Below are 144,179 nucleotides of genomic sequence, written 5' to 3'. Positions count from 1 at the left end.
TGATAGCAGCCTTCAACTTCCTGAAGGGAGGTTCCAAAGAGGATGGAGAAAGGCTGTTCACAGTAGTGACGGATGACAGAACAAGGAGCAATGGTCTCAAGATACAGTAGGGGAAGTCTAGGTTGGATATTAGGAAAACCTATTTCACTAGGAGGTGGTGAGGTACTAGAATGGGTTATTTAGGGAGGTGGTGGAATCTCCATCTCTAGAGGTTTTTTAGTCCTGGCTTGACAAAGCTCTGGCTGGGATGATTTAGTTGGGGTTGGTCCTGTTTTGGGCAGGGGGCTGAACTCAATGACCTCCTGAGGTCTCTTCCAGCCCCAGAGTTCTATGATTGTATGATCTAATGACCCTTCAATTGCTTGAATGCTCAGACTTTTGTTACTTCTAATGACTTGCCTCTCTCTTTTTATAACAAACTCCTTATCCCAAAGTGAAAGCTACAAGCAGCTCAAGCTCTGTTGTATTTAAGAACTGCCACTGGAGTCTGGACATGCAGCTTTAAGCAGACTTCAACTATGAAATCCAGGGGTTCAAACTTTGGGAGGGGGTTACTAATGCCCTAGTCCCTGATAAATGGTTGAAAGGAATTATGCTATTATAAGAAAAAAATGGTCCAGGAAATAGGAAACTAGCTTAGGATTTGACAAACCCCTTAACTCCAATTAACTGTTAAACCTCATTCCACGAGGAGTAACAGCTAATTTGAGTTAGGGGTTTACTTCAAACTCCCGTTTCACTGCCGCATGTAGACATGGGTAGTTATTCCGGGCTAGTCAGTTTCCAAAATGGCAACCGCCTGGGAACATGCTAATGAAGCACGGGATATTTAAATCCTGCGCTTCATTTGAAATTTCAGTCGCCCTCGTTTGCCTCCCTAGTTGAACTAGGGGGCTAGTGTAGATGTATCCTAAGTCTCTGTAGGCCAGAACCTAAAAAAATATGTAGGCATCTTACTTCCATTTAAATCAATCATAGCTGATTTCAATAGGAGTTAAGCACCCAAATACCTTTGATGATCTATGCTTCTGTGTCTGAATTAATCCCATTCAATGGCAGCCCTGTGCCACACAATTAATGCCTCATTTTTGGTCCCGATCCAGAGCCTAGGAGGCCCCACAAAATTAATTAACCTTGGAACCACAGAAGACTAAACCTGGCCTGAGGCCTTGAATCTTGGTCCTCCCTGCCACTCCCCCAACTATGAGGCTGGAGCACCAGGGGAGTGAGGTGTTTCAATTGGGGGGGTTTGGAGTTTGTTTGTTTTTTTGCTTCTCATGTGTGTGGTCCCCAACTGATTTTTCTGTGAGTTTCGGCCTTCAACCCAATTCCCCACCCCAGCCATAAATAAAGACAATGTTGAAGCTTTTTGTGTTGGACATAATATTTTACTTTGTTTAAAAATGAAGCCTGGTCAACAAGCCCACAGGTGGGGCCCAGCCCCCATCTGGCCGCAGCATCATAACACTCCCGCAGCTGCACACACCAACCCTGAGCCCATCATACACCTGAACCTCTTGCTGTGAACCCTTCATACCTCTACATCCCCAAACTCCTGCACCCCCACATCTCCAGTCCCTTGCCAGAACACTCCTGCAACTCCACACGTCCCAAGTTTGTGCCCTGAGTCCATCATACATCCCAATCTCCTGCCCTGAGCCCCTCATACACTCCAACCCAGACTCCTGCATCCTCACATCTCCAGCCCCTTGCCATAGGATTGACAGAAGAAAGCCTAAATACATGCATGAAGCTGGATTTGACCAGTTATGATGTAAACTTCATAGAAATGTGTGAAAAGATGCAGCAGCAGAAGTCCCATTAAATAAAGTCTGTGAGTACAATGTTTCATTTGTGCTATTGTTAATCATTATGTCACTTATCAATAATATTAAGTTGTATATTTTCATTCATGCAAATGGGCATTTTCATATGACTCTTTGTTGACCACCTGTTCTGAATTTTGATGTAGTTTGGCTCTTTGGTTTGAAAAGGTTGCCGACTCCTGGTATATTTTGGCATAAATTTGCCATTTCTCAGCAGTGTGACCTGAATTTGGCATTCTGAGTTATGATCCACAAAGGCAAATTGTATTTATTAAGGTGTGCCTAATGCTGTGCTAGGCAAAGCTATTCATTCAAAGATGTATTCTTAAGTAATTATCTGTGTTGTGGGGACAGTGAAAGAGGTATTCTTAAATAATTATCTGTGTTCTGAGAACTTTCCATTTACTTGTGAGACAATTAACTGCTACATATGTTATGCCAAGCAGCATGGACCAGCAAGAAGCAAAAGCTAGTGAAAATAGTAATTAAGGGTGTGTCTAGACTACAGGGTTTTTTCGAAAAAAGTGTCCTTTTTTCGAAAAAACTTCCCCTGCGTCTAGACTGCTGCGCGTTCTTTCGAAAGTAAATCAAAAGAACCTGGTAGTTTTTTTGACAGTGGAAAACCTCATTTTACAAGGAAGAATGCCTTTTTTTTGAAAGTGCTCTTTTTATTATTATTCCTTTACATCCTTTTTCAATTCAAAAGCAGAAATAAATCCTGGAGATAAACATCAGCTGATTTTACTTCTGCTTTTTTTGTTTATTAGACATAAATTTTCAGCTTTTTGCATTTAAGGAACTTGCATTTAAACCTATGGTAGCAACTTTCATACTGTCTATTGAAAGTTCCTCATAATATTGAAGAGCTCTTTTTTTTTTTTAATGTGAAAAGTTCATTTTCCTCAGCAACAGGAACTTCTCCTTTCCTCCTGTAATTGTGAACTTTAAAAATCCTTTTAATTTTGGAGACTAATGACTGATGATTATATCTCCATGTACCAACTGCCATAGGGCGGCACGGAGTAGCTAGTTCGGATTAGGCTTCCTAATCTGAACTAGCTGTACTCCGCGCGGCATGGGGTTCGAACTGCCAGCATTTAAAAATGGTGCCGGCCGGCTTTATGCAAATGAAGCCCGGGAAATTCAAATCCCGGGCTTCATTTGCAAGTGCAGTATGCCTACATTACCCTCCTAGTTCGAATTAGGAGGGTAGTGTAGACATACCCATAGAAAGAAAGTTGTTGTAAAAATGCAAAACAATATTGTAAAGTGGATGCCAATATATTATAGAAGTCATCAAGAATCAGTCCAAGTGATTGTTTTCACTTTATATTTTCCTCTTCATATCCTACATAGGACTCACTTGAAAGAAAACATTTTGGTGTTGCCATGCACGTGTCTAGAGGATCTGAATGAAGGTGTTGGAATGCTTAGTAAAGCACTAAGAATCAGATTGGCTGGAAAAAAGGCAGAGCATATTTTGTATTATTGGTGGGAGAACTCAGCTCAAACTGAGGCAGGCAGGCTGCATAGGCTTTGGGAAGCATCTGATTCACATTAGGTATGCTCAAAAGCAATTAGCATAGTCAAACCATTACTGGTAACAGGATACTTAACCTTACCCAATAGACTTACACCCCTCTAATAGACTTCTGGGATGGGTGCTTTTCTCTTGTTAGTATAGGAAGAAAGGACTAATTCATGGCCTCTCCTCAGGCTGTTCCTGCTTAAAGGTTTGTGACTTGTTCATTATGAAACTGTATGGACTTGTGGTTTCTGTTAAGGAAGCAAAATATTTATAGCTTCAAGTGAATCTCTAGTTTGGGTTCAGAAACCTCTGACTCCCCACTCTGAGGATTTACTGTTTATCCCGTACAAAGGCCCAGTATCACTTCTGTTTTACGGGTTTGTCTGCAGCTGTCTTTTGTCTTCCTCACAGCTGGTGTTAAACTATGAAGTTTAAGTCATTTCTTAGGTCTCTGAGTAGTTCAAGGGGGCCACCTATTGCTTTTGATGATGACAACTAACATGCCTGTTTTAGTATTGTGTGTGGGGTGGAGGGCCTATTTCTGCTTAGAACCCCATTGTAGGCTAGAATCAGCTCTGCAGGCTGCCTCTGAGCTTTGATGATGTGCTTACAGGCTTACAGTGCAGGCTTACATTCCAGGCTACCTATAGTTAAATTGTTTCCTCCCTTTTCCCTGTTGAAATGTTTGAAGCATTCCAAAGTGCTATACATCAGTAGGGAGCAGCTGCTTCCTTTGGATCCTCCTTCCCCTTTCCAGGTCAGTCTCACCCAGATCTGAGGGACTGGCACAGAATGAAGATGCTCCCAGCAGTGCTATGGGGTAAACAAAGAGGGGTGGAGAAACCTGAGGGCAGGAGTCTCTTATGGTGTTGTATAACAGGAGTGAAAGGCTTTGGTGTGGATGATTGCAAAGCTGATGCCATGGGAAGGGAGAAGTGAATATTGTGGGTAGTTCTTTGAAAACAACTCCAAAATCTATCTTGAGCAGTAACAACTCATTCATATCCCATCATTTTGTGTGTATAATTGATATTGTTTTTCAATGTGCATTACTCTATTGATAAATGCAAGCTAATATACATTAGTAAATGCAAATCTATGCCAATGCTTATGTAAGCAGGGTCAGGATAAGCTCTACTATATTGCCTTGGACCAATCTCCCTTGCCCATGCTCAGCATGGCTGATTGGCAAGAAGCCCAGCTGCAAGATGCTGACATTCGTGATATGCTACTTGCCAAAAGGGAGGGGCGAAGCCCAGCTGTGGTCGTTTCACCTAACCCGGAGAATAAACTACTATTGAGAGAATGGACCAAACTAAAACTGATTTGGGGAGTGCTCCACCGAATAACCACCAACCCTTTGCAAAAGCAACGGGCACAACTAGTGCTACTGAAAGAGTACAAAGCTCTGGCCATGAGGGCCCTGCATGATGACTTTGGACATTTAGGGGTGGAGAGGACCCTGGAACCTATTCGTAGTAGGTTCTATTGGCCCCAGATGGCTGCAGACGTTCACAGGAAATGTGAGACTTGCGCTCGATGTGTTCAAAGGAAAACCATGCCAATGAGGGCTGCATTTCTCAAGAACATCACGAGCAAAAAACCTTTGGAACTGATATGCATTGATTTCTTGTCTCTAGAAGTAGACAAGAGGAACATTGGGAATGTCCTAGTAGTGACTGACCATTTTACGTGGTATGCACAGGCATAACCCACACGTGATCAGAGGGCTACCACTGTCACTCGAGTACTGTGGGAAAAATATTGATCAGTTTATGGATTCCCTGGGAGCTTTGTCATGATATAGTAACCTTGGCCTGTAGATTGATGTGGTTGTGCATATGCTCACTGGTAGAAACTCAGGATCCCACAGAGTTCAGTGGCACCTAGGGTATTTGAGAACCTCATGGGTGCCTAAATGTTGAATTTAAGCTTTTTATGGATCTAACCCAGAGGAATAACTTCTGGAAAAGCTTTGAACATAGCATTACAGAATTGAGACATCTAAATTTAAGGTAAAATTTCCACATTATTTAAAAATATGAGCCAGATCTTTAGCTGGAGTAAACCAGCATAGCTCTATTGATTACATCAGTTTACGTGAGCCTCAGGATAATCTGACCTTCTATATTTTGTATATTTGCAATGTGTTGAATATATTTGCAACTGACCTTCATGACCTGGGATCAAATAATTCAGACTCGATGTGAGGGGTCACTATTACACTGAGTTCTAAGGACTAATACTAAGGCCAAATTAGTCCTTTGGTCTATCTTTGAATTTGCCGAATATATATATATATTTAGTTGTTGCTATAAAAATATTTGTAAACTTTAGGCCCCAATTCTGCAGACATATAAGTACTTACATTTGGCACATCATTCCATTGAACATGTAGAGATGGTTTTTTGCTTTCTAGGCAGCTTAGTGTACAGTTTTGGCAGATCCATGGAATGCTCAAAGTTTTATTAGAATTTGAAAACACTGGTTGAAAAAAGTATTGCCTCATAAGTATAGTTAAGTTTTCTTGGGGTTGGTTTTGTTCAACATCTTTTTCAATGACCTGGAAGAGGGAATGGATTGCACTCTCAGCAGGCTTGTGGATGACAGGTGAGTACATTGGAAGGTAGGGAGAGGGTCCACAGCGATGTAGAGAAATTGGAGAATTGGGCCAAAACAAATCTGGTGGGGATCAAGAAATACGGCATCCTGCACTTGGGATGAAGAATCCCATGTACCGCTACTGACTGGGGACAGGCTGGCTAAGATGCAGTTCAGCAAAAAAGGACCTAGGGATTATAGTGGTCTCTTCCAGCCCTATTAGTCTATGAAATGAAGTAGATTTCTCTCATCATGGATGCAGTTCAAATGGGATGATGTCATAGAATGATAAAATACTAAAACTGGAAGGGTCCTCAAGAGGCTATCAAGTCCAGTCCCCTGCATTCATGACAGGACCATGCACCATCTAAATCATCCCTGACAGATGTCTGTTGCTCCTGCTCTTAATCTCCAATGATGGAGATTCCACAACCTTCCTAGGAAATTTATTCCAGTGCTTAACCACCTTGACAGGAAGTTTTTCCTAATGTCCAACCTAAACTTCCCTTGATGCAATTTAAGCCCATTGCTTCTTGTCCAATCATCAGATGTTAGGGAGAATAATTTTTCTCCCTCTCCTTCTTATAACAACATTTTAGGTCCTTTCTGTCAGTTTCCCTTTCATGGAATAGAAAAAAACCCTTAAAGTTCTCAGCTAACTTCCTAAATCTTTATAACTACATAACTTATAATTACTTGATTCCCAACTGGCCTTTTAAAAAGTACCTGTAAATTGAACATTTTGGATCAAATTCTTCTCTTTGAAATCCCATTAAATCCAGTTAAATTCCCAGATAAGTTCACATGTGAAATGAAAGGCCATGGTGTAATTAGATTTACAAAACTAAGGACCAGATTGCTTAAAGTGTTTAGATGTCTGAAGTGGCCAATAAGCATTTGGTAGGAAAGTCAAAAGCATCATGGCACCAAGCTCTGTGTTCAGAGGTTTTGAAAGCAAGGTCTTAATTTAATGACATCAGTTAAAAGCACAGAGCAAGTATGATCCTGGTTGCCTAATCAGTCAAAGTTCCTATTGAAATCAGTAGAAGCCTTGTCTGATCAAGTGGGGAAAGATTGGATTTATTACCTAACTTGACATTGTGCAGCTGGGTTTAGATAATATTGGCAAAACACTTTGAAAGCACAAAACGAAGTAAGTTCCAAGTATTCTTATCAATTGTGCTGTGGATACAAACATTTCTGCAGTGCTCTTTATGCTGCTCAAGGTTATACCACATTACCGTGTTCTGGAAATACAGATCAAGGGAGTTCCCACTGTTAGAACAAGTAGCATGTATTAATCTCACCTCTGTACACTGCACCTTCACTCCTCTTTGGATAATTATCTTATCAAAGATGAAAAGCCAGTGGCCCTGTATTTGCTGTGCACAGAATTTGGTTTTTAAGGTTATCTTTTAGCAGGTAGCTTTTCTTTTTAAAAAAAATCCCGTTTCCTAGGCAACTACCATAAAATACATTTCTAACTGCTGAGGAAAAAGAGATGCTGGAGAAGTCGCTCTCTCTCTCTCTCTCTCTCTCGCTCTCGCTCTCTCTCAAATAGACTGTAATTTATATAACAGCAGAGAAGAGCATAGTGACACAAACTACACAGAATATGTAAAGGCACAAAGAATAGTTCTATCCAGGCTTTCTTAGCCATAGTAGTATATCTGGACTGGCTGCGTTTTCAGCAAAATATTTTAGTGGTTTCTAAATAGACAAATATTGTAAATCAGACTTTTGCTGGACTAGCTTGTACCTGTACAGTGATTTCACTTTAATAGAGCAACTTGTTATTGAAACAAGAAAGTAAAAATTATATAGGGAAGGCTTACCAAGTGTCTCAGGACACTAGCTACTTCATTCTCTTGTTTATTTTTACAACAAAGCTATATTCCCTTTTTAAAGGGAAAACTGTATCTATGGTAATTATTATCTCTTGGCAGCTCCTCACAACCACTTTTTTCCAGTGTGAAGGGACACAGTCAAGGCTGTAATTATTTAAATAATATATTTTTTGAAAAATACACATAACTGACTTCTTTTTTCTGTAGCAGAACACTGAGCGTATGTCTAGACTGCATGGCTCCATCAATGGCCACCGCGCTGTGCTGATCAGCTGTTTGGTGGCATAGCAAGGCAGTCTGGAAGTGTCGCGGTCGACAAGGGAAGCCTTTGTCGACCAATCCGGTAAACCTCATTTCACAAGGCATAATGAAGCAGTCGACAAAGCATCCAGACTGCCCTGCTGTGCCACCAAACAGATGATCGGCACAGTGCGGCGGCTATTTTGATGTAAATGAAGTGGCGATTATTTCATTTTCCTATGTCTAGTAAACTCATTTACATGGCTACCTCGATGGAGCCATGTAGTCTAGACATACCCTGACAGATCAATGAGAGCCCTAAACCAATATATAACAAGTGTTTCCATCTTACCAAATCTGTCTGTTTTTGTAGTTAAGCTACCAGAATTTCTGTGTCTGGGATATCCTTCTTATATGTATATGAATTACAGAAAATAGTACCATTTCTTCTGAATTCTGATGTGTGGCTTAGTCTTTGGCTTTTTCCAATATAAGAGTTTGTTCACTGTCATATGCACTAGCCATTGCTCGTTTGTGAACTTTTCACTTAGGCTATATCTAGACTGTACTCCTTTTCTGGGATATTGGAGGTATCCTGAAAAAGCAGTGCTGCGTTCAAGGAATGCATCAGCTTTTTCAGAAAAAATGTTCTAAAAAGTGGATGTGCTCTTTTGCCATCCCTGTAAACCTCATCTTATGAGGATTAAGGGCTGTCAAAAGAGCACTTTTTTCTCTGAAATTTGGTGCTGTGTAGATGTGCCAAATTTCAGAAAAACCTCTTTCGACAATAAAGTGGAAAAAGATATGTAATTTGTATACCACATATTGCATTTCTTTTTCTGACTTACCATTGCAGTGTAGACCTAGACTTAGAATCAGTTAGAGCAGGGTTTCCCAACCTATGAGTCGGGACCCAAATATGGGTTGCCATTACATTTCAAAAGGGTCGCTAAGTGTCTCCCCAGGTGGCTCTGCCCTCCCTCCTCCCCGTTTTTGAATTGCCTTGGGTCACCAAGTCTTCCTGAATTGTCAAAATGGGTCCCCATATGGAAAAGGTTGGGAACCGCTGAAGTAGAGGAATTACAACAGTCTAGCATAGAGGTGACAAATAGTCATCTCCTTGACAGGTCATCCTCAGAAGAACAGATAGATTCTTTAGATAGTCATCAGCATGACCTAAAAGCCTGCTCTGTCACCCAAAGGCTTGCACCTTGCCTTGATCTGGAGAGCAGGAGCAATGTTCACATTAAGCAAGATCTGGGTTGAGTTTACTTGGTGGTGCATGTGTACAAGCCAAATGAAACAGTCCAACCCTAAATCTAAACTCTTATAAAAGAAGAGGTGTCCATCACGCCATTTGTCACAGAACATTTGAGAATAAATTTGAAGACTTGAGAAGTTTCTGGAAAATGCCAGAATGAATGAGAGGACTGACATAACAGGCCTTGGTCCCACCCTTTCCAGCAGGCCAGGATGGCTGTCAGTGTTCCCTCTCAGCTGTGTGGCAGCCCAGTCAGAGGCTCAGGGCTCCCTGCATGGAGCTGACTGGGTGGGACTGATTAATCACCTGTGCAGCTGTGGTACTGCACAGCTTAGAGGAGACACTGGTGGCTGTGCACAAGTGAGTGCAGGTGCAGGGATTAGCTCTGATGGGGCACATGCCGGCTTGGACCCTCAACCGGCCAGGTAGGTGAGGTGGAAGCAGGTCTGTGGGAGCCTAGCGCTGCCACTGGCAGGAACAAGTGGCCAGGCAAGTGAGGGGCCATGGAGCCATAGCCCTAGCAATGGGTGTTTGAGCCAGGAGCAAGCATGGGGGCTAGGCATGTCATTGGGAGCTGCAGCCCCTTGGCCGTGCGGGGTGCGTGTGCAGGTGAAACCCCTGAGGGGCAGGACAGGCTGTGTCTGGCTTCCTTCACAAGCCAGGTGAGAGAGGCATGCATGGATTGCAAGCACTTTCCCTTCACTCCTTTTAGCATCAGAGGAACAGGAAGAAAAGCAAACTCTGTCCTGGAGAACATGGCTGCTGTCCCCCCCCCAGCTCCCGAAATGGTTCCCTTGTAGAAGAGGCATGTAGGGAAGACATACGTGGTCCTGCTCTCACTCCAACTCTGCCTATTCCCTGTGACACTGCTGAAGAGAACTGTAACTGTGGCTGGTGCTGTCCAAGATCACAATGTGGGAAATGGTTCATTGTGCTCATGCTCTCTAATCCCTGAGTGCCTATGTAGAGCCAGTCAAACTGGACCCTTTGTCTCTAAAGATCTGACTATGATACCTATACTCTCACCAAGCAATACTTTCTCCACAGGAGATCCCATTGGAATCAAGGAATAAGGTAGTACTCATTTGTTCATAAGAAACTCAGCATTTATCACTAATTAAATTGTTCAATTTACTTCTCTGAATATTTGAAAATATATATTTTATCTATATCACAACTATCTCATATAGCATGCTCTTCATTGGCTTGATAAACTATTCATAAAAGATGGCTTAATTCCAGTGTAGACAGGATTTTAGAGGAGTCCAGAGAAACAAGAGCCACAAGAGACAACTTAATTTTTTTTAAACCTAGTAATTTCTGCTTTTTTTTGCTCCTGAGTACTGTTGTTTGAGCAGAAGACAAATTCTTCCATTGCGTCAATGATAAGTATAGTCATCACACTTCTGCTCATATAGCCTTGGGGGATCTTACTGAACTGTTGTCCACACAGAATCTACTCCTCACCCCATTGATCAGATTTTGTATCCATTTTTGGCATCTCTAGTACAACACATGGCATTACCCCTCTCACCCTCTCCAAGGTCTTATTCAACTCCCATTGAAGTCAGAAATTCTGTTGGCTTCAGTGGGACTTGGATCAGCCCTGGCATAAACAGGAACAATTTCACTATCTTCAGTAGAATTGTCTGTTTCCACCAGGATTATAAGAATCTCTTGTTGGGCTTCAATATAACTTAGAAGCCAAAGGACGAACAATCCAAGTTCATTTAACTGCAGTCTGCACAAATTGAGAGAAGCATCTTGTTTGTTCATCCCTTCTGGCTTTTGATCATTTTTGAAAATCCTTCATAGGAACCACTGAGTCTGTGTTTAATTTCTTTCATGTGAATTTAGTGTCGCTAAAAGTGCCATATTGATAGGCATGTAGACATAGTTTTACCACAAAATTAGTGCAGCTCTACAAACTTAACTATTTTTGATGTGACAATGTGACAGGGCTTTCACCCTGCACTGGCCCTTTAAGGGCAAACCCCAGCCTTGAGCAAGGCCTGGGAGTTTAGCCCCAGCTGAGGCTGCTTTAGTTGATTAGGGCCCAGCTGGGAGCTATATAAGAGCATGGGCGGCTACTCCCAGAGAGGGCAGTGAGAGCCTGGCTGCTGGGGGAGTAGGAGGCTCCCTGGAGCCAAGGCAAGGCAAGGCAAGGCAAGGCAAGGCAAGGCAAGGCAAGGCAAGGCAAGGGGAGCTCTGGCCAAGCAAATCCCCAGACTGCAGGGCCTGAATAATGGCCTGCTGAAGGAACAACAACCCCCAGAAGGGGGGCTCAGAGACTGAGGTGGGCACTGCCGGAGGGCAGTGTATTGAAGAAGATGCCGCGCCCTGGAGGAAAGAGGGGAAACACCACCTGAGGGAAGGTACCCTGCCAGGCAAAGAAGCTAATTCCTGAGGACAGACAGCAGGGGGTGCTATGATGGTGAGTGAACCACCTCACAGACAAGTACTTCAGTGCTGATGGGAAAGGATTATCTGGTCCCTTGTCAGGTTTTACTTAGGAATGGTTTTCTTGTGGGGAGGGGAGGAGAATCCAAACCAACTGTCAATACATCCAAATTCAGGTATAGGGCCTGACAGAAGTTCTGCTAAAATGTAACTTGAGGAACCTGGCATTCCTCAGAGTGCAGGCAAGATAGTCAATTAATCACAAATGTATTAGTTCTGTGATATAAACATTTGTACAAGAGCAACTGGAGTAGGGTAACTCCTTTCCAATAGGTCACTTAAAGCCCATCAGGTGGTGTTAAATTTTAGTCTGGTGTCTACTTGTGGTGAACTGAACCATCAGCGTAGTGGTAAAATGTTCTTTATGCAATTATAATTATCTGTTGTTGGAAATGTCCAGATTCTAGATGTTTTTTAAAACCTAGACACACTTTTTGGCTTTTCTGACCTTTGCCTCTCTCCAGCATCCTCAATCTGAGTGAGTGTATATTAATCTGACACCAGAATTGGTGCATTATATGTGTAATGAGAATTATTTTGTGCTATGACTTCTAAGTTTGGTGTACATACAAGTGAAGAAAAGTAATAGGTTATTTAGACTGGAAAATTCTGGGATTTCATAGGCAGAGAAGCTTCTTCCTTCTCATCTTCCTAAATCTGAACTACTCAACTTTTGTAGTGTGGGATACAATTATAGTAATTTATAAAGGTTACACTCCTTCCATGCATCACAGACAAGACCAGCTCCCAGACGACTGCACTGGGCAACACAATATAGGAAGGGGGTGGGCAGCCCTCAGTGGAGAAAGAACGGGTTAAGAACTATTTAGTGAAGTTGGACATACACAAAGCAATGGGGCTGGATTTAATGCATCAAAGGGTGCTGAGGGAGTTGGCAGGTGTCATTGCAGAACCATAGGCCATTAATTTTGAAAATTGATGGAGATCCCAGACAATTTGAAAGGAAAATGTAGTGGCCATGATTAAAAAATGGAAGAACAATCCAAGGAACTACAGACAAGTCAGCTTTTCTTCAGTCCCTAGAAAACTCATGGAGGGGATCCTCAAAGAATTCATTTTGAAGCACTTGGAAGAGAGGAATGTGATCAGGAATAGTCAACATGGATTCACCAAGGGAAGTCATGCCTCACCAACCTGATTGCCCTCTATGATGAGGTAACGGGCTCTTTGGATATGGGGAAGTAAGTGGATGTCATATATCTTGACTTTAGCAAAGCTTTTGATGTGGCCTCCCACAATATTCTTGCTAGCAAGTTAGGGTATGTCTACACTACAGCGCTATTTCGAATTAACTTAATTCGAATTAATGCATCTAACCACAAAAACTAATTCAAAATAGTGCGTCCACATTGAGTAGACCCTGAATCGAAGGTAAGGCTGGCCGGAACCAATGCCAGTAGGGCATCAGGGTCGGACTTAGTATGTGGGGCTACTGCCTCAGGCTATCCAAGGGCAGTGCTTAAAGGGACCATACCCCCCATCCCAGACAGACAGTTCTCAGGTTTCTCTGCTTGCTGGTCTACCTTACTGAGGGACAGCAAGGCATTTGTGTCTCGGAGTGCTCTGTTTGCCCTCACTCAGGGCACCACTGCACTCCGCAACATCGAACCAGACCTGCCCCTGGGCATGCCGGTATGTCTCATGGGGTTGTTGCCATCAGCCCAGCTGCTCTTGCTGCAGGCCGCCATCTGGGAGGTCCATCGGGGGGCTGTCAGGATCCAGGAGGCCCTGTGGGACAGCGTCCACCCCAAAGAGCCCTCAGAGCTATCCCTGGTCCCCCGCACCGGGGGCTCATGCCCCATTCCTCCCTCATGTACTTCCACTTAGCCCTATCTAGCCCCCCTTCCTGATGTCAGATAAAATACACATATTTTCAAAAATAGAAACTGTCTTTATTTAACACAACTTGGGGTGGGGGATGAACCTCTGGGGAAAGGAGGTGAGAGAGTGGGAGAAGGGAGGGGAAAACTGGGAGGAGGGAGCTGGAAGGGGGAAGCAAGGGGAGAATGGGGGAGGGGAAGCTCAGGGCTCATGATTGGGGGTCTCGCCTGGCCACACGTCTCCCAGCATGGTGAGTGTGGGGCCTCAGCATTCCCAGGGGGATGGGGAGGAGGGTGTGGAGATTGAGGTGGGAGTGCAAGAAGGAGCGGGAGCTGGGGGAGCAGCAGGCACAGGAGCATCACGGGGCAGCACACTCTGCACCAGGGCCTACAGATGGTATGAACCTGGGCAAGCAGCTCCCGCCAGAACTCCCGTTCTTCCTGTGCCTGCTGCTCCATGATGCAAGTCTGGTCTTGCAGGGCCACCAGGTGCCACTTGTGGTACCCCTGCAGTGTTGCAATGGTCCTGCGGAGCCCTCAGGTGCAGGACCATGTCCCGGGCAGGGTGGTGCACCCTGCACATGCAGGTGGTGCGGCTGTGGAAAAAGAAGAGAAGTGGTCAGTTCTCCCTGGGGACACAGTGGGTGAAACCCAGCCCCCCTCTGCAAGGTGAGAATGACCGTACACTGCACCGTCAGAGCTGTTGTGCTTGCCCAGAGGCCATGTTTGGAATGTCCAGCTATCCCTGGGAGTGGGAGGTGCCCCAAAACAGCACCCATGCCCCTGTGCTGTATGTAGTGTGGCTGAGGTGGGGGGAGATGTCCCCTGCCTCTGTGTAGAGGGGGTGTGTGAAGGGAGGGCGTCCTGCTGTGTCCTACCCCGGAGTCAGGAGCATGTCAGGTCTCTTCACACACCCCTGTGTCTATCAGGCCACAGCCCCTGGGTGTCACGCAGCTGGAGCCACCTGCCCAAGGGCAGCATGGCACGAGCTTGCATGTGCACAGGTGGCTGTATGATCCATGGGAGGCATGGCCTGCACACGGTCCCTGGTCTCCCTCCCCGCCTCTCCCCCGGGTAGGGGACAGTGCTGGCAATTACCTGTTATGGCCTCTCGGGACGACCCTGCCGACTCCGGTGCTGGGGCAGCTGGTGGTGGCCCCTCTGCTGTGTCTGGGTCAGGGCCCTCAGCTCCTGGCTCGCTGCCCCCTAGGCTGGCACAGACCGCCCCACCACCCAGGATTCGGTTGAGGGTGGGGAAGTAGGGGTAGGTGTCAGCCCCTGCTGCGGTGCCGCCCCTGGTGGCCCTGGCGTACACCTGCTACAGCTCTTTAATTTTGATGCACACCTGCTTCTGGATGCGCCTGTTGCCTTTTCCGGCCATGGTGGCTGCTATGAGGCCATAGACGGCCATGTTCCTCCACCTAGTGTGGAGATCATGGACATTGAGGGCCTCCCCCCAAACCTCAATGAGGTCCATGATCTCCGCACTAGTCCACGAGGGCATGTGCCATCTACAGGCCCTGGCTGGCCCCTGGGTGCTGGGGCACTGGGCGGGGGATGGTTGTCAGCCAACAGTCAGGGCAGTGAGTCCCTTATGACCGGCTAAAGTTCTTTTAAATTGTGCTTGGTTCTGTTACAGCAACTGAAGGAGTCAGGTTAAAGCTTAAACGGTTACTATTTTATTGTTACAGGGTAAACTTAGCTGTTAAATGCTACTACTGTGTTACAGATAACACAGCCACTACAAAGGACAGGACAGAAATTACACTAATAAGTCACTTACAGGTACCATGAAACCCTTTTGGTTCTCTGAGCTCTTATTAAATGCATGCAAAATAGACACATAGCAGGTATATATTCTCACCCCTGCGTTCCAGCAGGCTCTGGAGGTGGCCTCGCAGGGCACGGCCCTGCTCCTCCAGGGCCTCCAGACTCCTCCGGCGCAGCCTGAGGTCCTCCTGGACCCAGTGGTCCTGGAGACGGAGCTGTCGATCCAGGAACCAGAGGTGCCGCCTCTGGTACTCCTCCTGGTTCCTGGCTGTCCTGCTTGCCCGGGCGCAGGCGGCTGCTGCAGGCGGGGTGGTGTGCCCTGCAGTCCCAGGTGCTGCGGCTGTGGTGCAAGAAGACCAGCGGTCAATTATCCCAGGGGCCCAGGTGTGTGAAACCCAGCTCCCCTCTGCAAGGCCAGGGCCCCTGCAGGATCCCCAGCTGCTGCTCCGTGGTGGGCAAGGCCCAGGCGCACGGTCCCGGGGCTCCCTCTCGCCTCAGCCCCCCGTACACATAAGGGGAACACGAGGGTACTCACAGGTGGATGCCTCCCTGGCCTCAGATGACGCAGGCGAGCGGCTCTGTGGCGTGCCACGGGGGTCCCGGGTCCTGGGCAGGCTGGCGGCAGGCTCCTGGCTCTCAGAGCCCTCTTCCTCCTCCTCTGTGTCCAGGAGCGGTCCCTCTGCCCCGGGGTCAATCACGTCCCCGGGGGCAGGGACGGCATGAGGCCCTAGGATGCGGTCCAGGGCGTGGAAGTGGGGGCAGGCCTCCGGGTCGGCCCCTGGCAGGCAGGCCCAGGAGTAGGACGGCAGCAAGTCCTTAATTTTGCAGCGCACCTGCTCCCGGCTGCGCTGGTGGCCCCTGGTGGCCAGGCTGGCAGCCATGTGGCCGTAGACGGCCGCATTCCGGTGGCTAGTGCGGAGATCGTGGACATTGGAGGCTTCCCCCCAAACCTCGATGAGGTCCACGATCTCCGCACTTGACCAGGCGGGCGCCCGCCTTTTGCATCCCCGGGCAGGCTCCTGGGAGCCGCCAGGCTGGTCCTGGGGAGCAGTGGAGGGCTGGGAGCCCTCGGATGGCTGGCTCATCCTGTGGCAGGTGCAGGCTGTGCTGGCACGGGTGCTGGCAGCCTTGCAACTGGCACAAAGTGTGTAGCCAGCCCGTGGCCCTTTAAGGGCTCCGGGGCCGGGAGGGGGGCAATAGAGTTTCCCTGGTGTTGGCCAGAGTGGCCACCCTCTGCAGTGTCCTTTTATAGACAGGTACAAATAACTTACATCATTTCTTTACGTACCAGCTTGCCACCCTCTGTTGCCTAGATACCACCCCTCACCTCGTGCAAGAGGGGCTTTCCTTCTATTCGTCATCCTGTCGGTTCCAACCTGGTCCTGATCCTAGGTCGGTTTGTGCATTAGTTTTGGGGGAGCCTTTGTACCAAGACATTTCTTATTAAGATGCTCCATTACTCCCTTTGCCTTACAGTCTGTACTTGGTGCTTCCCTGTGTCCTTCCATGCTCCACCTAACTTACACAATCACACAGTTATCAGTAGGGCCTCTTTCTTGGCTCCTGTGTTCCTGAACCAAAGTCTTGTTTACTAGATTCTAGGCCTGTTGTTGCTTTCATGTTACAGGCCTGTCTTTCCTTCCCCTCTGATAAATAGCTGGTGCGCTTCCTGAAACACCGGGTCTTTCGCTTGGCCGGGGATTTCCTTCCTCCTGCTGCCTGCCTGTGCAGTATGTGTGTGTGTAGGAGTCCCAGGACTGCATGCCAGCTCCAACTTCTCAGGAAGCATGCAGTACAGGGATTCCTACTCCCTCCCCCATGCTCTAACCCAATTTCCCTCCCCTCCCTTCCCCCAAAGCCAGGCCCCTCCCCTGCTCTAACCCAATTCCCCTCCCCTCCCCTTCCCCAGAGCCAGGCACGCCCCCTGCTCTAACCCAATCCTCCCCCAACCTTATGCCCAGGTCCCGGAGCCAGAGCTGTTGCTGCTGCTGCTACAGATCTCCCTTCAGGCACTGTCTCCCTCCAGGCAGTGGGGCATGACCACTGAGTGGCCAGCTTTGAGCATGTGCTGGCCGGGACACCATGTGCACCCCTTCCCTAACCCGATCTCCCTGCCTTCCCCTTCCCCAGAGCTAGACACCTCCCCTCCCCATTCTAACTCAATCCCCCTCCGCCCCAACCTTATGCCCGGGTTCCAGAGCCAGAGCCATTGCTACCACCACATGCATTTCCCTACAGGCACAGGTGCATGCCCTGGGCAGCCAGCTTTGAGCAGATTCCCAACCCGATTCCCCTCCCCTTTTCTTCCCTCCCTTTCTCCAGAGCCAGGCATCTCCCCACCCCCACTTTAACCCAATTCCCCTCCCCCTCCTAACCTTATGCCCAGGTCCCAGAGCTGGAGTCGCTGCCACACCCAGAGCCAGAGCCACTGCCACTGCCAGCGCTCTGCAGCTGGCTGCTAGCTTGTGAAGGCTGGGAAGCTGAATGCAGCCCATCCTGTATGTGCAGGATATGACGCAGTGTGCTGAGGGCCGTGAGCTGAATGGTGTGGGTCGTGAACACACATGCAGCTCAAAGCAGCCTAGCCGTGAAACCAGCTGACCTGAGCAGTTCTGGGTTCTGTCCCCATTCCATCAGGAGCCACGGGTTGGCTACCGCTGGACTAGTGAGATGTGATGCAAGCTTACATAGGCCACAGTGATCAGATATGTAGTAATTTACATGAGAAGATTACCAAGGTATGGACTGTATAGTGATAAAGATGAGGGGACAGATTTGGGAAATATTTCAGATAAAATAACATTTGCCAATAGGCTGAATGCGATAGGTAAATGGGAGGAACTGAGGATGAAAGGTGGTTGCATGCAACCATGCCAGGGAAATGAGGAAAATGGTGGAGTTTTCTACCATGAGAAGAAAGGTGCAGATGTAGGAAGGAAATAGGAGTATATTGAGTTTGAGATGATGGCAGTGCATTCAGAGAAAGAGAGACATTTGCAGGTGTGAGACTGACTGCAAAAATTGAAAGTAAAGGAGGAGAAAATGTAGAGCAGCTGCTGTTGTTTTAGAAGGCAGTTGAGGCATTCAGAGGGTCACAGTTCAAACCACAGTTAATAGTTTCACATTTTAGTTCTTTCAAGACTATTGGGTGAATGCCATCTGGTCCCGGTGACTTGTTACTGTTAAATTTATCAATTTGTTCCAAAATCACTTCTAGTGACACCTCAATCTGGGACAATTCCTCAGATTTCTCACTTAAAAAGAATGGCTCAGGTTTGGGAATCTCCCTAACATCCTCAACTGTGAAGACCAAAGCAAAGAATTCATTAGTTTCTCCTCAGTGGCCTTATCTATGAAAGCTCCTTTAGCATCTCAATCATCCAAGGGCCCCACTGGTTGTTTAGCTGGCTTCCTGCTTCTGATGTACTTAAAAACATTTTGCTATTTCTTTTTGAGTTTTTGGCTAGCTTTTCTTCAAGCTCTTCTTTGGCTTTTCTTATTATATTTTACACTTAATTTGACAGAGTTTATGCTCCTTTCTATTTTTTCTCACTAGGATTTAACTTCCCCCTTTTAAATAATGCCTTTTTATCTGTCACTGCTTCTTTTACTTGGTTGTTAAGCACCACTGGCACTTTTTTGGTTCTCTTGCTGTGTTTTTTAATTTGGGTTATACATTTAAGTTGGGCCTCTGTTATGGTGTTTTTGGAAAGTTTCCATGCAGCTTGCAGGGATTTTACTTTTGTCACTGTACCTTTTAATTTCTATTTAACTAACCTTATTTTTATGTAGTTCATCCTTCTGAAATTAAATGCTGCAGTCTTGGGCTGCTGAGGTGTTTTTCCCACAACAAGGATGTTAAATTTAATAAATAATTCATAATTTATTACAGTAAATAATTCAAAAATGGCTAAAGGATTAATCTTCAAACCTCCAAAAAACAAACCACACCACAAAACAAATTCACTTTTGGTCCCAGATTAAGAACAGAACAGCAAACTGGCATCCAAAATAGATAATGTGTCAGCAAGTATGGTTAAAACATGATTGTATTATGGGAAATGGGTTTTTTTCAATCTTATGTATAGTTGTCTGTACAATTGCCGCTGCAACATTGTACTCTACTTAATTGCATTACCCTTTCTCTGTAAAGCATTAGGGTTAATAATCTCTCAACAAAACTGAATTGTTGAAATCTAGCCAGTACGGGTATGTCTACACTACCCCGCTAGTTCGAACTAGCGGGGTAATGTATGCATACCGAACTTGCTAATGAAGCCCGGGATTTGAATTTCCCGGGCTTCATTAGCATAAAGCCGGCGCCACCATTTTTAAAAGCCGACTAGTGCGAACTACGTAGCCATTCCGAACTATCTGTACTCCTCGTTCTACGAGGTAATGTATGCATACCGAACTTGCTAATGAAGCCCGGGATTTGAATTTCCCGGGCTTCATTAGCATAAAGGGTAGCCGTGTGGCACGGGCTAGATAGTTCGAACTACGTAGCCATTCCGAACTATCTGTACTCCTCATAGAACGAGGAGTACAGATAGTTCGAACTACGTAGCCATTCCGAACTATCTAGCCCGTGCCGCACGGCTACCCTTTATGCTAATGAAGCCCGGGAAATTCAAATCCCGGGCTTCATTAGCAAGTTCGGTATGCATACATTACCCCGCTAGTTCGAACTAGCGGGGTAGTGTAGACATACCCTACCTGATCTTCGGTATTAGTTGCAAATAAACAAGGCAAGAAAAAATAGGCTTTTCACTTCTTTAAAGGCCAAACCATACCAGTTTTTGTGCTACTAAGGAGGAAAACATATTGCTAGCATTGCTAATGACAACAGAAAGTATTAATTTATTTGAGTAGTGTTAGAATACAGGACTCCTGCAGTGCTCACCATGACTTGCTCTGCACAGCTGCCTTCTCAGCTGGGTGTTCTGAGTCAGCCTGAGAATAGCAGGATATGACCATAATACATTTGTTCGTTATTGCAATTTCCCTCACAGTGAAAAGATATTGTTCAATTAATTATTCTTGCCTTCTGTTTTTTTCAACAGACTCATTCCCATTCGCTATATAAATTATGTCATCTGACAGTGTCTTGGTGCTTGTAATGATGATGCTAGAGAGATGATCTTTAAATATGTCTACTGAAAACAAAGAACAGAGCTAGTGGTTGTTACCTGTCCTTGTAATCAGTCAGGGTATGTCTACACTACAAAGTTAATTCGAACTAACGGAAGTTAGTTCGAATTAACTTTGATAGGCGCTACACAAGCGCTCCGCTAGTTCGAACTTAATTTGAACTAGCGGAGCGCTTAGTTCGAACTAGGTAATCCTCATTCTACGAGGACTAAGCCTAGTTCGAACTTACTAGTTCGAATTAAGGGCTGTGTAGCTCCTTAATTCGAACTAGTGGGAGGCTAGCCCTCCCCAGCTTTCACTGGTGGCCACTCTGGCCAACACCAGGGAAACTCTATTGCCCCCCTCCCGGCCCCGGCCCCCTTAAAAGGGCACGGGCTGGCTACGATGCCCGTGCCAGGTGCAAGCCTGCCAGCACCCAGCCAGCAGACCCTGCACCTGGCACGGCTCGAGCCAGCCTCCCAAGGCCCCCCAGCCCTCCCCCTCTTCCCGGGACCAGGCTGGCGGCTCCCGGGAGCTTGCCCAGGACCGCAAGAGGCGGGCACCCGCCTGGGCTAGTGCGGACATCGTGGACCTCGTCCACGATCTCTGCACTAGGCACAGGAAAGTGGCCGTCTAGGGCAGGAGAGCTGCCAGCCTGGCCACCCAGGAGCAGGTGTGCAAGAGAATCAAGGGGGTCCACTGAGACCCCCGACCCTAAGCCCTGAGCTTACAATGGCCGTCCTGGGTCAGACCAAAGGTCCATCTAGCCCAGTAGCCTGTCTGCCGACAGCGGCCAACCCTAGGGACCCTGGAGGGGATGGACCGAAGACAGTGACCAAGCCATTTGTCTCGTGTCATCCCTCTCCAGCCTTCCACAAACCTTGGGCAGGGACACCACTCCTACCCCCTGGCTAATAGCACTCCATGGACCCAACCTCCATCACTTTACCTCACTTCCCTTTAAACTCTGTTCTTGTTCTAGCCTGCACAGCCTCCTGCAGCAAGGAGTTCCACAGGTTGACTCTTTGCTTTGTGAAGAACAACTTTCTGTTACTAGTTTGAAGCCTGCTACCCATTCCTTTCCTTTGGTGTCCTCCTGCTTTTAGAGACCTCTATCCTGTCCCCCCTCCGTCTCCTCTTTTCTAAGCTGAAAAGTCCCAGTCTCTTTAGCCTCTCTTCATATGGGACCTGTTCCCAACCCCTGATCATTTTAGTTGTCCTCCCCTCTCCCAGCCTCTCTTCCCCTATCCCACCTCCTTTTCCCAGTCTCCTCCTGTTTTGTTCAATAAAGACAGATTCCATTTTGGAAGAAACGTTATCTTTATTTTGTACATCAAGAAGAGGGGCTAGGGAAGGGTAAGTGGAAGGAGGTGAGGGAGGAATGGGGTACGCTCCCCCGATGGGGAGGACTGGGCTGGCTCTGCGGGCTTTTGGGGTGGAAGCTCTCCTGCAGCCCCCTGATTACCCCCTCTCCCCAGATGGCAGCCTGCGGCAAGTGCAGCCGGGCTGATGGCCGAGTGGTGTGATGTGCCCAGTGTGGGTACTCCGGGCACTCCAAGCCAGGACTGCTTTGCAAGTGGGGCACCCCTGAGAACTGTCTGTCCGGGGTGGGGGTCGGGACCCTTTAAGCACAGCCCTCGGCTAGCCTGAGACAGCAGCTCCACGCTCTAAGTCCTCCTCTGATGCCCTGCCGGCACTGCTTCCGGCCACCCTTAAGCCCGGTTCAGAGTCCACTTAATGTGGACATGCTAGTTTGAATTAGCAAAACGCTAATTCGAACTAGTTTTTTAGTCTGGATCCGTTAGTTCGAATTAGCTTAGTTCGAATTAACTAATTCGAACTAAGTTAGTTCGAATTAACATTGTAGTGTAGACGTACCCTACGTTAGGCGTATGGGTAGCTGCATACTATTTCCTGTGCTGGGCCCTGCTGGCCCGCTAACTCCTGGTCCCGTGGCCCCTCCTGTCGGTTGCCGCAGCAGGTCATACAGTTCTATTATGAGCTGCCTCTGCTGCTCCTGCCCTTGTGACATCAGCTGCTGAAGTAGCTGCTTCTGCTGCTCCTGGAATTGCCTTTGGTTCTCGGCCATTCACTCTAATAACTTTGGGCCTTCCATTTCTCGTCACCCTCTAAAAGAAACAAATCTCTGAAACGCGTCCTTCGGGGTACCCATCCCCTTTTTTTTAAACCCACCGAGGCACTGAGTCAGCCTCTTACATCAGGGGTGTGGTCGCTAAAGCACCTACATTCTCCACCATATGTGACCAAGTGTCCACATCCCAGGCCGCCCACATTGGTATGGCGCCACCCACCGTCCTTTCAGGTACAATGCCTTTCCCAGCACGCCATCAGACTCTGAGTACCCTTTTCCATGGTACACGGACTCTCTGGGGCCTTGGCTGGTGTTGAGACTGATCGGGAGAGGTAGGGGGGCTCGGGCCCGCCCCCACTCTGAGCCCCGACCCAGGGCCTTAAGAACCGGGGGAAAGAGCTTCTTCCACGGTTCGGTTGCTGGGGGGGTTCCATCCCTACAACACACCAACCCACGGGCCCTCCATGTCTGCGCCCTGGGTCGCTTCCTACCTCTCGCGGTCAAGGGACCATGGTCTCTGTGCTCCAGCCACCTCTCTCTCGCCTTGGGAGCCTTTCCGCTCTCCTCCTCTCCTTCCACCGGCCGCTGCCTTTTAAGCTGTCCCGCCGGCTTCGTAGCTGACGTTGGGGGGGGGGGCGGGGCCATGCCGTGTCCAATCCCCAGCGCCATCTGGGTGGGTCTGTCCCCACCGGGAAGACATGGCCGAGCCTCCTCCCGGCTCTTCCCCCTCGGCTCCGCTCCTCCCCTCGTCCGGCATGGCCTGCCGCCACTGCGTCAGTTGCATAGGGAGTGGAGCCTCTGGTGTCTGGCCAAACACCACCTGGCTGCAGGCGCGGCAGCATCGGAGCCATGGGTGGAGGGCTACCTCCCCACAAAGGGCCGGGGACAGCATGGCCTCGTAGCGGGGAGCCAAAGCATCCCTGTTACACTTCCTCATGCGTACACTGACAGGTTACCTATTCAGAAGTGTGAATACAATTGATCAATTAAGGCAATATGGTTTTAACAAGCCTTTAACATTATGGGGATTTTCCACTACTCACATAACAGGAAGCTTGCTCAGACCACAGCTACTGAGCAGAATAGAAAACTTCTTCAAACTATAGCTGAAAGGGTAAATGGGGGAGTGGGACCATGACCAGGTACAGTGATCACAAAACATATAGGCTGTGTCTAGACTGCATCCCTTTTCCATAAAAGGGATGCAAATTAGACACATCACAATTGCAAATGAAGAGGGGATTTAAATCCCCCCCGCTTCATTTGCATAAAAATAGCTGCCGCTTTTTTCCGTCTCGTAGCTTTGCCGGAAAAAAGCGCCAGTCTAGACGGGGATCTTTCGGAAAATAAAGCCTTTTCCGAAAGATCCCTTATTCCTTATTTTAAGAGGAATAAGGGATCTTTCGGAAAAGGCTTTATTTTCCAAAAGATCCGTGTGTAGACTGGTGCTTTTTTCTGGCAAAGCTCCGAGCTGGAAAAAAGCGGCAGCCATGTTTATGCAAATGAAGTGGGGGGATTTAAATCTCCGCTTCATTTGCAATTGCGATGTGTCTAATTTGTATCCCTTTTCCGTAAAAGGGATGCAGTCTAGACACAGCCATATATTTTATATTTACTATTAGTGGTAAGTATATATAACATACATACAAATATTTGCATTTAAGCAGGTCTCTCTCCAGAAACTCAATGCAACTGAACCTTTTGGCTGCTGAATTCTTCTCTGTGCATGTCACAACTCAAATCTCCAACCTGATACTTCGAGTATGGATAATGGAGGCCAGCTAGCAGAATAAACTCTGTAAGAACCTATTTCTGTACCTCCCAGAGACAAACTTGTCCAGTCTCAGTTTCCCTGAGATCCACCTCCCCCAAAAAAGAGACTAATCACTCTCCAAAAATATAAAATAAACCCTTTTCCAGAGAAGAATCCATTTGGAATCCCTTCCCTGAGACAAAGTTCCTCCTCCCACCCCACTTCTGTTTTCCTTGGACATGGGAAAACAGATAATCAGCAGAGAACAATGGGGCTCTGCTTCTCTCAAGTAACATGGTTTCACTTAGGCAGGTAGGTTTAAGGACACAAAAATCAACCAATACCAGTTAACGAAAACAAAAGAACACTTTTATTATTGAAAGAAAACCATTGTTGCAAGCTTAGTAGATGACGGGTGTTAAAAGCCATAAATCGAAATAGACTCAGGGATTCTCCCTGGGCTGTAATTCTTAGTTGCAAAATTGAAGAAAAAAAACCATTTAACCTGATCAGACATGATTTCCAAACCCACAAACAAGGAAAACAATAAAACCTGACAGACTATTAGGCTGTGTCTACACTGGCCACTTATTCCGGAAAAGCAACTGCTTTTCCAGAATAACTTGCCAGCTGTCTACACTGGCCGCTTGCTTTTCCGGAAAAGCAATGACAATCTAATGTAAAATCGTCATTTTTTCCGGAAACACTATGCTGCTCCCGTTCAGGCAAAAGTCCTTTTCTGGAAAAACTGTTCCAGAAAAGGGCCAGTGTAGACAGCACAGTAGTCTTTTCCACAAAAAAGCCCCGATCGCGAAAATGACGATCGGGGCTTTTTTGCGGAAAAGCGCATCTACATTGGCCACGGACGCTTTTCCGGAAAAAGTGCTTTTGCGGAAAAGCATCCTGCCAATGTAGACGCGCTTTTACCAGAAATACTTATAACGGAAAACTGTTCCGTTATAAGCATTTCCGGAAAAGGGTGCCAGTGTAGACGTAGCCTTAAAGTTTTTCCTACTTAGAAACATAGAATAGAATCATAGAGCTGGAAGAGACCTCAGGAGGTTATCAAGTCCAGCCCCCTGCCCAAGGCAGGACCAATCCCAACTAAATCAACCCAGCCAGGGCTTTGTCAAGCCAAGACTTAAAAACCTCTAGGGATGGAGATTCCACCACTTCCCTAGGTAACCCATTCCACTGCTTCACCACCCTCCTAGTGAAATAGTTTTTCCTAATATCCAACCTAGACCTCTCCCACTGTAACATAATTGCTCCTTGTTCTGCCATCCGTCACTACTGAGAACAGCCCCTCTCCCTCCTCTTTGGAACCTCCCTTCAGGAAGTTGAAGGCTGCTATCAAATCCCCCCTCACTCTTCTCTTCTGCAGAATAAACAAACCTAAATCCCTCAGCCTCTCCTCATAGGTCATGTGCTCCAGCCCCCTAATCATTTTGTTTGCCCTTCACTGGACCCTTTCCAATGGATCTACATCCTTTCTATAGTGGGGAGTCCCAGAACTGGACACAATACTCCAGATGTGGCCTCACCAGAGCCGAATAAAGGGGAATAATCACATCTCTGGATCTGCTGGCAATGCTCCTCTTAATGCAACCTAATATAAGGTTCCTGGCTACAAGGGCACACTGTTGACTCATATCCAGCTTATCATCCACTGTAACCCCCAGGTCCTTTTCTGCAGAACTACTACTTAACTGGTTGGTCCCCAGCTTGTAACAATGCCTGGGATTCTTCCATCCCAAGTGCAGGACTCTGCACTTATCCTTGTTTCCATATCCAAGTCATAGCAGAGACTTGGGATTAACGTGGCTTTCTCAACTAAAAGTCTTATACAAGTTTGGATGTTGTGATTGTGAACACCTGGGCTACGTCTACACTGGCATGATTTTCCGGAAATTCTTTTAACGGAAAAGTTTTCCGTTAATATCATTTTCGGAAAAGAACGTCTAGATTGGCAGGATGCTTTTCCGCAAAAGCACTTTTTGCGGAAAAGCGTCCCTGGCCAATCTAGATGCGCTTTTCCGCCAAAAAGCCCCGATCGCCATTTTCGCGATCGGGGCTTTTTTGCGGAAAACAAATCTCTGCTGTCTACACTGGCCCTTCTGCGCAAAAGTTTTTCGGAAAAAGACTTTTGCCCCATAGTATTTCTGCAAAAGCACTGACAATCTTACATGAGATCGTCAGTGCTTTTGCGGAAATTCAAATGGCCAGTGTAGACAGCTGGCAAGTTTTTCCGCAAAAGCAGATGATTTTGCGGAAAAACTTGCTAGTCTAGACACAGCCCTGGAGAGGCAGTCTGCTCAAGGCAAGGCTGGCCTTGAATCTTGATATCGATGGCTTCAGTTGAATGGCTTGTGTGAAATTTGGAAGAGCAGCTCAGAGAGACCTCTCTCTTTTACTTAAGGATAGAATCTCATGGCAGCATGAAGGAAAAAGTCCTCATGGCAGACAGAAAGCCACGCTTGCACGGTATCCTCAGCCTTAGTCTAGTTATTGCTTCAAGTGCCTTCAAGAAAGTGAGGGTGATTCTTGTGTTGTGTGTTAGTTTTATTTAAAAGTTTTTCTGAGTTTTATTTTAATAGGTAAGTGAATCTCTTTGGGTATGTCTACACTACAGCGTTATTTCGAAATATCTTAATTTGAAATAAGTTATTTTGAAATAATGTGCCTACAAATAAAATGCATCCACACTGATTGGACACTGAATTACATTTTAGGACAGCTGAAACCGGTTCCAGCAGGGCTTCAGGTCAGTAGTTGTTTTGTGTGGCTGCTGTCTGAGGCTATCTGAGGCTCGTGCTTAAAGGGACCCCCCCTGGATAGCCGGTTCCCAGCTTTTCCGCTTGCTTGTCTACCTCGCCAAGGGACAGCAAAACGTTTAACGTGCTTAACGGGATACCCCTGGACATCCGGTTCTCAGGTTTCCTGTTTGCCTATCTCGCTAAGGGACAGCAACGCATTTTTTTTCTCTGATTGCTTTGGTTGCCGTGATTCGGGACATCGCAGCACTCAGCACCATGGAGCTGCCTCTCGGCACTCTGGTCCTTATTTTGGATGTCTTGCTGCAAGCCTGGCAGCAAGTGCTAGAGACTGCCTGGCAGCTTCTGTGGCAGCCCACCCCTCAGGTTCTCTTCCGGACCCCTCTGGAGGCCGTGGAGAAGCAGTGACCAGACACCAGCATGCCCTGCCACATCTGGCATCTGGACACCAGCAGCAACAGGTGGGACCACATCATCCTGGAGTGCTGGGGAGACCAACAGTGAACCCAGAACTTCAGGATGAAGAAGGACACCTTCCTTGAGCTCTGTGAGTGGCTCGCCCCTGCTCTGTGGTGATGGGACACACACATGAGGCCCGCCATTCCCCTCCACAAGTGTGTGGCCATCTCCCTCTGGAAGCTTTCCACACCGGATAGCTACCGATCCATGGGGAACCAGTTCGGCGTGGGGAGATCTACTGTCGGAGCAGTGCTCATGCAGGTACGGCACTCACTGGCCACTGGGCTGGGGGGAGGGGGGCCGGGGAGGGTGTGTGCAAGGATGGGATAGGCTGCCTTAGGGAAAAGAGGGGGAGGGAGTGCAAGTCCCCTCCATGGGAGGGTTTTTTCTGTCCCAGCCACACTACAGACTGCCCGCAGTGGCCAGGATTGCAGGGGAGGTTGCTCCTGGGGAGTGGTCATGGGGCAGTGGCGGGGAAGGAGCACTCTCAGCCACCCTGACACCCCAGTGGCTATCAATGGTTTTGTGTGTCCCTCTGCAGGTGGTCAAGGCCATCAACAGAGAGCTGCTCCGTAGAGTCTTCCGCCTCACTGATGTGGACGCGGTCATCAAGGGGTCTGGTGCCCTGGGGTTCCCCAACTGCAGGGCGCAATTGATGGGATGCACATCCCCATCCATGCCCCGGAACACCAGGCCTCCCTGTACATCAACTGGGCTACTTCTCGGACATCCTGCAGGCTGTGTCTGACCACCAGGGCCAGTTTGTGGACATTAACATGGGCTGGTCTGGCAAAGCACACGACAAGCGGGTTTACCGCAACTCCTCTGTGTGCCACAGGCTGCATGTAAGGATCTTCTTCCCCAACAACCACATCAGGGTCGGGGACGTGGACATGCCTGCCTGCCTGGTGGGGGATGCAGCCTACTCACTATAACCCTGCCTCATGAAGTCCTACACAGGACACCTCAACCCCTCCTTGGCAGGCCTTCAATGCCAGGCTCAGTAGGGCCTGCATTGTGGTGGAGGGGGTGTTTGGCTGGCTGAAGGCCTGATTTTGATGCCTCCTCACCGACCTTGACCTCTCCAAAAGGAATATTCCACACATGGTGGCAGTGGACACCTAAAAGCCCGATTTAGATGCCTCCTCACCCGCCTCCACCTCGCTGAGCACAATATCCCTCCCATGGTGGCAGCATGTTGTGTGCTGCACAATTTGTGTGAGTGGAAGGGGGAGGCTTTCCTGCCAGCCTGGATGGCAGAGGGCGACCACCTGGCTGGCCTGTATGCGCAATCCCGCATGGCTGCCAGCCAGGAGGCCCATTGGGGGGCTACCGGTATCTGGGAGGCCCTGTGGGAGAGCTTCCAGATGGAGGAGGAGTGAAGTCTCCCTGGTGTGCCCCATTGGGGCCTTGTGCCTTATTCCACCCTCACGTCCTTCCATTTTCACCTCCCTTCCTGAGGTCAAATAAAAACACATGTGTTGCCAAAAACAAACTCTGTTTATTGACCATAACTGGGGGGGAGGGGATGAGGGCGGCAGAGAGGAGGGGAAAACCTGGGAGCAGGGAGCTGGAAGGGGGAGGCAAGGAGAAGCTCAGGGTTGGGGGTCTTGCTGGCCCACTTGTCTCCCAGCACTGAGGGTGCAGGGGCCTCACGTCCCTGGGGGGAGCAGGTATGGAGTGGGGGGCAGAGGGGGAGGAAGAAGCGGGAGGGGAAGCACAAGTGGGAAGAGGAGCAATAGCTGGGGCAGCCGCAGGAGTATTGAGATATAGAGATGTAAGCAGGGGCTGAAATGCTGCTTGCTATCAGCCAGCTAAAAGGAAGGGTGGGTGTGCCCACTACAATTGTTTAGCTCTGCAAGGTAATTAACTGTTAATGTGTAAATACAGCTCAGGAGAGAATCCGAGGTGTGGCTATGTAAATCCCATTCAGCCAGGGCTGATGGAGGGTCAGTGTTGGAATAGAATGTGGAGAATTGTATATAATTTGGGGCTGTTGTGAGGTCACTAATCATGCTACCCCTAAATGTGGGAACTGTAAAACATGCCACCAGTGCTCGCAGGAGAGACACCACCATCATGGTAAGAGGTCTCGGAAGAATAAGCCTCCCCCTTTCCAGAGTTGAGCTGGGAGGAAGGGTTAAGGGGTGTGAGTCAGCCTGCTTCACACCTGCCAGGTATGAGCTGTAAGACTGGCCCAGCCTGTCCCTTTTCTCCTAGCTGTGTCTAGACTAGCTGCTTTTTCTGGAAAAACTTTCCAGCTGTCTACACTGGCCGCTTGAATTTCCACAAAAGCACTGACGATCTCATGTAAGATTGTCAGTGCTTTTGCGGAAATACTATGCTGCTCCCGTTCAGGCAAAAGTCTTTTTCTGAAAAACTTTTGGGCAAAAGGGCCAGTGTAGACAGATGAGATTTGTTTTCTGCAAAAAAGCCCTGATCGTGAAAATGGCGATCGGGGCTTTTTTGTGGAAAAGCGCGTCTAGATTGGCCATGGATGTTTTTCCGCAAAAAGTGCTTTTGTGGAAAAGCATCCTGACAATCTAGATGCGCTTTTCTGAAAATGCTTTTAACAGAAAACTTTTCTGTTAAAAGCATTTCCGAAAAATCAAAGCAGGCGCTTTTGTGGAAAAACTTGCCAGTCTAGACACAGCCTCACAGTTTATGATGTACATTAGGAAAAATGGTTGGAGGTTTTCTTTAAAAAAAGGTGGGCAATTTTTGATTGGGGGGCCATTCCAAGATTTTGGTAAGTGGTCAAGTGCCACATTTTTCCAAGCCAGACCTAGAGTAGATGTGGAGTCTGGGACAGAGGTTGGGTGCACAAGGGAGCTCAGAGTAAGGAACTGAAATGCAAGTAAGGGTGTGGGGTCTGCTAGGGCATTTGGGTGAAGAAGGGGGTTGTGACCTAGGGCAGGGGATTAGGGTGCAAGGGCTGGTAAAGGATATGGGTGTAGGTGAAGATTATGGCCTGGAGGAGAGGGCAGGGTCTGGGAGGGAGTTGGTGTGGGAGGAGATGGAGTGCCAGAGGCAGGATCTGGCTGGGAGGTGTCTATCTAAGCAGCTTCTGGTCAGCAGCACTGTCAGGCAGGCTTGCCTGCCAGCTATCCCGGACTGCTGTCTGTCTGCACATGTGGCTCTCTGTGCTTGCAAGGAGGGAGAGGATTCATGCATTCCTCTTGCCCCCAGCAATCTGTCTCGGCTCCTATTGGCCAGAAACAGTCCAATGGGAGCTGAGAAATTGTGCTGCACTGCCCCGGTCCCCAGCAAAATCTATCAGCTCTCATCAGCGGCGGATATAGGGCTGGGCGAGTGGGGTGGCTGCCCCGGGCCCCGCGCTTCAATAGGCCCCGCGCCACCGCCAGTGTTTTAAAACTCTCATCCGCCCCTGCTTACAGTAGAGTCGGCAGCCTGGGGCCTGTGAGGGAGCCCGACGTGGCACTTTGGAAGTTTGAGCCCCGCCCCCACCGCAGCAGGCAGCCCGTGCAAGCGCTGCAGCAGCCGGAGCAAACCCCACGGACCCGAGGCAGCAACAACCCCGCTCCTAAGCAGAACAGCCGCGGCAGGGCCCTATGTGGTGCAGGAGCTGCCAGCCGGCAGGGGAGGGTCCCTCATGGCTGCTTCCAGCCCCCCACACGAGCCCATTGGCCAGACCTGGACAATGGCAACTGCGGGAACCCACCAATCACCGCTCCCCTCAGGCTTTTAATCCCCGAGCATATGGCCAGTCAGCTCCTGTGGGAGAAATGGGTGAGCAGCGCTTCTAGGTAAGTGTCCGGCCCCCCGGCCACTCCCATTGCGATATCTGCACCCACGTGACCCTCCTCCCAGACCCTGCACCCCAATCCCCTGCCTGGGGCACAGTCCAAACCCCTGGCCAGACCCGCTCCAGGCCTGCTGGCCCCGGGCCCACTTGTGTGGTCCCCATAGATTTTTCTGTAGGGTCAGTGGCCCCTAACATCCAAGAAAGGTTTCCCACCCCTGCCACAAATACAGGAGGCACCTGCTTTATAACTGCCTGATTTATGACTCCCCACCACCACCATTATGAACTTTTTCGGAAGTGTGGAAGGGGACAAAATCCCCCGACTTACGTCCTCGGCCTATTGTAAATGCAGGCTCGAGTTACAACTAGGGTTGCCTGGTGTCTGGTATTGGCCCTGACAGTCCAGCATTTGTGACTTCTGTCAGGTTGAAAATACTGGACCAGTAAAATGTCTGGTATTTTTAGTTTTTTTCAGCTGGAAAGCCACTTGGGACATTCTTCCCCTGCCATGTCTGGTGGGGATGGGGAGTGTGAGATTTAAAGGTGCCATGATTTTTTTTGGGGGGGGGGAGGGTACTTTTTTTGCTCAACATTTGGACATCCCCTCCCTTTTTATTAATGCAGAATTTTGTTTAAAAATGAATTACAATATAATTAAAATAAAAATTATCCAACTAAATTAAGTTTCTATCAAATTTACCCAATTCACATTTAATATGAAAATAGCCTTCAATTTGTGCATTTGATGCTTTTTTTCTATTTTTTCTCCAAAGAGGGGACCCCGTGAAATTGTGCTGCCCCGGGCCCCGCAAAACTCTTATCCGCCTCTGGCTCTCATGAGCCAGTTTCTGGCCAATAGGAACTGAGAGATTTTGCTGAAGGGCAGGGACAGCATGCTGAAGCCTGTCCCTTCCTTCCCCATCCCCACAGTACAGAGAACCATGGGGAGAAGCTAGTCGTTTTGATGGTGCTCCTTCCTGCAATGGGGGGGAGGGTGGTGGTGGTGGTGGTGATGGTGCAGGGACGGGTGCAGGTGGATCAAAAGTCTCAGTGGGCGGGATCCGACCCACAAGCCCTATCTTGCCTGCCTCTCCTTTAAACCAAAGGGGAGGGGGGAAAGCTGGTGATGTGTCTTAGAATGAACGGGTCATGAAAGATGAGGACAACTTCAACACCTTAGCGAATTAGGATATCACAACAGATTATGCTGTCTGCATGAAGTAGCATATCATATGGCAGCTGAGATGAAGCAGTAAACATCAGGCTAGTTTTTCAACCTGTTCCTGCTGAGAGGAGGTTCTACCCATCAATGATTGCAGGTTTGGCAGTGTTGTCTGAATCAGTCCTGGTTTCTCCCCTGCTTTGTCTGCTGTTGGAGTGGAAATGCAGAATTTGTATTGTTGTTGAATCTTGTGTGCTCTTGTAACTTGGGGTATGTCTAGACTACATGCCTCTGCCGACAGAGGCATGTAAAATAGGCTACCCGACATAGTCAATGAAGCGGGGATTTAAATATTCCTGGCTTCATTAAAATAAAAATGGCCACCAAGCTGTGCGGGCTCAGCTGATCATCGGCGCAGCGCGCGAATCAAGATGCGGATCCGTCGACAAGGGAAGCCTTTGTTGACCGCTCCCTTATGCCTCGTGAAACGAGGTTTACAGGAGTGGTCGACAAAGGCTTCCCTTGTCAACCAATCCACATCTTGACTCGCGTGCTGTGCCGACAATCAGCTGAGCCAGCACAACGCGGTGGCCATTTTTATTTTAATGAAGCCAGGGATATTTAAATCCCCTCTTTATTGACTATATCGGGAAGCCTATTTTACATGCCTCTGTTGGCTGAGGCATGTAGTCTAGACACACCCTTGGATACTATTTACTTGTGTCTCAATGTATTGCTGAAAGAGGAGTATTGGTGTGTAAGTGTACATTATAGATTACAGTGATGTGTATACTTTGAAACTCTCTAGCATACTAATTTAGCCACCTGTTCTAGCCTCTCTGGTGCACAAATTAGAGTGTCTTGAGGGAGCCAATACAGTTGATTGGGTTTGCCTTGTTACTAAGGCAACCATTTTTTCTCTCTGCTATATAATTTAAACAGTGCTTATAACTCACATTCACCAGACAAGAAATACAAGGGAAAAATTGGTACAGACCCTGGGGATATCAGTGCTTAATAGATGCTCTTACCAGAATTACTTATGCAGACAAAAATATATATTTTAAACATCATTAAAGTGCTGAAACAAGCAAAGTCAAATATAACAAACAACACATGGTGATGCTGATAAAAACCAAATTAAAGGCTAGGAATAATTTCTGATGCGGTGGCTTAGCTGCGAAAAGACTCATTAGAGTCCTTTAACAACAATAGTCATATCCAAAATGAAACCAAGTAATGTAAAGGACAAGTAGATGGTGTACAGAAGGGGAGCCAGTACAGATACTGATGGTCTTACTGGACCAGATTTTTTTTTTAATAAAAAGCTTGAGAGGAGTACATGTAAAAGTGTGCACATATTTCCCCATATACATTTGCAAACACAATTAAACGCTTGTGTGGATAAATCAGGCACACAGACATCTTGGCTGTGTCTAGACTGGCAAGTTTTTCCTCAAAAGCAGGTGCTTTTGCGGAAAAACTTGCCAGCTGTCTACACTGGCTGCTTGAATTTCTGCAAGAACACTGACTTCCTACTGTCTGAAATCAGTGCTTCTTGTGGAAATACTGTGCTGCTCCTGTTCGGGCAAAAGTCCTTTTGCGCAAAGCTTTTGTGCAAAAGGGCCAGTGTAGACAGCTCAGATTTGTTTTGCACAGAAAAGCCCCGATCGCAAAAATGGCAATTGGGGCTTTTTTGTGGAAAAGCGCGTCTAGATTGGCACGGACGCTTTTCCACAAAAAGTGCGGAATCTAGATGCCAATTTCCATGCCAATCTAGATGCTCTTTTCCACAAATGCTTTTAACGGAAAACTTTTCTGTTAAAAGCATTTGCGGAAAATCATGCCAGTCTAGATGTAGCCCTTAGGTCTTATTTATGTGCTTGTCTTCTCTTTGTAGGTACATCTACACTGCAGCGTTTTTCCATACTAACAGCCTTTACTCCAGAAAATAATACTAATACCCATACTGCAATTGTGTTATTTTGATAAAAAGTGAAAATGGAGGGCTTTTTCTGATGGGAGAAAACCTCATTCTACGAGGAATGAGTCTTTTTCCGAAAAAGCTTTTTCAGAAAAAGGCATATGTGGATGTGGAAGAGGGAGTTCTGTCGAAAAAGAGGCCTGCAGGAAATAACACAGGTGCCCTGCTGGCCGCTCCATCCGCATTCATCACAACTCTATAGTTCCTGTCTCCCAGCAGCTCTTAAAGCCACAGAAACGTGGGACAAGGCTTATGGCAGGAAGCTGCAGCATATGGCGTGGCCGCCAGTGCCTGATGTGTGGCACCAATGTCCCAGCCACAAGCCCTCCAAGAGCCCACTGGCCCTCCCAGGGAGCATGCACAGGGCTCCCAGGGGCTGGAAAAAGCATGCACTGTCCTGGTCTGGGGCAGAGATCCTTGCCCTCTTGGAGGTATGGGTGAAGAGAAGACCCTCCAGGATCTCCTCTCCAGATGGTGTAACACCGATAGATATATCCGGATGGCTGAGACCCTAGCCATGAGGGGCCACCACTGGATTTTGGAGCAGGTCTGGAACAAAATCAAAGAGCTCTGGCAGGCCTATGCCAGGGCAAGGAGGACCCCACTCCTGCCCCTATTACGAAGAACTGCACTGCATCCTGGGGGGCAGTGCAGCCCCTTTCCCACCGCTGGTGGTGGACAGGGGACTGGAGATGCCTGTCATTGCCTGCTTGGGGGCCCCATCCCAGCAGGAGGAGGACAAGGAGCTGGAGGAAGAGATGGCCAGCATGACCACCACCATCACCTTGGAGCCAGTATTCCAGGACCTGGATGTCTCCCAGGCATCCTCTGAGGCCAGGGAGGAATCATCAGGTGAGTGCTCTTAATTTTTCACACACACAGGTGCTGAAGGGCAGGTGCAGAAGGGCTGTGGTGTGATCGTCACTCGGCCTTCTTGGCCTGGCCCTTGTACTGCAGTCTGTGCACGTGGATGCACATGCAGCAACAGTCTGTGCCATGCAGGCCCAGGAGGCAGCCCCGGAGCACCATGGGCTCCTGCTTACAGGCTCTGGGAAGGCCAGGCATACTGCTAACCCCCGGGGGGAGGAGGGATGCCCTCCCACCACCAGCCAACACTGGAAGGAGGCTGGGGACAAGGGCTCCCGCACACAGACTCTGGAGTGCTGCACATGGCACACAGGCATGCCTGCACACTCGAGACTCCACTGCTCCCAAGGACAGCGCTGCTAGGTACAGGTGTGTACGCGGCACTGATGGAAGCCCAAGTAGCTCCGGGCCCCTCTCCAAGCCATTGGCTCCCAGTGTGGCTGGACACTTCCCTTGCCTGCTTGTCCATGGGCTGGGAAGGGAAAGCATAATCCCCTGGGGGCCTCTGTGAGGCAGAACCTGCTGTCCAGGCCTTGCTCCCAGGACATGGACTTGCTCCCAGGTCATCACCGTCCTCTGCCTCAAGGACTGTTGCTCTCAGCTTGATGCTGAGTGCAAGGCCTCAGGGACAGTGTTTCCAGGGATGACTGAGCACCTCTCTTTATTCTCCCCATCCATGACTGTATGGTGTTCACCACTAGCCAAGCTAGCTGCCTGACCCCGGGGAGCCACAGGCATCGTCCATGAGGACCTAACGAGGGAGTAAATGTCCATCCTCAGTGACATGCAGCAGATGTTGGACCAGAAGGTCTGCAACGATGCTCAATAGCGGGCCCAGATGTGGACCAAGCTGCTGCAGCAGGACCGTAACATCTGTGCCACCGTCCTACCCCGCACCAATCAAAGTCCCCTGCTCTCCCTCTTATGCCTGCCCCTACCATGCCTGCCCCAGCCCCCTCCCCCAACTCCTGACTGTCTCCCTGTTCTCACTGGATCCCTCCACCCCCAAGGTTGCTGAGGTCCCTGGGCATGAGGTGGGAGTACCATCCAAACCACGCCCCAGTCTCAGCCCCAGCTCTGAGTCTCTCTTCCCCTCTCCCCATATCCAGGTTCTAAGCCCCTCTTTCCCAGTTACTTTTATCTCAAATAAAAAAGCAGTTATTTTTTTCAAAAGTAAACAGTTTTTTTTATTTTCCCTGCAGTGAAGGGGGAATGATGTGGGAAAAGGGTGGGGTTTTTGTGGGAAAGGCAGAGAGGGGCAAGGCACTGGCCCCTTGAGGGGAGACCCCATGGGGAGAGTTACTGGGGTCCTTCAGAGAAACTCTTCCTCAGGGCCTCCCAGGTGCACACCTGCACCTGATGGTCCTGGCAGATGGCAGCTGTGTACAGCTGCTCAAAGGCCCATCCCTTCCGGCCGGCTTCTGCCCTCCACCCCAGAAGGAAGGGCTCCCCCTTTCTCTCCATGATGTGGTGAACACAATACACAGAGACCACCTGGGGGATGTTGTGCTCCCCCACATCAAGGCGAGTCAGGAGGCACCTGAACCACGCCTTCAAGTGCCTGAAGGCGTATTCCACCTGGATGAGGGCCCTGCCCGGGCAGGCATTAAAACAGTCCCTGCTTGGGTTCACATGGCCGGTGTACAGCTTCATAAGCCACAGCATGAAGGGGTAGGCTGCATCCCCCACAATGCACAGTGGCATCTCCACGACCCCAACTCTGAATTTACGCTGAGGAAAGAATGTGCCAGCCTGCAGCTTCTAGTCGAGATTGGAGATGCGGAATACCCAGGCATAGTGTGCTCTCCCCGACTAGCCGGCGAAAAATTCTGTAAACTGTCCACGGTTGTCAACCAGGGCCTGCAGAACCATTGAAAAATATTCTTTTCTGTTTATATACTGTGCTGCATGGTGATCAGGGACACAGATGGTGATGCGGGGTTCCATCTATTCCCCCTCCCCTGAAGTTAGGGAATCCCAGGGCAGCAAATCCAGCCATGATGGGGTCCAGGTCTCCCAGGCAGATGACCCTGTGCAGCAGGATGGTGATTATGGCCATCACCACCTGCAGAAGAAGACAAACAAAGAAACAAAACAGAATCAGAAGGGGTACAAGAGCCCTTGGGAAGTCCTGGAGTTCTCTCCCTCCCCTCCTCCCCACAAACACCCCAGCAGCCACCTCCTATGAAACTCCCTCCCCTACAGGGCTATGTGACAGTGGGACTGCAGCACCCTGGAGGATGGGGCTTCCCCCGCACCCACAGCCCATCTCCCCCACCCCAAACCCCCCCATCCCTAGGGACTCCATTTCCAGTACTCTTACCCCCCTCCAGGGATTGCAGCCCAAGAATGTCTTAGCTCCATGAGGAGGGCCACGATGGTTGACTTCCCCATGTTGAACTGCTTGCCCACAGTCCAGTAGCTGTCAGGGGTTGTGAGCTTCCAGATGGCAATGCTGACCTGCTTCTCCAGGGGGGTGGCGGGTCACTTTTGGGTGTCCTGTCGTCGGAGGTCACAGGCGAGCCAGGCACACAGCTCCAAGAACATCTCCTTCCTCATTCAGAAGTTCTGGAGCCACTGCTGGTTGTCCCACCTCTCCATCACTAGCTGGTCACACCAGTTGGAACTGGTGTCCAGTCTCCAGAACTGTTGCTCCACCATGGGGTGCAGTTGCAAGGGCATTGCTCCAGCAGACAGGCAGAAGTTGTCGAGGATGAGCTCAGAGCTGAGCACATGCAGAAACGTGAAGGCATGCTGCAAAAACTGCTGCAGAAACTGCAGCATGGCAGTGTGGGGCCATCAAATGCCCAGAGGGAGCTCCGGCACCATGGCAAGGAGTGCTGTGGAGTCCTGAAGCAGGGTAACTAGAGAATTCCGTGTAAATGCTTTGCTGTTCCTCAGAGAGGTAGGCAAGCAAGCCAAAGAAGCTGAGAAATGGCTGTCCAGGGGGGTCCCATTAAGCACTAGTCTCAGATAGCCTTAGGCAACAGCACCCTGAAGCAATTGCTGACCTAATGGCCTGAACTGGTTCTGGGTGGCCTTAAATGCGAGATATGATCCAATCAGTGTGGACACTCTCTTTCGAAATAAGCTTTTCTGGAAGATCTCTTCTGGAAAAGCTTATTCAGAAAGAAGCTTACATTGTAGACGTAGCCTATGAGTGGAAAATCACCCAGAAACAGAATTCCCTCTATAATTTTTTTTATTTGGTGGTACCAAATGAAATTGTGGTTGATATCTCCTAATATTTGTGCTCACCATGCAAATTAGGCACAGCCTTGTGGATATACTTATTCACTTTACAATACTGCATTTATGAAAGTGGAGAGCAAGCTGAGTCAAAGTCTGAGCCTTCATGAACAATCTGTAGGCTCAAATGAGTAGTATTTGTGACTAATTGCTTGTATATATGTCAGTGGACCATAAGAGTGCCCTTTCTTGTGTGTGGATTTCTTAATTTGAATCTGTGTAGGACCAAATGTTCTAGGAGTTGGGGTTTTTAGTCTGCATCCTGCCAAATGGCCAAAGCCATTCTACAGCCTATCGTATCTAATTCACGGAGGAAAAGGGAGGTTTCAGAGTGCTGGGATTGATGTAGTATGGGGCTAGTGCTGAGCTAGAGGCAGCTTCCAAGGGCTGGTGACATTTTATTTGCCAATGGGTTATGATATGTAGGGTATGTCTACACTACAGCACTAATTCAAACTAACTTAATTTGAATTAGTTAATTCGAACTAAGCTAATTCGAACTAACGCATCTAGACCTAAAAACTAATTCAAATTAGCATTTTGCTAATTCAAAATAGCATGTCCACATTGAGTGGACCCTGAACCGAAGTTAAGGCTGGCCGGAAGAAGTGCCGGCAGGGCATCAGGTTAAGACTTAGGGTGTGGAGCTGCTGCCTCAGGCTAGCCGAGGGCTGTGCTTAAAGGGACCCGACCCCTACCTCGGACAGACAGTTCTCAGGGTTCCCCGCTTGCTTGTCTACCTCGATGAGGGATGGCAAAGCAGTCCTGACTTGGAATGCCCTGAGTGCCCACACTCTGCACATCACAGCACTCGGCCATCAGCCTGGCTGCACTTGCCGCAGGCTGCCATCCGGGAGGGGTCAATCAGGGGACTGTCAGGATCCAGGAGGCCCTGCAGGAGAGCTTCCACCCCGAGGAGCCCGCAGAGCCACCCCATCGGGGGCTCGTGCCCCATTCCTCCCTCACCTCCTTCCACTTACCCCTCCCTAGCCCCCCTTCCTGATGTAAAAAATAAAGGACACGTGTCTTCAAAAATAGAAACTCTCTTTATTTAACAAAACTGAGGAGTGGGGGGGGATTAACCTCTGGGGAGACTGGGAAAAGGAGGTGGGAGAGGGGAAGAAAGAGGGTGGAAGAGGGGAGGGGGAAACCTGGGAGGAGGGAGCTGGAAGGGGGAAGCCAGGGGAAGAAGGAGGAGGGGAAGTATCAAACTATGGTAGGCCATATCTTCAGTACGTGTACAGATGTGGTCTCCTCACCCCAAAAAAGATATTTTGGCCTTGGAAAGGGTTCAGAAAAGGGCAACTACAATGATTAGGGGTTTGGAACAGGTCCCATATGAAGAGAGGCTAAAGAGACTGGGACTTTTCATCTTAGAAAAGAAGAGACTGAGGGGGGATATGATAGAGGTCTGTAAAAGCAGGAGTGGTGTGGAGAGGGTGAATAAAGAAAAGTTCTTCATTAGTTCCCATAATAGAAGGACTAGAGGACACCAAATGAAATGAATGAACAGCAGGTTTAAAACTAATAAGCGAAAGTTCTTCTTCACACAGCACATAGTCAACCTGTGGAACTCCTTGCCACAGGAGGCTGTGAAGGCTAGAACTATAACAGAGTTTAAAGAGAAGTGAGATCAAGTCATGGAGGTTGGGTCCATGGAGTGCTGTTAGCCAGGAGGCAGAAACGGTGTCCCTGGCCTCTGTTTCTGGAAGGCTGGAGATGGATGGCATGAGACAAATTGCTTGGTCATTGTCTTCGGTCCATCCCCTCCAGGGTACCTGGTGCTGGCCGCTGTCAGTAGACAGGCTACTGGGCTAGATGGACCTTTGGTTTGACCCAGTACGGCCATTCTTATGTTCTTATGTGCTAAGCTCAGGGCTCAGGGGTCTCACCGGGCCAACTTGATTTTCATGCAAACCTGCTCCTGGGTTCGCATGTGACCTTTGGTGGCCAGGCTGGCAGCTATCCTGCCCTAGACGGCTGTATTCCTGTGTCTAATGCGGAGATTGTGGACGTTGGAGGCCTCCCCCCAAGCCTCGATGAGGTCCATGATCTCCACTCTAGACCAGGCGGGCGCTCGCTTCTTGCGTCCCCGGGCAGGCTCCTGGGAGCTGCCAGCCTGGTCCTGGGAAGATGTGGAGGGCTGGGTGGCAGCGGATGGCTGGCTCATGCTGTGCCAGGTGCAGGGTCTGCTGGCTGGGTGCTGGCAGGCTTGCAACTGGCACAGGCACTGTAGCCAGACCGTGCCCCTTTAAGGGCTCTTGGACCGGGAGGGGGGCCGAAAAGTTTCCCTGTTTTGGCCCAGAGTGGCCACCAGGGCAAGCTGGGGAGGGCTAGCCTCCCACTAGTTCAAATTAAGTGGCTACACAGCCCTTAATTAGAACTAGGCGCTAGTCCTCGTAGAATGAGGTTATCTAGTTCGAATTAAGCGCTCCACTAGTTGCCGCTATTAAAGTTAATTCAAACTAACGGCTGTTAGTTTGAATTAACTTTGTAGTGTAGACATACCCTAATAGATTAGTAAAACATGATTTCCCTTTACAGAAACCATGTTGACTTTTGCCCAACAAATTATGTTCTTCTATGTGTCTGACCAGGAGAAGCAACTGGATCTCACCCACTGATGAGCTCAGGCAATTTCAACACCTGTTCAAAAGAGTAGCGGCCAGCCAAGAGGTCCAACTGATGGAGGTGCAAGAGAAACAGCATTGTCTTCTCAAGAACCTCCCACCTTCTGAAAGGGCAAAGATTGCCTTGCCCATTGATGAGGCTATTAATGAGGTGGCAGATGATATATGGCAAACTCCAACGTCTGCCCCACTCATAACAAAAGAGCTGACAAAAAGTATTTCATTCCTGTGAAGGCCATGGACTTTTTTCTTATCCCCAACCAAATTCTCTGGTGGTCAATGTGGCACAACGAAGAGCTAACACAATGCAACACAAGAACGCTGCTTCTGATAAGGAAAACAAATGCCTCGATGTTTTTGGCCTCATCCACCCTGATTCCGCATATGGCCAAATACACAGCCCTTCTAGCAAACCACAATTTTGACAATTACTTCAAGTTCATGATTGTCATGAAGCACTTGCTGGATGTTGCATGGCAAATCCTGAAGTCTGTTATTCAGGAAGGCTATGCATCAGCCCGAACAGCCCTCAAAATAATGCTGGACATTGCAGATTAAGCAGCATGCTCCACAGTCATGTCAGTGGTTATGCAAAAGGCCTTCTGGCTCCAATTGACCACCATTCCAAAGAAATACAGTCCAAGGTTGAAGACTCGCAGCCTCCTCCCACCTTTGACAAGCAAAAATTATTTGCCGAAAGGATCAGTGAAGTTCTTCATACCAGTAAAGATTAGAAGACAATGCTACAGACACTGGGGCTGTGTCTGCACTGCACCTCTTTTCCGGAAAAGGGATGCAGATGAGACAAGTCGGAATTGCAAATGAAGCGGGGGATTTAAATCTCCCACGCTTCATTTGTATAAACATGGCTGCCGCTTTTTTCCGGCTCGGGGCTTTGCCGGAGAAAAGCGCCAGTCTAGACGGGATCTTTCGGAAAAGGCTTTATTTTCTAAAAGATCCCGTCTAGACTGGCGCTTTTCTCCGGCAAAGCTCCGTGCCGAAAAAAGCAGCAGCCATTTTTATGCTAATGAAGCGTGGGAGATTTAAATTCCCGCTTCATTAGCAATTACGATACGTCTAATTTACATCCCTTTTATGAAAAAGGGATGTAGTCTAGACGTAGCCAGTTGGTACCTAAATTTATATTGTCAGATTCCATAGGCACCTATGTTTCTACAAATTAGAGAAAATTAGATAACAGCAAATTAGAGACAATAGATTTCAGGAAGGCAGATTTTGGTAAGCTCAGAGAGCTGGTAGGTAAGATCCCATGGGAAGCAAAACTGAGGGGAAAAACAACTCAAGAGAATTAGCAGTGTTTCAAAGGGACGTTGTTAAGGGCCCAAAAGCAAGCTATTTCGCTGCATAGGAAAGATAGAATATATGGCAAAAGACCACCTTGGCTTAACCAGGAGATCTTGCATGATCTAAAAATAAAAAAGGAGTCATATAAAAAATGGAAACTAGGACAAATTACAAAGGATGAATATAGGCAAACAATACAGGAATGCAGGGCAAGATTAGAGAGGCAAAGGCACAAAACTAGCTCAAACTAGCTATAGGCATAAAAGCAAACAAGAAGACATTCTATAATTATATTAGAAGCAAGAGGAAGACCAAAGACAGGGTAGACCCATTGCTCAATGAGGAGGGAGAAACTGTAACAGGAAACTTGGAAATGGTGGAGATGTTTAATTACTTCTTTGTTTCAGTCTTCACCAAGAAGTCTGATGAACGAATGCCAAACATAGTGAATTCTAGTGGGAAGAGAGTAGGTGTAGAAGATAAAATAAAAAAAGAACAAGTTCAAAACCACTTAGGGTATGTCTACACTAGCTCGTTAATTCGAGCTAGGTAGGCACATGAGGCGACCGGAGTTGCAATTGAAGCCTGGGATTTAAATATCCCGGGCTTATTTGCATGTTCCCGTCCGGTCGCCATTTTGAAATTTCACTAGGTCGAACTCACTGCCATGCGGCTACACACAGCAGTGAAGCGTTAATTCGAACTAAGTCCTTAGTTTGAATTAAGTGTTACTCCTCATGGAATGAGGACCAGTTATGTTAAATATTTTCATCAACAATTTAGATATTGGCATTGAGAGTACGCTTATTAAGTTTGCAGATGATACGAAGCTGGAAAGGGTTGCAACTGCTTTGGAGGATAAGGTCATAATTCAGAATGATCTGGACAAATTGGAGAAATTGTCTGAGGTAAACAGGATGAAGTTTAATAAGGACAAATTAAAAATGCTCCATTTAGGAAGGAACAATCAGTTTCACACATACAGAATGGGAAGTAACTTTCTAGGCAGGAGTAAGGCAGAAAGCGATCGAGTGGTTATAGTGAACCACAAGCTAAATATGAGTCAACGGTGTGATGCTGTTGCAAAAAAGCAAACATGATTCTCGGATGCATTAACAGGTATGTTCTGAGCAAGACATGAGAAGTCATTCTTCTGCTCTATTCTGCACTGATTAGGCCTCAGTTGCAGTATTGTATCCAATTCTGGGCACCACATTTCAAGAAAGAAGTGGAGAAATTGGAGAAGGTCCAGAGAAGAACAACAAGAATGATTAAAGGTCTAGAGAACATGAGCAATGAAGGAAGGCTGAAAGAATTGGGCTTGTTTAGTTTGGAAAAGAGAAGATTGAGAGGGGACATGATAGCAGTTTTCAGGTGTCTAAAAGGGTGTCACAAGGAGGAGGAAGAAAACTTGTTCTTCCTGGCCTCTGAGAATAGAACAAGAAGCAGTGGGCTTAAATTGCAGCAAGGGATGTTTATGTTGGACATTAGGAAAAAGTTCCTAACTGTCAGGGTTGTTAAACATTGGAATAAATTGCCTAGGGAGGTTGTGGAATCTCCATCTCTGGAGATATTTAAGAGTAGGTTAGATAAATGTCTGTCAGGGATGGTCTAGACAGTACTTGGTCCTGCCATGAGGGCAGGGGACTGGACTTGATGAGCTCTCGAGGTCCCTTCCAGTCCTAGTAGTCTATGATTCTATTGTTCTGCCTCTGAGCATGCATAGTGCAGCACTATGCTAAGCATCCAGATGTCTAAGAGACACAGGGATGTGCCAAGCGAGAGTAAATAGCCATTCCTTCACCTAGCTTACCTGCAAGTCCTGATCAAAGAAGCTCATGTACCAGATCCTGTCCCAGGAGGGAAACTTACTCTTGTAAGTTTTAGCCTGGGGGTTAAGGTGATCACCTGGGAAGTGAAACACCCCTGCTTAAGTCCTCCTTTCACCTGATTTAAATAGGAATCTGCTACCTCACAAGTGTCTTAACCATTAGGCCAAGATAGTCTCATGTGGTATTTCCTTAGTTTCTCCTCCTGAAGTTGTTCTACTGCACATACATATTTCAAAAAACTCTTGGTATCTGTGGGAATAGAGTCTCTGAAGGTATGTCTACACTAGTTCCCTAGTTCAAACTAAGGAGGCTAATGTAGGCATTCAAACTTGCAAATGAAGCCCAGGATTTAAATATCCTGGGCTTTATATGCATGTTGCTGGCCAGGCGCCATTTTTAAATCCCCTTAGTTCGAACTGACTGCCCGAGGCTACACGCGGCAGTCAGAAGTTAATCCAAACTAAATCCTTAGTTCAGATTATCTGTTACACCTCATTACATACTCTAACTCCCTGGTTTGCCCTCTCCAGTTGAATGATCCTTTTACTACTTATCCACCAAGGAACAGCTTTAAAAGGGGAGGATGAGGGATCCCCAGATAAAAATATTCATTTTCCCTATAGTTATTACATTTACCAGAGAGCTGGCAGAGCCCAGTTCAGTTCACTTCTTTCTCTCAGATACAGGTAGAAACTAAAGCAGGGGTCTCCCACATATCAGGTGAATACCCTAACCGCTGGGCTAAATGTTATGAGGTACTGCTTGTATCTTCTTGCTGAAACAGTGTAAATGACGCATCCCAAGACTTAGTTTGCATCTGAAAAACCAAAGCAACGGGAGGGGGGAGCACCTCTTGGTAGCCTGAATTTAGGGACCTATTTCTGAGAGAGGAGCAGGGCTTAGAAAATACCCTTCATCTTGGTGTCCCCTATTGACTAGTTTGGGGGAGGTAATGCCTAACGTGCAGAATTTTGTGAATCCCCTACAGAGGTGCTTATTTCTCTCCATTCAGGGTATAGAGCTTTGTGAATTCCAGTGTTTTTTCTACGTGTCTGTAACCCTTCTGTCAGGTAGTGCCAGCAGCAGCCAAGGCCAGATTCCTTTTCATTTATCTCACACAGAACTGGCTCAAGCTCCCATCCAGTAACCTGGGAAATTCTCACACATCCCTGGGCACCTCTGAGAGGCAATGCTTCCTCACTAACAAGCACAGAGTCTGAGTGTAGAAAAGAAACTTTTAATGAACGGGGGAGGGAAGTAATGTGGAATTAACTTGAGAAAACACCACAGACAGAGTTCATAACCAAACCACAAGTAAACATCCAAGCTCAAGTGGATTGAACAATGTTTTTGCCTCTCAGGCTCACAAGTCCAGCAATGTAAGTGTCCCATTCACATGTCCAACCTTTCTCATACCCCACTCACAGTGCTGCCCATGGTCATGGTAGACCAAAGGTCAGAGCTCATCTCCCATTCTGGGGAGGGATGGGGATAAGTGGTATCTCACTTACTCTGTTGGCCACTCAACGCTGCTCCTGCCAGCTGCCCTGCTGGCCGCCTGCTGATGATGGGTTTGGATCTGGGCCAAATCTAGTGATTTCAGTTCTCTTGTGATTCCAGCTACTCTGTGATTTCAGCTCTTGACCCACAACATAAGCCAGCAGAAAATAAAGAGACTCCTTAAGGAGTCTGTTTTAGTTCTATCATTAGAACAGGGGAAGGGAAAAGAGAAACCGGTTGAACCAGTCTTACAGCTCATGCCTGGAGGGTATGTAGCCTGTTGGTTCAGAGCTCTGCACTCTCCCCCAATTCAGTTCACTTGAGTCTGGAAGAAAACGGCTTGTACTTCTGAGATTCTTTACAATGACAGTGTCTCTCCTGCAAGCACTGGGGGTCACATTTTATAATTCCTACATTTAAGATTAACATGGTTTGTGACTCCACAACAGCCAAATTAGTTACAATAGGCAAAATACCATTCTAACAATTGACTATCTATCAAACCTACAGCATAGACTGAACTGTGTTTACATAAGCACACCCAGGATTTCTTTCCCATTGCAGCATGAACTGTATTTACATAACAACAATTGAATACCTCACAAAGCTAAACAAGTGAGTGAACATAACCACAGCCAGGATTTCTTTCCCCTGCCAGCTGGCTGCATTGTAAGCATTGATTCAGACCCTGCTTACATGCTTAAAAGGTAGATGTTTCGATGCTCAGCATCACCATGCCTGTGTTTCTCTGAAAATTTAACACCTGGGGCTCGTCTACACTGGTCCCTTTTCCGGAAGGGGCATGTAAATTTCAACTATCGTAGTAGGGAAATCCGCGGGGGATTTAAATATCCCCCACGGCATTTAAATAAAAATGTCCGCCGCTTTTTTCCGGCTTTTAAAAAAGCCGGAAAAGAGCGTCTACACTGGCCCCGATCCTCCGGAAAAAGCGCCCTTTTCCGGAGGCTCTTATTCCTACTTTGAAGCCCGGGATTCCTTTGAAGTAGGAATAAGAGCCTCCGGAAAAGGGCGCTTTTTCCGGAGGATCGGGGCCAGTGTAGACGCTCTTTTCCGGCTTTTTTAAAAGCCGGAAAAAAGCGGCGGACATTTTTATTTAAATGCCGCGGGGGATATTTAAATCCCCCGCGGATTTCCCTACTACGATAGGTGAAATTTACATGCCCCTTCCGGAAAAGGGACCAGTGTAGACGTAGCCCTGGTTTTCAGTAGGTTAGAAACATTGGACCACTTACTTTTAAAAATGGCCTCTAAATCTGTATCTTATGTTTGTGCAAAAAGAATTTGACCAATAAGAGTGAAGATCAAATTACCTACATGCGCAGGTTTTTATGTTTACCTCAAATAATTAGAAATAGAAATCAAATTGAGGCCACACTAAAAACTTGACTTGCTGTTCTATTTTCTGTTAATTACTTTACAAATAATTGCTATTCTGTATGTTGGACACAGTCTGATCAAAGATTCTTGCCAATAAATATCTACTTCACATTTAATCCTTTTCTTTTTTAACCCAGTCTGCAAACTGATCTTGATTTTCGTGACCGAATTTGCAATTCACCACGTTTCTAATAGCTGTTTAAATACATTTCAATGTATGGATTGTTTACAAATCGATAAGTACTTCAACTATCTTCAGTTTGGTATTTGTGGCATGTGTTTGATTTGCTTAGTCATTTGCTGTTGGGTTGTTTTCTTTTTGATTTTTTTTGTTTGAACAAGTCAATGAACAATGAGTAACTTGCCTTCTGGTACTAATCATCAGAAGAATAATGCAGGCAGTCCCCGGGTTATGTACAAGATAGGGACTGTAGGTTTGTTCTTAAGTTGAATCTGTATGTAAGTCGGAACAGGCGTCCAGATTCAGCCGCTGCTGAAACTGATCAGTTTCAACAGCAGCTGAATCTGGACGCCAGTTCCGACTTACATACAGATTCAACTTAAGAACCCCAGGCGTCCCCAAGTCAGCTGCTGCTGAAACTGATCAGCGGCTGATTCCAGGAAGCCCGGGGCAGAGCAACTCTGCCTCAGGCTTCCTGTAGTCAGCGCTGGTCAGTTTCAGCAGCGGCTGACTTGGGGACGTCTGGGGCAGAGCAGCTTGGGTGCTGCTGGGTTGCTCCAGTAGCGCCGCTCCTAGGCGCTACTGGACCAACCCAGCAGCACCCAAGCTGCTCTGCCCCAGGCGTCCTGATTCAGCCGCTGCTGAAACTGACCAGCAGTGGCTGAATCAGGACACCTGGGGCAGAGCAGCTGGGGTGCTGCCGGGTTGGTCCAGTAGCGCCCAGAGCGGCGCTACAGGACCAACCGGCAGCGCCCCAGCTGCTGTACCACAGGCGTCCAGAGCAAAGCCACGGAGCATGGGGGCAGCGGGACAGCCCAGACGCACCGTGGCTGTCCTGCTGCCCTCGGGCTCCACAGCTTTGCTCTGCTTTGCTCCCCGTCTCCCTGGTCTGCAGACCAGGAAGACGGGGAGCAAAGCAGAGCAAAGCTGCGGAGCCTAGTCCGAACTATCTAGTTCGTGCCGCGTGTTAGCCGCGGGCACGGAGTCCGCACTAGCGGACATTTAAAAATGGCGGCGCCCGGCAACATGCAAATGAAGCCCGGGAAATTCAAATCCCGGGCTTCATTTTCAAGTTCGTATGACTACATTAACCACCCTAGTTCGAACTAGGGTGGTAGTGTAGACATACCCGGAGGGAGTTTGGGTGCCAACTCAGGATTGACACAAGGGATAGGGGAGAAGGCTGCAGCCAGGAGGCATTTTTACAGACAGCTCCATACTGCTCCTGAAATCACTGGCTGGATGAGTTCATACACTCTCTGGCTATGTCTAGACTGGCCAGTTTTTCCGGAAAATCAGCCGCTTTTCTGGAAAAATTTGCCAGCTGTCTACACTGGCCGCTTGAATTTCCGCGAGAACACTGACTTCCTACTGTAAGAAATCAGTGCTTTTTGCGGAAATACTATGCTGCTCCCGTTTGGGTAAAAACTTTTGCGCAAAAGGGCCAGTGTAGACAGCTGAGATTTGTTTTGCGCAAAAAAGCCCCGATAGCGAAAATGGCGATCGGGGATTTTTTGCGCAAAAGCGCGTCTAGATTGGCCACGGATGCTTTTCCGCAAAAAGTGCTTTTGAGGAAAAGTGTCTGTGCCAATCTAGATGCTCTTTTCCGAAAATGCTTTTAACGGAAAACTTTTCCATTAAAAGCATTTTCGGAAAATCATGCCAGTCTAGATGTAGCCTCTGTGTTCAGCCTTTGCTGGGGCAAGAGAAAAAAGATGTTACCATGTGTTGTACTGCTGCCCAGTGCTAGCAAATGCCACTCCCATTGGCCAGTTCCCAACCCATGGTGGCAGTCTGAATAGTGCACACACCAATTAAATCCAAAAACTCTGCATTGATCTAAGCAGAAGAGTGATTGATCACCACCAACTCTGTTTCCCTGAGAAGACACTATAAGAACTACCACCCAGTGTACCACAAACACAGGAAATGGATTTAAAGCTCCTTGTGTTTGTATGTGGGAGGGGAGCACCTTTTTATCTGTAAACATTACGTGGCTGAAGGGCAGCTGAATTCTAGGTAATGTCCAGGGTGGCTAAGTGTGTTAAGAAGAATTGGGGGAAGTGTTCCCTCTAAGGCTGTCTCCACTCATGGCTTCTTATGCAAGTACAGCCGTTCTTGTGCAAGAACCCACAGAGCAGCCACACTGCCCCACCTTCTCTTGCACAAGGAAATTTACAGTATGGTGTGGTAAGAGAGAGTGTCTTATGCAAGAGCTACGCTCTTTTCTACAGGTGTAAGCTCTTTTGCACAAGAGGAGTCCATAGAGGGCACTGTGGATGTTCGGCAGGGATTTCTTGTGCAAGAAACCTCTATGTCTAAAATGGCCATTGGAGTTTTCTTGCTCAAGAGAGCATCCACACTGCCCTGGATGCTCTTGCGCAAAAGCACAGCTCCCACATGGCAGTGTGGACGTGTTCTTGTGCAAGACTTCTTGTACAAGAACCCTTGCACAAGATGTCCTTGCACAAGAAGCCACCAGTGTAGACATAGCCTAAGAGTTTCCTCCCATGAGCAGCATGGATTTTGTGTTATACACCTGTACTGAGTTCATGTCGCTTGTTTGGATGTTCCACTGTGGCACCCAAGTTAATAATAAATATTTTATAAACCTCTACCTTTTCTCTCTGCCACCATGGATCCTCTGGGGGTGGGATGGGAGGATACGCGGGGGGACCGGCAAGGGGGGGCCGGGACCCACTCCAGACAGAGCCGGGGGAGAGACCCAGCTCCACATATTGCTGGAGCAGGGCCCCGGCTCTGAATATTAACTCGCCGCCCATAGCACCCGGCACACTTCCGGGTTCAGGGCACGGGGCCCCTTTAGGCGCGGGACCCGATTCGGGGGAATTGAGTGAATCGGCCTAAGGCCGGCCCTGCTAGTTACCACCCTGCACTGTGCAGCCACTCCCCTGGGAGCACGGCCAGGAGCTGACACACGGGAAGAGTTTAACCATAAGAAAAAACAAAAACCTGATGCTTGTTGGTTAACTGTTAAAATGGTTAAACTCTTGCCTCCCTGTTACTGTAGGCTGGGACTGACACCCACAGTGCATTTTGAGCAAGCAGTGACACAATCTCTTACTCATCTGGCTTGTACCCCAGAGGGTCTATGACAACAACTACCACCTTCCCATGCAGAGGGGAGATTTACAGTCACTGATTGTACAGAGTTTCAAAAGGGTCTGAAGTGGAGGGAGCTCCCAGAGAGCACAGCTTCATAGTGCCAAGGCACAGGAAATCCCTGTGTTGCCTCTTCGGTCTTTGAGCAACAAAATCGTAACATTTCCACATATTGAGTCTTCTGCACCTGCAGGCATCTGAGCATGGAATGTGCTTGGTAATATTTTGAAATTCAACTGTATCATATATGGCCTTAAACAAACAAACAAACAAACAAAATTAATAGCATCCTTTAAAATGATACCACTGTCCTCTATCTCACATTATACTCTTCAGGTCACAGGATGATTTTCAAATCTATTTCTTGACCCAGTGCAAAATCTCTGACTCAATGTTGCTTTCTCCTGTTTATTTCTAATTTTTCTTATGTCTGTTTTTGGTCAAATTCTTTCACTGTAGCTCAATAGAAATGAACAGCTACACCAGAACTCAATTTGATCCTCATTTTAACTGCTTCTGTAGGCATCTTTGGAAGCGTGTGAACACCTATATAAGAAGCTGGAAACAAGGAAGAACCTGCCTTGATTATGGGCCAAAAAGAATGAGCAAAGGAAACAGAAGCCATTCTCATGGCTGAGAGCTGCCAGCAGTAAAGGCATACCAATGGGACAAAAGGACCTCTACTCAGCCAACATATAGGGGAGTGTAGGCAGGTATCTAGGGGTATGTCTAGCCTACATGGTTCCGTTGAAGGAGCCATGTAGATGAGTTTACTAGACATAGGAAAATGAAGCAGCGATTTAAATAATCGCCACTTCATTTACATCAAAATGGCCACCACGCTGTGCCGATCAGCTGTTTGGTGGCACAGTGGTGCAGTCTGGATGCTCCGCGGTCGACAACAGAAGCTTTTGTCGACCATTCCATTATGCCTCGTGAAATGAAGTTTACCAGAGCGTTCAACAAAGGCTTCCATTGTCGACCGCGGAGCGTCCAGACTGCCCCACTGTGCCACCAAACAGCTGATCGGCACAGCCCGGTGGCCATTTTTTATGTAAATGAAGTGGCGATTATTTAAATAGCCGCTTCATTTTCATATGTCTAGTAAACTCATCTACAAGGCTCTGTCAACAGAGCCATGTAGTCTAGACGTACCCAAGTAGCCATGTGACAGAACTGCATATCCAGGAGATCTGGGGGTCAGGCACACATGCTTCAGGTGTGGGGAAGATGAGAACAACAAAATGTAAAATATCCAAGGGAGTTGGGAGAATAGAACTATAGGATTCTAGACCATGAGCAGTGAGAAAGGAGAATGAAATGGAAAGAGAATATGTGCAGGAGAAATAAGAATGTAACAGAAGGTTCAATGAAGAGCAAAGGGGGAGAAAATGGATAAAGTCCTCACCATATTAAGGACTGTGAAAGATGCATGTAAAACCTAAAGACTCCATGCAAATAGCTGCTGTGGCTGTCTTAGATCTCCAATGGAATTGGGGGGAGGGTAATATGGACTACAAGATGTCCCATGTAAATCAAGTGTTCCAACACCATCATTTTGGTTGCCTTCATCTGTACTTTCTCCAGTGCATCCACATCCTTTCTGTAGTGGTGGGCCCAGAATTGGACACACTACTCCAGATGTGGCCTCACCAAAGCTGAATAAAGGGGAATAATCACTTTGCTACATCTGCTGGCAATGCTCCTCCTGCTGCATCTTAATATGCCATTAGCCTTCTTGGCTACAAGGGCACACCATTGACTCATATCCAGTTTCTCATCTACTGTAATCCCCACGTTTTTTTCTGCTGAACTGCTGCTTTGCCAGTTGTTCCCAAGCAGTGCTTGGGATTCTTCTGTCCCAAGTGCAGGACTTTGCACTTGTCCATGTTGAACCTCATCAGATTTTTTGGCCCAATCCTCCAATTTGTATAGGTCACTCTGGATTCTATCCCTGCCCTCTATTGTATCTATCTCTCCCCCTAGCTTCAAGTCATCTGTGAACTTGCTGAGGGTGCAATCCATCCCCTCATCCAGGTCATTAATGAAGATGTTGAACAAAACTGGTCCCAGTACTGACCCTATGTGCACTCTGCTTGATACTGACCACCAGCCAGACACTGAGCTGTTGATCACTCTCCATTAAGCCCAACAATCTAGCCAGCTTTCTATTCACCTTACAGTCCATGTTTCCTTAACTTCATGGCAAGAATATTGTGGGAGACTATATCAAAAAGTTTGTTAAAGTCAAGGTTTATCACATCCATCAACTTCCCCATGTCCACAGAGCCAGTTACCTCATCATAGAAACTAATCAGATTACTCAGGCATGACTTGCCTTTGGTGAATCCATGTTGACTATTCCTGATCTCTTTTCTCTCTTCCAAGTGCTTCAAAATGGATTCCTTGAGTGTCTGCTCCATGATATTTTTCAGGGACTGAGATGAGGCTGACCAGTCCTTCCTCCCTTTTTTAAAGATGGGCACTACATTCACCTTTTTCCAATCATCTGGGATCTCCCCCGATCACCACAAGTTTTCAAAGATAATGGACAATGGCTCTACAAACACATCAGGCAACTCCCTCAGCACCCTCCTCAGATGCATTAGATCCAGCCTCATGGATTTGTCTATGTCCAGCTTCTCTGAATAGTTCTTCACCTGTTCTTTCTTCACTGAGAGCTGCCCACCTACTTCCCATACTGTGCTGCCTAGTGCAGTAATCTGGAAGCTGATCTTGTCTAAGAAGGCAAAGGCAAAAAAACCATTGAGTACTTCAGCTTTTCCCACATTATCTATCAGTATGTGGTTATTATGTTCAGCAGTAAAAGCAGTTGCAGTGTGCTTAATAAAGTGATAGTCTGCCTATGTCAATAAGAACTGATGTATATCTAGATGGGGGAGAAAGGAGGTTTAAATAACATTTTCATAAAAAATGTTGGAAACAACCTGCGCAATTCCACATGAAATGAGCATCTGAATTATTCACAACCCTAGTATGTGAAACAAATAAAGACAAAGCATTGTGTTTTTTTTTACCCTTTGTGAATAGGAGAGAACTCTGGAATGCTGTTAACTCCCAGTTAGGCCTCTTTTTAGACTAAATATTTTTGTCATCAGTTTAGTTCTTGAAAAAATATATCTCTACATTTCAGGTTAGCTGTGATTTTATCTAGCACCGCCTGACATTTTACATCTTTTGCTTTGAAAGGAAGATGATTGTGAAATGGGCTTACTTTTTTTAAAAAAGGAACACTGGAAAAGGAAACATTGTTTATAAATGCAAATTAATGAGTCTTGCTGAAGCAAGCATCAAGTCAGTTCTAATTTCACTGCTGCCAATGGATGTCACAGCAGACTGTTTACTGTATGCTGCAGCACCATTAAAAAAAGTGCAGAGAAAATGCAACATACTTTCATAGAGGCATAATAGATTAAGGTAGCAGTTTAATATTTATCTGTCTTGCATAATAAAAGCTAACTATTGCATCTGCAAAACATTAAGCAAAAGAACTTCAGCATAACACGCCGTGCTGAAACAGCATGGAAGCAAAACCAATTAATCTTATCTTCTTTTGGATGTTTGTGGGCAAATCCAATTTGGTGATACTTTAATGATGTGTGTGTGAAAATCTTGTGGTATGTGAGTGAAGAACAAACACACTAGAATCCATGAATATGCACCTTCCTATATGCTGAAAATGGGGCCAAAATATGTTAATACTTATCCTCTTATTCATTATCTATACCAGTCTAGTACATTTTGCATTTCTGTAGCACTTCAGGAATCACCAACCGTTTTACAAAATGTTGGTCTTGATTCAGAAAAATATCCTTATACAAAAAGGGCACTTAAGTACAACTTAATGTTGAACACTGATGTTATTGCTTTTCTGAATTGGGGAACATGCTAATTAAGCCTCACAACAATCATGCTGCAAAGGTAAGGATACTCCATGGGACAGATAATTACTTCATTTGCACAAGTATACAACTGGAGTAATCCCAGTGATATCAGTGTTATCACTGAATCCTATATTTAAAACCAGGTAAGAAAGGATCCCAATTTAGCATTGCACATAGGCATGTGCTTAAATTTAAGTTCATAATAAAATGCTTTGCTGAACAAGGTCTAATTTTTGCCTTGCTGTAGTTCTTGTTACAGGTTCTTAGATGTCTGAGTCCTCAGACAGAGCAGTGAACGGAGGCTTTGATAGTGACTATAGCAATGAAATATTAATAGTCTGTGAACAGTAACAGCCATATTATAATCTTAGTGACAAAAAAATAACAACCTCCTGTGACCGGGCGGCAGGGGCCCTGGACGCTAGCCCCGCGCCCCGCACTGACGCGCGGGGCGGTGCAGCCGCCGGGCAGACTGGGCGGCTCTGCTGAGCCTGTTCGGCGGCGGCTGCCTGCGCAGGAGCAGCCATCCCCCGAGCGAGCCGCCCGGGGACTGGGGAGCCGACAGCACAGCGCGCAGGCGTCCCTGGCAAGGGCGCCAACTTTAAAAGAGGACTCCGGCTGGAAGCGGGAGCACAGCCAAGGAGGACCAAGCCAGCCGAGACCCGGACCGACTGGGCGTCGGAGGCGCCGACAGTGGAATGGAACAGCACAACAAGGAGAGGTGAGCTCCCCTCCCCCCGACCCAGGGGAAGATGGGCAAGGAGTGGCCGAGACGGAGGAAGCAGCCCAGGACAGGGTCGGGGAGACCTGGGGGCCAGCGAGTTGTGGCCATGACTCTTCCGCCCCCTCCCCTTCGGGCAGCGCGTCTCGGACGCCTACCCTTAGGGTCCTGAGCTGGGACCTGGAGAGGGGGAGGGCCCAGGTCCCCCTCCGCCTTGGAGAGCCCCTTTTGGGGCCGACAGTGCTTTTACGACCGGTGGAGAAGGGTTCCCCAACCCCGGGGGAGAAACCCCACTCGGGCAAGCTGGTTCGGTGCGTGACACCCCCCCCCCCATCTCTTCAGCTTTGTTAGGTACCTGAATGATAGACGTTCTGCAGCCTCTTATGTTGAAAGCACCATTGAAAACTTATGTTGAAGCACCTCTGTTGAAATTTTCCAAAAGGAAGAATGTAACACTGCTCTGAATGTGAAAGAAATGCCTGGAAATCAGTTTCTCACCTGTTCAACTGGTCACAAAGTCAGATGTGGCTAGCATATCAGGTGAGTTTGAGTTCACATCAGAAGTTGTCAGGAGAGAGGATTTTTTTTCTTTTAATTTTGTGTTAATTGCTTATAGTTTGGCATTTGTGCCAATCTATTTGAAAACACTTATAGGTGCTATCAGTTACAGATTCAGTTATTAGTGAGAGGAAACAAAGAGTTGAGGGTGAGACTAGGCAGCTGGCAACAGGTACTGATAGTTTCAAACATGTCTCCATAGATTTCTTGGCTAGATTCACAGAATCATAGAGCTGGAAGAAACTCATGAGGTCATCAGGCCCAGCCCCCTGCCCAAGATTGATTTAATTGGGATTGGTTCTATCTAGCCAGGGCTTTGTCAAACCAAGACTTAAAAACCTCTAGGGATGGAGATTCCACCAGCTCCCTAGGTAACCCATTTCAGTGCTTCACCACCCTCCTAGTGAAATAGTTTTTCCTAATATCCAACCTAGACCTCCCCCAGATTAATAGTGTTTAAATGATTTTAACACAGAGATGGGATTCTTAGACTGTTTAAAAAATCTGTGCATGGTTTGTACTGCAAATGGCATGACAAAAATCAGCTTTATTGACCAAGGAAAAACATTGTGCAGATGGACTGATATTCCTTTTGCTGGAAGCAGCAGTCCTTAGTTTCCAGTTTATACATTACTAGCTGGTACTTTGATGTTCACAGTAATCTTACTATTTGTTTCTTTTCTGATAATCCATTTGTTTTCTTAATTAAGTGTAAAGGGTGGGTGTGTCTATGCAAATTGGGCTCAGCCCCTGAAGTCTCTTTGCACCACTTGCCACAGTTCGCCACTAGATGTCAGGATAGAGTTTACCCATACCCTGCTTACATAAGAAACATTTTTAATTAGCTACTTTACATTAAAAAGGTTGTACAGCAGTTTTTAAATTGACTGGGGGAAAGCCGATGGATGCAGAGGAGCATGTGGATTTAAAAAGAGGAGACCTCTTTTAGAGGCATCTCTATTAATAGATATGCTCTAAGTTCTAGTCAGGAGGAGAGAAAGGAAGTATGGGTCAGATCAGATGTATGGAAGAAAACATTGTCCTCACTCTGAGGTTGTAAGCAACAAGTAGCCAGAGGCAGTTTTATTATGAGCTGCAGCAAGGGGAAAAAATGGTTCAGACAGGGGGGAAGCTCCCCCCCCCCCCCCCCCCGGAGGCAGATTTTCGAATACAAGCAATTATGAAGCAGTTTATATATTGTCTATTAGATATAACAACAATTAGTCTCCTTCCCATTACAAACATCAATGGCTAACAGTTATTTAGTTCCACCCAGATGCTCCTTATCTCAAGGTCCCTGCCAGAGTCAGCATTCTATCCTTATCTGGAGGGAGAGGCAAAGGCAGCGTCTAATTACAGATCTCGCATTGTCAGGCCACAGACTTAGCCTGACTCTTGCTCTCTTGTTAACAAGACCATGATGGCTGCACACAAATTCCCTTTTCCTGCCTCCACAGATGAGACACAATCAAATGAAAAAGTCTTAACACATCATGAAATGGCAGACTGATAAATAGTGACAAATTATTAAAGTGCTTATACACCAACGCTAGAAGTCCAGATAGTAAAATGGGTAAACTAGAGTGCCTAGTTTTAAAGGATACTGATATAATAGGCATCATGGAAACTTAGTAAAATGAGGACAATCAATGGGGCACAGTCATACCAGCGTACAAAATATATCGGAAGGACAGAACAGATCGTGCTGGTGGGAGAGTGGCACCGTACATGAAAGAAAATGTAGAATCAAATGAAGTAAAAATTTTAAATGAGCCAAAATGTTACATTGAATCTCTACGGATAGTAATTCCATGTTCCAATAATAAGAATATAGCAGTAGGGATATCTTATTGACCACCTGATCAGGACAATGATAGTCACTATGAAATGTTAAGGGAGATTAGAGAGGCTATCAAATTTAAAAACTCGATAATAGTGGGGGATTTCAACTTTTCCCATATTTACCTCAGGATGGGATGCAGAGATAAAATTTCTTGATACCTTAAATAACTGCTTCTTGGAGCAGCTGGTTCTGGAACCCACAAGTGGAGAGGCTATTCTTGATTTATTCCTAAGTGGAGTGCAGGATCTGGTTCAAGAAATAAATATAACTGGACCGCTTGGAATTAGAGACCATAATGTAATAAAATATAACCTCTCTGTGGTGGGAAAAACACCTCAGCAGCCCAATACTGTGGCATTTAATTTCAGAAAGGGGAACTACCCAAAAATGAGGAAGTTAGTTAAACAGAAATTAAAAGGTACGATGACAAAAGTAGAATCACTGCAAACTGCATGGAAACTTTTCAAAGACACTGTAATAGAAACCCAACTTAAATGTATACCCCAAATTAAAAAACACAGCAAGAGAACCAAAAAAGTGCCATGGTGGCTTGGCTTAATCAGATAAAAGAAGCGGTGACAGATAAAAAGATATCTTTTAAAAAGTGGAAATCAAATTCTAGTGAGGAAAATAGAAAGAACCATAAACTTTATCAAATTAAGTGTAAAAATATAATAAGAAAAGCCAAAAAGGAGTTTGAAGAACAGCTAGCCAAAACCTCAAAAGTAATAGTAAAATATTGTTAAGTATATCAGAAGCAGAAAGCCTGCTAACAACCAGTGGGGCCCTTGGACAATTGAGACTCGAAAGGAGCATTCAAAGATGATAAGGTCATTGCGGAAAAGCTAGATGAATTCTTTGCTTTGGTCTTCATGGCTGAGGATGTTAGGGAGATTCCCAAACCTGGGCCATTCTTTTCAGGTGACAAATCTGAGGAATTGTCCCAGATTGAGGTGTCAGTAGAGGAGGTTTTGGAACAAATTGATAAACTTAACAGTAACAAGTCATGGGACCAGATGTCTTTCATTCAAGACTTCTGAAAGAATTCAATTGGGAAATTGTGGAACTGTTAACTTTGTTTTGTAACCTATCCTTTAAACCGGCTTCCATACCTAATGACTGGAAGATTACTAACATCATGTCCAGGGCTTCACAAACAGTGGCGAAAGTCGCTCGCCAGCCCCGTACTGCGCATATGCAAGAGCCGCATTTCGCATGCATGTGCCGCCGGTAAACAGGGTGCGTGGCTGAAATCTACTCACCATGGGTAAGTAGATTCTATAGTTTGTCGAGCCTTGGTCATGACAATATTTTAAAAGGACTCTAGAGGTGATCCCAGCAATTATAGACTGGTAAGCCTGATGTCAGTACCAAGCAAATTAGTTGAAACTATGGTAAAGAATAAAATTGTCAGACAAACATGTGGAAAAGGGGATCCAGTGGATATAATATACTTAGATTTCCAGAAAGCTTTTGACAAGGTCCCTCATCAAAGGCTTTTAAGTAAAGTAAGGTGTCATGGGGATAAGAGAGAGGGTCCTCTTGTGGATGGGTAACTGATTTTTTTTTAGACAGGAAACAAAGGATAGGAATAAATGGGAAGCTTTCAGAGTGGAGAGTGTTAACTAGTGGGGTCCCTCAACGGTCTGTCTTGGGACCCATCCTATTCAATGTATTTATAGATGATCTAGAGAGGGGTAAACAGTGAAGTGGCAAAATGTGCAGATGATACCAGACTGCACAAGATAGGTAAGACCAAAGCAGACTGTGAAGAACTTCAAAAAGATCTCACCAAACTAATGATTGGGCAACAAAATGGCAAATGATATCTAATGTTGATAGATGTAAAGTAATGTACTTTGGAAAAAATAATCCCAATTATATATACAGTATTATGGGGAGAAATTTGGCTACAACTACTCAAGAGAGATCTTGGAGTCATTGTGGATAGTTCTCTGAAAACATCCACTCAGTGTGCAGTGGCAGTAAAAAAGTAAATAGAATGTTAGCAGTCATTAAAAAAGGGATAGAGAATAAAACAGAAAATCTTAGGGTATGTCTACACTACAAAGTTAATTCGAAATAACAGCTGTTCGAATTAACTTTCATAGGCGCTACACAGGCAAACCGCTAGTTCGAACTTAATTCGAACTTGCGGAGCGCTTAATTCGAACTAGGTAAACCTCATTCTATGAGGGTATGTCTACACTAGCCCCGTAGTTCGAACTAGGGAGGCTAATGCAGGCATTCGAAGTTGCAAATGAAGCCCGGGATTTAAATATCCATGTGGAGTAATGGTAGTTCGAATTAGAGATCCTAATTCGAACTACCTACTCAGTGCCACGTGTAGCCGCAGGCACGAAGTTCGGACTAAGGGACATTTAAAAATGGCGGCACCCGGGAAGATGCAAATAAAGCCCAGGATATTTAAATCCCGGGCTTCATTTGCAATGTCGAATGCCTACATTAGCCCCCTTAGTTCGAACTAGGGGGCTAGTGTAGACATACCCCGAGGACTAATGCCTAGTTCTAATTCAGTAACATGAATTAAGGTCTGTATAGCCACTTAATTTGAACTAGTTGGAGGATAGCCCTTCCCAGCTTGTCCTGGTGGCCACTCTGGGCCAAACCAGGGAAACTCTTCTGCCCTCCTCCCGGCCTTGGAGCCCTAAAAGGGCCACGGTCTGGCTACAGTGCCCGTGCCAGGTGAAAGCCAGCCAGCACCCAGCCTGGCTCGGAATGAGCCAGCCACCCGCTGCCACCCAGCCCTCTGCCACTTCGCAGGACCAGGCTGGTGGCTCCCAGGAGCCTGCCCAGGGCCGCAAGAGGCGGGCGCCCACCTGGTCTAGTGCAGAGATCGTGGACCTCATCAAGGTTTGGGGGAGGCCTCCAACGTCCATGACCTCCGCACTAGGCACAGGAATGCGGCTGTCTAGGGCAGGATAGCTACCAGTTTGGCCACCAAAGGCCACATGTGAACCCAGGAGCAGGTTTGCATGAAAATCAAGTTGGTCCAGTGAGACCCCTAACCCTGAGCCCTGAACTTAAAACATAAGAACGGCCGTACTGGGTCAGAGCAAAGGTCCATCTAGCCCAGTAGCTTGTCTGACGACAGCGGCCAGCACCACGTACCCCGGAGGGGATGGACCAAAGACAATGACCAAGCCATTTGTCTTGTGCCAACCATCTCCAGTCTTCCACAAAGAGAGGCCAGGGACATCATTCCTATCACCTGGCTAATAGCACTCCATGGACCCAACCTCCATGACTTTATCTAACTTCTCTTTAAACTCTGTTATAGTTCTAGCCTTCAGTCTCCTGTGGCAAGGAGTTCCACAGGTTGACTATGTGCTGTGTAAAGAAGAACTTTCGCTTATTAGTTTTAAACCTGCTGTCCATTCATTTCATTTGGTGTCCTCTAGTCCTTCTATTATGGGAACTAATGAAGAACTTTTTCTTTATTCACCCTCTGCATACCACTCATCAATTTATAGACCTCTATCATATCCTCCCTCAGTCTCCTCTTTTCTAAGCTGAAAAGTCCCAGTCTCTTTAGCCTCTCTTCATATGGGACCTGTTCCAAACCCCTAATCATTGTAGTTGCCCTTTTCTGAACCCTTTCCAAGGCCAAAACATCTTTTTGGAGGTGAGGAGACAACATCTGTACACTGTACTGAAGATGAGGGCATACCATAGTTTTATACTTCCCCTCCTCCTTCCCCTGGCTTCCCCCTTCCAGCTCCCTCCTCCCAGGTTTCCCCCTCCCCCTCCCACCCTCACTCTTCCCCTCTCCCAGCTACTTTCCCCAGTCTCCCCAGAGGTTAATCCCTCTCCCCCCATAGTTTTGTTAAATAAAGAGAGTTTCTATTTTTGAACACATGTATCCTTTATTTTTTACATCAGGAAGGGGAGCTAGGGAGGGGTAAGTGGAAGGAGGTGAGGGAGGACTGGGGCATGAGCCCCCAGTGGAGAGGACTGGGGTGGCTCTGTGGGCTCCTCGGGGTGGAAGCTCTCCTGCAGGGTCTCCTGGATCCTGACAGCCCCCTGACTGACCTCCCCCCCCCCCCCCCCGGATGGCAGCTTGTGGTAAGTGCAGCCGGGCTGATGGCTGAGTGCTGTGATGTGCCGAGTGAGGGCACTCAAGACAGGACTGCTTTGCTGTCCCTCATCGTGGTAGACAAGCAAGCGGGGAACCCTGAGAACTGTCTGTCTGGGGTGGGAGTCGGGTCCCTTTAAGCACAGCCCTCGGCTAGCCTGCGGTAGCAGCTCCATACTCTAAGTCCTAACCTGATTCCCTGGCGGCACTGGTTCCGGCCAGCCTTCACTTCGGTTCAGGGTCCATTCAATGTGGACATGGTAGTTGGAATTAGCAAAATGCTAATTCGAATTAGTTTTTATGTCTAGATGCACTAACTCAAATTAGTTTAGTTCGAATTAACTAATTCAAATTAAGTTAGTTCAAATTAGTGCTTTAGTGTAGACATATCCTTATTGCCTCTATATAAAACCATGGTACAACCACACCTTGATTACTGCGTACAGATGTGATTGCCTCATCTCAAAAAAGATATATTGGCATTGGAAAACGTTCAGAAAAGGGCAACAAAAATGATTTTAGGGGTTTGGAATGGGTCCCATATGAAGAGTGATTTAAAAGACTTGGACTTTTAAGCTTAGGAAAGAGGAAACTAAGGGGGAATATGATAAAGACGTCTATAAAATCATGACTGGTATGGAAAACGTGAATAAGGAAAAGTTATTTACTTATTCCCACAATATAAGAACAAGGTGTTACTAAATGAAGTTAATAGGCGGCAGGCTTAAAACAAACAAAAGGAAGCTTTACTTCACTCAGCACAGTGTCAGTCCCCACTCAGGGCATAGAATTTATTGAAGCCCAGCTTGATTCGTTGACAGCCAGAGCTTACCTTTCCCAAAACCGGTTCTCTGCATTGCATGACATTGTCACCTCATTGAGGACTACCCCTACCACTACAGTTCTCACCTGCCTACAAGCAATGGGACACATGGTGGCTACCACCTATGTCATACAAGATGCTCGCCTTCATTTCCGAGCCCTACAACACTGGCTAGTGTCAGTCTACATACCAGGTCTCCACTCCCTACACACCGTGTTCCCCAAGAGGGTACAGGACTCACACACACGGTAGACAGTTCCCCCCAATCTTCTCACGGGCATCCCTTCCACCAGCCTCAACCATCCATGCAGATTACTACAGATGCCTCCATTATCGGATGGGGCGCGCATCTACTTCATCACATAGTTCAGGGTAGGTGGTGGGCACATGAATCGTCATTGCATATCAACCTCCTGGAGCTCAGGGCCATGAGGAATGCCTGCAACCATTTTCTTCCTCTTATTATGGACTAGACTGTTCACATAGTTACCAACAACATGACAACCATGTTTTACATAAACAGATGCGGGGAGCTCACTCCCCGTTACTATGCGCTGAAGCCACCCGCCTCTGGAATTCGTGCATCCAACATGCTATCACCCTGAAGGCTTCATACTTACCCGGAATAAACAATGTTTGGGCACAAACCCTGAGTCAAGATTTCAACTGCGATTATGAATGGGAATTACACCTGGCCATAATCACCTCTATCTTCCACCAATGGGGGGCGGGGGTCCCAACTACAGACCTCTTTGCGACTCCAGCCAATACCAAGTGTTCCTGCTTTTGCTTGAGAGACGATCTAGGCAGAGGATCTCATGGTGACGCCTTCCTCATCCACTGGGATGAACCACTACACCAGGGGTTCTCAAAGTTTTTGACACAGGGACCAGTAAATCCATTCATGAGCTTTTGGAGGACCGGTAACATCTTCTCACTTGTTCACTTCCAACGCACCACAGTCGAAGGGTGCACCTATTTCTATGCAATACATTTCCAAGTGGGTCTCATTGTGCATACTGCGTTGTCATGCACTCCACAAGAAGCCCTTGCCAACTCCATCAAGGGCACACATGGCCTGTGCAGCTATCACCTCAACAGCCTTCCTCACCAACGTACCACTCAAAGACATCTACAAGGCAGCCACATGATCCTCAGACCATACCCTTGCTAGAGATTATGCCACAAATGTCTGCCAATTCAGCACTGGCAACAGCAGTGCTATCTACAGCCTCTAAGCAGTGACTTTGATTCCCACCATCCTATCAGATACTGCTTGCCGGTTCCCTGACATGGAGCACCCACAGGGACATCATCCAAAGAAGAAAAAGGGAGTTTCTCACCTTGTGCAGTAATGACTGTTCTTTGAGGTGTGTGTCCCCATGGGTGATCCATGACCCTCCCTTTCTCCCCTCTACTTGGAGTCCTAAATTATGCTAGTGGAGAAGAGGAACTGAAGGGTGGGTGAGCAGTTCACACGAGATGAAAGAGGACAGCATGAGCTCTCCTCGTGCATTTGTGGCTTGCAGGCACTGCTAGGAAAAGCTTCACTCTGAGGCTCTGGAAGGTCCCTACACCTGATGTGGAGCACCCACGGGGGGACACAGGTTGAAGAACAATCATTACTGCATGAGGTGAGTAACTCCCTTCTTCTTAAGATGTACTGTAAATTTTCTTGCTCAAAAACATGCTTGTAGTGTGGATGCTCCTCAAGTTTTTGTGCAAAAGGGTGGTGAAATAGGATTACCTAAGGAGATAGTGAAATCTACATCCTTAAAAGTTTTCAAGGCCAGGCTTGACAAAACCCTGGCTGGGATAATTTATTTGGAATTAGTCCTGGTTTGAGCAGGATGTTGCACCAGACAATCTCCTGAGGTCTCTTCCAACCCTCAGTAATCCCATGGACTTCTACAACACATAGCAACATTAAAACAAAAAGAAAACATGGGCAAGAATAGTTCTGTACATTGATTATCATCTCTAACAGTAATGTAAACTAATGAAAGATTATAACATATGTTCCTGAGGTTCAAGCTATGGGAATATTTTGTACAACTATATTTTGTACAGCTTTTATAGGTCTAAAATAATTATGGACATGAAATGTGGTGTTTAACAAAGCTACCTAGTTTAATATTGTAAGAGTCACAAAGCTATATTTTTACTCAGTGTATATACTAGCTTTTTTCTTTCAAATCACGGCTATCATATTTCTCCAGTTCCATCCCAACATATACACATGCACCACTCCAGACACGTTTTATAGTATTTCTCATACATTTCAGAAAAAGTGGATAAATGCAATGTAACAGTAAATATATATTTTACATAGAATAACTAATGTTCAGAATGAGCTCATGGAAAGATGATTGAAGTAAACGTAGGCTCTTTCACTCCTCTTTAATAAGGGATTTGCTTTTTGCACAATTGATAAATCATAAACATAAATGATGCAAAGGACCAGATAACATTATCTCAGAAATGCAAATGTTCCTCAACAATGCAAAATATGGCCTAGTCATACCATTGTCTATAAGGCAAACTTAACTCAATTCATAATTTCAGTGTTTTTATTTAAAAAATAGGTTTTGATTTGAAAAAGGGCTTGTTTCTCTTTTCAGAGTGGCTTAAATCAAGAGTGACTCCAGTGAAATCAGTGGCATTACACTAGTGTAAAAGTAGGATGAAACTACACTAACGCCTTATGTATTCACAGCTCTAGCTAATACGATTAGCCTTTCATTTATGAAGGCCATTAGTTCCAGCAGCAGCCTGCCTGCAGAACAGGCAGGCAACGTGCTTCTGAATGTGCTAAGCAAAGCAAGGCATGCTGTGAAATAACTCCTGCATTTCCTTTTAGAAAGTGCAGCTCCTGCTCTCAAAACATGGCCACATTACCTTACTTTCCATTTGTATCTCCGAGGAGCTGGAAAGGGGTGGAAACTGTGTCAGTCTTTTAAGATGACTAATGGACTGAGAACTGTTATAAACTTTTTTTCACATTAAAAAAACATTGAATAGTCTAGCAGCATCAGAGGGTATGTCTATAAGGAAATGGTATGTCTATTCCTTCCTTGCAGGAGGAATAATGGTAGTTTGAATTAGGAGCTTTAATTCGAACTACCTAGTCTGTGCCGTGTGTAGCCGCGGGCAGGTAGTTCGAACTACGGGGCATTTAAAAATGGCGGCACCCGGGAACATGCAAATGAAGCCCAGGATATTTAAATCCCAGGCTTCATTTGCAACTTCGAATGCCTACATTAGCCACCCTAGTTTGAACTAGGATGGCAGTGTAGACTTACCCTCAGAGACTAACAAAACATGTAGATGGTATCATGAGCTTTCGTGGGCACAACCCACTTCTTCAGATGACAGGAGTGTTAAAAGTCATCCCTAACCCCCCTTCCTGATGGAAAATAAAGATATATGTTTTCATGAAACCAAACTCTGTTTATTCAACAAAGCTGGAGGGGAAATGAAACTTAGGTGAGATTGGGGAAAGAAGGAGGAAGATGGGAGGAGAAAAGATGGAAGAAGGGAGGGGAAAACCTGAGAGGAGGGTGCTGGAAGGGGGAGGAAGGTGGAGGAGAGGCTCAGGGCTCAGGGTTGGAGTGGCAGCGGCTGCACTGGTGCCCAGCACCATGGGTTGCAGGGGCCTCGGCATCCCAGGGGAGGTGGGGAGGGTGTGGAGGGAGAAGGAGCGGGAGGAGGAGCAGTAGCTGGGGAGGCAGCAGAGTCTGGAGCGGTAAAAGGCAGCAAGCTTTGCACTAGGGTCTGCAGATGGGCACAGATGGCAAGGCCCTGGGCAAGCTGCTCCCACCAGCTCTCCCGCTGGAGCTGCAGGTCTTCCTTTACCCAGTGGTCAAGGATGTGGTGCAGAGCTTGCAGTACCCCAGATGCTGCCGCTGGTAGTCGTCCAAAGTACGGGCATGCCTGAGGAGCCCTCAGGTGTGAGAGGATGTTCCAGGTGGTGTGGTGTGCCCTCCACTCGCAGCTGGTGCAGCTGTGGAGAACCAAGAGAAGTGGTCAGTTATCCCTGGGGACACAGTGCATGAAGACCAGACCCCTTCTGCAAGGCAAGGATGACAGTTCTCTGCACACAGGCCATGTTCGGGATGTCCTGCTATCCCTGGGAGTGGGAGCTGCCCCGAGACTGCACCCATGCCCCTGTGCTGTATATCTGTGTGTGTGTGTGTGGGAAGGGGCGGGGGGAGATGTTCCCTGCTTCCATGTAGAGGGAGGGCATCCTGCCATGTCCCACCCTGGGGTCAGGAGCATGTCATGTCTCTCTACACACCTTTGTCTCTAACAGGCCAAGGCCCCTGTGTGGCAGTCAGCTGGGGCCATGTGACCAGGGGTGGCATGGAACATGCTCACATGTGCACAGATTGCTGCATGATCTGTGGCCAGCAAGGCCCATGCGCGCAGTCCCTCGTCCATCCCCTCCCCGCCCCGCATAAGGGGGCAGTGGTGACACTCATATGTTGCTTCCCCGGCTTCAGATAATGCATGGGACAGGTCCGTGGGGATGGCTTGGGGGTGCTGGCTGAGAGGCATGGTGACCCTAGCTCCTGGCCCCCCTCCTCCTTGTCCATGCCATCATCAGGGCCCTCTGCCCCAGGGTTGATGACCACCTGGGGGGAATGGACCATACTGCCTCCCCAGGATGTGGTCCAGGGCATGGAAGTAGGGTCAGCTATCGGTGTCTGCCCCTGGTTGGGAGCTGCCCCCTGTGGCCCTGGCATAGGCCTGCTGCAGCTCTTTTATCTTCAGCCACACCTGTTCCTGGGTGTGGATATGGCCTCTGTCAGCCATGCTGGCACCCATCCAGCCATAGACTGCAGCATTCCTGCGTCTAGTGTGGAGATCATGGAGGTTGGTGGCATTCCCCCAAACCTCAATAAGGTCCATGACCTCCGCACTAGACCAGGAAGGTGCCCGTCTCTTCCAGCCCCTGGCAGGTTCCTGGGAGCTGGAGGATTGCTCCCGGGGACTGCTGGATGGCTGTCTGGTACTGACTGGCTGGCTCATTTTGTGCCACTAGGTCAGGGGCAGGAGTAGAGTGGCTCAGAGCTGGCAGGACTGGTGCTAGTGACAAAGGCTCTGGCCAGACTCTGGAACTTTAAGAGCTCTGAAACAATGCGGGAGGAGGGCATGCATGTGTGTGCATGTGCATTTCCTACATTTCCCCCAAACATTTAAGTTTACACTTAAAAAATATTCACCATCTCCATTCAGGGTACAGCTATGCTGCTGTGATTGTCCTCCTCACTGACTCAGCTTCCATAGCAGTAGCTCTGACTGATCTAGCATGACCCTACACAGCAGTGTAGTAGCATGGCTAGATAAGAACATAAGAATGGCCATACTGGGTCAGACCAAAGGAAAATGCTAATGAAGCGCGGGATATTTAAATCCCGCACTTCATTTGCAATTTTGGTCACCCTCATTAGCCTCCCTAGTTCGAACTAGGGGTCTAGTGTAGACATACCCTTACTTTTGGCTCTTTTTGGCAGCAGTGAAATGGAAGTTCAAAGTAAACCCCTAACTCAAATTAGCTGTTACTCCTCATGGAATGAGGTTCACCTGTTAATTCAAAATAAGGAGTTTATTTCAGATTCGCCCTTCTTTGCTGCGTGTAGATGCGAGCAGTTCTTCCGGGCTAGTCAATTTCCAAAATGGCAACCGCCCGGGAACATGCTAATGAAACATGAGATATTTAAATCCGCGCGCTTCATTTGCAATTTTGGTCGCCCTCATTAGCCTCCCTAGTTCGAACTAGGGGGCTAGTGTAGACATACCTTCAGAGATATACATCACAATTAAAATGAAGCTTTCTTCCAAAAAGATCTATTTTTGTTTTGTCAAGTAATGATTGGAAAAAATAAAATCTTAAACCATTGTATTTTGATTGCTGTAACCTCCAGTGAATAGTTTTCTTGCTGGCAGCTTTCTGGTAATGTGGAAAACAAAATCCATTCTGTCATTGGTTATGTAATGCCTTGAGAGAAAGAATGTACTTTGAACTGACAGTTGCCTTGTCAGACTGAATACTGAAGCTACAAATAGTTGTTCAGATTTCTTTATGCTGCAAAACCCTATTGTAAGGGGGAATAGGAAAGAAAGGAAAGCAAGTACACACACATGACACATATGGAACAACAATTAAACAAAATCAATAGAAAAAGTGAAATATATATTTTAGAAAAGCTGCACTTGTGTGTTAGTAAGTGGTATACACTAGCTCAGTCTCCAGCCCAGGGCTGGGGTTGATTCTTTACATTTGTGCCAAATGACAAATTTAAAGTGCTTCTCTCAGCTATAGAATCATAGAACACTAGAACTGGAAGGGACCTCGAGAGGTCATCAAGTCCAGTCCCCTGCCCTCATGGCAGGACAAAGCGCCATCTAGAGCAGTGATCTCCAACCTTTTTAGGTATGGGTATGTCTACACTTGCACCCTAATTTGGACTAGGGATGCAAATGCAAGTATTTAAAATTGCTAATGAAGTGGGGATTTAAATATCCCGTGCTTCATTAGCAAGATCTCGCCGACACGCTAGTTCGAATCACAGCTGATTCAAACCAGGAAGTGCGTGCAGGGACGCGTTAGTTCAAACCAAACTAGACACTTCACCAAAGAATTAATGCCCACAAATCAGACATCAGACATCTTCACAAGGAAAAACCAGTTGATTTTCATTTCAGCCTACCTGGACATAGTCTTAACAACCTTACTACATGCATCTTACTTCAAAGAGACTTTAACATCAGATTACAGAGGGAAACTTCAGAATTTTCTTTCATGCTTAAATTTGACACTTTATGAATGGGCCTTAACAAAGATGCTAATTACCTTAACCATTACAAAGATAGCTTCCCACTTATCACCCCTGATTAGCCATTCATCGACTCAAATAGCTATTCTCTCCCTCCCTCCCACTCACCCCATCTTCTGTACTAAATCTGATTTTCAGTTTAATAATGCGTTCACTTTTTCCGTTGTATTTCTTTGGTATATATGGGCATGCCAATTCTCTTCCAGAATATGATCTGAGGAAGTGGGTCTGGCCCACGAAAGCTCATCACCTATTAAACCATCTTGTTAGTCTTTAGAGTGCTACATAGTTTTTCCTTTTGTTTTAGCAATCCTGAATAAGAAAGAGAGCTCATCAAAGTGACATTCTCAGGAGCCTTCAGAAATGTATCTTATGTGAGAATATTTGGAATTCTGGGTCAAGGGACTCACTGAACAGGAACTTAACTTCTATCATAACTGTGCTAAGTTCTTACAACTAGTTTACTTTGCATGTTGTTTAGTATTAAAATGTAATATATTAGGCAGGCCCTCTCAGAGAATGACAGAGGCCTGGGCCACTTTGAGTTTACAGGCTGCAGCTTCAGGTCTCCCGACATATCTTATTTCTCAACCACAGGGTCATACTAAAACCAAAACAATATGGCTACATCTAGACTGGCATGATTTTCCAGAAATGCTTTTAACGGAAAAGTTTTTCCGTTAAAAGCATTTGTGGAAAAGAGCGTCTAGATTGGTACGGATGCTTTTCCGCAAAAGCACTTTTTGTGGAAAAGCGTCCGTGCCAATAAAGACGCGGTTTTGCGCAAGAAAGCCCCGATCGCCATTTTCGTGATTGAGGCTTTTTTGCGCAAAACAATACTGCGTTGTCTACACTGGCCCTCTTGTGCAAAAGCATTTTATGCTCAGTTTATGGGCACATTCAGCATAAGCTCAATCATTGGACATCCTAAAACTCCTGAACTTAACCCGGTGGGATTCAGGGGTAACCCTGAACCGCTTCAGTGCATAGTCCTTAAACCGCCAGTAGTCTAATGCTTCTTCCTCCCCCATGTCATTGAATACCTCCCTGGCCTTGCCAGTCAGTTTGGTCATCAGGACAGGCATGCGCTGCTCATCTGGGATCTGGTTCATGTTGCAGATGCGCTCGAAGGTGGCCAAAAACTCCTCGATATCGTCGTTATAGTTGAAGACGGGACAGATCTTTTTCCAAACCCTGTTGGCAAGTGGGGCTGGGCTCTCAGACTGCGGTCTCCCTTGTTGCCTATCTGCTAACCGGATTTGGGCCTCCAGTTCTTTCATTCAACGAGCGTGGTCCGCCTCCTTTTTCTTTTCCTCCCTTTCAACCTCCGTCTCATTCCTCTTTTGCTCCCTTTCAGCCTCCTCTTGACGTATCTCAGCCAGAGCTCTCTGCTTTTCTATTTCCACGCCCTTCAATGCCTGTTGCCTCTTGACTTCCTCTGCAACCGCATCTGTGGCCTCTGGTGGGGGCTGCTCCTTGGCCCGCAAGTCATCCTGCATTAGCAAAACTGTCAGCTGTTGCTTAGTAGTTTTCTTTGGAAAGGCAATGGCCCTCTGTGAGCATAAGTCCTTCAGAGCCTCTCTGCTTAGGCTTTCATATTGGTGCTGACTCATTTCAGCTGCTCTTTACCCAACCAAACTCTCAGTACTAAAAATCAAATTTAGACAGCATGGGGTCTTGATCCCAAAGCTCAATTGACCAAGATCTGTGCATCCTGCCGACTACGCCACTGTGACCGACCAGGCTGGTCTGAGCACAGCCTAGAGTGTCCACTCAGGGCAAATTGCTCAAATTTGGGTCTCCTTACAGCCAGACTGGTGACCTTTCCAAACAGGCCACAAACCAGTCCCACAGAGCACTTCAGCAGCCTGCCTGAAGCCTCACGAGCAAAACCCCTCCAACAGCCCAGCAATATCCGTGCCCCTGATGGCCCCAGGCCTCATACACAGGTGTGGGGACTTAGAACCCAATCCCACCTACCCCAAACAAGTTCTGTCTGGTTCCAAGAAACCAGCCACAGATCTCAAGTCAATTTACCCTCTGGACCTTACCCACAAATCACGCTGAGCCAGTCCTTTAGCATCTAACATCTAAAAGTTTCTTGCTACTAGAAAGAAAAGCGATAGAAATGTAGCCGTGTTAGTCTGGTGTAGCTAAAACAAAAGCATGAGAGTAAGGTTGTTAAAGGATAATACTTTATGTATCAAATCTCCCAGTTCTCGATGCAGGCTCTAGCAGAGATGTTATAGCTGCTGGCTTAAAAGTCCTTAGTTGCACATCCTAGGTTAGGATGGGTCCACAGTTCTTTCCGGCCCTTCAATCCCTGCACTCCTGCCTCTGGGATGAAGTACTGAGCTGAGTACCCAGATGGAGTCAGCCACATGGCATCTTTATACATCCTTCCTGGTCTCTTATTGGCTGCAGCAGGTCACCTGGCCAGCGGCCTATCACTGTGTCCTCTGCTGGTAGCCCTTAGGTGTCGGTCACCATTCCTGAGTTGTGTCCTTGGCCCATTGAGTGCTATTGTCCAACAGGGCCTCGCTAATTATCATGTCTATTGGCCGGGCTTTGCCCAATGCTCAACCACATTCAGAAAGACTTCCAGTCTCCATACAGATTTTAGATTCCTAACTACACGCACAGACATTACACAGATATATGAAGAGCAGATAAGTAGAAAGTAAGCTTTTGTTTGACCCCTCACATGGCCCCCTTTGTACCACTTTTGGGGTGAACACCCCCCCACGGGTGCAGCAGTGACCCGGCTGCTCCCCTCACAATCCAATAATGTGATAGTTCCTAACCTGTTCTTTACCCACAAAGGGCTGTCGATCTTCATCCCATATTGCGTCACTTAGCGCATTAGCCTGGGAGCCCACCTTGTCCGTGAATACAGAGGCAAAGGAAGCATTGAGTACTTCAGCTTTCCCCACATCATCTGTCACTAGGTCAGGCATGTCCAAAGTCCGGCCCACGGGCCAATTGCGGCCCGTGTTCTGGTTTAATACGGCCCCACAGGTAATCTGGCAATATCTATCTTTTATGGCCCCCAACGAATCCAACATGGACACAACATGTATACATGGACACAACATGTATACTTGGTGTTATGTTCCTGTTCATATTTTTTTAACTTAAAAGTTGACAGACAACCTTTATTACCAATAATATGTAATGTTCTTTACAATGTTCCTGACATATATTTCAACTTCCTGGATTTTTTTTTCATCTGGCCTTCAGATATGAAAGGCAGAGTGATTTAACACCTGTTTAGATTTGTCATCCATGTGACGAAATGAAAAGTATGCCGTTTGCAATAAACTTTGCATAAAATAGTTAATTTGCATTTAATTTTAATGGTTCAAAGAATGTCAGGCAAAATGGTCGGCCCTCACGCATGTTCACTTCATCAAATCTGGCCCTCTTTGAAAAAAGTTTTGACACCCCTGCACTAGGTTACCTCCTTCATCCAGTAGGGGCTGCACACCCTCTCTGATCACCTTCTTCTTGTTAACATGCCTGTAGAAACCTTTCTTGTTATCCTTCAAATCCTTAGCCAGTCACAATTCCATTTGCTCTTTTGCCTTCTTGATAACCCCCCGGCATTCTCAAACTATACATTTAAGCCCCTCCCTGGTCATTTGTCTAAGTTTCCACTTTTTGTAAGCTTCCTTTTTGTGCTTAAGTTCACCAAGGATTTCCCCTGTAAGCCAATCCGGTCTCCTACCATGTTTGCCTCTCTTGCTGCGCATCGGGATGGTTTTTTTCTGTGCCTTCAATTAGGCTTCTTTAAAATACTGCCAGCTGTCCTGGACTCCTTTCCCCTTCATGTTAGCATCCCAGGGGATTCTGCCCATCGGGTCTCTGAGGGAGTCAAAATCTGCTTTTTTGAAGTCCAAGATATGTATTTTACTGCTCTCTTTACTTCCTTTGGTCAGGATCCTGAAATCTACCATCTCATGATCACTGCTTCCCAGGTTGTCACCCACCTCCACTTCCCCTATTAGTTCCTCCCTGTTTGTGAGCAGAAGGTCGAGCTGTGCACGGCCCCTGGTTGGATCCTTCAGCACTTGTACCAAGAAGTTATCCCCAACGTTCTCCAAAAACTTTCTGGATTGCCTGTGTACTGCCATATTGGTTTCCCAACAGATGTCTGAGGGTATGTCTGCACTACAAAGTTAATTCGAACTAACAGACGTTAGTTCGAATTAACTTTCATAGGCACTACACATACAAACCGCTAGTTCGAACTTAATTCGAACTAGCGGAGCGCTTAATTTGAACTAGGTAAACTTCATTCTACGAGGACTAACGCCTAGTTCGAATTAAGCAGTTCGAATTAAGAGCTGTGTAGCCACTTAATTCGAACTAGTGGGAGGCTAGCCCTCCCCAGCTTTCCCTGGTGGCCACTCTGGGCACCACCAGGGAAATTCATCTGCCCCCCTCCCAGCCCCGGGGCCCTTGAAGGGGCACGGTCTGGCTACGGTGCCCGTGCCAGGTGCAAGCCTGCCAGCACCCAGCCAGCAGACCCTGCACCTGGCACGGCACGAGCCAGCCACCCGCTGACACCCAGCCCTCCGCCTCTTCCCGGGACCCAGCTAGCGGCTCCCAAGAGCCTGCCCGGGGCTGCAAGAGGCGGGCACCTGCCTGGTCTAGTGTGGACATCCTGGACCTCATCCACGACCTCCGCACTAGGCACAGGAAAGTGGCCATCTAGGGCAGGAGAGCTGCCAGCCTGGCCACCCAGGAGCAGGTGTGCATGAAAATCAAGGTGGTCCACTGAGACTCCCGACCCTGAGCCCTGAGCTTAGAACATAAAAACATAAGAACGGCCATACTGGGTCAGACCAAAGGTCCATCTAGCCCAGTAGCCTGTCTGCCGACAGCGGCCCACGCTAGCTACCCTGGAGGGGATGGACCGAAGACAATGACCAAGCCATTTGTCTCATGCCATCCATCTTCAGCCTTCCACAAACTTTGGGCAGGGACACCATTTCTACCCCTTGGCTAATACCACTCCATGGACCCAACCTCCATGACTTGATTTCACTTCCCTTTAAACTCTGTTATAGTTCTAGCCTTCACAGCCTCCTGCAGCAAGGAGTTCCACAGGCTGACTATTTGCTTTGTGAAGAACTTTCTGTTATTAGCTTGAAGCCTGCTACCCATTCATTTCATTTGGTGTCCTCTAGTCCTTCTATTATGGGAACTAATGAAGAACTTTTCTTTATGCACCCTCTCCACACCACTCATGATTTTATAGACCTCTATCATTTCCCCCCCAGTCTCATCTTTTCTAAGGTCCCTTTAAGCACAGCCGTCGGCTAGCCTGAGACAGCAGCTCCACGCTCTAAGTCCTCATCTGATGCCCTGCCGGCACTGCTTCCGGCCATCCTTAACCCCGGTTCAGGGTCCACTTAATGTGGACAAGCTAGTTCGAATTAGAAAAACGCTAATTCAAACTAGTTTTTTAGTCTGGATCCGTTAGTTCGAATTAGCACTGTAGTGTAGACATACCCAGAGGGCTCCTTGTGCAAGAGTTATGCTATTTTTTATCAGGTGTTAGTCCTCTTGCGCAAGAGCTCTTGCGCAAGAGGGCAGTGTGGACGCTCGGCAGGAATTTCTTGTGCAAGAGAGCCCTATGGCTAAAATGGCCATCAGAGCTTTCTTGCACAACAGAGTGTCCACACTGCCATGGGAGCTCTTGCGCAAAAGCACAGCGTGCACATGGCAGTGTGGACGTTTTCTTGCACAAGAGTTCTTGCACAAGAACCCTTGCGCAAGATGTTCTTGTGCAAGAAACTGCCAGTGTAGACATAGCCCAGATGCGGCCATACCAGTTCTGAATAAAGGGAAATAATCACTTCCCTAGATCTGCTGACAGTGTTAGTAATGCATTCCTAGTAATGCACCACAGTATGCCATTAGCCTTTTTGCCTACAAGGGCACACTGACTCACATCCAGTTTTTCATCCACTGGAATTCTGTGACGGACCGAGCCAGGTCTGGGCACAGCTGAGAGTGTCCACTCAGGGCGAATTGCTCAAATTCAGAGCTCCTTACAGCCCCCAGACTGGAGACCTTCCCAAATAGGCCACAAACCAGTCCACAAGAGTGCTTCAGCTGCCTGCCTGGAGCCTCATGAACAAAACACCTCTGACTCCCCAGCAATATCTGTGCCCCAGATGGCCCCGGGCCTCATACACAGGTGGGGGTTTTTAGAACCCAATCCCACCTACCCCGAACAAGTTCTGTCCGGTTCCAAGAAACCAGCCACAGATCCCAGGTCAATTTACCCTCTGGATCTTACCCACAAATCATGCTGAGCCAATTCTTTAGAATCTACAGTCTAAAGGTTTATTACTACAAGAAAGAAAAGCAGGAGAGTAAGGTTGTTAAGGTATCATACATTACATGCATCGAATCTCCCAGTTTTCGATGCAGGCTTGCATCTTATAGCTGCTGGCTTGCAAGTCTTTGGTGAACATCCAACGTCAAGATGGGTCCACAGTTCTTTCCGTCTCTTCGATCCCTGCACTGCTGCCTCTGGGATGAAGAGCTGAGCTGAGTACCAAGATAGAGTGGGCCACCTGGCATATTTATACCCCCTCCTGGCTTCTTCCAAGTTGGAAAGAGTCACATGACCAATGGTCAGGTGTGTCTTTGGCCTCCAGATGCCCATTGTTCCCTGGAGCTTTGCTAATTAGCATGTCCATGGGCAAACATGCCTGGACCATTACTCAACCACATATAGAGAAACTTCCAGTCTCCATACAGAGTACAGATTCATAACTCCACACGCAGACGTTATACAGATATATGAAGAGCATATACAGAATCAGTAGAAAGTAAGCTTTTGTTTGATACCTCACATAGACCCCTTTGTACTAACTTTTGGGGCAAACACCCCCCATGGGTGCAGCAGTGATCTAGCTGCTCCCCTCAAAATCCAGTAACATGACAAATACCCAGGTCCTTTTCTGCCAAACTGCTGCTTAGCTAATTGTTCCCCAGCTTGTAGCAGTGCTTGGGAGCCTTCCATCCCAAGTGCAGGGGTCTTTGTTGAATCTCATCAGATTTCTTTTGGCCCAATCTTTTAATTTGTACAGGTCACTCTGGACCTTAACCCTATCCTCCAGCATATCTACTCCCCCCCCCCCCCCGACCTCCCCCTCCGCTTAGTGTCATCTGCAAACTTGCTGAGAGTACAATCCATCCCCTCATCTAGGTCATTAATGAAGATATTGAACAAAACACTGTCATCCAGAGAGTGAGCCATTGATCACCACCTGTTGAGTTCGATAATCTAGCTAGATTTTCTATCCATATTGCAGTCTTTTTATCCAATACATGTTTACTTGTCTTGTTGTCAAGAATACTTGTAGAAGACTGCATCAAAAGTTTTGCTAAAGTTGAGTTATATTATGTCCACTGCCTTCTTCATATCTATAGACCCCGTTAACTTGTCATAGAAAGCAATCTGGTTAGTCAGGCATGACTTGCCCTTGGTGACTCCTTGTTGACTGTTCCTAATCACTTTACTCTGTTTCACGTACTTCAAAATGTATTCCTTGAGAATCAACTCCATGATTTTTCTGGGCACTGAGATGAGGCTGACCAATCTGAATTTCTAATTTTATACCAGACGAATTCTTACTTTGTTGTGCTTCAGTGTGTAGAACTGAATTTTATTTATCTGCACTTTGGGTTTATGCTGCCAGATTAGAGAAATGAAAATCTCCCGAGCAGATCAATTCTATCTATCAAGTTTTTAGCCAAAAATGTCAAAACATTAATTTATTTATAAAAAAAAACATATCATCACATGCCATGTTCTAAGATAATGTATTGTTTCTTGTTGTACTAGGTTATGTTTGATCATGGCCCTAGAATCATAGAATCCTAGGTCTGGAAGACACCTCCGGAGGTCATTGAGTCCAGCCTCCTGCCCAAAGCAGGATCAACCCTAACTAAATCATCCCATTTACATTGCATGGCCTACATTAGAATCTTAGTGGCAATTCCATGCCTATGTTTTCTATAAGTTTACAGCTATTTTTGCAACTCTTTGCTCCTTTTTATCTTCTTCTATCTTATCTTTTATCTTTTTATCTTTATCTTGCTGAACTACCATGGTACAGAGTAAATTGAATTGTTTTCTGTTCATGTATTAATTCTGAAGATCAGGTTCAGAATCTTTATTGATGGCTTTTCCTTTACGTGCCATCCACTTCCCTCTGTTACCCTTCTGAGTTTGTTTTCTTTAATAGCCAGCTCTGCATTGTCTTTTTTGTATTTTGAACACACAACTTAGAAATCACTAAGTAAATATACATAATTGTACAACCCCAGTTTTAAATTAAGAATATAATCTTAGCATATGTTATTACTTCTGTAAATTGCTGCTCTTGACACATTTGAAAGGAAACTTGAATGGTTAGGGCTCTCTTTTTTATATGCTAACTATCAGGTAAAGTCAGGCAAAGTCATTTTATATAGATTACACTTATAGGAAAGTTCAATAAATTAAATAGATGTAATAGAATTTTTTATTAATGTGCTTGCAAAAGGCAAGTAAAAGAACAGTTTTAAGTTTGTAAGATTTCAACTTCAAACATTATTCATTTTATTGAATAATTGAATAATTACCATACATAGTAAATTTTGAATCAGAAACTCATAACGCTTCCATCAATTTTTTTCGTAACTAATTGGAATTATTTTGTGATTTGTAACAATAAAAATGTTCTTTGTACTAAAATGACAGTTGAATAGGTGACTCAGTTTTAATTATGTTAGCAAATATGTTTATGAATGTTAATCATCAGGGCTCGCCAAGCGGCGGCAAGCCTTGCTCGCCAGACGGGCGGAAGTGCATGCTGTGCATAAGCAGACCTCGCTGCGCATGTGCAGACCTCGCTGCGCATACACTGACCTTGCTGCACAGCCACACTGGGCTGAAATCTACTCGCCACAGGTGAGTAGATTGCCTGATTTGTCGAGCCCTGTTAAGCATAATAGCCATGACTTTTTTCCAATGAAAAACAAAAAATAATTGTTTAAACTTTTCACCCAGCATATTCTGGAGTAAAAAGTAGTGCATTCAGCTAATTTGAGTGGCAGGATTGTTTATGCTAAATTTGGTATCTGTAGGTAATTGTGAAGTGTGACTTTATTTTGCACAAACAAAGAAATTTGCTGGTGGGCGATAAGACATTTTGTTTATGTTGATTGTCCCCAAGCATAGTCCCCTGCAGCCACAGTGGCCCAATGAGAATTGGGGTAGGGGTGCCCGCAAGAGGTCAAAAAAGGGATTTATTTTACCAATAGAGGGTTGCAATGAATCACATTAACAATCACATTCTATTCAAAAGAAAATATGGAAAGCAATTGTTTCAGATGGCAATGTGAGAGCTTTTACATGCATCTCTCTTTACATATTAGATTTATACAAAATCTGTAACTTCTTAAAAATTACTCTGTTCAACTGAATGTGTGTATTCATAGTGCTAATTAGTGTGTGTGTAGGGTTCAGTTGAATCATTTATTGAATAAATGATCACTGTACTTTGCAAAACCTGGATGGAATTAAAGTATATTTCAAAACCTTAATTGTATATCACTGATATTCAAGATTTACATAAATTATTGGTCTCAGAGGGCTAGCCATGTTAGTCTGAGTCTGTAAAAACAAGGAGTCCCATGGCATCTTTAGGGCTAACAGATTTATTTGGGTTTATCAGTTAATCCTGTCGACTACACACATTCTCCCCCCTCCATCCTTGTTGCCTCTGTATCAGATGCAGCAAGGGGGGGAGGTGGGAGCCAGTGCCCCCTCCCCACATTGCTGCCTCTGATAGAGGCATCCCATGGAGCAGCCTCTGTCTGCGGGAAGCTCAGACCCCCCATGGAGAGGAACTGTTGCCACCACATGCTGCTGCCACTGTATCGGAGGCAGCAACGCAAGGTGGCAGGCAAAGCTGGTCTGTGTGGGAAGCCACACATAAGAATAAACCAAAGGTCCATCTATCCCAGTATCTTGTCTTCTGACATTGGCCAGTGCCAGGTGCTTTAGAGGGAATGGATAGAACAGGTAATCCATTCCCAGAAGCTTGGAACACCATCCCTACCCATCTTGGCTAATAGTTTGTTTATGGACCTCACTCACCTCCATGAATATAATTAAGTTATTTTTTGAATCACGTTGTAGTCTTCGCCTTCACAACATCCTCTAGCAAACAGTACCACAGGCTGATTGTAGAATGTGTGAAGAAATATTTCTTTTTGTTTGTTTTAAACTTGCTACCCATTAATTTCATTTGGTAACCTCTAGTTCTTAATATCAGAAGAAATAGCTCTTCCCTATTTACTTTCTCAATATCAGTCATGATTTTATAGACTTCTATCATACCCCCTCTTAGACATTTCCAAGTTGAAAAGTCCTGGACTTATTTATCTCTCCTCATACCCTTAGTAATTTTTGTTGCCCTTTTCTAAATGTTTTCCCATTTCAGTATATCCTTTTTGAGATGGAGCAACCACATCTGCTTGCTATATTCAAGAGGTAGGCATATTATGGATTTATATAGAGGCAAGACAATATTTTGCATCTTATTATCTATTAATTTCTTAATGATTCCCAGCATTGTACAGGTTTTTTTTTTTTTTGGTGGCTGCTTCACATTGAGTGGATGTTTCCAGAGAAATATCCACAAAGACTCCAAGATCTCTTTCTTGAGGTGCAACAACAAATTTACACTCCATCTTCTTATAGGTGTAGTTAACCAATATGGCTACGTTTAGACTGGCATGATTTTCTGCAAATGCTTTTAACGGAAAAGTTTTTCCGTTAAAAGCATTTGTGGAAAAGAGCGTCTAGATTGGCACGGACTCTTTTCCGTAAAAGCACTTTTTGCGGAAAAGCATCCGTGCCAAACTAGATGTGGTTTTGCACAAGAAAGCCCTGATCGCCATTTTTGTGATCGGGGCTTTTTTGCCCAAAACATTACTGCGTTGTCTACACTGGCCCTCTTGCGCAAAAGTATTTGCGCAAGAGGGCTTTTGCCCGAACAGGAGCAGCATAGTATTTCCACAAGAACACTGACAATCTTACATGGGATCGTCAGTGTTCTTGCGGAACTTCAAGCGGCCAGTGTAGACAGCTGGCAAGTTTTTCCACAAAAGCAGCTGCTTTTGTGGAAACACTTGCCAGTCTAGACACAGCCTATATGTATAGAGTATCCCTGCTGGTAAGTATCACCCACTTTAATTTGAATGATTTGTAGAGAGTCTTTCATTTTTATATATGTCTTGTTCTCCTTTTTGAATGTACTTTAGCTTATGAATTTCTCATGAACCAATATGTCATGAATAATCAAATGAACAATTTGCTATTTGTTCTGTGTGACTGGTAATTCAAGTTAGGCTATTGTTTGTTTCCTGGTTGTGTAACCAAAGCTGCTTCTATAAATAGGAGTGCTTATATAAATCTCTCTTAGTGTTCAAATGGCCATCTTGAAACTTCCCACATGAACTTCTTTTCTGCCACATGTGTTATTTATAACTTTGTTTCAAACAAAACAAATAAAGGATTGCATGTGGCATTAAAGCAAATTTATTATTTGTAATTAGTTGAATTATCTTGAATCCTTTTTCAAAGCAGTATCCGGACTTTTGTGAACCTTGATCACGAACTAGCCTTGTTAAAGTTCCTGAAGCTCTGTTTATCATAGCACTGTGACTTTTCTCCCTTTTTCATTTTTTTAATGTTAAAGTGACATTAATTGTTGGTTGACCATTTCGCTTCTTATTTGACTACTCTGTGATACACTGCAACTGCTTATTTAACAGAAATACTATTGCGTATGCATAGAGGTTGAAAAGGAAAAAGTCATGGGGTTCAATCCTGCTCCCACAGAACTTAATTGTAAAATGACCGTGTCTGTCTGTAGAATCAGGATCAGATTCAAAGAACTTTTATCTTAGTGTCTGATATTATTTTAACAAAGATGCACCAGTCTCCTCTCACCTTTCCAGAACTGGCTGGGGGTCACTTTGTTAGGGACTGTTAGCCCTACTATATAACTAGCAAGATCAGGTGATGGTTTAAAGCTTGTGCTTCACTGAATAGTCCAGTTTAGCTTTTTATAAATGTTAGATTTCCATGGTGGTAATTCTGTAGACTACATATAATAACAGTTCTCTGATGATGATGTAACACAACTAGGATTTTCTGCTTTAGAGGGTAAGACAGACATGTGACAGGGTGCAGTCACAGAAGACCCCCTGGGTGCCTCCTGGAGTGCTGACAAATTTTCTGACACTCTTCTCCTTGCTCCCTGGGGCTTCTCACTGCCCTGTCCTGCTGGGTCAGTTCCTTGGTCTCCCCTAGAAAAGGCACAGAGCTAATATCACCCTCCCCCCACCCCCCACACACCCCACAGCTCCTGAGAAGCAATGTAGACACTGAAACTCTTCCTTCAGGTCTGAGGAAAATACAGTTTTGGGCCCAGCTTCCAGGCAAATCACTCCCCAAATGAGATCAGAACCTCAAATAAACCAGTCAGATAAGTCTCCTTTAACAATGAAAGGAGGATGTCCACACTCATTGCTCCCCCAGGTAACAATTTTTTGCACTGGGCTTGATAGTAAATGAAAGTGATTTTATTAAGTACAAGCAGTAGGATTTAAGTGGTTGCAAGTGAAAACAGGCAGAGCAAAGTAGATTACAAATTTTAAAATAATAGAAAAAGCTTAGCTAGTTATAACACACACTCAAGCTTATTACAAACTCACCCTAAAACTGTTCTTATTTCAGCCAAACCTCAAAGCCTGAGAAAATGTTTTCCCCTGGGGTCTCTGATTCATTCTCTGGGGCAGTGTTTCTCAAACTGTGCTTTGCGGAGCCCCAGGGCTCCACGAGACATCTCCATGGTTGCTTGCTCACTGCTTTATAAAGACTTGGACTGCCTGAAAGTCCCTCCCCCTACCAAGGCTCAGCCAATCAGCAGAGGCTTCTACAATTCAAACTTTAATTAGAAGCCAATGGTTTCCACCTGCCAATCACAGCACACACTCCACAAAGGGGAGGAGAAGGGAAAGAGGAAGTGGAGAAAAAAACCCACCACACACCAACCCTCATTCACAAACACAAGCTCAGCACACAGTAAGAAAGCCCCAATAACAACACACAGTTCCCTCAAGAGTCCTGTATCTGCTTCTCCTTTACCTGGAGAACTCTCTCTCTAAACTCCCTATTGGCACTCACCTGTTCGCAAGCTGTCCAGCTGTCCTGCACTCCTTTCCCATTCATGTTAGCATCTCTAGGGATTCTGCCCATCAGGTCTCTGAGGGAGTCAAAATCTGCTTTTTTGAAGTCCAAGGTGTGTATTTTACTACTCTCTTTTCTTCCTTTGGTCAGGATCCTGAAATCTACCACCCCATGATCACTGCTTCCCAGGTTGTCTATGTCCCCTATTAGTTCTTCCCTGATTGTGAGCAGAAGGTCAAGTTGCACATGGCCCCTGGTCGGATCCTTCAGCACTTGTACCAAGAATTTAACCCCAACATTCTCCAAAAATTTCCTGAATTGCCTGTGTACTGCCGTATTGGTTTCCCAGCAGATGTCAGGGTGATTAAAGTCCTGTACGAGAACCAGGACATGCGATCTGGAAGCTTCGCTCAATTGTTCGAAGAAAGCCATGAGACCGGCTTGGCTTACAGGGGAAATCCTCGGTGAATTTAAGCACAAAAAGGAAGCTTACAAAAAGTGGAAACTTAGACAAATGACCAGGGAGGGGCTTAATTCGAGAATGCCAGGGGGTTATCAGGAAGGCAAAAGAGCAAATGGAATTGTGACTGGCTAAGGATTTGAAGGATAACAAGAAAGGTTTCAACAGGCATGTTAACAAGAAGAAGGTGATCAGAGAGGGTGTGCGGCCGCTACTGGATGAAGGAGGTAACCTAGTGACAGATGATGTGGGGAAAGCTGAAGTACACAATGCTTCCTTTGCCTCTGTATTCACAGACAAGGTGGGCTCCCAGCCTAATGCGCTAAGTGACACAATATGGGATGAAGATGGACAGCCCTTGGAGGGTAAAGAACAGGTTAGGAATTGTCACGTTATTGGATTGTGAGGGGAGCAGCCGGGTCACTGCTGCACCTGTGGGGGGGTGTTCACCTCAAAAGTGGTACAAAGGGGGCCATGTGAGGGGTCAAACAAAAGCTTACTTTCTACTGATTCTGTATCTGCTCTTCATATATCTGTATAATGTCTGTGTGTGTAGTTAGGAATCTATAATCTGTATGGAGACTGGAAGTCTCTCTGAATGTGGTTGAGCATTGGGTAGAGCCCGGCCAATAGACATGATAATTAGCGAGGCCCTGTTGGACAATAGCACTCAATGGGCCAAGGACACACCTCGGGAATGGTGACCGACACCTAAGGGCTACCAGCAGGAAACACAGTGATAGGCTGCTGGCCAGGTGACATGCTGCAGCCAATAAGAGACTAGGAAGGATGTATAAAGATGCCATGTGGCTGACTCCATCTGGGTACTCAGCTCAGCACTTCATCCCAGAGGCAGGAGTGCAGGGATTGAAGGGCCGGAAAGAACTGTGGACCCATCCTAACCTAGGATGTGCAACTAAGGACTTTTAAGCCAGCAGCTATAACATCTCTGCTAGAGCCTGCATCGAGAACTGGGAGGTTCGATGCATGTAAAGTATTATCCTTTAACAACCTTACTCTCATGCTTTTGTTTCAGCTACACCAGACTAACACGGCTACATTTCTATCGCTTTTCTTTCTGGTAGCAAGAAACCTTTAGATGTTAGATGCTAAAGGACTGGCTCAGCGTGATTTGTGGGTAAGGTCCAGAGGGTAAATTGACTTGGGATCTGTGGCTGATTTCTTAGAACCGGACAGAACTTGTTCGGGGTAGGTGGGATTTGGGTTCTAAGACCCCACACCTGTGTATGAGGCCTGGGGCCATCCGGGGCACGGATATTGCTGGGGTGTTGGAGGGGTTTTGCTCGTGAGGCTTCAGGCAGGCTGCTGAAGTGCTCTGTGGGACTGGTTTGTGGCCTGTTTGGAGAGGTCACCAGTCTGGCTGTAAGGAGACCCGAATTTGAGAAATTTGCCCTGAGTGGACACTCTAGGTTGTGCTCAGACCATCCTGGTTGGTCACAGTGGCGTAGTTGGCAGGATGCACAGATCTTGGTCAATTGAGCTTTGGGATCAAGACCCCATGCTGTCTAAATTTGATTTTTAGTACTGAGAGTTTGGTTGGGTAAAGAGCAGCTGAAATGAGTCAGCACCAATATGAAAGCCTAAGCAGGGAGGCTCTGAAGGACGTATGCTCACAGAGGGCCATTGCCTTCCCAAAGAAAACTACTAAGCAACAGCTGACAGTTTTGCTGATGCAGGATGACTTGCAGGCCAAGGAGCGGTCCCCACCAGATGCCACGGATGTGGTTGCAGAGGAAGTCAAGAAGCAACAGGCATTGAAGGACGTGGAAATAGAAAAGCAGAGAGCCCTGGCTGAGATACGTCAAGAGGAGGCTGAAAGGGAGCAAAAGAGGAATGAGACGGAGGTTGAAAGGGAGGAAAAGAAAAAGGAGGCGGACCACGCTCGTTGAATGAAAGAACTGGAGGCCCAAATCCGGTTAGCAGATAGGCAACAAGGGAGATCGCAGTCTGAGAGCCCAGCCCCACTTGCCAACAGGGTTTGGAAAAAGATCTGTCCCGTCTTCAACTATAACGACGATATCGAGGAGTTTTTGGCCACCTTCGAGCGCATCTGCAACATGAACCAGATCCCAGATGAGCAGCGCATGCCTGTCCTGATGACCAAACTGACTGGCAAGGCCAGGGAGGTATTCAATGACATGGGGGAGGAAGAAGCATTAGACTACTGGCGGTTTAAGGACTATGCACTGAAGCGGTTCAGGGTTACCCCTGAATCCCACCGGGTTAAGTTCAGGAGTTTTAGGATGTCCAATGATTGAGCTTATGTTGAATGTGGCCATAAACTGATGGGCTTTGTTAAAAGGTGGGTAATGGGGGCAAAAGCAAATGGGAGTTATGAGAAACTGCTGGATTTGATCACCCTGTTGCAGTTTCTAAATGTGGTGCCTGACCAGGTCAGGGTGGCTGTGTGTGATCGTGAGCCTGAGTCGGTCCTACAGGCTGCAGAGATTGCAGATGCTCATACCCAGAACAGGGCGCGGGACGGGCACAGACCCTTGGGGAGGACTCAGCACCTTTCCCCCCAGTCTAAATGGAGGGAGGGGTTCAGGAACAGACCCAGCCCTTAATCCATCGAGGGAACTCAGGGAAGTCCTGAGAGCAGAGGTGTCCTCCCCAAAGATAAGCAGGACAAGTGCTATCACTGTGGCAGATCTGGCCATATAAGGTCTGACTGTCCAGACCTAAAGAACAGCCCGAGGCCAGCAGCTCCCAGCCGCTCTGTAAGCGCTAATTCAATTACAATGTAAACACAGGCTGGGCTCTTGGACTCCAGCGAGGCCCCTGAAGCCACCCTGGGTCCAGATGTGAGCACTGCAGTGGCTAACGTTAACACTGTAAGGGTATGTCTACACTACCACCCTAGTTCGAACGAGGGTGGTTAATGTAGTCAATCGAAGTTGCAAATGAAGCCCAGGATTTAAATATCCCGGACTTCATTTGCATCTTGCTGGGCGCCGCCATTTTTAAAGCCCCGGTAGTTCAGACTCCATGCCCACGGCTACACGCGGCACGGAGTAGATAGTTCGAATTAGGCTTTCTAATTCAAACTACCGTTACTCGTGGAACGAGGTGTACCAGTAGTTCGGATTAGAAAGCCGAATTCGAACTACCTACTCCGTGCCGCGTGTAGCCGCGGGGACTCCGTGGAGTGGGGGGGAGCAGTGAGCTCTCCCAGTGTGGCAGGACTGAGGCATGGAAGGGCAGTGAGAAGTTTATGGGGGAGGAGAAGGTCAATGGAGTTGGATATAAGGGCTGGCGGGACACCGGCTCTGACATCACGATAGTCAAGGGGCACCTGGTGAGACCAGAGGACATGGTGCCCAGGAAAAGTGTAAAGATAATGGCTTTGTCTGAATACTCGATGAACCTGCCGATGGCTAAAGTCCATCTCGAGTGGGGAGGCTTTAGGAGACAGGTATTGGTGGCTGTCCGGGACTTGATCCCAGCTGAGGTCTTGGTGGGGAATAACATAGTGGATGTACCTCACCAAGATAATGTAGTAACCGGGCTGTGCAAGAAGTACAGGCCTGAGGCAGGTGGCCGGGGGCCTGTGAGTGAGGGTTTGATGGGCCTGTCTGATGCCTCAGAGGTGAGGCTGAAATCAGAAACAGGGCAGGAAGAGCCCAGATATCTGGGAAATGTTGCTCTGGGGCAGTCTGGAGTGGCTGGCCAGAGCAGAGTTGTAGCTAAGGAAAAACATAAAGTTCTGAAGGGGGAGGAGTTGGTGACTGATAAGGTTTGTGGAATTGAACCTGCCCAACGTGAAAAGGAGTGGTGTGAAGCACAGTGTGTGCAAGTGGGCGATTTGGCTGGTGGAAGTAGCAGTGGGTCAGTGACGGAATTAAAAGCCAATTAACAGAGGCTTCTAGATTTCAAACCTTTTAGAAGATCCTTCAAACAAACAAACCAACCAACCAACCAGACAAACACAAGCTCAGCACACAGCAAATAATTCCCCCCTACACAAACACACACTCCAGACAGCCACTTACCACAAGGGTCCCGTTTTTACTCCTCTTTTACCTGGAGAACTCCCTCTAAACTTCCTGTTAGCTGCTCCTGTTCACAAGCTCCCTGGTCGCTGAGTCACAGGCTGACCGGCCTATAGTTCCCTGGATTGTCCTTCTTCCCTTTTTTGAAGATGGGCACTACAGTGGCAGTGGCCGGCCTGTGGGGAAAGGGTTTCCGCCCAGTCCATTGTCTGAGGAAGGTGCCCCTCGGCCTATGATGGCTGAGAGCGTTGTTGATGCCCCAAAGCTAGGTCTGGATACAGCTGAGGCCCAGAAAGGGGGTGGCCCAAGGTTTGTGTCTGTTGGGGAAAAGGAGGCTGTGACTCGGATAGACCCAATCAGTGTTTTGCCAGAACCCCAGAAATCAGACAATGGTGACCCTGATATTGTGCCTGATGCTGTTGTGTTGCTGGAAGAGGGGGTAGCGACTCTGTAGGACCAGGGTGACCCCTTAGCCCAGGCACAAGGAGAGAATGAGGGCACGTTAACTCTGGATCCTAATGATGGTGTGGAAGTTTACATCCATCTAGAGAGCTGCAAAGGGAGAGAAGGTGCCTCTGACCCTGTCTCTTGTGAGTCTGTCTGTGTGCCTGAGAGGGGATTGTCTGTGAATCCACTGGAGGGGCCAGAGATGACTCAGGGAGTAAGGGAATCACAGGAGGAGTTAGTTGTGGCTCAGCAGGGCAATGCTGCTGCAGAGCCAGAGAAGGGTGAACTGTTGCTTAAGGAAGCTCATAGGGAAGAGAGTCCTGGCAGTGCTTGTAGCAAGCAGTTTGCTGTGACTAAGAGCCGGTCTCTAGACTGTAGTCAGAAAGAGAGGAGGGGAGAGGGCAAACCATGGGCCAGAGCAGACAAACAACCACATACAAAGGAATCCAAAGCATCAGGGAAAGGCAGACAAATAACCAGTGGCAAATTTTTAAAGTGCTTCTATACAAATGCTAGGAGTCTGACTAATAAGATGGGTGAACTAGAGTACCTCGTAGTAAAGGAGGAGGTTGACATAATAGGCATCACTGAAACCTGGTGGAATGAGGAAAATCTGTGGGACACAATCATACCGGGATATAAAATATATCGAAAGGATAGAACAGGCCAGATGGGTGGCGGAGTGGCACTGTATGTGAAAGATAATGGAGAAATAAATTAAATAAAAATATTAAGTGAATCAACATGTTCAATAGAATAGCTATGGATAGTAATTCCATGCTCCAATAATAAGAAATTAGCAGTAGGGATATATTACCGACCACCTGACCAGGACAGCGATACTGACATTGAAATGCTGAGGGAGATTAGAGAGGCAACCAAAATAAAGAACTCTGTAATAATGGGGGATTTTAATTACGCCCATATTGACTGGATACATGTCACCTCAGGAAGAGAAGCAGAGATAAAATTTCTCAATGACTTAAATGACTGCTTCTTGGAGCAGCTGGTGCAGGAACCCACAAGGGGAGAGGCAATTCTCGATTCACTCCTGAGTGAAGCGCAGGAGCAGGTCCAGGAGATAACCGTTACAGGACCGCTTGGGATTAGTGACCATAATATAATAACATTCAACATTCCTGTGGTGGGAAGAACACCTCAGCAGTCCAGCACCCTGGCATTTAATTTCAAAAAGGGAAATTACACAAAAATGAGGAGGTTAGTTAAACAGAAATTAAAAGGCACTGTGACCCTGAAAGCTGCATGGAAACTTTTTAAAGACACCATAATAGAGGCCCAACTTAAATGTATACCCCAAATTAAAAAACATAGTAAGGACCTAAAAAAGAGTCACCATGGCTTAACCACCATGTAAAAGAAGCAGTAAGGGACAAAAAGGTATCTTTTAAGAAGTGGAAATCCAATCCTAGTGAGATAAATAGAAAAGAACATAAACACTGTCAAATCAAGTGTAAAAATGTAATCAGAAAAGCAAAAAATTGATTTTGAGGAACAGCTAGCCAAAAACTCAAAAAGAAATAACAAAATGTTTTTTAAGTACATTAGAAGCAGGAAGCCTGCTAAAAAACCTGTGGGTCCCCTAGATGATTGAGGAATAAAAGGAGCAATCAAGGACGATAAAGCCATTGCAGAGAAACTAAATGATTTTTTTCCTTCGGTCTTCATGGCTGAGGACGTTGGGGAGATTCCCAAATCCACACCGTCCTTTGAGGGTGATGAATCTGAGGAACTCTCCTGGATTGAAGTGTCATTAGAGGAGGTTTTGGAACAAATAGAAAAACTTAATGTTAACAAATCTCTGGGACCGGATGGCATTCATCCAAGGATTCTAAAAGAACTCAAATGGGAAATTGCAGAACTATTATCTGTGGTTTGTAACCTATCCCTTAAATTGGCTTCCGTACCTTATGACTGGAAGGTAGCCAACGTGACACCAATATTTAAAAAAGGCTCTAGAGGCGATCCAGGCAATTACAGTCTAACTTCAGTACTGGGCAAATTAGTCGAAACAATAGTAAAGAATAAAATTGTGAAGCATGTAGAAAAACACAGTTTGTTGGACAAAAGTCAACATGGTTTCTGTAAAGGGAAATCATGTCTTACTAATCTATTAGGGTATGTCTACACTACAGCACTAATTCGAACTAACTTAATTTAAATTAGTTAATTTGAATTAGATAATTCGAATTAGCACATCTAGATTTAAAAACTAGTTCAAATTAGCATTTTGCTAATTAGAACTAGCATGTCCACATTGAGTGGACCCTGAACTGAAGTTAAAGCTGGCCGGAAGCAGTGCCGGCAGGGCATCAGGTTAGGATTTGGAGTGTGGAGCTGCTGTCTCAGGCTCGCCGAGGGCTGTGCTTAAAGGGACCCGACCCCCACCCCGGACAGACAGTTCTCAGTTCTCCCCACTTGCTGGTCTACCTCGATGAGTGACAGCAAAGCAGTCCTGTCTTGGAGTGCCCTGAGTGCCCACACTCGGCACAACAAAGCACTCGGCCATCAGCCCGGCTGCACTTGCCGCAGGCTGCCATCCGGAGGAGTCTATCAGGGGGCTGTCAGGATCCAGAAGACCCTGCAGGAGAGCTTCCACCCCGAGGAGCCCGCAGAGCTACCCCAGTCCTCCCCATCGGGGGCTCGTACCCCATTCCTCTGTCACCTCCTTCCACTTACCCCTTCCTAGCCCCCCTTCCTGATGTAAAAAATAAAGGACACGTGTGTTCAAAAATAGAAACTCTCTTTATTTAACAAAACTGGGGAGGGGGGGGATTAACCTTTGGGGAGACTGGGAAAAGGAGGTGGGAGATGGGAAGAGGGGGGGGAAGGTGGAAACTTGGGAAGAGGGAGCTGGAAGGGGGAAGCCAGGGGAAGAAGGAGAAAGGGAAGTATAACTATGGTATGCCATATCTTCAGTACTGTGTATAGATGTGGTCTCCTCACCCCAGAAAAAATATTATGGCCTTGGAAAGGGTTCCGAAAAGGACAACTAAAATGATCAGGGTTTTGGAACAAGTCCCATATAAGGAGAGGCTAAAGTGACTGGGACTTTTCAGCTTAGAAAAGAGGAGACTGAGGGGGGATATGATAGATGTCTATAAAAGCATGAGTGGTGTGGAGAGGGTGCACAAAGAAGAGTTCTTTGTTAGTTTCCTTAATAGAAGGACTAGAGGACACCAAATGAAATGAATGGGTAGCAGACTTCAAACTAATAAAAGAAAGTTCTTCTTCACAAAGCAAATAGTCAGCCTGTGGAACTCCTTACCACAGGAGGCTGTGAAGGCTAGAAGTATAATAGGGTATGTCTACACTACCACCCTAGTTCGAACTAGGCTGGTAGTGTAGACATACCCACAGAGTTTAAAGAGAAGTTAGATAAAGACATGAAGGTTGGGTCCATCAAGTGCTATTAGCCAGGGAATAGGAAAGGTGTCCCTGGCCAATGTTTGTGGAAGGCTGGAGATGGATGGCACAAAACAAATGGCTTGGTCATTGTCTTCGGTCCATCCGCTGTCAGCATACAGGCTACTGGGCTAGATGGACCTTTGGTCTGACCCCGTATGGCCATCTTATGTTCTTCTGTTCTAAGCTCAGGGCTCAGGGTCGGGGGTCTCACTGGACCAACTTGATTTTCATGCAAATCTGTTCCTGGTTCGCATGTGGCCTTTGGTGGCTAGGCTGGCAGCTATCCTGCCCTAGATGGCCACTTTCCTGTGCCTAGTGAGGAGGTCGTGGATGTTGGAGGCCTCCCCCCAAACCTGGGTGAGGTCCACGATCTCTGCACTAGACCAGGCGGGCACCCGCCTTTTGCAGCCCCTGGCTGGCTCCTGGGAGCCGCCAGCCTGGTCCCGGGAAGAAGTGGAGGGCTGGGTGGCAATGGGTGGTTGGCTCATGCCGTGCCAGGTGCAGAGTCTTCTGGCTGCGTGCTGGCAGGCTTCCACCTGGCACGGGCACCGTAGCCAGACCATGGCCCTTTAAGGGCTCTGGGGCTGGGAGGGGGGCAGACAAGTTTCCCTGGTGGTGCCCAGAGTGGCCACCAGGGCAAGCTGGGGAGGGCTAGCCTCCCACTAGTTCGAATTAAGTGGCTACACAGCCCTTAATTCGAACTACTTAATTCGAACTAGGCGTTAGTCCTCGTAGAATGAGGTTTACCTAGTTCGAATTAAGCGCTCCACTAGTTCGAATTAAGTTCGAACTAGCGGTTTGTATGTGTAGCGCCTATTAAAGTTAATTCGAACTAATGTCTGTTAGTTTGAATTAACTTTGTAGTGTAGTCATACCCTTACTGCCCCTGTATAAAGCTATGGTATGCCCACATCTTGAATACTGTGTACAGATGTGGTCTCCTAACCTCAAAAAAGATATTTTGGCCTTGGAAAGGGTTCAGAAAAAGGCAACTAAAATGATTAGGGGTTTGGAATGGGTCCCATATGAGGAGAGGTTAAAGCGACTGGGACTTTTTAGTTGAGAAAAGAGGAGACTGAGGGGGCATATGATAGTGGTACATAAAATCATGAATAATGTGGAGAAGGCAGATAAAGAAAAGTTATTTATTAGTTCCCTAAATAGAAGAACTAGAGGACACCAAATGAAATGAATGAGTAGCAGGTTTAAAACTAATAAAAGAAAGTTCTTCTTCACACAGCATGTAGTCAACCTGTGGAACTCCTTGCCAGAGGAGGCTGCGAAGGCTAGGACTATAACAGAGTTTAAAGAGAAGCTAGATAATTTCATGGAGGTTAGGTCCATAAAAGGCTATTAGCCAGGGGATAAAATGGTGTCTTTGGCCTCTGTTTGTCAGAGGCTGGAGAGGGATGGCAGGAGAAAAATCACTTGATCACTGTCTTCGATTCACCCTCTCTGGGGCACCTGGTGCTGGCCACTGTCGGCAGACAGGCTACTGGGCTAGATGGACCTTTGGTCTGACCCAGTACAGCTGTTCTTATGTTCTTATGTCTTACCTGGAAAAATCATGGAAGGGATCCTTAAGGAATCCATTTTGAGGCACTTGGAAGAGAGGAAAGTGATTAGGAATAGTCAGCATGGATTCACAAAGGGCAGGTCGTGACTAACCAATCTGATTAGCTTCTGTGATGAGGTAATTGGCTCTGTGGACGTGGGAAAGTCAGTGGATGTGATATTCCTTGACTTTAGGAAGGCTTTTGGTACCGTCTCCCATGATATTCTTGCCAGCAAGTTAAGGGAATGTGGATTGGATAAGTGGATGGGAATATGGATAGAAAGTTGGCTAGAAGGCCAGGCCCAGCGGGTAGTGATCAACGGCTCCATGTCAGGATGGCGGTCGGTTTCTAGCAGAGTGCCCCAAGGTTCGGTTCTAGGACCTGTTTTGTTCAATATCTTTATTAATGACCTGGATGAGGGGATGGATTGCACCCTCAGCAAGTTTTCAGATGACACTAAGATAGGGGGAGAAGTAGTTACACTTGAGGGCAGAGATAGGGTGCAGAGTGACTTAGACAAATTGGACGAATGGGCCACAAGAAATCTGATGAGGTTCAACAAGGACAAGTGAAGAGTCCTGCACTTGGGACAGAAGAATCCCAAGCATTGTTACAAGCTGGGGAACAACCAGCTAAGTAGTAGTTCTGCAGAAAAGGACCTGGGAGTTATAGTGGATGAGAAGCTGGATATGAGTCAACAGTGTGCCCTTGTAGCCAAGAAGGCTAATGGAATATTAGGTTGCATTAGGAGGAGCATTGCCAGCAGATCCAGAGATGTCATTATTCCCCTTTATTTGGCTTTGGTGAGGCCACATCTGGAGTATTGTGTCCAGTTCTGGGCCCCCCACTACAAAAAGGATGTGGATGCATTGGAGAGGGTCCAGCGGAGGGCAACCAAAATGATTAGGAGGCAGGACCATATGACCTACAAGGAGAGGCTAAGGGAGTTGGGTCTGTTTAGTCTGCAGAAGCGAAGAATGAGGGGGGATTTGATAGCAGCCTTCAACTTCCTGAAGGGAGGTTCCAAAGAGGATGGAGAAAGGCTGTACTCAGTAGTGACAGATGGCAGAACAAGGAGCAATGGTCTCAAGTTGTGGTGGGAGAGGTCCAGGTTGGATATTAGGAAAAACTATTTCACTAGGAGGGTGGTGAAGCAGTGGACTGGGTAACCTAGGGAAGTAGTGGAGTCTCCATCCCTAGAGGTATTTAAGTCTCAGCTTGACAAAGCCCTGGCCGGGTTGATTTACTTGGGATTGGTCCTGCCTAGAGCAGGGGGCTGGACTTGATGACCTTCTGAGGTCTCTTCCAGCTCTATGGTTGTATGCTCCTATGATTCTATGATTTCAGGGGCTCCGTGTGGTTGACAAAGTGGTAACATCGATATGTACAACACAGTGGACCGGAGCCCAAAAAGCTCTCCGGAGCCCAAAAAGTTTGAGAACCGCTGCTTTGGGGAGTGACATACCAGGTAAAGTCAAAGAGACTGAAAATCTTGCATCTTAAATAGTCTTATTTTTAGTCAGATATTCTCCACATTTCACCCTTGCATGGAAAATTACCTGGTCAGACCCTTACCAGCTGGGGTGGTCACGTGACTTTCTAAGATCAACCACTGCTAAGACTTAAAGGACAAAGAAGGGTGTTCACGGGTGGTCATCCAGACATTGAGGGTAACACACTTGATGGCTTTCATAAACTTTCCACCCAAGAATGATACATACACCAAAATAACATGTACATATCCAGCAGATTATGACATTATGATTGATAGGTTACATGAGGCATCTTGTCCAAAGCATCTTCAAGTTATACATATTTGCGTGCATAAGTCAATTTCATAAAGCATGGGGGGTCCATCACAAGACAAATCTATTTACGATGTAAAAAGCCTGACAAAAAAGGGAATATGCCCCCTGCACATTCTCTTTCACCCAGGAGTAAATTATGAAATTGGAAGTCAAGGTCATTGTAACATTCAATATATGCTTAGTAGAGAATGAAATACCTACTTTGTACTCCATTATCTCAGAGCTCTTATAATATTAGAATATTAGGGGGTTTTAGTATTGGAATTTAATCAAGATAGTAACAATAGGCATTGAGATCTCTAGCTGTGTTTTGTATTAGCAAAAATAGAACCCACTGATACTGCAGCTGCATTCATTCCAATGTATCCTTTATTTGAAGAAATAGAGGGCTATATGCCAGTTGCTGTGGCAACCAGTTCTACTTTAGCACAGTAAAATACCTCTAAGCTCATTTTGAAATTACTTTCTTCTGATGATGTTTCAATGGTGAAAAAGGCGATGCTTGCCATTAAATTCCAATTAAGATATTTTATTTTCAAATTGAATTATATTTTTAGAGTTGTTCTTAGCATGTTATTAAGCCATGTTACTTGAGGAAGCAAAACTGCAAGCAAAAATGTTTACTTAATATATTTATAGCTTGGATACTTACAAGGAGAAAAATGTCATGCTGTGGCATCACATTCTTTTGGCAATATCAAGTGTGTGAGAGAGCGTGAGTGTAAGTAGGTCGTATAATCCAAAAGTGATTTACTACAGAAAAATCCTGCTTCATGCAGGCAGTACTACAAGGTGAACAAGACTTAGACAAGGAAGAAAAATCAAAATGTTGGCATTGGGCTTATCAGATAACCAACAGCTACCTAGGCTATAGTAGTGTGTTAAATTACACAAATTGCTCTAGAATGTACATTTCAAAGTACATTACTTATATAATATAAGGAAAAGAACAGTGCATAGAATTTGGCAGCTGTAATAATGTAATCTGGGGAAATGTGCTATTGAAAACATAGTCCATTTATGACACAGAGTGTATTTTTAATATACACATATATAATGCCATGGAATTCCTAAATGATAGGCATCAGGATTGGATAGTCAACCTGTAAACTTTGTCCAATAGATATGCTCATGGGAATTTATGTCCATGATAGATGTACCCTGGAGAGAAATAATCAGCAGGCAGGCAGAGTGCAAAAATACTGTTGCTTTGTACGGTATTTTTGCACTCTGATTCTGAGTATCTAATTTGCATAATAACTGTACAGTGACTTCTCTAAATGTACAGTATGCCAACATTTGTAATCTGATTATACAAATCCCTGCACTCTTTGTTGAAATGGCTGTACAGTCATAAAGGCTAGTGTTCTAATACCAATTGGCTCTCATTTTTAGAAATTCAGCCTGATTGCCAGTGTTAAAGTTACCAGCTCTGCTGCTTCTGCCTTTCTGCTGATATAGGAATATACCAAAATGTGAATGAAAGGACAGGAGGGGGAGAGAGAGTATGATTACAAAAAAAGAAGAAAAAAATGCACCTTGGCCTGCTTTCCATCTCTTCCCTCCACCCATATAGGGTAGCAAAGGTCCTTAGTGGCCGTGTGTGTGTGTGTGTGTGTGTGTGTGTGTGTGTGAAAGAGATAGAGACTTGCTTGCTAATCTATAAGGGTATGTCTACACTACAAAGTTAATTCGAACTAACAGCAGTTAGTTCAAATTAACTTTCATAGCAGCTATACATGCAAACCGCTATTTCGAACTTAAATCGAACTAGCGGAGCGCTTAATTCGAACTAGGTAAACCTCATTCTATGAGGAGTAATGCCTAGTTCGAATTAAGTAGTTCGAATTAAGGGCTGTGTAGCCACTTAATTCGAACTAGTGGGAGGCTAGCCCTTCCCAGCTTGCCCTGGTGGCCACTCTGAGCCAAACCAGGGAAACTCTTCTGCCCCCCTCCCAGCCCTGGAGCCCTTAAAGGGCCACGGTCTGGCTACAGTGCTTGTGCCAGTTGCAAGCCTGCCAGCACCCAGAGAGCAGACCCTGCACCTGGCACGCCATGAGCCAGCCACTCACTGCCACCCAGTCCTCCACCTCTTCCCAGGACCAGGCTGGCGGCTTCCAGGAGCCAGCCCGGGGCCATAAAAGGCGGGCGCCCGCCTGGTCAAGTGCGGAGATCATAGACCTCATCAAGATTTGGGGGGTGGCCTCTAGCATCCACGATCTACGCACTAGGCACAGAAATGCAGCCATCTACAGCCGCATGGCTGCCAGTCTGGCCACCAAAGGCCACATGCAGACCCAGGAGCAGGTCCGCTGCAAAATAAAGGACCTGCGGCAGGCCTACTCCAGGGCCGCCCAGCCAGGGGCTGACCTGGAGACCTGCCCTCATTATGAGACCCTAGACCACATCCTGGGGGCTCACGCACTCCATGCCCCCAGGGTGGTGATCGACCCCGGGACAGAGGGCCCTGTCCCTGACATGAAGGAGGAGGACGCTGAGAGCCAGGAGCCTGCAGGGAGCCTGTCCAGGACCCATGACCCCTGAGGCATCCCACAGAGCCCATTGGCTGTGTTGTTTGAGGCCGGGGAGGGCTCCACATGTGAGTGCCATCATGCTCCCCTTATGTGTATGGGGGGGTTGGAGAAGGAGCCCAGGAACCGTGCGCCTGGGCCTTGCCCAGCATGGAGAAGAAGCTGGGTGTCATGCAGGGGCCCTGGCCCCTTCCCCACATGCCGACCTCGCCTTGCAGAGGTGGGCTGGCTTTCACCCACTGTGTCCCCAGGGAGAACTGACCAACGCTCTTGTTTCACCACATGTGACGGACCGGGCCGTGTCTGGGCACAGCTGAGGGCATCTGCTCAGGGCGAATTGCTCAAATCTGGGGCTCCTTACAGCCCCCAGACTGGTGACCTTCCCAAACAGGCCGCAAACCAGTCCCACAGAGTGCTTCAGCAGCCTGCCTGAAGCCTCACGAGCAAAATCCCTCCGACACCCCAGCAATATCTGTGCCCCAGATGGCCCCAGGCCTCATACACCGGTGGGGGGGGGTCTTAGAACCTAATCCCACCTACCCCGAACAAGTTCTGTCTGGTTCCAAGAAACCAGCCACAGATCCCTGGTCAATTTACCCTCTGGACCTCACCCACAAATCACGCTGAGCCAATCCTTTAGCATCTAACATCTAAAGGTTTATTACCACAAGAAAGAAAAGCAGGAGAGTAAGGTTGCTAAAGAATCATACATTACATGCATCGAATCTCCCAGTTCTCGATGCAGGCTCTAGCAGAGATGTTACAGCTGCTGGCTTAAGAGTCCTTGTTGCACATCCTAGAATCAGGATGGGTTCACAGGTCTTTCGGCTCTTCGATCCCTGCATTGCTGTCTCTGGGATGAAGAGCTGAGCTGAGAACAAAAATGGAGTCCACAACATGGCCTCTTTATACATCCTTCCTGGCCTCTTCTTGGCTGCAGCAGCTCACCTGGCCAGCGGCCTATCCCTGCTGGCAGCTCTCAGGTGTCCGCCCTCATGCTTTAGGTGTGTCCTTGGCCCATCAAGTGCCATTGTCCCACAGGGCCCTGCTAATTAGCATGTCCATAGGCTGGGCTCTACCCAATGCTCAACCACATTCAGAGAAATATTCAGTATCCACACAGACTACAGATTCCTACCTACACACACAGACATTATACAATCACATAAATAGCGTACTCAGGATCAGCAGACAGTAAGCTCCTATTCAACACCTCACATGGCCCCCTTCTATACCATTTTTGGGGCCAACACCCCCACCTATGGGTGCAGCAGTAATCTGGCTGCTTCCCTCAAATTCAGTAACGTGACACTGCAGCACCTGGGACTGCGGGATGCGGCAGCTGATCTTGCAGGCGCTGGAGGAGCAGGGCCTTGCCCTCCGAGGTCACCTCCAGACCCTGGAGGACAGGTTCCTGCCTCCTCCTGCTCCAGCCCCTGCGGCCGCCCCAGCTCTCGCTCCTCCTCCCACTCCTCCTCCCCCTCCCGCTTCCTCCACCCCTCGTCCCTCCTGCCCCACCCTCCACACTCACTCCCCCCCGGACGCCCCTGCACTCGCAGTGCTGCGAGACAGGAGAGCCATCAAGACAATGAATCCTGAGCTTTCACTTCCCTTCCTCCCCTTCCTCCCTCTTCCAGCTCCCTCCTCCCAGGTTTCCCCCTCCTCTCTTCCACTCTCATTCCTCCCTCCTCCCACCTCAGTTCTGTGAAATAAACAGACATTTTTGTTGGAAAAACAGGTGTTTTTATTTTACATTAGGAAGGGGGGTTAGGGAGGGGAAAGGGGAAAAAGGAGAGGGTGGAAGAAGGCCCCAGTGGGGCATGCCAGGGAGAGGTCAGTCCTTCTCCATCTGTAAGCTCTCCCACAAGGCTTCCTGGATACGGACGGCCCCCTGCTGTGCCTCCGAGATAGCGTCATTGTGAGATAGCTGCGTGTACTGGCCAGCCAAGTGTTCCACCTCAGCCATCCAGGCTGGAAGGAAAGCTTCCCCCTTCCTTTCACATAATTTGTGCAGCACACAACATGCTGCCCCCACGGGAGGGATATTGTGCTCAGCGAGGTGAAGGCGGGTGAGGAGGCATCTAAATCGGGCTTTCAGGTGTCCGAAGGTCCCCTTGACCACAATGTGGGCCCGGCTGAGACTGGCATTGAAGGCCTGGCAGGAGGGGTTGAGGTGCCCCATGTACGGCTTCATCCCCCAGCAAGCATATGGGCATGTCCACGTCCCCGACCCTGATGTGGTGGTCGGGGAAGAAGGTCCTAGTGTGCAGTCTCTTGCAAATGGAAGAGTTGCGGTACACTCTCACGTCATGTGCCTTGCCGGACCAGCCCACATTAATGTCCATGGACTGGCCCCGGTGGTCAGATACGGCCTGCAGGATGACCGAGAAGTAGCCCTTTCTGTTAATGAAGAGGGAGGCCTGGTGTTCCAGGACACGGATGGGGATGTGCGTCCCGTCGATCACCACCCCGCAGTTGGGGAAGCCGAGGGCACCAAACCACTGGATGACCACTTCCAGGTCAGTGAGGTGGACCACCCTGTGGAGCAGCATCCGGCTGATGGCCTTGACCACCTGCAGAGAGACACACCAAACCGAGAATCACTGGGGTGGCCAGGTGGATGGGAATGTTTGTTCACTGGCATTGTCCCCGCTCCCCAGTCCCGGAAGCAACCCTGCTGCAATCCTGGCCACCGTGAGCAGTGTGTAGTATGGCTAGGGCAGACCAAACCCTCCTGTGCAGGGCACTTTCACCTCCTCCCCCCCGTTTTCCCTGGGGCAGCCCATCCTCTCCTTGTAGCCCCCCTCCGCTCCCGGCCCAGTGGCTGGTGAGTGCCGTTCCTGCATGAGCATTGCTCCGATGGTGGATTTCCCCATGCCGAACTGGTTCCGATGGATCAGTAGCAGTCCGGCATGGACAGCTTCCACAGGGCGATGGCCACCCGCTTGTGGAGGGGAATGGCGGGCCTCATGCAAGTGTCCCATCGCCGCAGAGCAGGGGCGAGCCACTCGCAGAGCTCCAGGAAGGTGTCCTTCTTCATTCTGAAGTTCTGAGTCCACTGTTGGTCTCCCCAGCACTCCATGACGATGCGGTCCCACCAATCGCTGCTGGTGTCCATACGCCAGATGCGGCAGGGCACGCTGATGTTCAGGCACTGCTGTGACTCCTCCATGGACCCCAGGGAGGCCAGGGAAGGGGCAGAGGGCTGACGTGAATCAGATGGTGCCAGGCAGCCTCCAGCCATTGGTATCAAGCTTTCAGCAACGAGTCCAAAAACTGCACTAGAATGCCCAGGGCCAGCTCGGGCTCCATGGTGCCAACTGCAGCGGTGTCCCCAAGGAGAATGACTGAAACAGGCAGGTAGAGAGGAAAACGCTTTGCTGTCCCTCGGCGAGGTAGGCAAGCAAGCGAAAAAGCTGAGAACCGGCTGTCCAGGTGGGTCCCTTTAAGCATGAGCCTCAGATAGCCTCAGACAGCAACCACTCAGAGCAACTACTGACCTGATGCCCTGCTGGAACCGGTTTCAGCTACTCTTAAATGTGACTGAGCATCCACTCAGTATGGACGTGCTATTTTGAATTAGGAAAACGCTAATTCAAATTAGTTTTTGGGTCTCGATGCGTTATTTCGAATTAGCTTATTTCGAATTAACTAATTTGAAATAAGTTAATTCGAAATAGCGCTGTAATGTAGACATACCCTCAGCTGCTTTTGAGGAAAAACTTGCCAGCTGTCTACACTGGCCACTCGCATTTCCACAAAAGCACTGATGATCTCATGTAAGATTGTCAGTGTTCTTGCGGAAAGCGGAAATACTATGCTGCTCCTGTTCGGGCAAAAGTCTTTTTCTGAAAAACTTTTGCGCAAAAGGGCCAGTGTAGACAGCTGAGATTTGCTTTCCGCAAAAAAGCCCCGATCGCGAAAATGGCTATCGGGGCTTTTTTGCGGAAAAGTGCGTCTAGATTGGCCATGGATGCTTTTCTGCAAAAAGTGCTTTTGTGGAAAAGCATCCTGCCAATCTAGACGCGCTTTTCCGAAAATGCTTTTAACGGAAAACATTTCCGTTAAAAGCATTTCCGGAAAATCATGCCAGTGTAGACGTAGCCTCAGAGATTTAGGTATGATCCTGAGGGAAATAAATATAAAGGAAAAAAAGTCTTCAGGAAAGTTAGCAGTTGTTTTTTTTAAGAGGCTGCTTTTATGTCATTAATATTACAGTACAGAGGAAAGAAAGGAAGCATGAGACCGCACTGGCTTAACTAGGAGATCTTCTACAATGACCTGAAACTCAGAATCCTACCAAAAATAGAAACTAGATCAAATTACAAAGTAAGAATATATTAAAACTAAAAAGGCCTAGTTGTACTATGAGATTAAACTAGCTAGGGACAAAAAGGGTAACAAGAAAACATTTTGCAAATACATGAGAAGTAATTGAAAGGCCAAAGAAGGAGTAGGTCCATCAGTGTTCTGACCATTTTCAGTGTTGTGGATGTTTTCCTCATCCATCAGTGAGAATGTCTGTCCCACTCTCTGAAGAAAACTGGATGCTGGAAAATATCTGGCTTCTATTAAATTCAAGAAAAATGGAGCTAGAGAAAAGGAAAGTATTTTGAGGAAGGGTATCTACCAAGGTAAAAAGTTGTTAATTGATAGTCGCAGGGTCACTTGAACATACTGAATGCTCTTACAAACCCAATCGCTATCTAGGGGTATTTCTACACTACCACCCTAGTTCGAACTAGAGTGGTAATGTAGTCAACCGGAGTTCCAAATGAAGCCCGGGATTTGAATTTCCCGGGCTTCATTTGCATGTTGCCGGGCGCCACCATTTTTAAATGTCTGCTATTTTGGACTCCGTGCCCCGCGGCTACATGCGGCACGAACTAGGTAGTTCGGACGAGGCTTCCTATTCCTATTCCACGAGGAGTAATGGTAGTTCGGAATAGGAAGCCTAGTCCGAACTACCTAGATCGTGCCGCGTGTAGCCGCAGAGCACGGAGTCCGAACTAGCGGACATTTAAAAATGGCAGCGCCCAGCAACATGCAAATGAAGCCCGGGAAATTCAAATCCTGGGCTTCATTTGCAACTCCGATTGACTACATTACCACCCTAGTTCGAACTAGGGTGGTAGTGTAGACATACCCAGAGAAAGTATCAGAGGGGTAGATGTGGTAGTCTGAATCTGTAAAAGCAGCGAGGAGTCCTGTGGCACCTTATAGACTAACTGAAGTGATGGAGCATAAGCTTTCGTGGGCAAAGTCCCACTTCGTCAGATTCATGCATCTGACGAAGTGGGTCTTTGCCCACGAAAGCTTATGCTCCCACACTTCAGTTAGTCTATAAGGTGCCACAGGACTCCTCGCCGCTATCTAGGAAACTTTTCTAACTATCTTTTACTGGCAAGTAGAATGCATCCCCTATCACTCAGGACACATCTACACTATGAGGTAAGGTTGAATCTAATATGGGTTTCTTACCACCCAATTTTGCAAAGCCAAAGGTTTGTGTCCTCACTGCGGGGAAGAATCAAATGTAGTCTGAAGTAGCATGTCCCCATTAGGGAGCCTACTATCATCTTAGAGAGTGAGGCACCATGGGTAGATACACATTCAGAGCTATGCTCATGGTGCCCACTGGGTCCAAAATTGTGTATTTGATAGTTAGAGGGGCTCACGTCACCAGTGTCCCATAAGGCACTCATCTAGTTTCTCTTCCCTTGCATGAGATAAAGGGGAGGCAGAGTGCTTGCACCTTTTGGTGCCCTGGTTGCCCATGCAGATGTCATAACAGTGCAAGCATGGAGCCTGCTTTGTAGTAAACCATTGTGATGGTGACGTGTGTCATTGTGCCCCTAATGGTGCACTACCTGAAGAGCACATGTGTGTTGCTCCACCAGGAAGAGGACAAGGATCAAGCTCAGCATAGCATGGGGCCTTTCTCATGCAAGACCTGCTGCTGATGCTAGCACACCTGTCAATCCTCTGGATACAATGGAACGCCAATTCTGGCACCATGACACAAGCTCAGACTGGTGGAACTGCATTGTGATGTAGACGTGTGATGATCAGCAGTGGTTGCAGAACTTCTGAATGTGGAAGGCCACATTCCTGGAACTTTGTGAATGGCTTTCCCCTGCCCTGAAGTGCCAGAATACTCAAATGAGACCTGCTTTGACCGTGGAAAAGTGCATGGCAATTGTCCTATGGAAGCTTACCATGCCAGACAATGGGGAATCAGTTCAGAGTGGGAAAATATGCAGTGGGGGCTGCTGTTATACAAGTAGTCAAGGAAATTAATATAATTCTGCTATAGACGGTTGTGACTCTGGAAAACATGGACACCACAGTGGATGGTTTAGCCATGATGGGCTTCCCTAACTGCAGTGGGCCCATCTTGGACCTTGACCACCTTGTATCAGAGTACATCAACTGCAAGGAGTTATGTAGGTGCTGGCGGATCACAAGGGCCATTTCATCAACATCATTGTGGGATGGTTGGGAAAGGTTCATGACGCCTACATCTTTTGGAACTCTTGCCTTTTCTGAAAGATGCACAGTGGCACTTTTTTCCCAGACAGGAAAATCACAGTCAGAGAGGTGGTAATGCTAACAGTCACCGTTGGTGACCCAGCCTTCCCCTTGCTCCCATCATACACGGGCAGCCTGGACATCAGCAAGACAGAGTTCAACAACAGGCTGTGCATTTGGACATTTAGGGTGTGTCTAGACTACATGCCTCTGGTGACAAAGGCATGTAGATTAGGCTACCCGGCATAGGGAAATGAAGTGGCGATTTAAATAATTGCCGCTTCATTTAAATTTAAATGGCTGCCGCGCTGTGCCGATCAGCTGTTTGTTAGCTCAGCGCGGTAGTCTGGATGCTCCGTGGTTGACATCAAAGGCATTTGTCGACCGCAAAGTATCCAGACTACCGCGCTGAGCCGACAAACAGATGATAGGCACAACACTGCAGCCATTTTAATTTAAATGAAGCGGCAATTTAAATAATTTCCCTATGCTGGGTAGCCTAATCTACATGCCTCTGACGACAGAGTCATGTAGTCTAGACACACCCTTAAAGGGAAGGTTTAGGAGTCTTCTTACTCAGTTGGACCTCAGCGAACGCAACATTCCCTTGTGGTGTGCACCATAATCTGTGCAAGAGCTGGATCTGGCGCATGTGGCTTCCCAGGACAGTGCTACTTTCCCAGTCAAGGCAACCTGTAGGTGGGACAGGGGGAAGGGGCAGGGCAGCTTGCCGCTGAGTCCAGCACACATGGCTTCCCAAGGACACTGCTTCTTTTCCTGTTGTGGGTGGGGAGGGGTATCTGTGTCCTGTGGCTTCCCAGAGATACTGCTTCTTTTTCTGCCTTTGGGGGGAGATGGAGGGGAATGTGTGTCTGGCACATGTGGCTTCCCAGAGAGAGTGCTAGTAGGTTCCTCTCCTCCTTCCTCTATGTTGCCATATCAGTCTTCTCTGAATCACACAGAGTGATCAGAAGCAGATGCTGACTGACTGTGGCCAGGACCTGGGCCTTATTCTGTAACACTTTGTGATTCAATAATGCCAGACCACTTACTAGTGGCTTGGTGTGGGAAGGTGTCCTACCATGGAGAACTGCATAAGGCTGGCCTCCCCAAAAACCTTGTGAGGAGGATTAAATAGTTTCTAGCTGAGATCTTCATGGAGCTGTGCAGGCAAAACTCCTGCTCTGTCTGCAAATAATTAAACAAGCTGTTCTAGGCCCACTGTACTGTGTAGGCATAGAGTGTGTTGTCCATCACACACCCATTGTCTTAACCCACTTGTAATTGGAAAAAGTTTGTGAACTCATCTGAAGTGCCCTCCATAAGGTTGGTGCTGGACTGGGAGATGTCCTTGGAGTAGGTGACCAGCTCCAACTTCATGAACAGCTGCTCTCTCAGAGCTCGTCGATTGGCTAGCCTCTTCGTCCTTCTCCTCCTGGCGCTCCACCACCACTCTGTCCTCCATGCTTATGCCAGGTCTGGCTGGACTCCACACCTATGCTGAGGAAGCTGGCTGTCCCTCCTCACCACCAAAATGATTTCCAGATGCTTGTAGTAGCGGCACATGTGAGATGCTGCACCAAACCATATGCTTGCCTCCTTCACCAGTGGTGAAGCTGTGGTAGAACTACCTCAGCTCCTCGATTTCCACTCAGCATTGCTGGGCGTCCCTGGAGTAGCCTTTAGCCACCATAAATGTCAGTATTCCTCTTGCTGGCTCAAAGCTCAGAGAGAGTGGCTTCATCTTCCCACACCTCAGTTAGATCCAGAATCTCCTGCACACTCCCCACTGGCACTCTTCTGTGCCTCTTGGAACTGGAGCCCGTGGGAGCAGAAGTTCTTGAAGTCATTGCAGTGTTGGTAGGATTTTTTGAGGTCATTTCCATATGTGCCGCGATGTGCTGCTTGCTCTGAATGTGCTTGCAATGCTGGCCTCATGGGAAGGCCATTCAACTTTCCCCGTGGCTTTTTGTTCTCAGCAGAAGAGCAGTGGAGGCACAAATTCTGGCCAGACTGGTCAGGGCAGGAAACTGCAGGAAGACTTGTGGAGGCCAATAGCCTCAACTTTCCAGTAATACTACATCTACAGTACCGTAAATTCGACCATGCAAGGTTGGGAATAGTATTACTTCTTGTGAAAATCAGGAGTATTTAAATCAACTTCAGCTGCCCGTCAGGTCAATGCAATAGGCTTGGTGGTGTAGACGCATCACTTAGGGTATGTCTACACTACCACCCTAGTTTGAACTAGGGTGGTTAATGTAGTCAATCGAAGTTGCAAATGAAGCCTGGGATTTAAATATCCTGGGCTTCATTTGCATCTTGCCGGGCGCTGCCATTTTAAAATCCCCGGTAGTTCAGACTCCGTGCCCAAGGCTACATGCGGCACGGAGTAGGTAGTTCGAATTAGGCTTTCTAATTCGAACTACCGTTACTCCTCGTGGAATGAGGTGTAATGGTAGTTCGAATTAGAAAGCCTAATTCAAACTACCTACTCCATGTCGCGTGTAGCCGAGTCCGAACTACCGGGGATTTATAAATGGCGGCGCCCGGCAAGATACAATTGAAGTCTGGGATATTTAAATCCCAGGCTTCATTTGCAACTTCGATTGACTACATTAACCACCCTAGTTCAAACTAGGGTGGTAGTGTAGACATACCCTTAGAAAATTGACCATATGCGGCTAATGTTGATGTAACATATTAGTGGAGACCAGGCCTCAAATAAGGGATTTATTCATGGTGACTATGTTCCACATTATCTTTAGTCTGGACTACCATATGTTCTGTTTGAGACTGAAAGTGGCCATGTGGAAATTGAAACATTTTCCTTCACGTGGATACTTCCTAAGCAGAACAGGCCAAACATATAATACCATTGCTCCCAGTACTGACTCCTCGTTCAACTTACATCAGTTACAAGGGGTTGGTTCTCTTCTTTAAAGCCCCAAAGTCACATGCTCTCTTCCTTCATGCCCTGATAAGGCAGCTCGACATGTTTGGGGGCACTGTTGCTTAGGGCTGTTCTCATAGAACATCAGATCAGTCAGAGTGCAAATTTTGCATGTTAGGATGCACTGGAAGACTCAGCTCTCTGTATCAGGCAGAGGATAACTACACTCACAACTAAATAAATGACAGGGTGAAAAGTTCAAGTTCTAGTTCATGTAGGAAAAATTCATGATGAATCTTAATTATTGAACTAGTTCCTAGATTTATTTGCAGTGTGTGAAGAAGACAGGCCTGCATCTAAACATTGAACCCTCAAACTTACTTTCAGGAGGGAAAGGCCTTTTAGTCTAATAGTTAACATTTAACATTTCTCCCAGACCTTGTGCGTATTTAAGATAAAATGCTGTTCAAAATATACAGGAAAATATTACAATAATTTATAATAATTTGTCTTTAAAACAGAAACTGCCATGCTCTGGGTCTGGCTGAATTGGATTTCAATTCCAGCTTTTTGCTAGCTTTGTTTGTTTGTTTGTTTGCTTGTTTGCTTGCTTCTTTCTTTAAATTATTTGAGTCAGGACTTTTTGGATTGCTTGAGATCCATTATCTCAAATGTTTCAAAATACCTACAGACCCGCTGACTGCCTGGATATTTTTTTTGTAAGATCTGGGGATTTTACCAGGCCCACGCTACTAGAATGGGGAGACTTCTTCATTTGTATAAAAATGGCATGTAAATGCTGCAATAGAAGACCCACAGCATTGCCATAGCTGGCCTAGGTCAGTTGATTTGGCCTCAAGGGACTTGAACTTTTGAGTTTGGTCCAGAGCCCAAGCTCTGAGTCCCCCAGTCCATCCAAATGTGGGGATCTGGGATCTAGCCTGAACCTATATGTCTAAATGTTGTAGATTTTTTTAAAGCCTGATAGCCTGAGTTCAGTTTGCCTCAGTCAGCTGGCTCCGAGACTTAATACTGCACGTTTTTTATTGTAGTATAGGTGTACCCTTGTAGATTGTGTTGAAGCAAAAAAAACACTCCTGTCTGTTTAGGCAGCTAATAAACAGCTTTATTAATTAATAAAGCACAGCATGAGCCAAACATGGTCCCAGCAGAGCCGGGCCCAGTAAAGCTGGCTAATACAATCAATCCTAGTATCTTTATACCCTTAGCCAAACAGTTTGACGTCAGGGCATCCAAATACAGAAATCCTCAATTAAATTTGGAAAAACAAAGCCTTATCAACAAGATGGCAGACAGGTACGAGGGAGTACATCTCCTGTCCCAACCAGCCCAATTAACACATACCAATAGCCTATCCTGTATGCTTCTTCTCACGGGGTGACAGAAAGTTCACCCTGGTCTACGTGCTTGAGAGAAAAGCTGAAATGGTTTCTGTTATACAAGATGGCTTCTAGCTAAATATGAAATGGTTTCTATAGCTTCTACAATTGTAATTACTTCACCCTCTTTGTTAAATGAGGTAATTCTATTTAGACTATCATTATAAGGCCTGTTTTCTTGTTTAATCATTTCCCTGGCTTTGAAGCCTGGACAACCTCCTTTTCAATTGTGGACATCAAACTGGACACAGTATTCCAGCAGCTGTAACACCTGAGCAACTCAAAATTCCACAGATTGCATTGGCTCTTTTGAGTACAGTGCCACAATGAGCTGATTATCCACTCTGAGCTCCAAATCTTGTTCAAAACCACATTTCCAGGATATAATCCTCCATTCTGAAAGCATGGTCTACATTATTTGTCCCTATATTTATAGCCATACATTTAGGTATATTGAAACACAGTTGACTTGCACCTCATTAGTCAACTAACCTAAATCACTCTGAATCAGTGAACTCTCCTCTTCATTATTTACCACTCCCTCAGTTTTTGTGATCTGCACACTTTGGCTGTGTCTAGACTAGCAAGTTTTTCTGCAAAATCAGCTGCTTCTTGCGGAAATACTATGCTGCTCCCGTTCGGGCAAAAGCCCTCTTGCGCAAATCATTTGCACAAGAGGGCCAGTGTAGACAGCACAGTACTGTTTTGCTCAAAAAAGCGCGTCTAGATTGGCACGGACGCTTTTCCGCAAAAAATGCTTTTGCGGAAAAGTGTCTGTGCCAATCTAGACGCTCTTTTCCGCAAATGCTTTTAATGGAAAACTTTTCCATTAAAAGCATTTGCGGAAAATCATGCCAGTCTAGACGTAGCCTCTCAGTGATACTTTGTTGTTGTTGTTTTCCTTCCAGGTTCTGACTAAAGATGTTACATAATATAGGGCTAAGAATAGATTTCTGTGGCACTCCCTTCATAGTAGCCTTTTTACATTTTAAGACATATCAATTAGCCATTTAAAAATTCATTAATATTTACTATATTTGTAATTAATCCATTTAATATGTACTATGTTTTTAATTTTCTCATTTTTTACATCAAAATAGTGTGTGGTCTTAAGCCAAAGGCTTTACAGAACTCTTAAGTATATTATGACAGTACTATTTGTCAGCCTGCCTGTGATATTAACCAACAAAAGGTATCAGTTATTTTGACAGGATCTGTTTTCCATAAATCCTTGAATTAACAACTTTTTGTTTCCTCATTTTAAAAATAAAATACAAGGCAAATACAAGGTTGCTGGCTCCCTTGCTTCAACAATATGGAATGTCCATTTACTACGCCACAAAATCTCACACTCTCCGGCTACATCTAGACTACAGGCTTCTGTTGGAAAAAGCTTTTTTTGGAAGAGATCTTATGAAAAAACTTGCGAAAAAGAGAGTCCATGCTGCAAAAGTGCATCGAAAAACCAATCTGCTTTTTTGAAAGAGAGCGTCCAGACTGAATGGGTGTTCTCTTGCAGGTAAGCTGTGATTGCTATGGATGGAATGGCCACTAGGGCACCTGTGCTTTTTCCTCATTCCTCTTCTTCTGAAAAAGCAGTTCTCAAACTTTTGGGGCTCTGGAGCTCTTTATTTGCGTAAAAATGTATGTGGAGCCCCAGCAGTCCACTGATTGTATGTGTTGTACCAATCAATGTTGGCTACATTAGACTTCCAAATTTTGTGAAATTTTGTACATATATTTATCAATTCATGTGTGTTTTATTCATAAATAATAACAATCAAATCATTTACTTGTACAATACTTTTTATTCAGATTTTAAAACACAACATTTTTTATAAGAAAAATTACTGCATTTTGCCCAAAATCAAAAACAATCATTATTTTTAGTGAGAACAGTGGGCTTGCCTTCTATTCTGACAAAGTTCTTTAATGTCTGGCTTGATAGAAGAAAGTTGGATTCACATGTCTGCTTCTTCATCCAGTCTGTTGCAATATTTAGTTTTGGTTGAAGCGTATGAAGAAAATCCTCACACAGTAGTGGCGAATGGAAGGAGTATTTTAACAGCTTTCTTCAATAACCGTGGATATTCTCCTCTGATACTGCACCAAAATTACGGAAATGATAGTTTCTCAAAGGTTGGTTGTATCGAGGAATCCGAAATTGTGTCAATGAAAATTTTGTACTCTGTTCTAGTAACTTCTCCTGGCCTTTCCCTAACTATGAATGGATTTTTAACCTATGAATCATTTTTCAATTTCTTGTCTTGGTTATCTGGGAAATACTGCTTGACTGAGTTATACATGTCTTCCAGATGTTGACGAATTTCATCACACAACATCAACATATCACATAATTCAATGTTGCCATCAATCTCGCCAAAGAAGTCCTTGGCTACGTCTAGACTGGCATGATTTTCCACAAATGCTTTTAACGGAAAAGTTTTCTGTTAAAAGCATTCTCGGAAAAGCGTGTCTAGATTGGCAGGACATTTTTCCGCAGAAGCACTTTTTGCGGAAAAGCGTCTGTGGCCAATCTAGATGCACTTTTCCACAAAAAAGCCCCAATCACCATTTTCGTGATCGGGGCTTTTTTGCGGAAAACAAATCTCTGCTGTCTACACTGGCCCTTTAGCGCAAAAGTTTTTTGGAAAAACAAAGTTTGCAGCATAGTATTTCTGCAAAAACACTGGCAATCTTACATGAGATCGTCAGTGCTTTTGCGGAAATTCAAGCAGCCAGTGTAGACAGCTGGCAAGTTTTTCCGGAAAAGCGGCTGATTTTCCAGAAAAACTGGCCAGTCTAGACACAGCCCTTAAGTATTGAGAATCTGTCAAGTTCACGGTGGTGGATGCAAGTGGTCCAAAATTCCAGTTTCCTCTTAAAAGCTTGAATTTTGTCATTGGCTGTGAGTAGTATAAGGGCCCTACCATCAATCAAACATTAACCCTGTCCCCTGGCCCCGGAAGTCCCGTCTCCCCTGTCACCGGAAGTCCTGCCCTTGGAGGGTAGTACATCCGGGTCAAAGGGACAGGTGACCAGAAGTAAAGGGTGTCATGTGACCCCAGTTAGGCCCATCCCCTGTCACCGGAAGTCCCACCCTTGGGGGTAATACATCCAGGGTCAAGAGGGACAGGTGACCAGAAGTAAGGGTGTCATGTGATCCATCTACGGACTCGCCCTGCCTCCCTCTACCAATCAGGAAGGGTTTTTCCCCTGAAGGACTGCCCTGTGAACCGCTTTGACCAATTGGGGGGCAGTTCCAGGACAGGATGACCCGCCCAGAAGTGGGTCATGTGACCCCTCTAAGGACTCGCCCCACCTTCCTCTACCAATCAGGAAGGGTTTTTCCCATGTAGGACTGCCCCATGACTCGCGTTGACCAATCGGGGGGCAGTTCCGGGACCGGTTGACCAGACCAGAAGCGGGTCGTGTGTCCCCTCTAAGAGCTTCCCATGACATCCTCTGCCAATCAGAGCATAGCAGTTCCCCATAAGTTCTAGCGCCACACAAACGAGGCCATCTTGTTCCAAGAGTGCGTGTTTCAGAGAGCGTGCAAACGCTGAGCGGAAACATGGCTTCTTTCACCAACTTTGTTTTGGTGCCAAGAAGAAAGCGCTACATCAGCAACAGTTCCAAGCAGGAAGGAGAAGTTGAAGGGAACCCTTTGGCCCAACCACTGATGAATACACCTGTATCTGACGCCGAAACCCAACCACTCACGAGGCAGCCCGATGAGCTAGATGGCCTGGAGGAGGAAGGTGTCCATGGCTCCCAGGAGTTGGACAAGGTGCATGGAAAAGAAGTCAAACAGGTAAATGAAAGATCGAAGTTGGGGCATCATGGGGTTAGGAAACCGGGATTTTGTAAACTAAAAAAAAAAAAAAAATGACCAGAGTGTCTTACATTATTTCTTTCTGGCAATCTCTCGACAGCTTGACGATGCCTTTCTAGCTGACCCTCAGACCCAGGACAGCATTGCATCAGACAAGGAAGATGAATCGGGCCCACCTTGTTTTTGCTCAACACTGATACAAAGCATTGAAGAGAATGCCAATGATGATGGCCATGAAGAATTCAGGAGGTGGCTTGGCATTGACCGAGTTGAGCCAGTGCCACATCATAAGCGTAAAAAAGTTATGCACTCTACTGTACGCGTTGGTGTTTATACTGTCCTTAGTCACTGTCTTAGGGGAAAGCTTTTTGAGGACTGTGAGGGTTGTGTCATAGTTGCGCCAGCCCAGCGGCACCATGACTGTTTGACTTGGACTCCAGAAGATATAAACTGCAAGCTCCGGGGCCTATGTGCTGAACTGTGTTTGGAAAGCTTATTAAATACTGTTATTGCCGTAGGTTATGCTATGCAATGTCTGTGCTTAACTCAAGAAAACTTAGCACAAGGGGTGACTTTGGTAAATGCAGTGCAATTCAGTCAAGATCCTCACAGTGTTTTAAAGACCATGACCAAGCCAAAAGACGCCTGCTTAGAGCGTTATATTGAACGTCTGGTGCGTACAAAAAGTTACAGAACCCTGCTTAAGAAAAAGTCTTTTTGTAAGATGTCTAAAAGGATGAAATTAGAGAATGATGAGGGGATACACATGAGATATAAAACTTGGTAGCTGTAAATATCTTTTGAAAAGAGGCTTTTGTGACTATCTTCTGTCAGAAGGTTTGTGTGATCCTTACATGTGTAAAAGTTTTGGTGGAACACATGGTCTGTATGTCTTTTAAAAAAAATCATTTAAAAAAATAAAGTTTGTGAGAATCCATTTTGTATAAAGGGGCCCATTTACTGAAAAACCCTGAAAGATGTATGGTAGAAACTCGGGGGAAGGAAAAACCCCTCCAAAATATTTTGTTTTTTAAATAAAAGGAAAAAATCAAACCCCCAGTTAGGATTTATTAGACATGAACTCAGTGGTTTAACCACACCTCACTGAATAGCCAGGGAGCTCTAGTCAATGGTTAGGTTTAGGTGTGACCACTTACCCTTGTTGAGGTTAATGTTCAGTAATTAAATTTGATGGGTTGGATGGGTGGGCTCTGAGGAATATCTAATTAAATAACACCTCAGGAGTTTGCAGATGCTATTGGACAGTTTAAATATAACCCCTGGGGTTGGTAGAGCACTATTGGACAGTTTAAAGGACACATGAGTTGGTAGAAATGCTATTGGACAGTTTAAATATGACCCAGGAGTTGATTGAATGCTATGGGCTACTTTTTTTAGCCATTAAAAGTTAAAAAAATTGAGGGTCTAACCCAAAACTTAAATGTTTCAAACTTTTACCAATACTTTAGAACAAACATTTGCTCTAAAGACAATCAAACATTTAAAAGCATTTTATTTTAACCCCAAGCCTTAAGCATGAAAGAAGCATGTTTAAAAAACAAACCCCAAGACGTATTGATATCTGCAAAGGGTCTCCACATGGAAATGGGTACAGCTACATTAAGGATTGGTGCTTTTACTGTTAATACTGTAAGAAAGCCCTACAAAAAATGTATTTTAACTAAAAGAAAAAAAAATTTAGCCAAAAGCAACTCAGTTGTGGAGACAGCTTAATTCCTCCACCCCCAGATCACAAAAGGCAAGGCTAGGGAGGGGTGCCTAAAGTCTTTAAGGATCTATTATTTTAGAGTTGCAGTGATCAAATTAACCTGCCAGCTACTACAGTAGTTGAAGTTGTTTGAAACAATGGGTTAGGAGGGTATAAAAAACCTAGGTGTTTTGGAAACTGTCCTTTTCAACAGAAACTTTCTTGAATGGCTGCTAGACTGCAACAGGAGAAGGTATGTTCCCTGTTTTTAACTTTGAAAATATATATTATATATGCCACTCTTTGGCCATGCTCTCTTAGTAAAATAATGGTGGCTATCTTTATTGCAGTCTGATCTGTTTAATATGGAACCAGTAATTTTAAGCTGCAGTTCACCACCAGGCCAAGGTAAAAACCATTTTTAACTGTAGTTGTGCTTCATACTGTTTAAAAAAACTGGGTAATACTAACATTTGTGCTTATTCTTTAAACTTAAGGCCCAAACACACATGGGGGGGGGGGAAACAGAACAAGCATGTGCCTGCAACACTTTATCCCATAGTGAAAGGTAACTTTTTTGCAATTGGCTTTTAAATGTATGTGGGGTTTGTGTGTGTGTGGGGGGGGGGGGGTTGTGTGAGAGAGAGATGAGGTCTGTGCAAGACATAGGTGTGTTTTTAAAAAGTATTTGGTTGCAAACTGTTGGCTTGTTTCAAACAAACAGGTTTTTTTACTGTGCAAAATGTGATGTGTTTTAAAATGGGTTTGAGTCATCTGGGGGTAATCCTAACTAACCAAAAGCCCAAGCACACATGTGCCTTTTAAATACGTGTGGTGCTGCTGGGTTTGTGTGTGTGTGAGAGAGGGGGTCTGTGCAAGACATAGGCGTGCTTTTAAAAAGTTTTTGGTTGCAAACTGTTGACTTGTTTTCAAACTAACAGGGTTTTTACTGTGCAAAATGTGATGTGTTTTTAAAATGGGGTTTGAAGCATTTGGGGGTAATCTTAACTCACATTTTTTGCTTGTTCTTTATTCCATAGTCCCAAATATACATAGGGGAAAACAGAATAGCCCTGTGCCAGCATGCCTTTACCCTGTGGTAGAAGGTAACTATTATAATTATTTTTAAAGCGTGTGGGTTATTTTTTTCTTTTAACTAATTGTAATGTTTAAATTGTGAGTTGGGTTTTTTCAAAAACTTAATTGTGGGGAAGCTTATTGGTGTTTTTAAACTATATGTTGGCAAATTGCTGGTATAGAGTGTTTGGTGGGTTGCTCTTTCTGTGCAAAATGTTCAATTCTGAGTTGGGGGAGGAGGTGGTGGGGTTAGGCTAAAAGTATCTGGGATGGTTACAAAAATGTGATGTGTTTTTTACCTGGGGGGTTTTATTTAAAAAAAAAAAGCTGGCTGTAGGGGTTAAGTTGTGGGTGATTCAGGGGCTTAAGCTAGAGATAAGTGGTTTAAAAAAAACATTTTGTTGCATACTGCTGCTTTTAAAAAATGTTGTTGCAAATGGTTTTAAAACTGTTGTGGGGAGTTTTTTTGAAGGTGTGTGTGATGGAGTTTGTGACCGACACAGGCGTGTTTTAAAATATATGTTGGCAAGCTGCTGGTATAGAGTGTTTGGTGGATTGCTTTTTCTGTGCAAAATGTAATGTGTTAAATGCATGTGGGTTTTTAAAAGTATATGGTTGCAAACCTGGTTTGGTGTGTTTTATAAAGATGCTGTTTAGTGTATGTGTGTGGAGGGGGGGGCTGTGCAAGGCATAGGTGTAGGGTTTTTTAAGTACTGGGTTTGTTTAAACTAACAAGGGGTTTTAAAAGCAGTTTTGGTTTTTATTTTGCAAAATGAGATGTATTTAAAAATGTTTGTGGGTTTTTTGTTGTTTTTTGTTTGTTTATTTCTAACACTTAAAAAAACAAACTCAAAACTGGTGTTTGTTGTACTGCCTGAAATGGATTATTTTGTTTTAAAGCTATAACTTTTTAAATAGAAAAACACCCTAATGATTTTTTAAAGTTTACAAGAGGGTTTCATGTATTTTTATAATAATGTTGTTTGCTTCACAGTACAGTCAAAACATGAGAGATCCTTAGACCAGAGGGAAAACAAGCTCAAAAGAAAGGAAAGAGACAGCTGAAAAGGAAAATTTACCAGCATCAGTGACTGATGGATCGATGAAGCCCAGTAAATATATTTTGCTTATCGGTTTGGTTGTTCTGAGGTTTTAAGTAAATACATAGGTGTGGGCGAGAGAGATGATAAAATTCAGGGTTTTTTGTTGGTTTTTTTTTTTTTTTTTTTTTTTTTGTAAAATGTTTTTCCCCCACCTCATAGACATGGACAACTTTTCTGACAATGCTGTAGTCAGAGCTACAAGGACACCTCCTCCAGAACCGCCAAAGAACCAGGAATCTGCTTTGAGACCCTTAACAACGCAAAACAGCCCAAGAGTGCAGAGGAAGCATCTGGGCGGTCCAAACCTCACATATGTCAAACCCAAGGACAAAACAAAAGACTCTGATAAAAAAAACAACCATGCAACCACAACTCCAGTTCCTCAGCGGTCACCACCACACCATGCCCTGAGGAAACTGTGAGTGAAAACGCCCACATTCACAAACCCAGAGCACGTACTCTAGGGGTTCTGAATGTGCACAAACCTGGAGCACACGCTCTAGGGGATGCATATAAAAAACCAAGGACTGAAAATTCCTGCAATGCCAAGGTATTGCAGCCACGCAAACACAACTCCAGTTCCTCAGCGGCCACTGCCACACCAAGCCCTGAGAAAACTGTGAGAAAACGCCCACATTCACAAACCCAGAGCATGCACTCTAGGGGTTGTGACTAAAATACCAAGGACTGACAAACCATTCTCCCAAAACCATAAGCTCATCACAGCTCCCCCATATTCTAGTATGGGGGAAGCGTTTGATGCTTCATTCAGAAAACTGGTGAACTCTGTATCCTCAGGGGTCCTAAAAGAAAGGGGCTTGGGCAAAAGGGTCATCCTGAGGGGTTCCCATCAGATAAGGTGTAAACAAAAGGGGGGGACAGCATTTGGCAGATAAACGGGTGGCTGCCAAAAAGTTCCAGGCCAAGATCACTGCAAAATTTTTAAAAAAGGCTAAAGAAGTGGTGAGGGAAAAAAATACCAAAAACAGATGCCCCCTACTGGAGGCTCACAAAATGGCTTATCTGACCTGTGGGGTGGTGATGAGTTTGTAGATGGGTCCCTGGCTAGTCCTGATGACTCTCTGAGACCGCTCTGACTCTGAAATAGCATCTGAGGTAGAAGATGCCCCTGATGGTCCCGTAGAGGAACCCCCAAGTACCCCTGAAAATCCAGGGTTGTATATGGAGAGAGTGAGAAGTTGGCAACGTGAAGTACCTAGATTTGGGGGGAGGGGGGGGTCAGTGTATTGTGAGGAATTTTTTATTTTGTCAATCTTGAGCAAATAAATTCAGCTGAACAGGTTATTGAAGCCATACGTAGGGGAATACAGTTAGTTCTAGATGACGTTAATGGTAGGGTAGGCCCTGATGATTATGTTCAGTTACATTTAGAGAGCTGTAATTTTACTGGTTTTGGTCAGAAGAACTAGGGACAAGCTGTCTGCTGAGGATTTTTTTTTTTAAACCAGACCTCAAAGCTGTTACAGAGTAATAGAGAGTTGCACCTCAATGGAACATTGCGCCTCATTGTGACAGTTGTAAAAAACTGGGGTGGGGATGCTCGTAGAGTTTTAAATTCTATCCTTAGTAGTCAAATTATTCATAAAAAGAGACACGGTTTAGTAGACCTGGCTTACACCGGTACCAATCTGTGTTTTGCGGGCGGGCTCTTGGCCGTCATGTCTGATCGTAAACCTATGGACACCGAATTGTTAGAGGGGGCGAGAAAGCTCCACGAGAAACTGGGGTGGTCAGATCAAAAAAAGGTTATGCTCAGCGACGTAAACTATGCTCAGCAAAGTTTGAACAGCATTTAGGAGTTAACATACAGGTGGAGCTGTATACGGCCAAAGGCAGCTGGGGCTTTTTTAAAACGAGGGGCCCAGTGTACCCCAAGACTGACTTTATCCTGTTGCACAATGAGCATTACTATGGGGTTCTGGATGCGAAAAAGTTGTTCGGAGCGAAAAATTGTGAGTTTTACCACACAGTGTACAGTCACGACCACTCTTGCAGGTATTGTTGCCGCCTCTGCTTGAGCAGAACGTGCTCAGACAGCGTGGGCATGCCACTGAGGTGTCCTAGTTGTAGACTATTTTGTCGATCCAAAGAGTGCTTAGTCAGACACATAGACTGCGCATCGAAAAAACAAGTCGAATGCATGTCTAAAACTTTGTGTGATGAGTGTCAATCTTACGTGGACAAGCGGCACCGCTGTAAAGGGCGGCGCTGTAAGCAGTGTAAGGGCTTGCTTGTTGGCAACATAGACAGTCATCTCTGTTTTATGGACAGCCTTAGAAAGCCTGAATCCTCAGAAAAGTATATTTTTTTATGATTTCGAATGCACGCAGGAGACGGGGTTGCACACTCCCAATTACATTTTTGCTATGGCCCTAAAGCCAGAAAAATCCTGGGAATTTAAGGGTAGTGAGTGTCTCTCTCTGTTCGTTAAGACCTTTATTGGCAAAGAGTTCCGTGGCTACACATTCATAGCACACAATTCCAAAGGTTACAATGCGTACTTTGTTGTGAGACAGCTACTGAAGGAAAAGATGTGCCTAGAACTGATCACTCAGGGTAGTAAACTAATGTGTGTGAAAGTTAAGGCCCTGGGCATTCGTTTTATAGACTCTTTAAACTTCTTGCCCATGAAGCTTAGCAAGCTACTGCAGACGATGGGGTTTGAAGGGTGCAAAGGGTATTTTCCACTTTTTTTTTTTTTTAACACTTTAGAAAACCAAAATTACGTGGGGCCTATGCCCGGTGTGGGACACTATGGTGTAGACAGTATGATGCCCAGGTAAAAGCAGAGTTTCTTGACTGGTATCGAGACCACAGCTCTGAGACGTTTGACTTGCAGAAAGAACTCGCATATTACTGTCAACAGGATGTTAAAATTTTGAGACGGGCTTGTATTCTATATAGAAAAGAGATTATGAAAATGACAGAGATGGGGGATGTAGCAGAGAGAGGCCCTGGTAAATTCACCGAGATAAACCTGTATATCGATCCTTTCCAGTACATTACGCTGGCCTCAGTCTGGATGGTGATGTACAGGTTTATGTTTATGGAGCCTAACACGGTAGCTCTTCTCCCTCCAGACAATTACCACCGGCAGAAAAAGAGATATTTGACCCCATCTATTCAGTGGCTGCTGTATACCTCTTACAAAGAAAATATACAAATACGGCATGCTTTACAGGGTGGGGAACTACAGGTAGGCCCCTACTTTTTAGACTGTTATGCCAATGTTGACTGGGTACGCACGGCCTTTGAGTTTAACGGGTGTTTTTTCCATGGCTGTGTCACCTGTTATTGTGAAAAAGCACAAATCCCTATGACAGGGACAACTTTTGGGTTTCTTTATTACAAGACGCAGCTTAAGACCGACTATCTAAAATGACTTGGTTTTGTAGTGAGGACTCTCTGGGAGCATGAGTGGGAGGTGATGAAAGAAACAGACAGGGAGCTTGCAGGCTTTTTAAACCGAGCCCAGTTACCCCAGCCTCTCAGGCCTAGCGATGCTCTTTTCGGGGGGAGGACAAACGCTATCCGCCTATATTACAAGCCTAACCCCGGGGAAGAAATCCACTATTATGATTTTACCAGCCTGTACCCTTTCGTAAACAAAACCAAAGAATACCCTATTGGACACCCCGATATAGTTTGACAACTTTGGACCCCTCGCAAATTATTTTGGAATTGCAAAAGTTAAGGTGTACCCCCCGCGAGGCCTCTTTCCCGTTATTACCTGTCAGAGTGGGTGGCAAGCTTATGTTCCCGCTATGCCAAAAATCAGTGGCAAACTGAGACAAAAACCCTTAAAAAAAACACAAAGTCGTTTATAACAAGATGGTCCTAGGAGAAGGGTTTAAAACACGGCCCTACGGCTTTTGAAAAATGGATACGAGGTGGAAACACCCCTTTTCTGCAATTCTCGCATGGCCTAGTAACTGTGGGAAAAGTTACTTTATAAAAAACGTATTGGATAATTCCAAACACACACTGTCTGTTATGCCTGAGAATATTGTGTGGTGTTACAGTTGTTGGCAACCTCTGTATAAAGAACTGCTCTGTAAATATCCCTTTATCAATTTTGTGAATGGTCTGCCTAATGCTTTTGACGATGACCGTTTGTTTCCTACTAATGAAGTGAATCTGATTATCGCGGATGATCTGATGAACTCTGCTTGTGAAAGTGATGAAATTGAGAGAGCCTTTACCAAGTACAGGCAGTCCCCGGGTTACGTACAAGATAGGGACTGTAGTTTTGTTCTTAAGTTGAATCTGTATGTAAGTAGGAACTGGCGTCCAGATTCAGCCGCTGCTGAAACTTACTAGCGGCTGATTACCAGAAGCCCGAGGCAGAGTTGCTCTACTCCGGGCTTCCTGGAATCAGCCGCTGAGTAGTTTCAACAGGCTGAATCTGGACGCCAGTTCCGACTTACATACAGATTCAACTTAAGAACCCCAGGCGTCCCCAAGTCAGCTGCTGCTGAAACTGATCAGCGGCTGATTCCAGGAAGCCCGGGGCAGAGCAACTCTGCCTCGGGCTTCCTGTAGTCAGCGCTGGTCAGTTTCAGCAGCGGCTGACTTGGGGACGCCTGGGGCAGAGCAGCTGGGGTGCTGTCGGGTTGGTCCAGTAGCACCCAGAGCGGCGCTGCAGGACCAACCAGCAGCACCCCAGCTGCTCTACCACAGGCATTCGGAGAAAAGCCTGGTCTGCTGGGGGGGCGCTAGCTGCGCCCCCTCCCCCCCAGCAGACCAGGGAGACGCGGGTGGCGGACCGAGACACACCGCGGTCCCACTGCCCGGGTCCTCCGCGGCTTTGCTCCACGTCTCCCTGGTCTGCTGGAGACCAGCAGACCAGGGAGAAGGGGAGCAAAGCCGTGGAGCACACGGGCAGCGGGACAGCCCAGACGCGCCGCGGCTGTCCCACTGCCGGCGTCCTGAGGCTTTGCTCAGACAGCAGACCAGGGAGATGGGGAGCAAAGACAGCTGTGGCGCGTCTGGGCTTTCCCGCTGCCCGTGTGCTCCACGGCTTTGCTCAGCGTCTCCCTGGTCTGCTGACCAGGGAGACGCGGAGCAGCTTTTCTCGCCCCGGAGGACGCGGGCAGCGGGACCGCGGTGCATCTGAGCGTCCCCGTCCTCCGGGGCGAGGAAAAACCCCATTCGTAACTGCGGATCCAACATAAGTTGGATCCGCATAACTCGGGAACTTCCTGTACGTGCACCACAGGAACTTGAGCATTATGTATATCGTTCAGAACGTATTTTGTCAGGGGAAAAAGAGCCGTACGATTAACCTAAATGCTAAGTACATGGTTCTGTTCAGAAACCCCAGGGATAAACTACAAATCGCTACGCTTGCTCGGCAAATGTACCCCGGCAAGGCTCAATTCTTTCTAGAAGCTTTTGAGGATGCTACCAAAAGACCTTATGGCTACCTGGTGGTGGATTTAAATGCATCCACGCCAGAAGCTTATAGACTAAGAACCGGTCTTTTCCCTCCAGACTGGCCGGTGGCTTATACTTTGAAAAGAACACCTGCCGGGTATAAAAAGAGATGATTTATTGGCAGACCCTTTTTAACAGCTGGGGGTTGCCAACTGAAAACATGTCTAGCTGTGTGAAGAGAACCTGGCTCCTTTAAAATTACTTAGCAAATCTCCCCCGCAGCAAAGGAAGGCTATACTGTGTTCGGCCTCTTACGATTTAGTAGTGGCCATCTCAGAAATAGTACTCCATACCTTAAAAGGAAACGTGCCTTTGACACAGAATCAAGTGAGTGTGCTGAAAAAGAAACGCACGCTTATAAAAACATTGTCTAATAAAAGGGTCTTGCTTAAAAGAAAGAAGCATCTGGTGAAGCAGTCTGGGGGGTTTATCAGCCCTTTGTTAAGTTTTGCTGTCCCTCTGATAACGGGGCTTTTGAATAACCGATAATGGAGTATGCAGAAAAAATGTACCTGGTGCCCAGCCATCAGCTGGAGCAATTAAGGGCTCCCCCTCCAGTGGAGGAAAATATCAGAACAACTGCAACTTGCTTACTGGATGCAGAAATGAAGTCTGTTCTTCAAAGGACGAAGAGTATGTCTACACTACCACCCTAGTTCGAACTAGGGTGGTTAATGTAGGCAACCGAAGTTGCAAATGAAGCCCGGGATTTAAATATCCCGGGCTTCATTTGCATCTTGTTGGGCGCTGCCATTTTTAAAGCCCTGGTAGTTCGGACTCTGTGCCCGCAGCTACACGCGGCACGGAGTAGGTAGTTCTGCCAGGTAGGCCTGGCAGTAACCAGGGCTGGGTTCAATATCTTGGGGTCCATCTCACATAGAACTGGCTCGAGCCCCCACCCAGTAATCTGGGAAATTCACACACCCCTGGGCACCTCTGAGAGGCAATGCTTCCCTACTCGCAAGCACTGAGTCGGAGTGTAGGAAAGAAACATTTAATGAAACAGAGAAGTCATATGGCATTAAGTTGGGGAAAACACCACAGAATTCATAACCCAAACATGAGCCAATCCCCTACCAGCCAAGAATCGCCCGAAGTCCAAAGAGTCTGACACCCCAAAAGTCTCTGTCCCTGGTCCGTGCCACCCAAAGTTCACCCACAGGGTTTCACTTCCCAACCTGGGTAGAAATGGGGGTGGGAGGATAGATAGGGGGCACCTTATACGAAACTCCGCCACGCTCCACCAACTGTCTCGTCCCACACCACTGGATGCTCCACTGGGCACCTACCGCCGCTCCTCATCTGCTGCCGCCGCTGGTCACCACTCTTCACCTGCAGCTGCTCCTCACCTGCCGCCGCTCCATGCCACACCACTGATGGCCACTCCTCACCTGCCGCCGCTCCACACCACACTGCGGGTGGCTGCTCCTCACCTGCCACTGCTCCACACCACAACGCTGGTCACCGCCACTTCACTGGCTGCACTAGGTCTGGCTCTCAGCCAAACCAGTGATTTCAACTCTTTAGCCACCAGCTTGACTGGCAAATGAATCCAGCTTTCACTGGACTAGCAAAAGAAAAAACTTCTCAGGGAGTCTGCTTTAGGTCTGTCCTTAAAACAAAGGGGGAAAGGTGCAGGCCGGGCCAGCCTTATAGCTCACACCTGGTAGGTGTGAAGCAGGCTGACTCAAGCCCTTTAACCCTTTCTCCCACCTCGGTTCACTCAACTCTGGAAGGGGGAAGGCTTGTTCTTCCGAGACCTCTTACCATGATGGTGGTGTCTCTCCTGCAAGCGCTGGTGGCATGTTTTACAGTTCCCACATTTAGGGGTAGCATGATTAGTGACCCCCACAACAGTCCCAAATTATATACAATTCTCTACATTCTATTCCAACACTGACCTTCCATCAGCCCTGGCTGAATGGGATTTACATAGCCACACCTCAGATTCTCTCCTGAGCAGTATTTACATATCAACAGTTAACAGTTAATTACCTTGCAGTGCTAAACAATTGGGCTGTGTCTACATTGGCACCCTTTTCGGGAAATGCTTAAAACGGAGCAGTTTTCCGTTATAAGTATTTCCAGAAAAAGCGCGTCTACATTGGCAGGATGCTTTTCCGCAAAAAAGCCCTGATCGTCATTTTTGCTGCCGCTTTTCCGGAATAAGTGGCCAGTGTAGACACAGCCCCGTAGTGGGCACACCCACCCCTCCTTTTAGCTGGCTGATAGCAAGCAGCAGTTCAGCCCCTGCTTACACATATAAGATGCCTCAGTGGCCTTCTCATTTATGGTTTGAAAAGCTGCAGGTTTTGGCTTTTTAAGAGCTAATCATGCCTACGCATAAAATATTCAGTTTCTTTATCTTTATACTCTGGATGTGTGGTCTCAAAATGGTGGCACATCTTGGCAGGCACCATAGCACTATTTGGAAATAATTTGCTGCATAAGACACATTGGGGGTAATTATTAGCGTCTACAAAAACAAGAAAAAGATAGCTTTCATCATATTTCGTTTCTTATTTACAGTTCCGTGCAGTTTACTGGAAGTACATTCCTCCCTTCCAGGAATCACACAACTTTCCAGTAAATCAGTTTTCTCTTTTTCAATATTTTCAGATCCAGGTATGGGTTGAGAAACCATGTCTTTTAATGTCCCTTTTTTAAGCCACTGATCCATCCTTAATATAAAAAAAATAATATTGTGTGTTAATTACGTCAGTTCGAGGTGATTCTCAATTATGCTTTTGAAGGCTTTCTAGTTTGTCAACCCTGCGGAGCCCCTGGAGATGTTTCACAGAGCCCTGGGGCTCCGCAGACCACAGTTTGAGAAACACTGTTCTGAAAGAACTCCCTTTTCCCCATCCACACACACCTTTTTGTGAAAGAGCTCTTTCGCAAAAAGGCTTCTTCCTCGTAGAATGAGGATTACCAATACTGGAAAAACCCCTCTGTTCTTTCGATTTTCCTGCAGAAGGATGCAATTACAGTGTGGACGCTCCTCAAGTTTTGTCAGAAAAATGGCTACTTTTCTGAGACAACTCTATAGTGTATCCTTGTCTTAAGAGTTCAGTAGCTCAAAATAATTAATTGCTAGGCTCATGACATTTGCATGCTTCATAGCTCTTTCCAGATGTCACAGCAGTCCAGAGATCCTAAAAATTTCAAGGTTCTTGGCTTTCCATGTCTCTCCTTGCCTTGCACAGCTTTGAACCATCCTTTCTTGCATCATTCTGCATATCTCGTGGTCCTTCAGACAATATAATCAATCCACCCATAGTGGTGTGAAAGCTTTATAAAATGCTGAAATATAGAGTATACTCTGTGTGACAGGGCGCCTGCCCTGCACTGGGCCTTTAAGCCCAAGGCTCAGGCCCCGAGCCTGAGGGGAGGCTGGAAGAATCAGCTGAAATGGTTAGGCTAATGAGCCCAGCTGCCAGCTATAAAAGGAGAAGCCCAGTTGCTGGAGGACGGGAGTGCAGGGCTGACTGCAGAGGCAGCAAGAGCTCCTGGGAGGGAGACAGCTGCAAGAGACGGACTGGAGAGGGGAGCTCTCCCTCAGCAGTTGCTGGGGACTCCAGGAGAGTGTCACCTGGAGACTACCTGCCGAGGGGACACCGGCTGGAGATTGCAGCCAGCTGGGCAAGGCCAGGTAGGAAGTGGCCCAGGGCAGGAGCGGGAGGCGCCCCTCTTGGCCGGAGAGCCTCGGTGTGTTTTGGCTAGTTAGCCCCACCGAGGGAGTGACCCTATACCCGGTTGCTCACAGGGCCCTGGGCCGGGACCCGGTGGAGCAGGGTGGGCCCGGGTCCCCCTACCGGGGGGGGTGCCCAGCTACGACGATAATCCGTTGTGGACTCGGCCTTGTTTAAAGGGCCAGTATAAACTGCTGTGTAGCCGATGATGAGCAACCCATACAGACTGTAACTTGCCCTGAGATGGGCCATGTGAAGACAGTCAGGGGGCACTGAGGCTCCTGGGGGGCGTGTGCCCCGTGACACTCTGTTTTAAGAAATGACATATCTGTAAATAAGCCTTTTACTTTTTTCTTTGTATTTAACATGGACCTTGGATTTTAATTGTTCAATTTTATGTGAAGCTTTACAACATTATATTCCAGCAAACTGACCAAAAAAGTGCCATTAAAATTTCAGGAAGGTGCCATTTTGAAACATCCTTAACCTAAAAAGGAGTGAATAAAACGGCTTAACCATTTAATGTCTAAATTCTCTAGTACTGTAGAGCACAAGAAAATCTAAAGAACAGTTTGGAATTGGTTTTGGTTTCCAGCCTAAAACGAGGAAAATAGGCCTAGTCACTCAAAGTCAATGGGAATTTTGCCTGAGTAAAAGTTTCTTGGGCGGCATTGAATAGAGATAATAAACAAAAAATAATATATATATATATATATATATATATATATATATATATATCTTCTAATCCTTATGTCTGTTTGATTCTATGAGACCTGATCCCTTCAATCTAACAGGCACCACTGAGATCTTGACATTTAATATGAAAAGTAATTAATTATGCCAGAATACCCAATGCATAGATAGTATTTTGAATATCTATTCTGAATAAATACTATGCAATATCACACTCGTTTTTGTTTGTTGCCCATTTTTGTTTCCTTTTCATATGCTTGTGGTTTGATTTATTATTAGCACAAATAAAAGAGCGAATTTAAAGGTTACATGTGTGATATGCCCCATGCCTTATGAGAACTGGATTGTAAATATAGATATGCATAATTCAAACACTGTTTAGATAAAACAGTTCATGTAAGATATCAATGTTACAGTTACAATCTGCTGGATCTGTATATCCTATATTTGTGCATATATCATTCTTGTATGTGAAGTTAAAAATATGAAGTGTGAATCTGTTTATAGTTCTGAATGTACTAATGAGAGACATTACTGGTGTCCTGGCTACTTAATGGCTTGGTGGATGGTCTGAATAGGAGAGGCAGATCCCACAGTGAATGGGTAGATCATATAATAAATTGATGCAGAGCTAGTCTACAGAAAATAAGCCTCTCTGCACTGGACAGGGAAAGATGGAAGGAAATAGCGAGGGAGGCATCGGACACCAATAGGTGTTGAGCCCATGGTTGTTGATGATGATGATCAACTCAACAACCTGTAAACAGTATTGTCCTTTAAGCTCAAATGGTGATTGGTCGTAGAAAGACATCTGACCATACTACCTGGTATTGGTATCCATTTTGAATCTGGTATTTTTCCATAGGAGTGGGAGATGTCAAACAAAGAATTCCTGCCCTGGGGAAGAGTCTATTTAAACAATGGGAAGCCATCAGCCCTTTGAGTTCAGCTGGCTCTTGAAGCTGCCTGGTATGCTCTAAAACAGGGGTGCCCAAACTTTTTTCCAAGAGGGCCAGATTTGATGAAGTGAACAAGCGTGAGGGCTGACCATTTTGCCTTACATTCTTTGAACCATTAAAATTAAATGCAAATTAACTATTTTATGCAAAGTTTATTGCAAACGGCATACTTTTCATTTCGTCACATGGATGACAAATCTAAACAGGTGTTAAATCACTCTGCCTTTCATATCTGAAGGCCAGATGAAAAAAAAATCCAGGAAGCTGAAATAAATGTCAGGAACATTGTAAAGTACATTACATATTATTGGTAATAAAGGTTGTCTGTCAACTTTTAAGTTAAAAAAATATGAACAGGAACATAACACCAAGTATAAATGTTGTGTCCAAATATATTTATAACTGATTTAGACCAACTGACATTAACTGAGATTTTACAATGTATTCATCTCAATACATATGGATTCGTTGGGAGCCATAAAAGATAGATATTGCCAAATTACCTGTGGGGCCGTATTAAACCAGAACACGGGCCGCAATTGGCCCGCAGGCCGGACTTTGGACATGCCTGCTCTAAAAGGATAAAAAAGGTCTCTGAAGAGGTCTGGAGAGCCAAATCAGAATAAAAGGACAATTATGATATAAAGCTTATATCTGAAATAAGAACAGCTGTTTAGGATAAGAATTTACATGTAACAAGTTTATTTGTGGATTAGAAATAGCTATACAATCTCTATTCGTTTTAATTTAGTAATGTACTTTGATCCATCTGTTTTCACTTGCAACCACTTAAATCCTACTTTTAGTGCTTAAGAAAAACTCTTGTGTGTATTATCTGCAGTCTTAATTGTTACCTGAGAGGAAAGGGGGGCAACCTCAGTGCACATCTCCCAGATATCCATATGAGCTTTCCCTGTTTAAAACTTTTACACAGGATAATATGGATTTGTTGGGTTTTTTGGTGTGTGTGTGTGTGTGTGTGTGTGTGTGTGTGTGTGGTTGCTTTCCTGGATGCTGAGCCTTTAGGACTGAATCATCTCAGAGTGGAAGTGGTACAGTGTCTGCATTGCTCAGCAGGGGGGCAGTAACTAGTGTTCCCCCTAAGCTGCCCCGCAGCACAGCTTTACAGGTGATTAATCAGCCCAGCCCAGTCAGTGACCTCCATGCACGGAGTCCTGAGCCTCTCTGGCAGTAATCCCCACTCTATGCCTTGTGGGGGAGACCAGAGAATCTGGCCTAGCAGGGCAAGGTGGTTGTGAGCTGTAGAGAGCAAGAATGCAGACATTAGTGGCATGCTCAGCACACTGGAGAACTATGCACCCTATCACAATATGCTCCCTGAACATTAAAATCCCTTTCCATAAGGGTTTAGACCGGAGACTTGATTACAAGAGTTACAGACAACAGAAATACTACTGTATGCGTTATGTGACCAATTACAGGAAAACAATGTAGATCAAAGAAGCTAGAGAGTGAATGAAAGTTACTTGCAACTTAAATTAATTTTGAATTAATTATTTTGAGAATCACAAAATAATTTGTGACTGTGAATAGAGGCAAAATCCACTGAATAAATTCTTCCATCATGATTTATTCACTCAGCTTTACAAATTGAATAATATTAAGAGAGCTCTCTCATATGAAATGTATAGCATAAAATGATTAAATGTTGCTGCTAGAAAGAAAGGTACCTTCATAAAGTAGATGATGTACAGGATACTTTATCAGTGAAGAGTAATGTTAAAAAAAACACAGTACAAGTATTTAATATTGTAGCAGCTTTAAATGAGTTCAGAAAACCTCTATATCTCTTAACTTTATTGGTATTTGAGTTATTGAACTACAATTGTAATTTATACATTGATGTCCATAAATACCCACACCTTTAAAGCTAATGTGAATACACATACACAATATTTTAGCCATGTAGTCAATGTTCTATTTTCAGTTTTTGTTACTGTACTAAAAAATATACAAATGTGCCCTAAATCCTAACCTTGTTTAAATGACTCTTCACTTTTCAAATGTCATATAAAATCAATATTAGTACTACTATTATTTGTATTGATATAACACCTAAAAATCCCAGTTCAGGGTGCCAACCCCCATTCTCTTAATCTCTGTACAAATGCATAATAAAAAGATGGCTCCATCCCAAAGAGCTTGCAGTGTTACAAAAAATCTGGTCTGATTTTCTTACTACATAAAATGAATCCATTAGCAGAATGATACTAAAGATGCACAATACAGAATCCACAACATTGCACAGGGTGACCAGCTATAGAGAAGCTATGCAAGGGGACTCTTAATTTGAAGCATGTTATGACTCTCAAGTGACCATTTATCAGTTGCTAATTTTGGTGGAAACAGGAAGAATATGTCAATGAGAAGTAGGAATTGCTAGGCTTATGATAGAGAAGGGCTGAAGAAAACAGATCACTGGGGATGAGGACAAGAGGAGGGACTTTAGTAAAATATCAGTGTCATTCTGTTTGGAGTAGCTTATAAGCAAGAATACCAACCTCAGTGCAGACTGTTAAGAAGCAGGGCACAAAGCCCAAACTGGTTGAGAGTTCTGTACTTGGATTTCACCAACTAAGTAACAAATATAAGCTCTTCAGGTACTATATAGTCTTAACATGGAATCAGAGATAATCTCCTTGATCGTGATAGGTGACCACATTACACCAAAGATCACAAAATATTCAGATTACTCCCAGTCCCAAAGTTCAGTTTACTCTTGGTCAGTTTTCACCTTACATCTCACATCTAAGATAATGCTTGCAGCCAATCCCATTCTAAACTAAGGATTAAGAAAAATAAATCTGATTTACCATCTGTTAATCTTATAATTAACATACACACAATGGATTTATTGAAGTTTCTATTAATTTTTAGAAACTAATGCTATAATAAAAAAATATGCCTGTAAGTCTAACTCAAGCCAAAGAGCTGCAGATCCCTTGCTTATGCTTAGAAATGATCAACCCTCAGAGTTCAAGCAGCACAGGCATCTTTTTTTCCTTTCCCCTAGCATTCCAGTTGTGATGAGATGTGGTTTTATATGGGCTTCCCAGCACCCTCTTCAGGAGTTTGGGGAAAGCAATCAACAAAGTTTTTTTTTTTTGTCCAGAGTGGCTTGTCTGATGTCTGTAGACCTTCTGTCAAGGCTGTTCCCCACTATGGCACAACAAATGCAGAAGTGGAGGCCTGCAAAAGCACCTCAAAACCTTGTCTCCACAGCTTTTGTACAAAAAAACTCCCTCCAAAATCCTAACACCCGGATTATGGACTGGGGAATATCTGCTGCCACCACCCAAGTAATTCCACGAAAAAATCAGGGAAGAGATCACTTGGAAAATCTCATCCCTAAAGTAAAAGTAGGACACCAAAATGAACCAATACCAGTTAATTAGAAAAAAAAGAAACAAACTGTTTATTATCAGAACAAAACTACAGTTGCAAGCATAGTGAAGTGGCTAGCTGGGAAGAGTCACCCAGTTGATATACTCAGGGAAAGATCCCTGGGCAAAAGATTTTAGTTACAAAAGGGAAAAAGAGCCATCATTACCAGCTCAGACCTCAATTCCAAATCCCCAAACCAGAAAACAACAAAATCCTGATGGATTATCTAAACTTTGCCATGACTTACACATTATAAGAAGTCTTTTCTTGGAGAGAGACTGGCCTCCTACCTCCCTGTTACTTGGAAGAAACCACTCTGCTTTTTCAGACGAAGGAGGGAAAAGATAAAAATTCCTTTGTCCCAGTTTGAAATCCTTACCTGCATTGCTATTGTCTGACCACCCGATACTTGCCTAGGTGCTGAAGGCATTAACTAACACTGTCATAGTTAACCCTTTAGTCACCAGGTGCTGGTCAGCTCTCCTGGTTATGACACCTTCTTCTGTTGAGAAGGCGATAAACTACTATTTCACATTTGTACTTGTAGTCGGATATGGACCCCCACCATTTGCTCTTTCAGCTGCAGTCTGAACAGTTTCCTGTTATTCAAGTAGCAGAAATTCCCAATAATGTTAGATGCTTGCTAAAACCACATTGCTTTAATACAGTGATCCCCAGTGCGGTGCCCACGGGCACCATGGCACCCGCCGGGGCATTTGTGTGAGCCCGCCAAGTGCTCGGGGCCAGCCCACCCCTGGCGCATGGCACATACGCGGTGCTGGTCCTGGGTGTGCAGCACATATGCAGCACTGGCCCCAAGTGCATGGCGCATGGGAAGCACCGGCCCCGGGCGTGTGGCAAATGGACGGCCCTGCCCCTGGGCACACGGTGCATGGAAAGCGCCAGCCCTGGGCATGCGGCACATGGGAGGCGCCGGCCCCAGGTGCACGGCTATGGGGGGGGGTGCACTGGCCCTGGGCACATGGTGAATTGGCGGCCCTGCCTCCAGACGCGCAGCGCATGGGGTCACTGGCCTCGGGCGCGCAGCGCAAACACAGCCCCACCCCCAGGCGTGTGAGTGACTCTGCCCCGGGTGCCCGGCAGCTCCAAATCGTTGGGGACCACTGCTTTAATAGAAACAATTGTATTCATGCTTATGAATATGAAACCTGTCAATGTATGAAGTGCATGAGGAAGAGTGAGTGAGAAACCACCAATCATAAAGCAGTACAGAATGTTACCTTTTATGGCTGTGGGGAAGGATCCTGAAAAGTGCATAAATTGATGTGATGAGTGACCAGGTGAGGGGCTTTCTCAGAAAAGATGTAACAGCACACGAAGCTCAGGACCACACTGGAAGTAGTAGAGCTCTCCCTCAGATCCAAAGGGACTCCAGGGGCTCCTGTTGCCTTGTGACCAATCTCCAGGAAGCTATAATCTGGCCACCTGGGAAACTGAGACTAACTGTTGCTACGCTTACAGCTTGCCTCCAAACTGACAGCATGAATGTGATATGTGTATGAGTATTGCTGTACCATTAAGAATGTGTACAAATAAACAAGATTCAGTACTGCTCTAGTTCACCCTTTGTCTGGGCTTATTCCTTGGCTGATTCCAAGGGCAGTTAATAGTACTTATCTGATTAAGTGTTTTTTATAATATATTTGTTAATCTGTAAGGCTATGTCTAGACTGGCATGATTTTCTGCAAATGCTTTTAATGGAAAAGTTTTCCGTTAAAAGCATTTGCGGAAAAGAGCGTCTAGATTGGCACGGATGCTTTCCCGCAAAAGCACTTTTTGCGGAAAAGCGTCCGTGCCAATCTAGACGTGCTTTTGCACAAAAAAGCCCCGCTCGCCATTTTCACAATTGGGGCTTTTTTGCGCAAAACAAATCTGAGCTGTCTACACTGGCCCTTCTGCGCAAAAGCTTTGCGCAAAAGGACTTTTGCCCGAACGGGAGCAGCATAGCATTTCCTCAAGAAGCACTGATTTCAGACAGTAGGAAGTCAGTGCTCTTGCGGAAATTCAAGCAGTCAGTGTAGACAGCTGGCAAGTTTTTCCGCAAAAGCAGCCTAAGGGTATGTCTAAACAAAAGTTATTTTGAAATAACTTTACCAGCATCTAGACACCCAAACCGCTATTTCTAAATTAAATCAAAATAGCAGAGGGCTTATTTCGAAATTGGTAAACCTCATTCCATGAGGAATAGCGCCAATTTGAAAATTGCTATTTCGAAATAAGTGCTGTGCAGATGCTTATTTTGAAATATGGGGCCTCCAGCCCTTCCCAGGGTGCCTTGCTGGCCATTCTGGCCCCAACCAGGAAAACTCTCCCCCTCCCCACCCCCGGGAGCCCTTAAAGGGGTAGACTTTGGCCACAGTGCCTGTGCCAGCTCCAAGCCTGAGAGCCAGCAGTCACTGCACCTGACCAAGTGGCCCCAGCATGAGCCAGGCAGCCAGTGCCAGCCAGCCTTCCATCACTCCCAAGGACCAGTTTGCCAGCTCCCAGGCACCTGCCTGGTCCAGTGCGGAGATCAGGGATCTCATTGAGATTTGGGGGGAATCCTCCAATGTCCATGATCTCTGCACTAAATGGAGAAAAGCTACCATCTTCAGGCGGATGGCTTCCAGCCTGGCTACCAACAGTCATAAGTGAACCCAGGCGCAGGTTCGCATGAAAATAAAGGAGCTGCGGCAGGTGTATGCCAAGGCCACAGGGGGCAGCTCCCAACCAGGGGTAGACACAGACCTCTGCCTCTCTTTTGATGCCCTGAACCACATCCTGGGGGGCAGGATGATCTATGTCCCCTAGGTGGTCATTGACCCTGGGGCAGAGGGCCTTGATCAGAAAACGGAGGAGGAGGAGGGCAGGGAGCCGCAGGAGCCTGGAGGGACCGTACCACGTTCCCAGGACCCCCGAGCAGTCCCAGCGGGCCTGTTGCCAGTGTCGTCTGAGGACGGGGAGGCAATGACATGTGAGTGCCATCACTGTCCCCTTATGGAGGGAGAGAGGGAGACCAGGGACCACGCACATGGCCCTTGCTGACCACGGATCATGCAGCAACCTGTGCATGTGTCATACCACCTCTGGGCACGTGGCCCCAGCTGGCTGCCAAACAGGGGCCTGTTATCCACACGTGTGTATGTATGAAGGCACAGGACATGCTCCTGACCCCAGGGTGGGACACTGCACAATGTCCTCCCTCCAGAAGCCCTCTACACAGAGACAGGGCACATCTCCCCCGCCCTACACACACTGTATACAGAACAGGGGCATGGGTGCAGTCCTGGGCCAGCTCCCACTCCTGGGGATAGCAGGACATGTTGAACATGGCCTGTGTGCAAGCACATCGGCTCTGATAATGCAGAGAGCTGTCGTCCTCGCCTTGCAGGGGGGGGCTGAGCTTCACCCACTGTCTCCCCAGGGATAACTGACCACTTTACTTGTTTCTCCACAGCCGTATCAGCTGCGAGTGCAGTGCGCACCACCCCACTCAGGACATCCTCCTGCACCCGAGCCAGCAGGCTGACCAGTAACCAGGAGGAGTACCAGTGGCAGCACCTGGGGATACTGTGAGGCCAGCACCGCACCCTGGACTAATGGGTGCATGAAGACCTGCAGCTATGTCAGGAGAGCTGATGGGAGCTGCTTGCCCAGGGTCGTGTCATCTGCAGACCCTGGCACACAGATTGGTGCCTCCTGCTGCTCCAGTCCCTGCTGTCTCCCCAGCTACCACTCCTCCTCCCATTCCTGCTCCCCCTCGTGCTTCTTACTCTCTACTGTCCCCCACCTCCCCGGGGATGCCGAGGCCCCTGCACCCGCAGTGCTGGGAGACAGGTGGGACGGCAAGACCCCCAACCCTGAGATTCTCTTCTCCCTTCTTCCCCTTGCCTCCCCCTTCCAGCTCACTCTTCCCAGGTTTGTCCCTCCCCCTCCCACCCTCTCGCCTCCTCTCTCCTGCCTTTCTTCCCCCCTACACCAGTATTGTTCAATAAAGAGAGTTTGTTTTCTTCAACACATAAGAACGGCCATACTGGGTCAGACCAAAGGTCCATCTAGCCCAGTATCCTGTCTACCGACAGTGGCCAGCACTAGGTGCCCTAGAGAGGGTGGACCGAAGACAATGATCAAGCGATTTGTCTCCTGCCATCCCTCTCCAGCCTCTGACAAACAGAGGCCAAGGACACCATTTCTATCCCCTGGCTAATAGCCTTTTATGGACCTAACCTCCATGAATTTATCCAGCTTCTCTTTAAACTCTATTATAGACCTAGCCTTCACAGCCTCCTCTGGCAAGGAGTTCCACAGGTTGACTACACGCTGTGTGAAGAAGAACTTTCTTTTATTAGTTTTAAACCTGCTACCCATTCATTTCATTTGGTGTCCTCTAGTTCTTCTATTATGGGAACTAATAAATAACTTTTCTTTATCAACCTTCTCCACACCACTCATGATTTTATAGACCTCTATCATATCCCCCCTTAGTCTCCTCTTTTCTAAACTGAAAAGTCCCAGTCGCTTTAACCTCTCCTCATATGGGACCCGTTCCAAACCCCTAATCATTTTAGTTGCCCTTTTCTGAACCCTTTCCAAGGCCAAAATATCTTTTTTGAGGTGAGGAGACCACATCTGTACACAGTATTCAAGATGTGGGCGTGCCATAGTTTTATACAGGGGCAGTAAGATATTCTGGTCTTATTTTCTATCCCTTTCTTAATAATTCCTAGCATCCTATTTGCCTTTTTGACCGCCGCTGCACTCTGTCTGGAAGTTTTCAGAGAACTGTCCACGATAACTCCAAGATCTTTCCTGATTTGTCGTAGCCAAATTAGCCCCCATCATACTGTACGTATAGTAGGAGTTATTTTTCCCAATGTGCATTACTTTACACTTATCCACATTAAATTTCATTTGCCTTTTTGTTGCCCAATCACTCAGTTTGGTGAGATCGTCTTGGAGTCCCTCACAGTCTGCTTCTGTCTTGACTATCCTAAACAGTTTGGTATCCTCTGCAAACTTTACTACCTCACTCCTTACCCCTTTCTCCAGATCATTTATAAATAAGTTGAAAAGGATTGGTCCCAGGACTGACCCTTGGGGTACACCACTAGTTACCCCTCTCCAATCTGAAAATTTACCATTTATTCCTACCCTTTGTTTCCTGTCTTTTAACCAGTTCTCAATCCAAGAAAGGACCTTCCCTCTTATCCCATGGCCATGTAATTTACACAAGAGCCTTTGGTGAGGAACCTTGTCAAAGGCTTTCTGAAAATCCAAGTATACTATATCGACTGGATGCCCCTTGTCCGCATGTTTGTTAACCCCTTCAAAGAACTCTAATAGATTAGTAAGACAGGATTTCCCTTTACAGAAACCATGTTGACTTTTGTCCAACAAATTATGTTGTTCTACATGCTTCACAATTTTATTCTTTACTATTGTTTCGACTAATTTCCCCGGTACTGAAGTTAGACTTACCGGTCTGTAATTGCCAGGATCGCCTCTAGAGCCCTTTTTAAATATTGGTGTCACGTTGGCTACCTTCCAGTCATTTGGTACGGAAGCCGATTTAAAGAATAGGTTACAAACCACAGATAACAGCTCAGCAATTTCCCATTTAAGTTCTTTTAGAATCCTTGGATGAATGCCATCCGGTCCCGGAGATTTGTTAACATTAAGTTTTTCTATTTGTTCCAAAATCTCCTCTAATGACACTTCAATCCGGGACAGTTCCTCAGATTCATCACCCACAAAGGACGGTGCAGATTCAGGAATCTCCCCAACGTCCTCAGCCGTGAAGACTGAAGCAAAGAAATCATTTAGTTTCTCCGCAATGGCTTTATCGTCCTTGATTGCTCCTTTTATAGCTCGATCATCTAGGGGACCCACAGGTTTTTTAGCAGGCTTCCTGCTTCTAATGTACTCAAAAAACATTGTTATTTCTTTTTGAGTTTTTGGCTATCTGTTCCTCAATCTTTTTTTGCTTTTCTTATTACATGTTTACACTTGATTTGACAGTTTTTATGTTCCTTTCTATTTATCTCACTAGGATTGGACTTCCACTTCTTAAAAGATACCTTTTTGTCCCTCACTGCTTCTTTTACATGGTGGTTAAGCCACGGTGACTCTTTTTTAGGTCTCTTGCTATGTTTTTTAATTTGGGGTATACATTTAAGTTGGGCCTCTATTATGGTGTCTTTAAAAAGTTTCCATGCAGCTTTCAGGGATTTGGCTCTAGTCACTGTGCCTTTTAATTTCTGTTTAACTAACTTCCTCATTTTTGCGTAATTCCCCTTTTTGAAATTAAATGCCAGGGTGCTGGACTGCTGAGGTGTTCTTCCCACCACAGGAATGTTGAATGTTATTATATTATGGTCACTATTCCCAAGTGGTCCTGTAATGGTTATATCCTGGACCTGATCCTGCACTCCACTCAGGACTAAATCGAGAATTGCCTCTCTCCTTGTGGGTTCCTGCACCAGCTGCTCCAAGAAGCAGTCATTTAAGCCATTGAGAAATTTTATCTCTGCTTCTCTTCCTGAGGTGACATGTATCCAGTCAATATGGGGGTAATTAAAATCCCCCGTTATTATAGAGTTCTTTATTTTGGTAGCCTCTCTAATCTCCCTCAACATTTCTATGTCAGTATCGCTGTCCTGGTCAGGTGGTCGGTAATATATCCCTACTGCTAATTTCTTATTATTGGAGCATGGAATTTCTATCCATAGCGATTCTATGGAACATGTTGATTCACTTAATATTTTTATTTCATTTGATTTTACATTATCTTTCACATACAGTGCCACTCCGCCACCCACCCGGCCTGCTCTATCCTTTCTATATATTTTATATCCCGCAGTTTCTACATGCAGCCTCTCAGGTGACAGAGAATTTAATCCGAGGTTTCGGATGGTTCCCAAAACCCCTACCAAATCAATTCCAGACACCCTTCTCAAGGAACCAGCTTTATTCAGGAATGCATTCCAGGGCAAAAATCTCCAGGATACTTAGGAAAAAGTTTCTGCAACTTCCCAAACAAAAGGCAAGGTCTTTTGTACTATCTTACATGGTAATTACCCCTCTTTCACTGACCACTTACAATTGCATGCATATACAGGTCATGCCCCTTTGCACCAAATTCCCTCCAATCATTATTTGTCCCCTCACAGTCCCTTTGCAGGCCTTACAACAGGTTCAAACCAGTTTCACCTAACCCCTCCTTTTGAATACCTGTGTTCAAGCACGTACCTCTTTACAAAGACCAGACTTAACATCCAGGTCACAGCAGGGGTCATACTGACAACAAATTAAGTTTATCCTTCACAGGCTCTGCAGGAAACCAACCCCCAGGGCTTGTTGGAGACCTTCCTTGGCTCTGTGCTGGTGCAGTTCCTGCAGCTGGATCCTGGCCACCCTGCCCTGGACACTGTGCCCTGCTACCTCTGGCATCTAGACATCGCTGCAGACTGATGGGACCACACAGTTTTAGAGCGCAATGGGTCCAGAACTTTCAAATGAAAAAGGACACCTCCCTTGAGCTCTGTGAGTGGCTCACCCCTGCCCTGAAGCAACGGGACACACACCTGAGACCCACCATCCCCCTCCAGACGTGGGTCGCCATTGCCCTCTGGAAGCTTTCCACACCGGAGAGCTACCGATCCATGGGGAACCAGTTTGGTGAGGGGAGATCAACTATTGGGGCCCTGGTCATGCAGGTATGGTATTCTCAGGCTATTGTCCCAGAAGGGGGGTGGAAGGACAGAAAGCGTGTGGGGATAGGGATGGTGCAAGCCCCCTCCTGGGAAGATATGTTCAGTCTCACCCTCACAAAACCCAGCCAGGTGTTGGGGTGATTGGAGGGGGTTGCTCCTGGTGAATTGGGGGAGGAGGACAAGGAGGGAGGACTGGGGGAACTCTCAGGGGCCCTGGCACCCCTGTGATTCTCGGTTTGTTTGTCTCCTTCTGCAGGTGGTCAGGGCAATCAACACTATTCTGCTGCACAGAGTCATATCATATGCTTTGCAGATGTGAACATCATCATCAACAGATTTGTTGCCCTGGGCTTCCCCAATTGCAGGGTGGGCTATTGAAGGGACACACATCCTTATCCATGCCCCACACCATCGGGCATCAAACTACATCAATGGGAAGGGTTACTTTTTGGTGGCCCTGCAGGCCATGACTGACCACTGGAGTCAGTTCATGGACATATGTATCGAGTGGTTGGGGAAGGCGCATGATGCATGTGTCTTTAGGAACTCGAGCATGTTCCATAAGCTGCATGCTGGAACTTTCTTCACAAATAGCACCATCAGGGTCGGGGCTATAGACATGCTTATCTGCCTGGTGGGAGATGCAGCCTGTCCTGTTCAGCCTTGGCTCATAAAGCCCTTACACCGGTCACCTCAACCCCTCCAGAGTACTATATGATAACAGGCTAAGTAGAGCCTGCATTGTCATGGAGGACACTTTTGGCCATTTGAACGCATGCTTTAGATGCCTCCTCACCCATCTAGATCTCAGGGAGCACAACATTCTACATGCAGTGGCTGGGTGTTGTGTTCTGCACAATGTGTGTGAATGACAGGGGGAGGCCTTCCTGCTAGGGTGGGGATGGAGGCTGACTGCATAGGCAGGGCCTATGAGCAGCTGTGCACAGCTGCCATCCAGCAGGCCCATCAGAGGGCCATGTGCATCCAGGAAGCCCTGAGAGAAAGCTTCTCCCCGGGGGACCAGTGACACCCTCCCCTGGTCCGCCCCACTGGGGGCTTCTGCTTCACCCTTCACTGTTGTCCCTTCCTTTCCCCTTTCCTCTTTCCCCCTTTTTCTGATTTTGTTGAAAAACTAAACACTCTGTATTTTACATAACTGTGGGGTCAATGAAACTGGGGAGAGACTGTGGAAAGAACCTGGGAGAGGGGAGGGAAGAGAGAGGAGAAGAAGGGGGGGTGTTGAAAACCTTGGAGGAGGGAGCTGGAAGGAGTAGGAAGGGGGAGGACAGGCTCAGGGCTGGGGCTAGAAGTGGCACCAGGCTCTGTGGATCCCATTGCCATGGGTGCGGGGGCCTCAGCATCCATGGGGGAGTGGGTAGGGGGTAGAGGGAGAAGCAGTAGGGGAAGTGGGAGGAGGAGCTACATCAGGAGCAGAGGCTGGAGTGGGAGGAAGCATCATGCTCTACACAAGGGAGTGCACATCAGTGCATAGGGAGCAGCCCTGGACAAGTAGCTCTTGCCCGCACTCTCGATGTAGCTGCAGATCCTCCTGCACCCAGCCATTGATGGTTTGGTGCAGGGCCCAGAGTGCTGCCAGATGCTACCTTTGGTATTCATCCATGGGATGGATGCACCTGCGGAAGCCTTGGGTGTGGGAGGATGTTCCAGGTGGTGTTGACTGTCCTCCTCTCGCAGCTGGTCCAGCTGTGAAGAACAAAGAGAGATGGTCAGTCATTCCAGGGGACACAGTTCCTGAAGCCCAGCCCACATCTGCAAGCTGAGAGCAAGAGTTCTTGTCTCTGTCTCAGATGGTGTGCTTAAAGCCAGGTCATGTGCACTCTGGCCAGTGGGCTCAGATGTCCCCGGGAGTGGGTGCTACCCTGAGACTGTGGGCATGCCCGTGTGCTGTGTGCAGGACTGCTGAGTGTGTGCATCCGTGCGTGCATGTGTGTGTGTGTGTGTGTGTTTGTTGGTGTCCCCTTTCTCCTTGTGGTCAGCTAGTGTAAATGTACCCTATCTCAGTACTGAAACCTTATATGGTGCTGAGTGTCTAATCAGATGACCCAGTACCAGAGTCCTCTAACTGAAAAACTGAGTGGCGATCCACCAAACCAACAGTTATGTCAAGCTAGGGAGGTGTCCTCAGTGCTGCTTCCCTTCTACAAAGAGAGGGTGCACATTCCTAACAAGAAGTACACTCCTTTCCCATTCCTTCTGCTGAGCACCACAGAGAATCATCTCCTAGCCATCCATCATCACCTCCCTGGGTGTACCTTACTAAGCATCATGGAAGGATTCTAGGCAGAAGTCTATGATGGATAGCAGAAGGAGGTAAGGGCTTCATAGGATCACTCCTAGTACTCTCTTGAGTACACAATATTCAACACAATATTCCTACTCATACCCCCTGGGGTGCTCACTCTTATTCCAGGAAGCCTAATTCGTCTATTGTCTTTTGGATTTTGAGAGAGTCCTAGCCATCTCCAGCAAACCATTTGGTCCAGCCACATCTACTTGCGATGCAGGAGAAGGGAAGTGAAGAGTAATACTAGCTACCAGAAGAAGATCATCCAATCCCAACTTCAATATCCTCATCCTCCCTTATAGGACTTCAAATTTACCATGAGTCAGCCCAGCTGATGATTGTAAGATATTCCACAGCTGAGAAAGTACCTAACAGCTACCTAGAGCTACTACATTGTGTTTGGTTCCCACATTTGCAAGATTTTCTCACATAGTAAAGGCTTCCAGACAATGTGCCTATTTTGGAAGGACTGTCATGCAGTCACTCCTTATACAAGACTCCAATTAGTTTTCTTCATGCAATTAGACAATTGCTTGTACAGCTATGTGGACAAAAAGAAAAAGGTTATGACCTTTTTAAAGTATGTTATAAAGAGGTGTTTCTTTATAATAGTGACCAAAAAAACATTTGCTTTGAATTCTACTCCCAGATGAGTCTGTATAGTTGAAGGAACTGGGGAATGATTAATGGGCCACCTCCTCTCTTTATGACCTTGGATGCTGCAAGAGTGAATAAACTTAAGTCACAGGCCTGGCTTCCATAGGTGTGTGTATGGGACACTAAAACTAGAATTTATGCAGAAAACATCTCAAAGAGTCACCCTCACCATATGGAAAATAACACTTTTATGTATTTTGTTGGTTCTGCATCACGGAACAAATGAGGTTATCAATAAGCAGCAATTAGCTGTAGTTATTCTAGCAATTACAGAAACAATTTTAACTTTTCTTGGCACCAGCAGACTGCCTTTACCATTTTGTTATCTGAAAACCTTTAACCCATTATGAAGAATTCAGTGGTTGGATTATTTATTTATTTATGTTTACTGTGTAGTTACAGAAATAACTGAGGATTCAAAGGCAGGCATGAAAGAAAGGTCAATAGTTTTGCATCTGCAGTTCTATATTTGCACATGTTGCTAGGCAATGCAAGAAAATCATAGCCCTAAGCTGCAAGACTGCCTTTTCAGACATCCATTATTAAAAGGAAATCAACAACGGTACAGAATAATATAATTTCATACAATTACTTTTTGTCAATGTTCCTAAATCCTGATACTTATCAGAAGTAACAAAGAAAGATTATTTGTTTTGCAATTACTTACAAATGGATGTTTTCTCACCATATGAAACTTCATACATTCTTTGTGAAAGGTTTCTGTAGCAAATTGATGGAAGCATAAATGGTAGATCGGTTTTTCTTTAACACAGAGTGATAAATGTCTCTTCTAAAATATATATCAATGATGTTTTTATTTTTCAATTGGACTGATTGTCCTGATAGATTTCTCATTGGGGTAGCTGTGTTTGTCTATAACTTTAAAAACAACAAATAGTCCTGTGGCACCTTAGGCTATGTCTAGACTGCAAGCCTCTTTCGAAAAAGCGCGTCTAGACAACAATACGCAGATCGGAAAATCGATCCACTTTTTCGAAAAAGAGCGTCCTGACTGCTGGATGCTCTTTCGAAATTAAAAGCCACCCGGAACCACTTCTGCCAGGGCATGGGGGCAGCATTTCCTTCCGGGTGCTGCTGCCTGCCCTTTGCTGAATACCCATTGCTCTGCTTCTGCAGCTGCCTTTGCTGTCCCTCTAGGAGGTAAGCAAGGCATTGCAGTGCTGGTTTGGAGTGCTCAGCTTCCTGGGACACCCTATGCCAGTCTATGGAAATTGCTGCATCATGCTGATGTCTTCAGGGTGGCTGCCAGGTGCTCGTCAATGATCTCATCGGGTGGACCTCCAGTACTTGGTTTTCTCCTCTTGACACCTTTTGGTTGCACTGGCACCTGATGCCTTCTTCAGCCCTTTGTAGCTGTATTCTCAGGCTGGCACCTCTCAGAACCATTCATTCATCATCCAAGCACTCTCTCTCTTACATACATTCCCTAATTAATGTTTCCCATACAGTATTTTGTATAATAACAACTTTACATATTTAAGAGTTGTAGTTACAAAAAAGTCAAGTTTCTGGGTGGCATTTCTTGAAACATCCTCTGTCTGAGTGCTGAGTTAGTTACAGTTGTTTTGAAGAGAACAGGCGTCAATTATGTAACAATGCCCTTAGTCAATTACAGGGCTTTGCTCCCATAGCAGAGTTAGTGGCGTGACAATGCATTGTTACAATGTATCTCTGCAATGTCAATTTCAAGCAGCTCCTTGCACAAGCTTGAGCATGCCCTGGGACACAGGGGGGGGGGGGGGGAGGGAGCTATTTCTGGCTACATAGTCCTAATATTATATTCCTAACAAATTATATTCTAGAGGGGCAATAATTATAAAAATCTAAACATTTAACAATCTTAACAAATAATAATAATAATAATAAATCTAAATAATAATAATAATAATAATACTGTTAGGCCCTAGAAAATTAGGCTTAGTGCAGTTATGCTAAAGCAAATGTAACAAAGGTTTCTGGGTAGTCCCTGGACAGAACTGGAATTAGGTTCAAGCACGCTTGCTCAAGTTGGCAAAATGAGATAAGCAAGAAGCTGCATTTTTGTACCTGCTCTGATGAGGAACAGTTTGTTTTGAGAACTGATAAGAAGACTCCCTGTTTCTGCTCTCCCCGTTTGTTCTAAGCTCCCTGTTTATGTTCTCCTTTGGCCATAACAAACTGTTTCCTTATTGCCCAGTACCTGTCTTTTGGGCTGATAAGAAATTGCTGATGCATTATGAATTGCTTAAGGCCATGATGTATAGTTGGCCAGGTATGCATGGGTATTAGAGGTTTCTAACTGATAAATGGGGGTTGGTTGCTTGGGCGAATAGTCTATGACGCGACGGAACTGTCTATATAAGCCTACCTGTAAATGAAATTGGGGCTGGTTCTCTTTGGAGACGGGCTGCTCTCTATTGTTGTGTGCACCATTCAATAAAGAGCTTGTAATTGGATCTTGCTGGTGTTGCCTGTCTCTTTGCGGTCAGACAACGAACAGAGGCCGTCCGGGTTCGAGTCCCTGACAATAATAAATCTAAACACTTTAAGTTGTGAGGAACAAATTATGGGGAGTCACTTCCACTTGGGGGAATCATTTTTAATACATTGATATGTTATCCCTACAATTGGAGTGAGAATTGAATTTGTAAATGAATTGTAATTCTAATGCCTGTCTGTGTAGTTGGCTAGTAGAATTTGTTTGTGACAAGACAGCCACTTGGTGATCTTTTAAATGGTGATTAGGTAGATTGAAATGTTCCCCAACAGGTTTCTGTATGTTCCCTTTATGTATATCTGATTGGTGTCCATTGATTCTTTCCTGTAGGGCCTGTCCAGTTTGTCCAATATATATAGCAGTGGCGCATTGTTGGCATTTGATGGCACCGATCAAATTACTGAATGTACAGTTAAATGACTGAGACGGGCCCAACGGAGCCCGCACTACCCTGGGGGGAACCTCACCCGCTCCCCAGCAGGTGAGGGGGGAAGAGGTGGCGGAGCGAGGGGCGTTGGTGTTTGCCTCAGCCGACCCTCCAAGGGTGGGCCTGAGGGCAGTGAGACACCTCGCGCCCCGCCAGGGAGAAGACATGGCGGAACGGCATCGGGACGCACCAACCAGCCACCGCATAACCCGGGGGCATGGGAAGGCCTGAGGGCTCTAGGCTCCCAACCCAGCGTCCCAGAGCATGATGCCCAGGGGTGGGGCAATGCACCGCCATGGCCTCACCCAGGCTGTTTGAAAAGCAGCCAGGCCAGAGGCAGTGGGGCAGCTCAGGGGGAAGGAGCCGCCGCCGATCGCTCCGTAAGGGAGAAGACGTTTCCCCTCAATGGAGGAGGCGGCTGGAGGACGACAGGACGCTGCAGAACCCGACTGAGTCTGAGGACAATGGCAGACAGGTAAGCCCCAGAGAGTCACCGGCAGGGGCAGAAGCCGGGCAGGAGGATAGGAAGCAGCCCAGGGTGGAGCGTTTCTGGCGCCCATGGACTGACAAGCTTCAGGGTGGAACCCTGTCAGCCAGTGAAGGGAATTGATTCCCCAAACCTTAGGGCCCCGGGCTGGGACCCAGTGGAGAGTGCGGGCCTGGGTCCCCCTAGCACTCTCCCAGCGCACTCTGTCCTCATCTGCATGCCACTAGGCACTGACTTCAGGAGAACCCGGGACTGCGGGTTGCTAGAACTTGGACCCGGGAGGTGGCCAGGAAAAGGGACTAGGAACCCCATGGCTGGGTCAGAGACCAGATGGTGGGTCTGCTGGGCCCCCCCTCTCCCGGTCAGGAGGAGGCGCTCGCACCCTGTAAACCCGTCATCAATTCGGAACCCTGACCAAGTTTAGATGGTCGGTTCACTGGGCCCTCCTCTCCCAGCTGAGAGGGG

General features: G+C 46.4%; 1 protein-coding gene and 1 pseudogene across 7 annotated transcripts; both read left to right on the top strand.

Annotated features, from left to right (window-relative positions):
• Nucleotides 1-54,849: 54,849 nt before the first annotated feature.
• LOC102460989 (uncharacterized) lies at nucleotides 54,850-116,995 on the top strand. 6 transcript variants are annotated; one of them, XM_075921443.2, is made up of 10 exons: nucleotides 54,850-55,205; nucleotides 55,548-55,745; nucleotides 64,055-64,159; nucleotides 78,193-78,341; nucleotides 79,879-79,928; nucleotides 108,978-111,513; nucleotides 111,635-113,650; nucleotides 114,283-114,348; nucleotides 115,314-115,431; nucleotides 115,582-116,995. In XM_075921443.2, exons 6-7 carry the CDS (start codon nucleotides 111,274-111,276, stop codon nucleotides 112,319-112,321), a joined length of 927 nt encoding a protein of 308 aa, XP_075777558.1. In that variant the 5' UTR covers nucleotides 54,850-55,205; nucleotides 55,548-55,745; nucleotides 64,055-64,159; nucleotides 78,193-78,341; nucleotides 79,879-79,928; nucleotides 108,978-111,273; the 3' UTR covers nucleotides 112,322-113,650; nucleotides 114,283-114,348; nucleotides 115,314-115,431; nucleotides 115,582-116,995. The 6 variants fall into 6 exon arrangements, with proteins under 6 accessions (XP_075777558.1, XP_075777562.1, XP_075777559.1 ...); XM_075921447.2 differs by lacking the exon at nucleotides 55,548-55,745; XM_075921444.2 differs by lacking the exon at nucleotides 64,055-64,159.
• LOC149525336 (uncharacterized) lies at nucleotides 113,469-119,209 on the top strand (annotated as a pseudogene). Its single transcript, XR_016348649.1, has 4 exons — nucleotides 113,469-113,495; nucleotides 113,593-113,650; nucleotides 114,283-114,348; nucleotides 116,510-119,209. The product of XR_016348649.1 is annotated as an uncharacterized LOC149525336 (transcript).
• Nucleotides 119,210-144,179: the final 24,970 nt, after the last annotated feature.

The sequence above is a fragment of the Pelodiscus sinensis genome, chromosome 2 (assembly GCF_052426305.1).
Source record: "Pelodiscus sinensis isolate ZL-2025 chromosome 2, ASM5242630v1, whole genome shotgun sequence".
NCBI lineage: Eukaryota > Metazoa > Chordata > Testudines > Trionychidae > Pelodiscus > Pelodiscus sinensis.
Note: the sequence above shows the minus strand (reverse complement) of the source record. Positions and strands in the feature narration are given on the sequence as shown.

What these genes read in the sequence shown, in the direction of transcription:
- LOC102460989 (XM_075921447.2), top strand. Translation starts at nt 111,274, where the DNA reads ATGGCTTCTTTCACCAACTTTGTTTTGGTGCCAAGAAGAAAGCGCTAC. An exon ending in ATGGAAAAGAAGTCAAACAG is followed by an intron (nt 111,514 to 111,634) that starts GTAAATGAAAGA and finishes ATCTCTCGACAG; the next exon opens with CTTGACGATGCCTTTCTAGC.